The sequence below is a fragment of the Phascolarctos cinereus genome, unplaced genomic scaffold (assembly GCF_003287225.1).
Source record: "Phascolarctos cinereus isolate Bilbo 61053 unplaced genomic scaffold, phaCin_HiC Scaffold_3;HRSCAF=262, whole genome shotgun sequence".
NCBI lineage: Eukaryota > Metazoa > Chordata > Mammalia > Diprotodontia > Phascolarctidae > Phascolarctos > Phascolarctos cinereus.
In genome coordinates this window covers 248,799,013-248,924,329 of record NW_027555736.1, presented here as the reverse complement: position 1 = coordinate 248,924,329, position 125,317 = coordinate 248,799,013, and the positions used below count along the sequence as shown (strand labels likewise).

At 40.2% G+C, this 125,317-nt stretch overlaps 3 protein-coding genes across 4 annotated transcripts; 2 read left to right on the top strand and 1 right to left on the bottom strand.

The window, feature by feature from the left end:
- Positions 1 to 29,621: 29,621 nt before the first annotated feature.
- Positions 29,622 to 49,071, top strand: RDH11 (retinol dehydrogenase 11). Of its 2 annotated transcripts, XR_002327925.2 has the most exons (8): positions 29,622 to 29,792; positions 33,238 to 33,356; positions 34,191 to 34,346; positions 34,884 to 34,988; positions 35,761 to 35,970; positions 36,465 to 36,654; positions 40,711 to 40,870; positions 44,323 to 49,071. XR_002327925.2 is itself a non-coding variant. In XM_021004725.2 (7 exons), exons 1-7 carry the CDS (start codon positions 29,725 to 29,727, stop codon positions 40,814 to 40,816), a joined length of 954 nt encoding a protein of 317 aa, XP_020860384.1. In that variant the 5' UTR covers positions 29,622 to 29,724; the 3' UTR covers positions 40,817 to 42,668. The 2 variants fall into 2 exon arrangements, 1 of the variants encoding a protein (XP_020860384.1); XM_021004725.2 differs by lacking the exon at positions 44,323 to 49,071 and having other exon boundaries at positions 40,711 to 42,668.
- A 6,319-nt stretch (positions 49,072 to 55,390) lies between these two features.
- On the top strand, positions 55,391 to 72,654 carry VTI1B (vesicle transport through interaction with t-SNAREs 1B). The gene is made up of 6 exons (XM_021004727.2): positions 55,391 to 55,678; positions 61,068 to 61,126; positions 62,316 to 62,507; positions 66,756 to 66,929; positions 70,471 to 70,532; positions 72,289 to 72,654. Exons 1-6 carry the CDS (start codon positions 55,567 to 55,569, stop codon positions 72,380 to 72,382), a joined length of 693 nt encoding a protein of 230 aa, XP_020860386.1. The 5' UTR covers positions 55,391 to 55,566; the 3' UTR covers positions 72,383 to 72,654.
- Positions 72,545 to 116,196, bottom strand: ARG2 (arginase 2). Its single transcript, XM_021004724.2, has 8 exons — positions 115,938 to 116,196; positions 114,896 to 114,968; positions 82,313 to 82,490; positions 78,990 to 79,149; positions 77,489 to 77,583; positions 76,125 to 76,229; positions 75,014 to 75,150; positions 72,545 to 73,022 (listed from the first exon to the last, which is right to left on the bottom strand). Exons 1-8 carry the CDS (start codon positions 116,046 to 116,048, stop codon positions 72,820 to 72,822), a joined length of 1,062 nt encoding a protein of 353 aa, XP_020860383.1. The 5' UTR covers positions 116,049 to 116,196; the 3' UTR covers positions 72,545 to 72,819.
- Between the last annotated feature and the right edge of the window lie 9,121 nt (positions 116,197 to 125,317).

The following is a 125,317-nucleotide window of genomic DNA, read 5'->3' as shown; positions in this document are numbered from 1 at the left end:
ATATAATAATCAATAATTAATAATAATAGCTAAGATTTATGTAGCACTTTGAGGTTTGCAAAGTACTTTACATATATTATTTTCTTTGATTCTCACAACAGTCCTAATAACATGCTATTCCAGTATCCCCATTTTACAGATGAGGAAATTGAGGCTAGGAGCAATTAAGTGACTTGCTTGGGATCACACAGCTAATTAATCCAAATTCACCACCTTAACAGTGTTTCTGCTTTTGTTTGTCTCTTTTCTGAATTTCTTTCTGCTCTTTGTCTTTTTTAATTGTTTCACAGATGTTCTTTTCTTTCTTTTCTTCTTCTTTTGCATCACTATAGCTATCTTCCTTTCCATAATTCTTAGTGGTCCTTACCTGCCTTGTAAGAAATAATTAGAGCCAAGCAAAACAAACCCACACATTGGCTGTATCTGAAGTTTCATGTTGCATTCATATAGAATGACCTTTAGTCATTCACCTCTCTGGGAAGAGGTAGAAAACATGATTTGTCGTTGTCCTTTGGGATCTTGTGTTCTTAAGTCTTTCAAAGTTGTATTCTTTCATAAGATTGTAGTTAGTTATTATATAGTTAGTTGTACTGGTTGTACTTACTTCTGTGTCAGTTCATACAAGTCTTTCCAGATGTCTTTGAATCCTTCCCTTTCCTCGTCCTAGTTTCTTAAATGTTTGTTCATAATTTTCTCATCTTTTTCTTCATTCCTCAGTTGAAGAGTACCCCCTTAGGAAGCTCCTTGCCAGTAGGAGTTGTTTCATTCATTGTATTTGCATACCCAGTACCTAACACAATGCCTAGCACATAGTAGGAGTTTAATAAATGCTTGTAGAATGATTATTGATCAGCTTTCTTCTAGTTCTTTACTACAACAGTTTAATGACTTGGAAAGTACCTCCAAATTGTTTCTCAGAATGGTTGGAGGAAATCATAGCTTCATCCACAGCAACAAGAACTTCCTTTTCTGGGTTTCCAGTAGCGGTGGGGTAGCATCTACAAGAGCAGTTGGCAGACTGAATCTCCATTGGGGTTACTTCCCAAGATAGAGACTACATTGCTATTTCCAAGGCTCTTAAGTTCAGGGTCCTGAGTTGTATCCATTAGAGTCACAGGGATATAGTGGTCAAGATGGTGGTGGTGGTTTGAGCTGTCTGATACATGCTATTTGCTGTCTCTCCCTCAGGGTGCCTTGCTGCTTCAGCTAATCTGTCTTATCTCCCCTGTGAAGGGACAGTTGGTTAGCATCTGGTGGGAATGTCTGGCCCCTTTTCCTCAAGAGTTGCTTTCCCAGATGATGGTTGTGAGGGCTTTGCTAAAAGGACTGGAAGTCTGGGGGAACACTGCCATTCTCAGGGATCCTGTGCTTATCTGCTTGGTGGTAGCATCTGATCAGATTTGGTGGTGGTGGTAGCAATGAGGTGGCCCCCCTTTCCATCATGATTTATTCCCTCAATGATGGCTACATGGGCTGGGCTAGAAGCCTGGGGGACACTGCTATTCCCAAGGCTCTGGGGTTCAAAGTCCTGGGTATCTTCAGTTTTTCACTATGTACTGGCTGCTTCCCTTTTGACTATAAATACTCCCATATCTTGCCCATACTTAAAAAAATCTCAATCCTACAATCCACTCTAATTTTGTTGTATTTCTTCTCTCTTTTTCATGTCTAAGCTCTATGAGAAAGCTATTTATAAATCATGCCTCTCTTTCTAACTCTCCTCTAAATCCTCTGCGGTCTGGCTTCTAACTTCATTAAACTGAAACCGTTTTCTCCAAAGCAAATAATGATTTCTTAATTGCTAGATCTAATGACCTCTCATTACCTTTCATTCTTCCTGACCTCTCTGCAGCCTTTGATATTGATGATCATTCTCTTTTCCTGGATATCTCTCCTCTCTAGGTTTTCATGAAACTGCTCTTAACCTGCTTCTCCTGTTGAGCGTCTGACAATTCCTCAGTCTCCTTTGCTGGATCTTCCTCCAGGCCACCCATTAAAAGGGGGCCCTCTTCTCACTTTATTCTATCTTGTTTGGTCATATCAACAGCTCTCTTGGGTTCAGTTATTATCTCTATGCAGATCATTCTTAGATATATTTGTCCAGCCCTAAACTTTCTCCTGAGAGATCCGTGATGTTTCACATCATAAACTGTCTATTAGACACCTTGAACTGGATACCCCATAGCATCTCAAACTCAACATGTCCAAACAGAATTCACTGCCTTTTCCTCCAAACCCTTCCTCTTCTCAGCGTCCCTTTTGGTGTCAAGGATACCGCTATGCTCCCAGTCACCCAGGTTCACAACCTCACTCTCATCCTCAGTTCCTCACTTGTAATCTGTCTTCTCATTTCTACCTCCACAAAATTTCTCTTATATATCCTCTTCTCTCCACTCACACAGCCAACACCTGGTGTAGGTGGCCCATCACCTTATGTGTGGGCGGTTACAATGAGTTTCTTTGCCTCAAGTCTCTCCTTACTCCAGTCCATCCTCCAGTCCATCACCTGCCAAAGTGGTCTTCCTAAAGCATTGTTTCAACCATGTCATTTTCCTATTCAATAAAATCTAGTAGCTACCCACTACATTTATGATAAAATATAAAATCCCGTTTATCTTTCAAAGCCCTTCATAACCTAGGCCATCCTACTGTGAGAGATGATCTTTCAGAAGTGAAGCCTCCTCAAAGGGTTGTTAGTCCTTGTTAATGGTTCTGGTATTGTTGCTTTCAAAACCCTCCCCCGCTCAGACTCTGTTTTTTTAAATACTGAGCAAAAAGAATAACCCTACCCCCAACCTGAACTGCTTGTCCTTGCAAAACTTCCCGACTTTTCTTGTCTCTGGGCAAACTTGTGCAATGGCCTTTGTTCTCTGTTACTGGGGAAGATGTCCGTGAATAGATTGTGCACCCCGAAACCCAGCCAATGGGATAAGGGGGAGAGGGGTTAGGGAGGGGGAACTGCAGTAAGGGCCTATAAAAAACCTGCTTTACCTGTGTTCGGCTGGGTCTGGCACTGAAATGTTTTTTCAATGTGAGTCGCCCTTTCCTGTGGGATCGTAATAAAAATTCCTTTCTGCTTGCTACCTTGAGAAGCCTCTGAGTTTAATTTGGAAAATAAAAATAGCTGTCCCATACACTACCTTTATTCTTTTCCATGTACTCTATGATCTAATAACACTGGCCTTGCTATTCTTACACATAACCCTCCACCCTCGTACCTTTGTTAATACATGACCCTGGGGCAGCTAGGTGGTGCAGTAGATAGAGCACCGGGCCTGAAATCAGGAGAACCTGAGTTCGAATCCAGCCTCAGACCAGACACTTGATATTTACTGGTTGTATGACTCTGGGCAAGTCACTTAACCTTGATTGCCCCCCTCCCCCAAATATGTGTCCTCCATGCCTGGAACTCTTTGTCTACTCATCTCTGCCTCCCAACTTCTTTTAAGATTCAGCTCAAATCTCACTGAATGAGGCCATTCTTGATCTCTCCTGACCCCTTTCCCCTACCATCTACCCTCTAAGATTACCTACCATTTATACTGTTTTTGTTCATTTCAGTTGTGTTTGACTCTTCATGACACCATTTGGAGTCTTGGCAAAGATACTGGAGTGGTTTGCCATTTCCTTCTCCAGCTCATTTTGCAGATGAGGAAACTAAGGCAAACCAGGTGAAGTACTTTGCTCAGGGTCACACAGCTAATGAGTGTCTAAGGCCAGATTTGAACTCAGGTCTTCCTGATTACAGAACTGGCAATCTATCCATTGCGCTACCTAGCTGCCCCTGTTTACACTGTAAATGTCTTATATAAAATAATTGTTCGCATATTGTCTCCTTTTTTTTATAACGTGAGTGCCTTTGAGAGCAGGGATCTTGCTTTTGTCTTTTTTCAAATCCCCAGAGCTTAGCAGACTGCCTAGCACATAGTCACCCATAGACAACTGAGGCAGAGATGGTTGGTTCAATGAAACAAGATTCACATATACTTGCTGGCATATCATGATGGAAGTTCCAAACTCTCAGTTCTACGCCATTGGTTTATAACCCATATCCCTGAGTGTGACATGGAAGATTTTATTGTAGAAAAAAAAGATGGATTTTACTATAGAAAATACAGGGGTTTGCATAAGAAAATTGATGTATCCAAAATAAAAAGAAACAGATTTTGAAAACAAATTTTGATGCAAATATAGCTGATAAAAATTGACCTCAAGAATGTGTAAAAAAGTTACATAAATATATAAAAGTAATATTCATTCTCTAATACATCAAAGGATACACATATCATAATAGGCCAAAGGATACATGTATCAACAGTTGAATGCACGTGACCTCAAGGATTCTTCCAGTAGTGGGTACAGGTTGCTACCTATGCAAACACTCTTATTCTGTGTGACTTGCTAACTGTTGTTGCTGTCCAGTCATTTTTTAGTCATGTCTGACTCTTTGTGACTCCATTTGGCATTTTCTTTGCAAAGATACTGGAGTGGTTTGCCATTTCCTTCTCCAGCTCATTTTACAGGTGAGGAAACTGAGGTAGACAGGGTGAAGGGACTTGACCACAGTCACACAGCTAGTAAGTGTCTGAGGCCAGATTTGAACTCACAAAGTTGAGTCTTCCTGACTCCAGGCCTGGTATTCCGTTCACTGCGCCAGCTAGCTGCCTATTCTTGCTAGTGGCTTTCTAAAAATCTTTCATAGGAGATTGACTCAACCTGATGATGATTTTTCCTCTTTCTTGTAGTGCAAAGAATTCCTGATCCATTGACACTTGTCCTACACTGGCAATGAGTTAGCAGCAAGGTAGGTAGGTAAGTGTAGCTGAATGACCCTGCCCACCACTCCATACCACCACTACTAAAAGAGCTTACCTCTTTTAAATTTAATAATAAATTTAAATAACTTTCTTTTCCTTTGCTTTTGGGACTTTAGATTCTATTTTATTTCTTCTTTACTATTTTTACTTATTTCTTTATTTACCTTTTTACTTGCATTTCTCATTTCCTATTTTTCAAAAGCAGTATTTTTCAGCAGTTCTGCTATGAGTATTGGACATGTTTTCATTCTGAAAATGTTTATTATTTTTTTCTTTGATGTTCTGAGGATGAAGTTATGTTTAGTTTTATTTTCGCAAATTTGAGGGAAGAATTGTAGTTTGTGGTTTTAAGATTTTGGTACCTTGAAAAAAATCACTTGTGCATTTTCACTGCGTTTTATCACCTGCTGATTTTTCTTTCTTTCTTCTTTCTCCTTTTGGTTTTGTTTTGTTTTGGCTCTCTTTTTGGTTTTTAGCCTGTCATGTTCATCACACAATCTGTCATATTCCTATGTTGGATATAAATGTAAAAATTCACCATTGAATGTTTTGAATTGTACAATTAATTTAGTCATCTCTGATTTCCTTGCTTTTTTTTTTAATGTTTTCAGTATATACAATATATACCAAAGGGATGTATGGGTTGCTCAAGAGGACTAGCACCTCTGGGGGAGGGCTTGCTGAGCCCTGACAAGGACTGCTCCTCGACCTTTGGTGTCTACATCACACCCAACTCTCACCTGTGGCTCTAAGAAACTGCGGCATGCACAGCAGCCGCACTCTGGTAAAAATCATCTCAGCATATTGCTAAACCAGGTTGAGGCCTCAGATTCATTAGTATGCTAGGGAATATCTACCCCAAGGATTTGGAGACTCTTCCCTGCTGAACTGGCAGATGAGAACAACTTGTTCCAACAGTGAAGCGGGTGCTATGGAGCCCTTAGACCTTGGTCGGGCAGGCATCAAAGACATCAAGCTTATCCACTGCATTCCAGGCCATCTTCAGTCATCTTGACTTTTGTCTGCCACTGGACTCAAGAAGGGAGGCTGATGACATCACACAACTCTGCCTCACTTAAATCTAATTCATGCACAAATCAGCACATCACCTATGATGTCTGGTCCACTTTGAAAATGAAGGATAAAACAACAACATACCCAACGAGCAAAATTAATTTTAAAGTGGACATAATCTTACTCTTAAATTTTTGTAGGAGTAAATGATTCATCTGCTGATATCTGAGACAGAAGTCACAGCAGACCAAACATGTTCACTCATTTCAGTTGTGTCTGACTCTTCATGACCCCATTTGAGGTATTCTTGGCAAGGTGGCTGGAGTGGTTTTGCAGTTTCCTTTTCCAGCTCATTTTACAGATGAGGAAACTGGGGCAAACAGGGTTAAGTGACTTGCCCAAGGCTTTTCACTTGTAATACATGGTAGTTTTGCATTTCTGATTTTCTCCAGATGGTGTTATTTGTGTATTTTGCCTCTGTGACTCCCATTCCCTTGTGCCATTACCTTCCCAGGCAGCATGGTTTTGCCTATGGTTCTATCGTTCCCCAGCTTTCTTGTGGTACTCAACCCTTGAGTTTGTACCTTCAGTCTGGTTTTCCTGCCCTGCTTCCATGATGCCCTAGAGCTAGCAATGTGAGGTTAAGCTTTTCCAAGGCAAGGGTTCTGAGGTAGCCATACTTCTCATGGTGTTCATCAACTTTTTGAAATTTGACGGAGGCTGGTGCAGATCCATGTCAGCTAGATGTCATTTTATCTCTGGGCTGTATATTGTCAACTGGACAGAACCGGTGTGGTAGTCAAAGCCAAAGAGAACAGACTAGAGACAAGAGAGTCAGGAATCAAATGGAAGTTTAATTTCAAAGTGAGGGAGGCAGATTAGATCATGCCAGGGCCCCATCCCTAGTGGGAGGATCCGTTTTAGTGTGGCCAAATCTCAATACTTATTTATACCAATAGCTGTGCCCTGACAATGAGGGGTAACAGCAACACAACATGGTAAGTTTGATTCATAGCAGGGCTTCATGACCAGAGCATGGATACAGCAGGTGCTTGTCCAAGTGCAGAGAACACCTGGTGCTGGTCAAAGCAATGAAATAATTATATGAAACAATTCTGGGATTTGGCTATGGCTGAGATCATCCAGAGGTTGAGCACCAAGGATTGTTGTTATGCCAATCTCAGGGCACAGCTTGCTTGCTGGGCTCTAGAAAACAGGGTGTCTTCTAATATCTTGACATTTCCCCCTTTTGGCCAAAGGGAGGCAGTCTGAAAGAACCTCTACCTTCCTGGCCAAAAAAAGGAGAGGAAAGTATAAGTCAAGATGCCATGAGAGACCAGTTAGGCCAAGATAAGCATTTTTATCCAGGAGGTTAGTTCCTTGAGGGGACTTACTGGGAAGTGTGTTCCAGGTATTATTGCTAGCCATTGTTTACTTGTAAGCAGAAAAGGGAGGGGCCAAGAATGTAGGGGGAGGGGCAACTAGGTGGTACAGTAAATAAAGCTCTGGCTTTGGAGTCAGGAGGACCTGAGTTCAAATCCGGCCTCAGACATATAACACTCACTAGCTGTGTGACTCTGGGCAAGTCATTTAATCCAATTGCCTCACCAAAACAAAACAAAAAAAAAAACAAAAGAAAGAAAGAAAAAGAAAAAAAAGAATGTAGCGGGAGCAAATGCCCACATACATTTGAATCAGGGCCTTGGTGGTTGGGCACATAATAAAAGGGAAGAGGAAAAAAAAACTGGACAGTATACTCAGCCCTCATCCAGAATCTTGGGATAGCTGTCTCATCTGGGTGTCAACTGCTTCTGGGTCCATACTAGGCAAACCTTGAGGTCCCTGGAGGGTTCTGTCATCCACTCAGGAACAGGTGCTTTCTTCAGATGATCCAGTAGTCCACACCTACAAGTTTGGCAGCTGTGGAGTAGGGGCCCTTAGAGAAAACTCCTTTCTTCAATCTTTGAATCTGAGTTTCTGGTCAGCATAACATAGGTCCTTAGTTATGAGTCTCTAAACAGCGCATAGAGATGATCCAGTTTCCCAACCATGCAGGGCTAGATTCAAACAATACAATATAGTTTTTCTCACAATTCCCATAATTGCATAATTACATTAAGTCAGGTACAGATCAAACTACTTGACTCAAAAGGGACTGGTTTTGAGAAGGGAGATTTACATGTCACCAAGATAATGAATAAAACTTAAACATCTTGAAACAAAAAAACCCAAAGTAATACAATGGTTATCATCAATATTAACTAACATTAAGTATCCTTGCATCTAGTAACTCATTCTCAACGTCCATTTAATCAGCACATTTTGAGTCCACATGTCTCATGTAGTTGTCTGGTCCTTAGATATCTTTTCTTGGACAATATGCTTATTTTCAGGACAGCTCCAACAGGGGCTTTGCTTCTCTGGTTCCAAATCTAGAAGTTCCCAGATAATTCTGACTTAGTATAATTTAGTACAATCACTTAAATTTGGTTCTCCAATTTTGAAACTTCAGAGAATTTCAGTTAATATACCATTTGCTATTTCTGTCCTTACCTAAATCCTCTACCTGATACAAGGATCTTTTTAAAATTTATGAGGGTCCAATAGCAAAACAAATTCTTCTGCCTTTTAAAATTATCAGACAGATAGGGGCAGCTAGGTGGCTCAGTGGATAGAGCACCAGCCCTGAAGTCAGGAAGACCTGAGTACAAATCTGGCCTCAGACCAGACACTTGACACTTACTAGCTGTGTGACCCTGGGCAAGTCACTTAACTCCAATTGCCTAAAAAAAAAATTATCAGACAGATACTTTAACAATGGGAAAATAATTTCGCTTTCTTTACAATGGTAAATTTATAAATTTATATAAATATATTTATAAATAAAAGATAAATGAAATGTCAATTTCTCCACCTAGTTTATCCTTTTGATACCCTGGGACTACATGATTGGCTGTCAGATATGCCTCATGCTCAGGATTAAGTGGGTAGGGAAATTTCCTTTTCAGAAAGGAAATACACACAGTGGGAAAAGAGAGTCAGAAAGATCCTACCTAGTCTGTGCCAAGGTCATCCCCAAAACTTTTCCCAGGCACATACATCCACCTTTAGCAGTTCCCAGACTGCAGCACATGCGATTTACTACTATTGGATTCATGACAATTCAGACAACTAACCCCATAATCAAAGCTCAAAACAATAGCAAATTACAGTCCCAAGAATTTTTACCTTAAATAGCAAAATCTCAGCACAACTTAGGGTTGAATTTCTTTCTTGATGTTTCCCTAACAGTTGACATTTAGTTTATCCTTTATTTATGAATTAAAACTACTCGTATTCTGGGGCCTCAGACATACAGCAAAAACCTGATAGTTGACTCCTCATTAATATGTTGAAGTTACATCTTTAAACTACCATATACACTTTCATAATAGCCAAGAATTTCAAATTCACTATTATAATAAACTTCTTATTATTATCTGCTTTCTAAAAAAATATCACATCCTTTTAAAAGCCCAACCATGCATCCAAATTAAAAAGTTGTTTTGTCTAACAGCATTTTTGCTACAATGGTCTCTCAAATTTTACAATATAAGAGAATTTAGAAAAACGACAATAACATAAACAATATTATGTATTTAAAACCTGAAACAAAACTTCACATGACATCAATTGCACTTCCAAATTATCACATATAAAAAAATCATTGATCTTTTTACCTTTGGCATTTTAAAACCACTTTAGAGTTATCAGGCATGGAACAATTACATTCTATTAAAGAAATAATTATAATGTAGTGCTTAGCATATGCCCATCACTATGTTAAGCATTTTACAATCATTATATTATTTTGATTTTCCACAAGAACCCTGGGAGGTGGGTGCCATTATTATTTTTCTCTTCACAGATCAGGAAACTGGGGCAAACAGAGATAAGATAACTTGCCCAAGTTACACAGCTAATAAATTTCTGCAACCAGAACTTAATTCAAGTTTCCCTACATTTTTTCAGCATTTTTTTTCAACACCTGTATTTGAGAATCTGATCTGAGATGAGAGGGGTTAACCGAATAAGAAGGAGAGGGTCTCTGAACTGGGGGAGTCATAGAGGATCTTTGGTTTAAACAATCATTCAAGGAAGGGTTAACAAGAGGTTGCTATAAAGTGAAAACTGTTTATTTATTTTTTTAACTTTCTTTTACTTACTGCTGTTATTTTTTTTTACTTTCTTCCCTTTGGGATTACTTCCAAATTAGCTGCCTTCCTTCATTGCACTTGAACAATAAAGCTATTAACACTAGTAACATTGCTGTTACTATGTACAATATTCTTTTGGTTCTGTTCACTTCACTATGCATCAGTTCATGCAAGTCTTTCCACGTTTTTTCTAAAATCAACCTGCTCAACATTTCTTATAGCACAGTATACGCACATTACAATCGTGTATCACAATTTGTTTAGCCATTCCTCAACTGATGGATGCTCACTCAATTTAATATTTTAGAATATATAGGTTTTTTTCCTTTCTTCCCTGATCACCTTGGGAAACACACCTAATAGTGGTATTGCTGGGTCAAAGGTTATAGTTTTAAAACGTTTTAGGCATAATTCCAGATTGCTCTCCAAAATGGTTGGATCAGTTCACAGCGCTACCAATAGTATATTAGTGTCCCAATTTTTCCACATGCCCTCCAACATTTATCATTTTAGCCAATTTGATAAGTGTGAGATGATATCTGAAAGTTGTCTTAATTTGTGTTTCTCTACTCAATAATGATTTGGGCATTTTTCACATGACAATATGTAGTTTTGATTTCTTCATCCAAAAACTGCCTATTCATATCTTTGATCATTTATCAATTGAGGAATGACATCCTTGAGTTCTTGAAGGACTATGTCAACAAATCTTAGCTTAAATGTTAAGCTCTTTTGGATCCTATTGATGGGGTGCTTGTGCTTGGACCCCAGCCTTAGGACCATATCTCTCCCCAGCCCAAAGACCCTATCTCTGGCAATAACTCGTGAGTGGGCCCCAGTGAGGCAAACTCTCTCTCCTGTTACAAGAACAAGCTGACCTCTGTAGAATTTCCCTTGTATGAACTATCTTGTACCAGCAGAACTCTCATGTACTGTTTCCCACAGTTACTGCATACAATCCAGATGTCGAGCTACAGACGTCAACTCCAGAGCTTATCTTGTTATAGACAAAAACACACACCTCGGACTCCCACCCCCATCCCCATCCCTCACAGGGTTTCCAGTAGTGAATGATTCCTGTGCCCAAGGTATAGAAACAATATGTTCCCTTAGGAACGGACTACTTCATCAAGAAGTAGTATCCCACCCCCATACCACTTAATTAGCATGGTCGGCACACAATGCACTATGTTTTTCTTATATGAGCTTTAGCATCACCCCTATTAAATTGCAAGTTCCCTAAGATGCTCCGCTAACTTTATTAGCATTACAATAAACTTTTGCCACTTGACTGGAAGACTGCTTGAGTCCAAGAATTCTTTCCAGATGACTCTGCCTTGTATCTCAATAGTTTTGAGGTCCCTACACCCCTAAACTGCATCACTATCAAGCTACAAGGGCTTTGAATGCATCCCCAGCAACAAACTGAATCCACTGTCTGAGGCCCAACCTTATTAGGCTATGGATAGGCTCCTCATCAATTTTTGTTGTTGTTATTGTTCAGTCATTTTAGTAATGTTCAACTCTTCATGGCCCCATTTGAGGTTTTCTTGGAAAAGATGCTGGAGTGGTTTGCCATTGCCTTCTCCAGTTCATTTTAAAGATGAAGAAACTGAGGCAAACAGGGTTAAGGGACTCGGTCAAGGTCATATAGCTAGTAAGTGTCTGAGGCCAAATTTGAACTTGGGACTTCCTAATTCCAGGCCCAGTGCTCTATCTACTGCACCATCTAGCTACTCTTATGAAAATGGGGCATGAAAGGAAGATATATATATATATATATATATATATATATATATATATATATATATATGAAGAGGTTCAGAAGTCTTCTGAACTTCTAGAGAGGTGAGAAAACTGGGGTATATAGTAGGAGAGGGTATATAAATTAAAATTAGGAGAATGGGGTGAATAGATAAGATAATAATAGATAAGGGAGGACTTCTACAGGGGTGGAAATAAGGAAAAAAGGGGTAAGTGAAGAAGATAAGTTTACAGGGATAGGATGAAAAGAGAGGCTGAGAAGGAAAATAATGACTAAAAAACACTGGGTATAAACCAGTATCTTATAACATTTACCAAGATAAGGTCAAAATGGATATATGACCTAGATATAAAAAGAGATTTTACCAAAAAATGAGAAGAACATAGAACATATTCCTTATCAAATTTATCAATAGGCGAACAATTTATGAATAAACAAAAGACAGAGAGCAAAGTTAGGTGTAAAATAGATAATTTCGATTACATGAAATTAAAAAGGTTTTGTACAAGTAAAATAAATGTAGCCAAAGGAAAGCAGAAAATTGGGGAAAAGATGTTTATAGATAGTTTACCAGGTAAAGGTCTCATATCTAAAATATATAAAGAACTTTGTCAAATCTGTAAGAATATGAGTCATTCCCCAATTGATAAATAGTCAAAGAATATAAACAGATAGTTTTCCAATGAAGAAATCAAAACCATTTATAGTCATATGAAAAAAATGCTCTAAATCATTATTGATTAGAGAAATGCAAATTAAAACAGACTTGAGATATTTTACACCTATCAAATTGGCTAAAGTGATAGAAGGGGAAATTGACAAATGTTGGAGGGGATGTGGAAAAACTGGGACACTAATTCATCGTTAGTGGAATTGTGAACTGATTCAACCATTTTGGAAAGCAATCTTGAATTATGCCCAAAGAGTTATTAAGCTATCTATGCCCTTTGACCCAGCAATACCACTACTTTGTTTATTTCCAAAGATAGTTAGGGATAAAGGAAAAGAACCTATATATCCTAATTTATAGTAGCTCTGTTTGCAGTGGGAAAGAATTAGAAGTTGAGGGGATGCCCACCAATTGAAGAATGGCTGAACAAGTCGTGGCATATAGGAGGACTTTCTTTGTATATCTTTTATAGTTAATTTGGGTATTTTTAATATTCATTGTTTGCTCAAAATCATTGTTGAAAGGGTTGTAGCAAAACAGGAAAGCTATTACATTGGTGAGGGACATGTGAATCAGTGCATTTCGCTGAAAAATCTGAAAATTTTAAATTTTTTTTTGGTCTAGATCTTCGATTTCATTTTTTTAATGGAGTTCCTAGTAAAGAAACTGTCTCTACCAGGTAAGGGCTCTGCAAATTATAGCTTTAGAGAGCTGCCTGGGACACCAGGAAGTTAAATGACTTGCCCAAGATCACAGAGCCAGTATATGTCACAAGCAGGACTTGAAACTGGGTACCTCCAACTAAGGTACGCCTAACTTTTATCCACAACACCACAGTGCCTCTCTCATTTATAGATTGTCCCAAAAGTCTTAGTGTAGTTTTAAGCTTTAGTAACTTCAGAGATACAAATACTACAAGATTGGGGAAAAATCATGTGAAAGTTGAATTATTCATGTATTTCAATTATACTTATTTGTTTTTGGAGATTTTGAATAATACATTTTTAATTATAATTTGAACAAGACAGGGCACCCTTCCATTTTGTGTTATATGTGCAAGTTTCTAGATGATACTTTCTTAGATTATCTTGCTTATCTCAGTTACTTAATCTATTTCCATTAGACATTGTCTTGTGGGGTAACATCAAAATTATGCATGCATCAAAACCTCATTCTTTGGATGATCTTAAGGCTTAGATTCGTCAGGATCCCCAAGCAAGGTCACCCCTCTCTTTTTACTCCTCTCTTTTTACTATTAGGAGACACGCCATTTCCAGAGCTAAGACACATCAAGCAAGCTGTGCCCTGAGCTTAGCATACCAACAATCCTTTGTGCCCGCCCTCTGGATGAACTCAGATGCAGCAAAATCCCAGAACTGTTTCACACCAGCACCAGGTGGTCCCTGATCTTAGACAAACACCTGCCAGAACCATGTTCTAGTCATGAAGCCCTGCTATGGATCAAACTTTTCTCTTTGTCGCTGTCAGCCCTCATTGTGAGGGCTACAGCTCAGTACATAGCCATTGCTATATGTATTAAGATCTGACCTAGCTAATACGGGTCCTCCTAGAGGAAGCCCCAGTACGTGAGCTTAATTTCCCTTCTCCAATGGAATAAAGAAAGCTTTTAACTTATGACCATTGTCAGCTCTTTGGTTTTATTTTGTTTTTGTTTCATTTTATCTTCTTTTTATAAATTTACATAGTATTTTATTTTTCCCCAGTTATATGTAAAAACAATTTTTAACATTTGTTTTTAAAACTTTGAGTTCCAAATTCTCTCCTTTCCTCCCTCCCAACCCCCCCATCAAGAAGGCAAATAATTCGATATAGGTTATATATGTAGCCAAGCAAAACATATTTCCATATTAGTATGTTGTGAAAGAAAACACAGACCAAAAAAAAAAACCCTTAAGAAAAAACAAAATAAAAGAAAGTATGCTTCAATCTGTATTCAGATACTATCAGTTCTTTCTCTGGGGAGGGATAGTATTTTTCATCATAAGTCCTTCAGAGTTGTTTTAGATCACTGTATTGCTGAGAATAGCTAAGTCATTCACAGCTGATCATCTTACATTTCTGTTACTTTGTATACAATACATTTTACTTCGCATCAGTCCATGCAAATCTTTCCAGGTTTTTCTGAGAGCACCTTGCTTATCATTTCTTATAGCACAATAGTATTTCATCATAATCACATACCACAACTTGTTCAGCCATTCCCAAATTGATGGGCATCCCCTCAATTTCTAATTCTTTGCCCCCAGAAAAGAGCTGCTATAAATATTTTATAGATATAGGTCCTTTTCCTTTTTGTTTTTTATTTCTTTTGGAATGCAGACCTAGTAGTGGCATTGCTAGGTCAAAGGTTTTATAGCCCTTTGGGCATAGTTCCAAATTGCGCTACAGAATGGTTGAATCAGTTCACAATTCCACCAACAGTGCATTAATGTCTCATTTTTCTCATATCCCCTCCAACATTTGTCATTTGCTTTTTCTGTCCCATTAGCCAATCTAATAGTTACGAGGTAGTTAATTTGCTTTTCTCCAATCAATAGTGAGTTAGAATATTTTTCCATATGGCTATAGATAGCTTTGATTACTTCATCTGAAAACTGATCATATCTTTTAATTGTGTATTATTTTATTTTATTCCTTAGAATTAACTGTGGTTGTGAAACCCTGTGTGAGCTCTTTGGTATTTTCAGAGTTAACAGTGGTTATATAACCTCTGTGACTTTTGGTCATTTGCTTTCAGATCTGACAGATAACAAATATAATCCTTTTAGTCACTGAGAAGCAAGTTTTTATGAAGTTATAAAACTGAGCAGAGCAATACATAGCAAAGATGATGGTTATGTTACATTGTATTAAGAAGTTCAAAAACATTTTTAAGTTTAAATAATTAATCTTTCTTGTTTTTTTAAAAAGTTTGTATCATTTATACTTCTGAAATTATTAAAGCTGTAGTAAGACTTTTAGGACTCTGTGTGTGTGTGTGTGTGTGTGTGTGTGTTGTTTTCTCAGATCAGTAGAAGGGGTCTTTTTGTTCACCTCAGTTACTTGATTTATTTCCATTAGATATTTTCATATACGTATATGAGAATTACATACATATATATATATATGTATAAACACATAATACATAATAATGGTAACAAATTAATTGGGCCCTTTGATCCACTGAGCCCACCACCAGAGTTAAGGATGTTATTAAAAGGGGGAAAAATACTTATCTATAAAACCCCAGCTGTTAGAGTAACCAATACAGCTACTAGTAAGAAATAAAAGCAAAGTTAGAATGGAAGCTGGGGAAAGTTGTGCTGCCTACACAATGTCCTATGTTAACTTTAAGATTTAAAGGATGTGTAGGGTAAAGAGCTTTCTTCCATGTCATTGGAGGTATCTGATGGTAGTGCGGGGGGGGGGAGAAGAGCTTTTCTGAGGTAGGACAAAGGGATGTTACGGGGAAAGGTTTGATGGGGATACCTGTATGTAGCACAAAGAAAGAGCCTATTTAGGCTCCAGTGTGGACTCCAGGTAAAGCTAGGCTGGATGCTTAGCACAGCACACGGCACAAAGTAAGAGCTTAATATGTAAATAGATAGATAGATAGATAGAGATAGAAGTAGAGATAGCTTGATTGATTGATTGATGGCAAGTGAATGGCATTCTCTGCTCCTGTTGTGGTGTAAGAGGTTGAGAGGTTGTGACCCCTCAAAGACCGGAATACAGGATGGGTCATCTGGAATGAATTCACAGACTCAAGCATTCTTTAATTCAAGGTGGCAAAGATTTATTGTTACGCTTTTCAGAGGGCAAGGATTCTTAAAGGATCCTGTGAGAGACTGAGGGTGAAGCTAGGATTTATATGGAAAAGAGCATGGGAAAGGAATGCCAGGGACACTGATGAGGTAATCCAAAGGTGCAGGTGGGGCTATGGATGGGAAAGTACAGGGAGTACACCGGACAGGGAGGGAAATGACAGAGGTATGGATCTTTGGAGTCTGGCAGGAGGAAAAGTCCTTGGGCTGGCCAAGGACAAAACTCCTTGGGCTGGGCAAGGCACCCCTCTCCCTCTGTCTTGATGAGAAAATGCTCTGCAACAAAGGAAAGCTTTCTTACAACACAGGAACTTACTAAGGAATTGGGAGGCTTCCAGAGACATGATCTGAGGGCTGGAGCCTGAGCAGCCCAGCTCTGTGTAGCTGTACCAGGGAGAGAGATAAGGGTTGTGCTGAGGCCCGTGCATGAATAACTGCTAGGCACAGTGTCCTTGGGCTGGGGAGTGGTTGTCAGAGACAGTGTTTCTGAGTCTAGGGAGAAATTGGGGTACAAGTACAAGCACAAGCACCCAAGCACACCATCATTCCCATCACTAAATTGAATCACATGGGGCAACAAAGTTTCTTACAAGCATTTGAAAAAGTCTCAATCTCTGGGTTATCTTGTGACCTTGACCCCTGAAAGTGGTGGTTCCCAAACTTTGTGCAGTAATGGCTCCCTTTTTTATTAAAAAACATGAACACCCTACTTTTCATAAAACGATCTATGCAAATTATGTTTTAATGAGTATTGTTGTTGGGTTATTTGCAGTAGGGTCTTCGTGACCTCATCTGAGGTTTTCTTGGCAAAGATACTGGAATGGTTTGCCATTTCCTTCTCCAGCTCATTTTACAGGTGAGGAAACTGAGGCAAATAGAATTAAGTGGTTTGCCTAAGGTCACAGAGCTAGTAAGGGTCTGAGGCAAGATTCGAAGTCATGAAGATAAGTCTTGCCATGTAGCTAGTAGCATTTGTATATGGATCTTTAAGATTTGCAAAGCACTTTACATGTCTCATTTCCTCATATTTCTAATACCCGAGGTACAATATAGAGCATAGATTCCTAAAGCGGGTAATACGGCCCCCTGGGGGGGCACTGGAACAGTCCAGGATGGTGGTAGTAGTTTGGAAAAAACAAAACAAAACATTAAAGGGTTAAAGAAAGTAGATTTCCAGAGAGGTGCTGAGTAACTTTTTTTTTAAGGGGCCAGTAAGCCAAATAAGTTTGGGGACCTCTGAAGAGATATGATACACCTTTAGCTAGGAAAGTGAGGGACTGAGTACCCAAATCCAGTCTCTTTGGAAATGTGGGATGGGGCAACTCTACATGTGTCCCTACATCCCTGTTTGTTATACATTGTTGTTGGTGATGGTGGTCCTTTGGTCTCAAAGAGGACCAGTGATAGCATGGAGTGATGTCTTGACTTGTGCGTGAATTGGATTTAAGTGAGGCAGAGTTGCACAAAGTTGTCAGCCTCACTCTTTCTTCCACAGTCATTGAAGTCCAATGGGAGGACAGTGAGAGCTGTATTACATTAATTATCATAGAATCATATATTTAGAGATGAAAGAGAAGGGAAGGGAGTATTTATATGATGCCTGCTATGTGCTAGCATATTATTTCATTTTACTCTCACAACAATCCTACAAAGTGGGAAAGAGACTGTCAAGATCAATGATTCAAACCCTTTATTTTACTCTTGAGATGCGGAGCAATTTAAGTGACCAACTAAGATGATGCAGGTAGTAGTAAGTGACAGAGACAGGATTTGAACCCGTGTCCCCAACTTTAAATCTTGTATGCTTTCAATATACTACACTGCCTCAAGAGAGAAATAGGTACCCTCAAATCTTTAAATCTCTTAGGACCCAGGACCAAAGGTGGGGGAACACAACAGCACACTATTGCTGCCTCATTTATAAGTGGCTGCCCATCCTGGCTCCCGGAAACTCCATCTCCAGGGATTGTGGGAGGCTTGAGACATGCAGTGGATAGAGTGCTGGGCCTGGAATCAGGAAGACCAGGGTTCAAATCTGGCCTCAGACATTATTAGCTGTGTGACCTGGGCAAGTCCCTTTACCTTGTTTGCCTCAGTTTCCTCATCTGTAAAATGAGCTGGAGAAATAAATGGCAAACCACACCGATATCTTTGCCAAGAAAACCCCATATGGGGTCACAAAGTGTTAGACATGGACCAAACAACAAAAACACTTCAGGCAATGCTGAAAGGGATCTGACCTCTGCAGGTTTTCATGTTCATAAGGGTATGGTAACATGAACTTACTGAAGGGCAGAGCATCTGCCAGAAAACTGCCTACTCTCCCTCCAACAGAGAGTTATGACCTTCCCCCACAGACTCCCTTCCCTGCTCAAAGGAGTAGTTGGGTTATCAGTGCTTTGGGCCAAAGGTGAAGGTAGAGGTGGAAGAGCTGGCAGGAAGTGAGGCTCAGTGAACCTCCCTTACTGTTGGCAACTAGGTCTACTGCCTGCTGCATCCCTCCCCTAGCACACTCTCCTGCCTACCCAGAAAGAGTTAGAACAAATTCATCTCCTTAGGCTTAACTTTTGTTGACTTTGGTTTTCTTTTTTTTAAAGTGAATGTTCAAATCTGGCTTCAGACACTTACTAGTTTTGTAACTCTGGGCAAGTGTAGGTAGTATTCCTGACATTGCGGGAGTTGTCAGAGGCATGGACTTTGGAAATCTGGTGCAAGGGAGAGTCCTTGGGCCAGCCGAGGACAAAAATCTTTGGACCAGAAACCCCTCTGCCTGATAAGAGAAGGTGTTCTGCAACAAGAGAAAATTTTCTTACAGCACAGGGGCCTACTGAGAAATTGGGAGGCTTCCAGAGACACGATCTTAGGACTGGGGCCCGAGCACTCCGTCACCACCCTGTTGGCCTCAGTGTCCTCCTCTGTAAAATGAGGTAGAGAAGGAAATGTCAAACCACTCTAGTATCTTTGCCAAGAAATCCCCAATTGGGGTCACAAAGAGTCAGACACAACTAATCAATTCAAAAACAATTATCTTCATCATCATTATTATATAGTTTGGGGGAAGGGGAAAGAGTGGGCTGTGTTTCAAGGGCAATGCTCTGTATTAAAAGCTGGCATTTACATGTTTGAAACAATGTTTTCCAAACACTGTTTTACAGCACTCTCACAAGTCAGTGTTATTTATTACCATTCCTTTTTTGTTGTTGTGTTTGTCCTTCAGATGATGACATAACTTGCAATGGACTTTGCTTTGGGTGAGGAAGGGCTGTGCAAGGCAAGGTCACCAAGCCTCACTTTCTTCTCCAGAGCCATCTGGGTCCAGTGGGGCCCAGGATGCAATAGGAGACCCTGGCCCTTTTAAGCTAAGGTCTTTTCAGGTTTTCACTTTGAGTGAGGCAACACCCATTCAATGAATAGGCCTCCTTAAAACTAAGGTTCTGGGGGCAGCTAGGTGGCACAGTAGATAGAGCACTGGAGGACCTGAGTTCAAATCCAACTGCACACCAAACACTTGACACTTACTAGCTGAATTGCCTTAAAGGAAAAAAGAAACGAAGTCTGGTGTGCAAAATCATCTGTTTTTATTTCTTTATTTTAATTTAATATTTTATTTTTTTCCCAGTTATGTGTAAAAACAATTTTAACATTTTTTTTTCAGATTTTGAGTTCCAAATTCCCTCTTTCCCTCCCCCCCATTGAAAAGGCAAGCAATTTGACATAGATTATACAAGTGTAGCATCTAATTGTTTTTAAAGGGATAATTGTTCAGTGTAATCAGCATTTCATTTTTCTTTTCTAGACTTTCAAAACCTAAACTCATGAAAAAAGTTTTAAAAGATGAAAATGACAAATGTTTGATTTTATTTTCAGTTCTAATTCTCTCCCTTCCTTACCCCCAACATAGTAGACTTTAAAGGGAAAGACAGTTTCTTCTCTTCTGCTCTTCTTTCTCTTCTCAACACGTGGCTTTGGACCCCAACATCTTTCCTTGAAATTCTCATCAAGGGAGAAAAGGATTTCTTTCTTCTACACCCTCCCTCCCACTGCCCAAATTTGGCAACTATGGGTATGTGGCAGTAAGCAGATGTGCTTATATAAACAGCAATCCTGGTGCCTGCCTCTAGAGGTCAGCAGCTCTTAGGTCTGAAGGCTGATTGTTCAGCTGTAAGTGACCACTTCCTGGAGTCTGAGCCCAAGCAGAAAATACAGACCTTGAGCAAACTGTCCAGATATTTCTTATGGTGCAGTAATATCCCATCACATTGATGTGCCAAAATATGTTTAGTGGGGAAGCCAGGTGGCGCAGTGGAGAGAGCACTGGCCCTGAAGTCAGGAGCATCTGAGTTGAAATCTGGCCTCGGAGCAAATACGTGACACTTACTAGCTGTGTGACCCTGGGCAAGTCACTTAACCCCAATTGGCTAGAGAAGAAAAAATTGTCTTAATTGTAGATGACACAAACCCCTGTAAGTTCTGACAATGTACTTTTTTTTTAAGGCAATTGGGGAAAAAAATTAAATTAAAATAAAGAAATAAAAACAGATGATTTTGCACACCAGACTTCGTTTCTTTTTTCCTTTAAGGCAATTCAGCTAGTAAGTGTCAAGTGTTTGGTGTGCAGTTGGATTTGAACTCAGGTCCTCCAGTGCTCTATCTACTGTGCCACCTAGCTGCCCCCAGAACCTTAGTTTTAAGGAGGCCTATTCATTGAATGGGTGTTGCCTCACTCAAAGTGAAAACCTGAAAAGGCCTTAGCTTAAAAGGGCCAGGGTCTCCTATTGCATCCTGGGCCCCACTGGACCCAGATGGCTCTGGAGAAGAAAGTGAGGCTTGGTGACCTTGCCTTGCACAGCCCTTCCTCACCCAAAGCAAAGTCCATTGCAAGTTATGTCATCATCTGAAGGACAAACACAACAACAAAAAAGGAATGGTAATAAATAACACTGACTTGTGAGAGTGCTGTAAACAGTGTTTGGAAAACATTGTTTCAAACATGTAAATGCCAGCTTTTAATACAGAGCATTGCCCGTGAAACACAGCCCACTCTTTCCCCTTCCCCCAAATTATATAATAATGATGATGAAGATAATTGTTTTTGAATTGATTAGTTGTGTCTGACTCTTTGTGACCCCAATTGGGGATTTCTTGGCAAAGATACTAGAGTGGTTTGACATTTCCTTCTCTACCTCATTTTACAGATGAGGACACTGAGGCCAACAGGGTAGTGACGGGGTGCTTGGGCCCCAGTCCTAAGATCGTGTCTCTGGAAGCCTCCCAATTTCTCAGTAGGCCCCTGTGCTGTAAGAAAATTTTCTCTTGTTGCAGAACACCTTCTCTTATCAGGCAGAGGGGTTTCTGGTCCAAAGATTTTTGTCCTCGGCTGGCCCAAGGACTCTCCCTTGCACCAGATTTCCAAAGTCCATGCCTCTGACAACTCCCGCAATGTCAGGAATACTACCTACACTTGCCCATCCATAACTCCCAAAGACACCCGGGTCCCTTGCATTACCTAATTAGTATCCCTGGCGTTCTTTTCCCATGCTCCTTTACTATATAAACTCTAGATTCACCCTCATTAGGGTTCATGTTCCCCCAAAGGAACTTCACCCACTACTATTGGTGTAATGCAGGACATTATTTGCCCATTTAGGTAGTAGGGCCCTTTAAGCCACGGAAAGCAAAAGTTGGTGCTTCATCTTGCCCCAGACCTCTTTCCTCCTAAATCTAAATAATAGTGAAATGTACTCTTGCATAGCTCAGCACAGCCTGTACCTCCAATGCAAATGGATAAGAAAGCTTGCAATAAAATTGCATTAGATAATTATGTTTATACCAGAGACCAGGACACCTGGTCTGGTTTGTGTGATCTCTGACCCGTAATAATGCTTGGGTGCTTGTGCCCCAATTTCTCCCTAGTCTCAGAAACACTGTCTCTAACAACCACTCCCCAGCCCAAGGACACTGTGCCTAGCAGTTATTCATGCTTGGGCCTCAGCATGACCCTTATTTCTCTCCCTGGTACAGCTACACAGAGCTGGGCTGCTCAGGCCCCAGCCCTCAAATCATGTCTCTGGAAGCCTCCCAATTCCTCAGTAAGTTCCTGTGTTGTGAGAAAGCTTTCCTTTGTTGCAGAGCATTCTCCTGTCAAGCAGAGGAAGAGGCGTGTCCTTGACCAGCCCAAGAACTCTTCCTCTTGCCAGACTTCAAAGATCCATGCCCCTCCCTGTCCGGTATACTCCCTGTGCTTTCCCATCCATAGCCCCCAAAGACACCTGCATCTTTGGATTACCTCATCAGTGTTCCTCACATTTCTTTCCCATGCTGTTTTCTATATAAATCCTAGCTCGACCCCTGATGGGGGCTGCTCGATTTGGATATGCATACCCCTTGCAGCTGCGCTAATAAAGTCCACATCTTAAATCACGTCTGGGTCTCACTCGCTGATTTCTCGGTACAACATTTTGGAGGCCCCAGCGAGATAGCAGCATACCGTGTAGCTGCAGAGACTCACCTGGAGAGGACATTGGCCTAAGGAGGGGGGAATTGTTCTGTTCTGACTTCTAGAGGAGCCAGCCCCTGATAATGTTCCAGGGCCCCAGGACTCAGGACTAGGAGAAGCCTCCCTCCCCGACTCCGACTGTACCTCATTTCGGCTCCCGTGGACCTGGTAAACCTCCGGGGGTAAATGTCTGCAGACATGTTTTCTTGTGGGGAATGCGTGCCGGATGCGGCACAGCACTTAGTGCCTCAATCCCCCAGGCACCCCGAGACATCGGGACTGTGCCTGTATCTGGCTCCTGGTACCTGGTTCCTGGTTCCTGGTTTCTGTCTTAGTTCTGTCAGGCCGTGTCTCGTTCCTGGTTTCTGTCTCAGTGTCAGTCTATTAGTTTATACATGTAGAGATTGTGTTTTTAAGAGATTCTGTTTTGCAGTGATCTGCCTGAAGCCACCTCTGTTTCATACTGAAAGACAGGTGTCAGACTGCATTGCAGACAGTTTTCTCCAGGGCAGTTCCTCCGACTTCCATTGGGAGGATGTGTTTGTGTTCAGGCTTTTATTGTTTGTCTGTGTCTGTGTTCTGCAATAATGGGGGGATACGGCCAGGACATCATTTCCCTCCCTTTTGGGTTGTTTGCAGCCAGACAGCCAAAGGCTGCAGCAGGACTCTGAAAAGTTGCCTTCATTCTCCCCCTCTCCCTCCCCAGGTAACAGCAGCTTCAAAGGAGTGCGTGGATGGGAGAGGGGAAGAGAGAAGAATACTTTATTATTTAGGTTATATGGTTGGTAGAGGGCAAGTTGGGAAGGATTTGTGAAGTGTCAGGTCAGAATTAGAAAGGAATGAGATATGTACAGGTTTTAAGGGGATTTTAAATCATTAGAAAGAAAGGCAAGGAAGTTTAAGCATGTAGGAGAGAGGAGTGTGTGTAGAAAATTTTAAGGGAATATGGTTTAGTTGCATGGTGTGACTGGAGGGACTTTTGCATGAGTAATAGTTTCTCTCTCTCTGCATTCTACCTCTGGCCGAGTTTGAGTGTGGAGACAAAGAGAAAAGTTCTTGTGTACCAGAACATAGACAACTGGTATACGTGCTGAGGACTGCGGCTTGCTGGGTTTAGTTGATGTTTCCCCACGCCCCAACTCATCCAAATTGGTAAAATGTGATGTTTTCAATTTCAGATTGTTACACTGTTTTGCACTTAAGTACATTGAAGGAAACTCAGACGAGTGGATTCTTTTGAGTGCACAGTGAGGGCAGTTTGAGGAGAGATGGAGGGAATTATGTCCACCCACCTTTCAGGCTAGATCCCCGGGTGGGTTCTTTTAAAGACTGGTCATTATGGGAAAGAAAAAGCAATCAGAATACTGGTCCACTACATTTCTAAGCTTAAGAAGGGTATTGCATTTGGGAATATATTTTTGTCTACCCCTCCAAAAACTAAATAAATAAATAGGGGAGAATGAATGGGTTAGAATAAACTTCCAAATTCTATTTGCTTTTAAGAGGAAGTTTCACCTATAATTCTTATCAAATCTGTGTAAACGTTTCCTGTGTTGTGAAATTCTTGAGGAAATGAGAATCCTTGAGATAAAAATTGAGTAAATTTTTAAAGGTTTGATAATATTTGTTATTGTGGTAATGTTCTTCACGCATTATAAAAACTGAATTTTTTTCTCCGTTTTTGACTAAGGAGCTTTGCGATGTCTAGGAATTCTGTAACAACTAGGAATTTAGTTTGTTATGGTACTTTGGGAAGTTATTTATGTTACTTGAGGACATTTTACATCAACTTAGTTTTAATGAATTCCATTTTTAAAGGTTTATTTTTACTTTAAGGTAGAAGTGAAAGATATCTATCACCTTAAAAATTTCTAACAAATGTTCTTCCTAAAAGTCTAGTGATTATTCTTCTTAACATCAGGATAAATTTTAATCTGTTTTTAAAAAGGGCTTATAGATAAAACAATTTGACTATCACTTCTGAAAGTTATAAGATTGTTAACTAAGTTATTTGAAGTTAACTGTTTTAATGTTACAACCTAGAATTGTTAATTGATTGCTGTGGGAAAAAGAGGGAATTGGGTAAAAGCCTTATCCAGATTGGTTCTGCCCATTCAAAACAGTCCTCCTTGGGATAATGAAGTCAACAGGCAGGGGCACCGGGATTAGCCCCTCCCTGGGATATTATAAGGCAATTCCCCTTACTTTGTAAACTTGCCCCGCTCCCTGAGAAATTTTTAAAAAATAAATCTGTGTGAGCAAGGTCATCTGCTTTGAGAACAGAACTTGTTTGGAGTTCCTAAACAATGAACTTGGCTTGCTGAGAAGTTAGAAGTTTATGTACAGTAGATAGATGTTGCCTGCAACCAGATTGTACACCGAATGGAGAGGCGTGAAATAACTTATGACATGGGCCAGGCGGAGTAGAATTACTGACTCAGTTTATTCATCTGAGGGCACAAAATATATAAGGAAGATCTAGCCTAACTTCAAAGAGTCCTCCCCGTGAGATACTCCCCAGAACATCTGCTGAGGATGGGACAATCATTTCCTCCTTATCAGGGTTCCTAGATTGGGCTGTAGACTCCAAGGTTTTCCCAGGCACCTTGGCGCCACCTGCATAGAGGAGTAAATATGTAAATCTAAGGTTCAAAGAGAGAGAAGGAATGTCTCAGAGACCTCTTTATCAGGAAGGAATTGGGGAGCCGTACCACTTAATCCATAAGCCCTTTTGGGTAAAAGCCTGAGCAGAGGTCAAACTCTGCCTTGGATCTTAAACCCTTATCAGACTCTTAAGATCGGCCCTCAACAGATAGAAATGATTTCTAATGATTGGCTTTTACACCAGGAGAAGTTTTAATGTTAAGTGCAGTTTCTTATGTATGTGAGTCCTGGTAAATCTTTATTGCTTATTGCAATTCCATGGGAGTATATTAACTGTATCTGGCTTTAAGCTATGGTTAGTGAAACTTGCTGTGTGAGGTAAAAGGCTCTTGGGACTATAACTAATTTTGCTTTGAGTTTGAATATGGGTATCTGAGAGAAATGCCACAAGCTCCTATGGGGTAGAGATCTGCATCTGGGAAAAAGCTGTGAGGACAATCTTAGCCTCAATCTAGGATGGGATCCTCCTGGCTCAGTTTCCCCATTGTGTTCCTTTGAGAAGGAATGTTTCCCACCTGACTATTCCTGAGTCTGGCTATGATATGGAATTGATACTGCATGATTGGAGAACTGTGACTGTTACCTGAATTCAAACAGAGCTAAGGATTTTCTATCCTGTCATATTTGGATGTCACATGTCCCTGCCTTTTTCCTTTTATAGTAGATTTCTCTGATCAGAGCAAGTGGTCAGTAAAAAATATTAGCACAATATAAGTATGTGAGATCTTGCTGTTTTGATCTGAATTTGTGGTTATCCCATGGCCTAAGTATACAATCAGTGTTTGAATTTATCATATGTAAAAGATTCAATTTCTGAAAGTATAATTAGAGAAGAATAAACAAGCTTGTGAACAAGGACATAAATCCATCAACTTGTGAGGTTGAAGTTAGTAACCTCTTTGTTTTGTTTAAGGAATAGGATTCCAGCATAGTTATGTTAGTGAAGAGTAGTAAGAGCTTTTTTGTGTTAAATTAATGGGAAATCTAATATTATTTTAAATCTGGAATTAGAACATGTACAGAAATTTATACAAACTTCTGGAGACTCACCTCAAGATGTTCCCATTGTTTAAAGGGATTATGAGAGCAGTAGTATTTGTCTGTGGTCATTCTCTTACTGTTACCAATGTGAGATTAAATTCTTATTATCTAGGATGTGTGATTTTGTGGGACAGAAATTTACTATTGTTTTGAGCTTTGATTACCAGGATAATTATCTGAGTTGTCATGCAGCCAGTAGTAGAATGGCATGTGCTGCAGGCTGTAAGGGGGGAGAAGAAGGAGTGCTCCTCACTGTGTATAAACAGGTCCCCGAGAGGTCCCCTTTGCCCATCGGTCCCCTAGAAGGACTGGCCCGCCCACCTAAAATTCGTCCCAATCCTCCAACCCCCACTAGGATCCCCTCCAACCGGCTCAGCACCCCTTAGCCACCTAAGATTCTTCCTGATCCTCTGGCTCCTAGTAGGACCCCTCAGGCTGATCCGCCTCACCCCTCAATTATAAGACTGCTCTGAGCCATCCGTAGCATTGTCAACTCCACCCGGCCTGACCTAGGACCTAGCTGCTGGCTGTGTATGGATGCACCACCCCCATACTATGTGGGAGTGGCAGTTAATGGTTCTGTTTGCCGTAGCCCAGACTTGGAGAATTGTTGGTGGGAACAACCTAAGTTGACCTTGGGGGATGTCCAAGGCAAAGGTACCTGTCTTACTTCATCCACCTCATCCCTGAAAACTTCTCCTTACTCTCCTGTCTGTAATAGTACTGTGGTTGTTCCACAATCCTCCTCCTCTTTTTATTCAGCGCCATCCGGCACTTGGTGGGCCTGTCTGGATGGGATCACACAGTGTGTCTCCGCTGTGGTGTTCATAAAAGAATCTGAGCCTCCATGTATATTAGTCTCCATTATCCCCAGGGTCTCACTTCTTCAGGGCCCGGAGGGTTGGGAGTACTTCACTCATGAGGGCAGTGTGTCCTACTGAAGCAAGCAAGCCGTTCCCCTCCTCATCCCTACCCTCAGTGGGGTTGGGGTTAGTGGGATCAACTGCTGTAGGTACTGCTGCCCTAGTCCGAGAAGAGGCCAGTTACCAGGAACTTAGTGCTCAGGTCGACGTAGACCTCAGTCAGTCATCTGGAGCACTCTATATCCCAACCGGAGAAACAGGCCAACTCCTTGGCAGAGATGGTTCTGCAGAACCGGAGGGGTCTGGATTTACTGTTTCTCAGGCAAGGTGGCCTTTGTGCCGTCCTAGGGGAGGCCTGCTGTTTCTATGCCAGTAACTCAGGTGTAGTTCAGGAGAGCCTTTCCCTGATATGGAAAAATATTGCAGACAGGCAGAGGGAATGAGAAGGGAACGAAAATTGGTGCCAGAGCCTGTTTCGGACTTCCCCATGGTTAACCATTCTTATTTCTGCCTTAGCCGGGCCTTTGTTCCTCCTTACTATAGTCCTAATTCTTGGCCCTTGTCTAGTTAATCGGCTCCTTGACTTTGTTAGATCCCATATTAATTCAGTTAAATTACTGTTGGTTAGAGATCCCCGTTATCAGACCCTGGCGTCTGCCTTCTTTGCACCCTACAATGATGCAGCCCCCGCCATGTCAAGGGTTTGACGTAATACACAAAAGAAGTAGGGAATGTAATGCAGAACATTATTTTGCCATTTAGGTAATAGGGCCCTTTAAGCCATGGAAGGCAAAAGTTGGTGCTTCATCTTGCCCCAGACCTCTTTCCTCCTAAATCTAAATAATAGTGAAATGTACTCTTGCATAGCTCAGCACAGCCTGTACCTCCAATGCAAATGGATAAGAAAGCTTGCAATAAAATTGCATTAGATAATTATGTTTATACCAGAGACCAGGACACCTGGTCTGGTTTGTGTGATCTCTGACCCGTAATAATGCTTGGGTGCTTGTGCCCCAATTTCTCCCTAGTCTCAGAAACACTGTCTCTAACAACCACTCCCCAGCCCAAGGACACTGTGCCTAGCAGTTATTCATGCATGGGCCTCAGCATGACCCTTATCTCTCTCCCTGGTACAGCTACACAGAGCTGGGCTGCTCAGGCCCCAGCCCTCAAATCATGTCTCTGGAAGCCTCCCAATTCCTCAGTAAGTTCCTGTGTTGTGAGAAAGCTTTCCTTTGTTGCAGAGCATTCTCCTGTCAAGACAGAGGGAGAGGCGTGTCCTTGACCAGCCCAAGAACTCTTCCTCTTGCCAGACTTCAAAGATCCATGCCCCTCCCTGTCCGGTATACTCCCTGTGCTTTCCCATCCATAGCCCCCAAAGACACCTGCATCTTTGGATTACCTCATCAGTGTTCCTCACATTTCTTTCCCATGCTGTTTTCTATATAAATCCTAGCTCGACCCCTGATGGGGGCTGCTTGATCTGGATATGCATACCCCTTGCAGCTGCGCTAATAAAGTCCACATCTTAAATCACGTCTGGGTCTCACTCACTGATTTCTCAGTACAACATTGGCGTTACACTAAACGTCTCTTGACTGAAAGACGGTTTGAGTGTGTGAATTTGTTCAGGTGACTCTGCCTTGGCATTCTCAGGGTCCCAGCACCCCAAACCTCTACCCCAACACCTCTTCAGAGGGACTTACCCAGAGGGACTTACACAGCTAGTAAAAGGTTGCATTTGAACTCGGGTCCTCCTGACTCCAGCTTGGGCGCTTTATCCACTGCACAACCTAGCTGGACCAAAGATAATAATAGCTAAATATACTGCTCACGATGTGCCAGGCACTGTACTAAGTGATTTACAATTATTATTTCATTTGATTCTCACAATAACTCTGGGGTGGGGGGAGGGAAGGTGCTATTACTATCCCCATTTTACGGATGAGGAAACTGAGGGTCATGGATGTTAAGTGATTAAGTTATATGTGATTAAAGCACAGACAAATGAAACTGATAAAACTTTTTTTTTCATAAGAAACCAGTTTGGGCAATTATACCCTAGCAGGATCAAAGAGCCAATTTACCCCTGGCTTGCCCCTCCTTCTCGTACCCAGGTAAGTAGGCGAGGACCTCTGGGATGGGATTTACTGGAAATCCTGTGGCAGTAATCTTATTGCAGGGTTCCGCTGCTTCCAGGAAGTCTAAGTTGGACTACATTGCCCAGAAGCCTTCACTTTCTTTCCCAGTTGAACCTAGTGCAATTTAAATGGGGTGTGCCCAGAGAGAGTCAGCCATAGTATCTGGAGCCAGCTACGGCCAAGGCTTCAGCAGCATCCCTGACCAGGCTCAGCCCCTGCAAATTTAGGGAAGGATGTTGGGGGTCCTGGCCTTGTTGGCTTCACTCGTCCTCCTCCTGATCTTGGCAGCACCCTATATCAGGTGAGTGACAGGGTTTCTGCTGCAATCCCTTCCCCCACCCTCCTCTCCCTCAGCCCCCCTCCTTAAGAGGTGAGGAGCCTCTCCCTGCAGAGGAAGGATGAAACTCCTGACTGGAGACCCCGAGGAGCTGAGCCTGATTGGTGTTTCCTTGTAAATGGTGGTCCTAGTCAAAGGCAAAGGAAGGCTGTGCTTGGAGGGGAGCAGAGGACAGTAGATGGGTCTAAGGAAATTCTGACCCACCGAAAGTAGCCAGAGTTCTAGGAGGTCAGGGCATCTGCTTCAGTGAGGAGGTTCAGTATGCCCTTGGAGTCAGCAGAGCCCTGCAAAGAGGTGCTTGGCTCGATCTCAGCAGTTGTGGTTTGCAAAGTCCTCGCGGGGAGAAGATGCAATGCAGAAAACAGCTCATGTTCCCCTTAGGCCTAACGTTAACATCTACCAAGTTGTTTTCTTTAGTAGGAGTAGTCTGATGAAATCACAGATCTAGACCTTCTTCCCACGCTCATCACCTAAAAAGAGAGAGAGAGAGAGAGAGAGAGAGAGAGAGAGAAACATTCTAACCGAGGGCTTCAGGTAGAGAGAGAGCACATTTTTCACCCAGACCTTAGTCCTCACCAGCTCTGATAAATTGCAAAATCACTTTGTTCTCTGTTCTTGTTACATTTCACTTGTTCTGTCTGTTGACCTTTGGTATACTTACAATCCCAAAGAGAGAGACCTAGGCTTCAAAGAGTTGTACAACATTCCATTATTCACTGGGAGTTTGAGTTAGAAAAAAAAAATACTCAGTTGCTCTCTTTGTCCTAGAGTTAAAAGAAAAAGTTCATAGATGATGTTATATTAAGAGGGACACGTGCTACTTCCATAAGGACCCAGAAACATAAATGCTCACTTTTTTGAAGGGGCTCCTTTTACTCCAAACCAAGGGCAAATTAAATCTTCCAGAAGGAGTTTTTTGGCGAGGAGGACACAGACTTCCTCTAAACAAAGAGAGCTGTGTGTCCAGGGTTTGATTGGTTCAGTCTAAATGATTAATGAAGAATAATTATGGAGCATCAAAAGATGGTGGGCAACTAATGGCATTAAGTAGCACTTGAGGTCATATTTGGTGATGCTCAACAACTTATCATATTCTCCTCCTCCTTTTCTTCTTCCTTCTCTCTCTCTCTTTTTCTCTTTCTCTCTGTGTCTCCGACTTCTTTCTGTCTGTCTCTCTTTCTCTCTCCTTGGATTCAAGAGACTTGGGTTCAGGTGTGGCCTCTGGCACATGTTTTGTGACAATGGGAAAATTCCTTAAATTCAGTGTTATAGGCAAATCTCTTATAATTCAAATTGTGGAGTTACTGATTAGCATGGTAGAGGTACTTTGATGAGACTGGTGAAATCACAGATCTAGACCAAAAGAGGGTAGATAAACACTCTTAGCTTTAGGGACTGAAACGCCAAAAGTGTTGTGAAACACCTGGAATTGAAAATTGGTGCTGACTTTAGCTGTGTGATCCTGGGTAAAGCAGCTAAACTCTCTGAGCCAGGGTTTCCATAACTGCAAAATGGGGCGTAATACTTATACTACCTCCTTCAAGGATTGGGAAGTACTTTATAAAGCTTAAAACACAATACAAATATAAAATACACACTCACTCCTAGACACTGTTTATGATTATAACAAACTCCTTGGCCTATTTAAGGAGCTGATTAAAAAAAAAAGCCACCTAACTTTGCACATTTCTTTTAAGCATGCCCAGGATGGAACAAACAGAAATGTAACCTTTCTACAGAACAAGGCTTGTGATCTCCTACTATGTGCCAAGCACTGTGTTAGGGATACAAAGACAGAATGTAATTGTTGAAACTGAAGCCTAGTGCCCTGTTGACTGAGGTTCTAACCCTGGTCCTTTTTTTTTTTATTGCAATTTTAAAATTTAAAAAAATTTTAATTTCATTTTCACATCACAGTTATTTCCCAGTATGCCTCCATAATGGATCCTCACTCATAATAAAGAAAAAGTTAAACAACTCACAAGACAACTTTCTGACATTCTATACCCAGAGTACTTCAAACTCTCCACTTAGGTGTATGTAGATTATCCTTCAGTGCCTGTTCTTTACGACCAAGATTGGTCTTTCCAAAAAACCCAAGTTTGGCTATCTTTGTTTACATTATAGTAAACCTATATTGTGTTTTACTTTCTTTACTCTGTATCAGTTCATAAACTTCTTTCCATGTTTTTTTAATTCATGTTTGTTACTTCTTTTTAAAAATATATTTTACTTATTTCAGTAAATATTTCCAAATTACATTTAAAAAATTTTTAACATTAATTTTTTTAAATTTTGGGTTCCAAATTCTCTCCCTCCTTCCCAACCCTCCCCCACCCTTTGAGAAGGCAAGCAATATATTGATTATACATGTGAAGTCATGCAAACCATATTTCCATATTAGCCATGTTGCAAAAGAAAACATACAAAAAAAAACCCCAGGAAAAAAAGTGAAAAAAGTATGCTTCAGTCTGTACTAAGTGTTCATCTGAACGTCGATAGCATCTTTCATCGTGGGTTTTTTGGAACTGTCTTGGGTCATTGTTTTGATCAGAGTAGCTAAGTCCTTCACAGTTGATTATTATGACAAGATTGCTGTGTTTATTATTACAGTGTGCTGTGATTATTATTACACTGTTGTACCATGTTCTCCTGGTTTGCACACTTCACTTTGTATCAGTTCATATAAGACTTCCCAGGTTTTTCTGAAAGCATCTTACTCATCATTTCTTATAGCACAATAACATTCCATAACGATCATACACCACAATTCCCCAACGGATGGGTACCCACTTTGTTTACATTTTTTTCTAGCCCTAGTTCTTAAGCTATAGAAGAGTTAAAGGAGTTCCCTGCCCACCCCCACAGCATTGCTACTACCACCATGCTTTGTTGGTCTGACTCTTTCTGACCCCATGGTTCATAGCGTGCTAATACTGTCCATGGAGTTTTGTGGGCAAAGATACTGGTGTGGTTTGCCATTTCCTTCTCTAATGAGTTAAGGTAAACAGAGGTTAAGTGACTTGTACAGGGTCACATAGCTGGTAAGTGTCTGAATCTGGATTTGAACTCAAATCTTCCTGACTTCAGGCCCCATGCTTTTTCCACTGAGCCATGTAGCTGCCTCTACTATCAATATGAAATAGATGCAATTCATTTAACTGGGAGCACTAAGACTGTTTGCCTCTGCATCATCCTCTCATCTTCCCCTTCACAAAAAAGTCCACCCTCAAAAAATCTTTGACAGGATAACAAAGGATGTTTATTGTCTGAGAGCCACTGCAATGGAAAAAAATCAAAGCAAATTCTAGTCTTGAGCTATAGACACTTGAGGCACAAGAAACCTAGGCTGAGATGGGAATCTCACTGGAAAAAAAAATGGATGAATTTTTTCCTTCTCCCTCTGTAGGAAAGCAGTTTCCAAAGGAATATGTACATCACCTGTGCAGCTTCCTGGAAAGGTAGCAATAGTCACTGGAGCCAACACAGGCATTGGGAAGGAGACAGCCAAAGACCTTGCTCAGAGAGGCAAGTTTATGTTCCTCCAGTCCCCTCCAGTGTCTGCCATTTCCTTTCTTGTGTTATTTGTTGTGTTCCATCTTTCCCTCCTAGTTGTAGGTGCCTATGGCTCAAAATTCAGGAGTATCCTTAGAACCTGTGTTTCAGCTATCCCATTGAGTTCTGACCCTATGCCTATTACCAAGCTTTACCCACCAGGGGTGTGCTATGAATGTTAGTCATTTACCGAGTAAAGTTCTGATAGTTTGTGCCCCAGCTACCTGCTCAGTAAAATAAAGCTAATGATTCCTCCTTGAAACATTAAAGATCAATATTAAGCATTACTTAGTTCATCCTGGTCAGTCAGGTTGGTCTGAGTTAATCGTCCTTTTCAGAATCTCTGTTGTCACACCCACTCCTACTACCCCTATTTATGCTTATTCTGGACTCTGGGCATCTCCTCCCTTTTCCCATCTGCATTGCTTACCTTAGATTTATTCAGTTACTATTTTGTCTTCCTCTGTTGCCCCTACTCCCAATGCAGTGGGGCTCCCATACCTGGTGGGGATTGAACTGAGTGGGACGTCTCCCCCTCCCCCAGACAGGATGACTTACCTTTTCCCCTCTTGGCTTCCCCCATATTCTGGACTTCAGCCTATGACTCCCTTCTCCCCACGATGAAGGATTAGGGATAGGGGCTGTATATATAGTATATAGGGCCTATGAGATGATGCCACTCCCAATTATGTAAGAACCTCCTCTAAGCCCATCATAGGCATCCCCACCAGATTTGTTTTTAAAATCAAATTAAAATTGTACGGTGCTGTACACAAAAATGGAACTTGTTTATATCTTTACTCTTAGGAGCTCGAGTTTATATTGCCTGTAGGGATTTGCAAAAGGGAGAGTTGGCCGCCAGTGAGATCCGGGCTAAGACAGGGAACCAGCAGGTCCTGGTGCGGAAGCTGGACCTGTCTGACACCAAATCAATCCGAGCCTTTGCTGAGGCCTTCCTGGCAGGTGAGAGTCAAACTGGGCAATTAGGAGGTCAAGGTTGAAGAGGGGTGAGAATAGCACACTTGCTGTGTGGCTCATATCAGTTCTACCCCGGGTTGTCCTCAAAAAAGTATGCATTGAAGAAATAGTGGGCTGGAGGAATAATTCAAATTGGGCTCTAATCTTGAATTACCAGTAGGAGTTCAAGTCTTTTCTCTCCCCTGGAAGCCTTTCTCACTGGGATGACTTCTGATTCTTCTCTTAAGGGCCTGAAGATCACCTGCATCTGTCACCTGCCTGCTTCATGCAAATCTATCATCCTTTGTAGCATATGGAATTAACACAAAGTCTGACATCCAGTAGGATACAGGATTGATTATTGATTAATTAATTGATTAATTGAATTAATTAATTTGATTGAATTAATTTGATTCTTGAGTCTCTTTTTTTCCATGCCTAAGTATATACAGGTAGGCCGGGCAGGTATCTAGGCCATGGGTAGCCTTGGCCAGCAGCTGCTAAACTCCTTAAAGTCTGCCTCTCCTTCCCTGTGCTTTGCAGAGGAAAAACAGCTTCACATCTTGATCAATAACGCGGGGGTGATGATGTGCCCCTACTCTAAGACAGCTGATGGATTTGAGATGCACATGGGCGTCAATCACTTGGGTAAGGATCCCGATATCACTAGAAAGCAGAAGATCTTATCAAGTCCCTCATTCTTACAGTTCTCTGACTTACGTTCAGCTTTTCTTAGAATCTTCACAGCGGCCACATTGCTTTGACACCTAGCACTGCTTCAGCAGTGATCCCTATCACCAGGTCCATGTCGGAAAACCCATGCTTTAAACCTGTTGTAGCAGAAATCCATTGCCTCAGGCTGCTTCTGCTCTCTGGCATCTGATTTCTGAGGCCACCTCATCAAAGTCATACACACAAAAAAGATTTGATCCCCTGTTTGTTCAAAGGACTTGAGTCTAGTATTCTACCTGGGCCATTGTATTCATTCCCTCTCTTCAAGCCCAGAAGCTTCTAAAGTCACGTCAGCTACTCCACATCTATCTTTGGGTATAGTCCTAATTTTCTTTAAAAAGACACCATGGCACAATGGAAACCATGTTATACTTGGATTTAAAAGATTTAGGTTAAAATTCTGTCTCTGACCCACCTTACTACTTGGGAAACATCAGGCGAGTCAGAAACTTAGTCCCCTTATGTACTGTAATGAGAATAATACCTTTAAATAGCAGTCTTCCAGAGTTCTTGGTGAGGCTCAGATGAGACAATGTATGTAAAGCACTTTGTAAACCTTAGAATGCTATGTAAATAAATGCTAGTGATGAGATTAAATTAAGACTTTGGCCTGAGCTTCCCATTTTCTATAACTGGTCCCCTGCTATTATTGCCTCTGAATTTTCTCCTCTTCTGCTTCCCTTCCCAGGTCATTTTCTTCTGACCCACCTGTTGCTGGAGAGGCTGAAGGAATCAGCCCCATCAAGGGTAGTGAATGTGTCTTCCTTGGCATTCCACTTGGGCAGGATCCATTTTTACAACCTACATGGCGAGAAGTACTATAACCGGGGCCTTGCCTACTGCCACAGCAAGCTGGCCAATGTGCTTTTTACCCAGGAGTTAGCTCGGAGATTAAAAGGTAGGCCTGCAGAAGAATGGGAGTGGCGGGGGAGGGGGGAGGAGGGGAACAGAAGGTAGACAACAGCCATTGTCTTTCCTCTCTCTTCACCTAGGCAGAATCTCTCTTTCCAAAATGTACAGGATAAAGAATACTACAATTTGAGTCTGGCCTACTGCTTCCTTAAGCATCTCTCATTCAGTGGCCAGTTGGAAAATAGATAGGGACCCACAACCTGAAATAGTTGGGGACTTGATCTTCATTTATCAAGCTTGGAATCTCACCATTTCTAAGTAAAGTAAAGCAGCTGGCTTCCAGGCTTGTTCTGTGTAAAGAGGAGCCCTGCTGATGGCTCTCAGGAGCCTGACGTGTGCTCTAGTCTTCCGAGATGGTGCTGGCAATAATCCAATGATAGGGAGCCTTCATGCTGAGAGTTCTGCTTTCTCTGCCCTTATTGAGATTTTGAGTGCTTGTATATATATGGCTTCCCATAACTCCTGGCCTTCTAATTCTAGGTACTGGGGTTACTACATATTCTGTACACCCCGGAACCGTCAACTCTGAATTGTGTCGGCATTCAACTTTCATGAAACTGATGTGGAAGCTCTTCGCCGCCTTCATTAAGACACCTCAGGAGGGAGCTCAGACCAGCCTGTACTGTGCCTTGACTGAGGGCCTTGAGCCTCTGAGTGGGAAACTTTTCAGGTATAATTCTGTTTATAGAGGTCCAATTTTTTCCCCCAAAGGATGTCACTTGTATGACAACACATCCAGAGTTTTAACACGATGATGGAAATATAAATTATTGAATGATTTTATAAATGTTATTGATACTTTTTTTGCATATTGATAGAGCTGGGCAGTCCCTGAATGGTTTGTCCATCATACTTCTTATACCAAGTCATATTTGAACTATTAGTGGCTTGGGTCTTCTGCATCTTAATTTTGATGCAGAAGAAAATGCACTGGACTAAAGAGACCTGAATTCTAGTCCCTGCTAAGGTACTGCCTTGTGGATATCATCACCCTCGTTGTTCAGTCATTCAGTGGTGTCCTACTCCTTTGTGACCCATGGACCATAGCACACCAATACTGTCCATGAGGTGTTCGTGGCAAAGACTGGAGTGGTTACCATTTCCTTGTCATGCATTCAGAGGTTAAAGTGACTTGCCCAGGGACATACAACTAGGAAGTGTCCGAGGCTGGATTTGAAACTCAGGTCTTCCTGACTCCAGGCCCCGAGCTCTATCCACTGAGCCACAGCTGCCTCTGTCATCACTCTTATGCCACAGTGCAGATCCCACTGGAGATGTAGACGTGAACAAGGACTTTATCAGCAGCTAGCTGCCGCCTTAGATATCCCTGCCCAAAGTACTTTGCATCTTGGGCAAATCACTTGACTTTTGTAGGCCTCATTAACCTCTTCATCTCTGAGGGCATTGGACTAGATCGGCAATTCTCAAACTTTTTGGTTCCAGGACCCCTCTGTGCTCTTAAAAATTACTGAGGACCTCAAAGGGATTCTGATTGTGCGGATTATAGCTGTTGATGTTTTTGTTCTTGTTGAGTCATTTCAGTTGCATCTAACTCTTTGTGACCCTATTTGGCATTGTTTTGGCAAAGATACTGGAGCGGTTTACCATTTCCTTCTCCAGCTCATTTTATAGATGAGGAAACTGAGGCAAACAGGGTGAAGTAACTTGCCCAGGGTCATACTGCTAGTAAGTTTCTGAGGCCAGATTTGAACTGAGGAGGATGAGTCTTCCTGACTTCAGGCCCAGCACACTCTCCACGGCACCACCTGGATGCCCACTACTGAAATTAAATTAAATTAAAATGAAACCGTATTTGAAATTAAAATGGACACATTTTTAAAATATTTATTCATTCTTTTAAAATAATAATAAATACATTACATATTAGTATAAATAGAATTTTTATGAAAAATATTTTCTAAAACAAAAAAGTGAGAATGACATGGTTTTACATATATACGTGTGTGTGTGTGTGTGTGTGTAGTTGTTGCAAATCTCTAATGTCTGGCTAATTATTAGAAGTCAGTTGGATTCTCATATCTGCTTCTGCATTCAATCTGTTGTTTTGGTTGAAGAAAATTCAGCTTCATACAGATAGGGAGCTGGAAAAGGGAGGAATATTTTAACAGCCAAAAAACATATTAGTATTGGGAAAAAAAAGAAACTGGCAAGCCTTTCTGGATAAAGAAACCAACCTTTAATAAGGGAAACAAAGGTGGTGGTCTACAGTCCACCCAGTATGGTCTGAGACCATGAGTTACAAAATTCATAGTTATTTATAGTTCTCTTGATCCATACGTGGCTCCATCTTGTCCTGTACAACTGTCCTTTACAAGATCGCAGGGCTTTATGATGTAAGGGTTTTCAGTAAGCCCTGATGTCCTAATAAGCCAGAGGGCTTTGTTATTTTAATATAAAGATTTTTATAATGATTATGTAGTCATACTCCTAGAGATAACTAACATAGGCACTCACACTCCTACGGCCAACCAACCCAGGCACACCTGCATTCATATAAAACAGGAATATCTGAGTTAGTTAACCCTAGGAATGTACAGAAGTTTTCACTCGAGACTCTACTCTTACTATAAATCACACAGTTACTTCTTATACTAAAATGATTGTAGCTGATAGATGATCAGCAAAGAATTGCAAAGCAAAGCACTCAAGGCATTGATTACTGATTTTTCCTGTTACAGTATTATTATAAAAACAGACAACTCTTTATTCTCATTGCCTTAGGAGCAAAGCCTTCTTGGAATCAAGACAAAGATGGTCTTTGGAGAGGGATCCCTTTCCAATTGGATAGACTTTCATTTTAGTCTGATTTTGTTGGTCAAACGGCAGTAAATAAATTCGACAAGCATTTATCAAGTACCTATAGCATGCTGTGTTAGGCACAAGGATATACTCTAAATGCTTACATAAATAAAACAGAAAAAGAGGAGATTAATGAATTGGGCATACAACTAATAAAACTAGAAAAAGAACAAATTAAAAATCCTCAACTAAACACCAAATTAGAAATATTGAAAACCAAAGGAAAAATTAAGAAAATTGAAATTAAGAAAACTATTGAACTAATAAATAAAACTAAGAGCTGGTTTTATGAAAAAACCAATAAAATAGATAAGCCTTTGGTTAATTTAATTAAAAAAAGAAAGAAGAAAACCAAATTACTAGTATCAAGAATGAAAAGGGGTAAGCTACCACCAAGGAAGAGGAAATTAAAACAATAATTAGAAATCATTTTGCCCAACTATATGCCAACAAATTTGACAATCTTAGTGAAATGGATACATATTTACAAAAATATAAATTGCCCAGATTAACCAAAGAAGAAGTAAAATACTTAAATAACCCCATCTCAGAAAAAGAAATTGAACAAGCCATTGAACTCCCTAGGAAAAAATCTCCAGGGCCAGATGGATTTACGTGCGAATTCTATCAAACATTTAAAGAACAATTAATTCCAATACTATATAGGCACAAGGATATATAATGAAGATAAATAAGACAATCCTTGCCCTTATGGAGTTTATAGTCTAGATACATCCAATTATTGCCAAGTCTTGTCAATTCTACCTCCAGTGTTTTTCGCATTCATCTCCTTTTCTCCATAACAATATCACCACTATTGTAATGAAGACCCTCATTATTTCTCTCAAGGAGCTACTGCGACAGACTCTTAATTAGCCTCCTTACCTTCAGTCTCTTCTCTGCCCCCCACCCCCACCCCCGAATCCATCTTCCACACAGGTCTAACCTTTTCCCTTCCTTGTTGAGTAAGTTCCCTTGCCTTTAAGATGAAACTCCTTTGTTTGGCATTTCAAGGTAGGTTCCAATATACCTTTCCAGGATTATCAGGAAGCAAGCAACAAAGCATTTATTAAGTACCCTCTATGTGCCAGGTATTGTGCTAAGTGTTTACCACGAGCAGGATGTGTCTGTCTACCTTTCCAACTACCATCCACCCATCAAGAAATGTTAGACCTGGAAAGGACCTTAAATCATCTTGTCCAGTCCCCTAATTTTACAGATGAGAAAACTGAGGGCTACAGAGGTAACATGACATATGTGAAAGAAACAAAATTTTTTATTATCTCTCCCTCCCATTCTTCTCTTCCCCCACCAATTGGGACAATTTTTCTGAAAAAAAGAAAAGTTCCTCATAATGAATATAAATAGTCTAGCAAAACAAATTCATACATTGGCCATGTCCAAAAATTTATGTCTCATCCTGTATTTTAAGCTTATCACCTCTCTGGCAGGAGGTGGGTGGTGTGTCATCTTCAATCCTCAGAACTTGTTTCAGGACTCAAATTAGGATTTGAACTCAAGTCCTGTGAAACCAAGTACAGTGCTCTTTCTACTATATTAGGTAGCTAGGTGGTGCCGTGGATAGATCACTGGGCATGGAGTCAGGAAGACCTGAGTTCAAATCTGGCCTCAGACACTTATTAGCTATACGACCCTGGTCAAGTCACTTAATCTCTTTGCCTCAGTTTCCTCATCTGTAAAGTGAGGGGGATAATAACAGCATCTACCTACTTCCCAGGGTTGTTGTAAGGATTAAATGAAACAGTAATTATACAGCACCTGACACGTAGTAAGCGCTATATAAAGGTTAGCTATTTATTATTAGTATGCCTTGTCCAGAGTATAGGCCAAACAGCTCTGCTTCATGGGCACTGTCAGTAACACCAGCCTCTCTTTTCTCCTCTAGCGAATGCAGTCCTGCATGGATTTCTTCCCGGGGACGCAATGTGACAACGGCGAGGCGGTTATGGGATGTCAGCTGTGATCTGCTGGGAATCCAGCAGGACGGATAGATGGGAGTAGCCCATTGCTACTCAGTTTTAACGTGCCAAAAGCATTTCTACAAGGTTGGTTGAAAGCGAGCACAATTCCTTCCATTGATGATACATTTGCCTACCTGACTTTAGGGTAATAACCCAATGCACTGCCAGATCTTTCTAAGTTATCTTTTACTTGTAGTCTCTGCCTTGTCTCTGTCACTTCCAGGACCATCAGTAATATTACTGACAGTGAGACCCCAATATTACATGTGCTGATAAGTCTTTCCTTCTGTTCACCTGTAGGTGAATGGGACCAAACTATGGAGACGGAAGGATTATAGGGAAAGGTAGCCCTCTCTGACCTTTATTAGATAGTATCTAGTTCCTACTGAGCTGATCTTCTTCAAGAGAATAGCTCTGTAAACTTAGTCTGGAGATCCTTCATCAAGACCATAACCAGATTCCCCCTTTGGTAAAACCAATCTGAGACTGATGTCTAGACTCACTCAGGAAAATCTTTATTAAATCTAGACTTCACTTTGGCTCTTTCCTTTGCAAAGCCTGGAGCCATTTTTTGGGGGGGTAATTTTTTTTATTAAAATTTTTTTTTTCTGGAGCCATCATTAGATGGCTAGATTAATTTTAGATCAATAGATAATATGAATGAGAGAAGGAACAAATGTCATTTGGTCTTTTTTTTGTTTGTTTTTTGGTGAGGCAATTGGGGTTAAGTGATTTGCCCACAGTCACACAGCTAGGAAATATTATGTGTCTGAGGCCACATTTGAACTCAGGTCCTCCTGACTTCAGGGCCGGTGCTCTACCCACTGCGCCACTTAGCTGCCCCTGTCATTTGGTCTTCATACATACAACAGAATCTGTTTTTCTTTGTAGTTTTGCCCTTCTGTGTCGCTGATGATTACAAACCAGTTAAATGACTGGGCCTTCTTTCAGCTGTGTCTTTGTGCAGATGGTGGGGAAGTTATGTGGAGAAACTGGGCAGATTAGAAAGGGATGGGGAGGGGAATTATTGGAAGTTTAATGGATGGTAGGAGATACAGCAGAATGTGAGGTCAAAGTGAAGAGCTGTAAGGAATGGAAGAGGCCTATCTGTAAGACTGTGGATAAACTAAAATGGTAGTCCCAACCAGCACTAATATAGCTGGGGAAAGCACCTTCATACTGCAAGAAGTCATTTCCTATGACCCATATTAAATTATACTGAGATTATGCATAATTTTATTCCATTTCCAGGCAGCTAGGTGTCGGGTCTGGAGTCAGGAAGAGTTCAAATCCAGCCTCAGACACTTATTAGCTGTGTGACCTTGGGCGAGTCATTTAAACTTAGTTTCTTCATCTGTAAAGTGGGGCTAATCATAGCACCTACCTCCTAGGTAGATCAAATGAAATCATCATTGGAAGGTGCTTGGCATAGAGTGAGCGCTATGTAAACATTAGGTAGTATAATAAATTACTATGATTTCAGAGCATTTGTTTACCATAGGGATTATGTAGATGCCAGTAGAACTACGACTTAGGAATTTAACTTTTCACAACAATGCTTGCATTAGAAAATGTTTGCCTCAGCTGTTCAGAGTATTAGGCCTTGCTGGAATTTGGGTGTTATTTTTCCTGTACTGATACCTCAGATGTTTAACTCTGCAGAGGAGCAATTATGGGCCTGCTCATGCTTCTTCAGATTTAAACATTTCTCATCTCTCTTCCTTATTGTCATCATTACGGCCTAGAAAATGGATCTGTTGTTGCTGCAGAGGGGATTTTTCTGTTTTATAAGACACGAGGGTACAACAACTGAATTAACACTGGTTTTTAACTTACATAGAACTGCTCATGACAAATAAAAATAAATGCTATTTATTCCGTATTATTATTGCTTTTTGACTGGACTTGTGCTTTGATTGAAGTAGGAAGTCCTAGTGAGGAAACTCCCTCCACCGATGCAGTTCAGTAACTGTGGTGCTAGGTGGAGTCCTTGCTTTTGTCACTGCCTGTGGGACTGGGGTGATTTTCCCATAGTGACAAAGGCAGAGAGTTTCTAGGCAGCCTGCCTGACCTTGAGGGTACTACATCAGCAGTTCTCCAAGTTTTTGGTCTCATGACCCCTCTATATTCTTAAAAATTATTGAGGACCCTTTATACTCTTAAAAAGTAAGGAAGAACTCAAAGAGCTTTTGTTTATGTGTGTTATATCTATCAGTATTTAATGTATTAGGAATTAAGACAGGCACATTTTAAAGTATCTATTATTTTAAATGATAATAAATCCATTATATGTTGAAACAAATGACATTTTTAATGAAAAATAACTACGTTTTCCAAAACAAAACCAAAAAAATAAAATTGTGGTTTTGTTTTACATTTTTTTTTGCAAATCTCTTTAATGTCTGGCTTAATAGAAGACAGCTGGATTCTTGTATCTGCTTCTACACTCAGTCTGTTGTGATGTTGTTTTGGTTGAAATACCTGAAGAAAATCTGGCCTCACATAGATAGATAGTTGGAAAAGGGAGTCTTTAAGTATGCAAATAACATCTTAGTATCATTATGAAAATAGTTTTGACCTTCAGTACCCCCAGAAAGGATCTTGGAGACTTCCAGGGGTCTGTGGGCCACACTTTGAGAATTGCTATACTAAACCATGCTTTCTGTTTCCAAAGATTATTATCTATCCAATGAGAAAGGCAGGGTAAGACTTCTGCTCAAGGAAAGGCCTTAGTTCACCATGAACTTGAACAACAATATAAATTTAGGTCTATAGATAATGGTGATTATGTTGAAGGCTGAGCATTATCATTATGCTAAATCTTCTCATCCCAGTGACAAAGTTCTCTTCTTTCCTTGTTTTCTAATTTCTCCCTTGATCCATATATTGCAGAGATCCACATATTGTACCTTCTTTCTGAAAAAAGATTCTAACAGGGACAGAAGCAGTTCTTTAGCAAGAAGGATATAATTTCCTGTATAGAGAAATTTATAAGGAAAAAACAGGGAGGAAAAACTTGCTGGTACCTGTGTCCAAAGAGGATGACACAGCCAGTTCCCTGAAAGATGTACTTTTATTCCTGTGCTTCTCAATCAAGTAATCAATCAACCTTTATTAAGGGCCCACTAAGGGCCAGGCACTGTGTTAAGTGCTGAAGAAACAAACAAACAAAAAAAAAGCAAAAGACTGTCCCTGCCTTCAAGGAGCCAGTCAGGATGCCAGCCTGAACTTAGCCCCATTATCTTGGCCACTAATGGGGTCACTCCTCTATTGAGAATTAGTGGAAGCTATATCACTTTCTACTCTCTCCCATCCTATCCCAGCTTCTACAGGTAGAGATGAGGGAAAGGGAAAAAGCATTATGTGCCAGATATTGTGTTGGGTGCTTTATAAAATATTATCTCATTTGACAACCCCTCACCCCAACCCCAAAGCAGGGGATGTGGTTGTGGTGAGGACTGGGTCCGTGGCTATTTTTCCCAGAGAAAGTAGATAACCTCATGCCATGTCCTTCCTTCTCCCTCTTTTACCCCAAGGCTAGAACGAAGACTGTTGGGAGCTGCAGCACCACCTAACCCCTGATTTGACTATAACGTTTTGAAGTGTGTTTTGCTAGTGAAAACATGTGCTACGTGTACATTATGATGCCTCATCACAGCATGGAGGGGACCTTGGATTCTGGAAGGCTTTGCCACTGGAGTATAAGCTCAGGAAGCTCCTACCCAATTGGAAAGGTTCTAAGAATGGGCCTGATGATGAACAGTCTGAGGCCTAATAAACAGCCCAGCTAAGTTCGTAGAGGTTCATCACCAGAGTGGGATGAACAGGTCATTCCCATTTATTTTTTTTTTTTAACAAGAAGTGTTTTTGGACATAGTCATTATGTGACTTTGTTTTGCTTCCCTATGCTTGTTAGTTATGAGGGTCTGAGTTTTCTTTTTATTTCCAGTGAGCTAGGCGAGGTAAGAGAAAAAAAAAATACATGTCAACAGTTGCAAAAAAAATAATTAAGAAAGTCATGTAAGATTAACTTTTTTTTTAAGGTTGCTAAACTGGCTATAAATAAGTTTAGCAAAGCATCTGATAAAATTTCTCATTATTGCTATGGAAAAAAATGGAGAGACGTGGACTAGATTTGGTGGCTTTAAAAATGGTTGAACGGTCAGTCCCTAAGACTAGTTGTAGATGATTAGATGTCATTGTGGAAGGAATCAGCCAGTGCCAGAGTGGCTCGGGAATCTGTGCTTGGTCCCATGTGGTTTAACTTGGATAAAGGCAAAGACAGTATACCTATGCGATTCACAGATGACAAAAACATCAGACAAACAGTGAACGCCACTGGGTAAAGGACAGGATTCAGAAAAATCGTGTCAGGCTAAAATGCTGGATCAAAGTTAAGAAGATGAGATTTAACATGAATGGAGAGATGTATGACTAGGAAACATACTGGGATAGTCAGGGAGTGAGAATGAGGTTTCACCAGTAGATCAACATTACGTTCTACTGGTCTGGATCCATGCAATGTCAAGAGATCTAGAGGCACCCCCCCCCCCACCCAGCATGCCAGATGACATGCAGGATTTATGGGAACACATGGACAAGAGATGCATAAAATGAAAAGCCACCGATGACATGATCTGTACTGGTATCCAAGAAAATATATTACCAATATCAATGAAAAAAATCTAAAACTTTTTAATGAAAAATTGAAAAAAAATCCAAAATCTGTATTTTTAGGCTTGTCTTTCCCAAACAATTGTATTTCTCATTTATCTATATCTAAGCCATCTCTAGCTTGAAGAGAGATGTTCAGACTGGCATTGTCTCCATGTCCTCCAGCATGACTCTGCCCCAAAATTTCAGTTAACATTTATAGATAAGAATCTTGAATTAAATACCTGGTTCAGCCTGGGTCAACATTCCTATACTGAATAATTTAGTCACTATCTCATTCCTTTTAGACCACTCCCCTTTCTTGGCCCTTTTGTTCTGACTTTCCAAGTCAAACCTTTGTTCATTCTTTTCTAGATTCTAGAGAGGGTTTTAGAGGGGGGAAAATTATTTCTTAATATTTCTAGAGAAACTAAAAAGTAGGTTTTTAATTTGCTTCCAGTTCAAGGGCACTTCCCTTATTTTAGAAAATGACCTAGAGATGCCAAACATTAGGACCAGGCTGAAACAATCCTGATTGTGGGCCAGAACCAGATTAAAAAGTAATTGGGAAATATTTAACAAAATAAAAATACAATAGAACATAGAACATAGATAATGTTATGTGGTTTTTAAAGACAGGGATCCTCACATAAGGTTTAGTGGTTGTGGCCTCTTTTCTCTTGGAGTCTGACACCATTAACCTAGAACACTGAGAGGATTTGTCCAGTATGATCCCAGGCAGGACTTAAATCCAGGACTTACTGGCTTGGAGGCTGGCTTTCTATCCACCATGCCACATTGTCTTTTTAGACTTATGTCAGGTAAAATTTCCTAATGATCAAAGCATGCTAAAGCGGAATGTGATGTCTCAGAAAGTACTGGAGGTCTTTAAGACTGGATGACCACTGATTCTTGGTTGACTTGGTTGATATGTAGGTTAGACTCTGATTTTCCTTCCAACTCTCAAGTTCTATGATTCTTATGTTCCCTTATGATAAACTGATCCAAGTCAACAAACATTTATAAAGTACCTAGCACTGCCAGGTCCTGTGTTAAGCACTGGGGAATACACAGGACAACAAAACACAATCCCTGCTCTCAAAGAGCTCACAGTCTAATGGAGGACTTTAAGCTGAGACTTGAGAAGCCAAAGAGAAAAAATTCCAAGCATGGGGAACAGTTATGGAAAATGCCCGGAGTTAGGAGATAAAGTATCTTGTGCAAAAAACTGTAAGGAGGCCAGTGTCACTGGACTACAGGAAACATGGAAGGGAAAGTAAGGTATAAGAAGACTAGAAGGGCAGGAAGAAGCCAGATTATAAGGGGCTTCAAAAGCTTGGGACCGGGAGGATGGTGGTGCCCTTGACAGTAGAAAGGAAGTTAGGAAGAGAGGAGGTTTTAGAGGAAAAGATAAATTCAGATTTGGACATGTTGAAATATCTATGAGACATCTAGTTGGAGATGTCTAATAGGCAGTTGGAAATGCATGACTGGAGATCAGGAGAGAGATCAGGGTTAAACAAATACTTATTAGAATCAATTACATAAGATGATAATTGAATCCATGGGAGCTGATGAGACAGAGTGAAATACTTTTTTTTAAAGTTTAAAAAATTTTTTAAGCTTTAAAAAAAATTAAATCTTTGTTAACATTTTATTTTTCCCTAATTACATGTAAAAACAATTTTAAACTTTTTTTTAAAATCCTGAGTTCCAAATTCTCTCCTTCTCTCTCCCCTCATTGAGAAGGCAAGCAATTTGATATAGCAGTTTGATGTTATACAAAACATAGCTCCATATCAGTCATGTTGTAAAAGAAAACACAGAACACCCCCCAAAAAAACCCCACCAACAACAAGAAAAACAGAAAAGAATGCTTTGATCTGTATTCAGACTCCATCAGTTCTTTTTCTGAAGAGGGATAGCATTTTTCATCACAAGTCCTTCAGAATTGTCTTGGATCATTATATTGTTGAGAATTAGCCAAGTCCTTCATAGCTGATCATCATACAATATTGCTATTATCGTGTACAATGTTCTTCTGGTTCTGCTCATGTCACTCTGCATCAGTTCACACAGGTCTTTCCAAGTTTTTTGAGAGCATCCTGCTCATTGTTCTTATAGCACAATAGTATTCCATCACAATCGTATACCACAACTTGGTCAGCTATTCTCCAATTGATGGGCATCACCTCAATTTCTAATTCTTTGCCACCAGGAAAAAGAGCACATATAAAAAGAATACATATAAATACTTTTCTTTTTGTTTTTTATCTCTTCGAGATATACCCAGTAGTGGTATTGCTGGGTTAAAGAGTATGCACGGTTTTATAGCCCTTTGGGCATAGTTCTAAATAGCTCCCCAGAATGCCTGAGTCAGTCCACAACTCCACCAACAGTGTATTAGTGTCTCAATTTTCCCACATCCCCTCCAACGTTTGTTATTTTCCTTTTCTGTCACATTGGCTAATCTGATAGGTGTGAGGTGGTACCTCAGAGTTGTTCTAATTTGCATTCCTCTAATCAATAGTGATTTAGAGCATTTTTTCATCTCACTATAGATAGCTTTGATTACTTTATCTGAAAACTGCCTGTTCATGGTCTTTAACCATTTTATCAGCTGGGGAACAGCTCTTATTTTTATAAATTTGAGAAAGGAGGCCTTTATCAGAGAAACTTGCTGTAAATTTTTTTTCACAATTATGATGACTAACTATATTTCCCTCCATCCTATTTCCCCCTGGTTATCCTTATCTTACTCTCTCTCTCCTTTCACCCTGTCCATCTTCAAAAGTGCTTTGCCCTTGATTACCGCCTCCTCCAATTTACTCTGCCTTCTATCAGCACCCCTCCACTTTTCTCTCATCCTCTTCCTCTTCTACTTTCCTATAGGGTAAGAGATTTCTATATCTAAGTTGAGTGTGTATGTTAACCAGTGAAACCATACAGAAGAGAAGAGAGTCCAGGATACAGCCTTGGGGAACGTTCCATCCAACATTATGGACAAACCTGTATGAATATAGCTATTCCAATAGCTATTCCAATAGCAGTGACATAAACAAAAATTCCAAGTCCCTCTGCAAAGCTTTTAAAACCATCCTCCTTTTTTCCTTTTGTCAAATTGCAATATAAATATTTTAATAAAAAATTATTTCCTAATAGTTCTGAGATTGTTTGGACAGTATTGATACCTATGGACTTGTGCTTAAAAGGTCTCTTGGAGACTTTCAAATACACTATATGACTAAAAGATTGGCTACCTGGGTTGACATCCAAAAGCAAATTATGACTGACCATATGAAACCTGTCAATCCTGACGGCTAAAATACCAATGTGAATTTAGAGGAATGACAACTTTATCATACAAATCAGTTTAAAATTAAGCTTAATTTATTATATGCTAAGTCTGATGATGGAGTTCTGCTTGCTAAAGAAAGATTTTCCGAGGGTTTTTAAGCCCGCAATAAAGTTTTTTTGTCGACCAGATTTCAGTTAACTCAATACTTTCTAGTTCAACTAAGCAAGCATTCAAAGTAATGCAAATTATTATTTTTTTTGTATATCTGAAACATTAAATTCACTTTTCCTCTAAGTCATACGTGGGAAATGGCCTGCTTTAAAAAATATATACATACATACATATATATACATACACACGCACAGGTTTTATCTGCACTGATGTTAGAATTTAAAGGAAAACAAATCTTATTAACATATTTTTTTCATTGAATAAAAAGATGAAAAATATATATTGTCCAGATTATAATAGGCAGTTGGATGGCCAGTTCATGGAGTTAATATAGCAGTACATATGTTTGGGAGAGGTACTGTAGCTAGACCATGAGATGGGATGAGATCTGAGTAGGAAGAAAGAAGACTGGATTCCATTCAGGAAGTTGCAGTGCTTTTAAGGATCCCAAATTGCTTCCTGGCACACGACCTGTCTTTTATATTCTTTTTCAGGTATGGAATAGGTAGTTTTATTCCCAGGCAGGGAGGGTATTTTAAAGTCACTAAGCAGGCTTTGGCCCATTTTCTTCGGGTCAGGTCTGCTGCATTGCTTCTCAGGGTTCCTATGGCATAGTCTCTCCCCACGAGTGGAGGAGCCAACAAATGAAGCCAAATGAGCGAACAAGGCAAGAAGAGGCACGAGATTCATCTTTTCAGCACGTGTTCTCAGCAATGCTTTATGACTGTAAATCTTGGAATACCTAGCAATCAAAGTTGTGGATGACACAAAGGATTCAAGCAGGCTCTAGTATCTTTCCAATGATGACATATATTCAAGAAATGATATAAGGGACATAACTGTAAAAAAGCCAGTGTCTGATGGGACAAGGAAATGGGCTGATCCTGGGGGAAGAGAGTGGGATAACAGATAGATCGCCAGAGGGTATTGTGAAAAAGACCTAGAAGAAAACCTCCAGAAAGTTTGTTGGACCTTTTATGCAAGATCAATTGAAGAATATGGAAAAGAAAAACAGAGGATGAAAAGGCATGGATGAGTTCCACTCTGTACTGGAGAGGGGAAGAGTGCCTGCCTACCTTGAGTGGGTGCATTACAGATCCCTTGAAGGATACATTAAGTATTACCACATGGCTAAGAATTGGAAATCAAAGGGATGCCTATCCATCGGGGAATGGTTAAACAAGCAAGCTGTGGTATGTGATTGTGATGGAATATTATTGTGCTGTAAGAAATGACAAGCAGATGATTTCAGAAAAACCTGGAAAGACTTATGTGAACTGATGCATAGCGACAAGTGAACAGAACCAGAACACTGTACATAGTAACAGCAATATTGTTTGATAAAGAATTGTAAAGGACTCAGCTATTCTCAGCAATACAAATGATCCAAGACAATCCCAAAGACTAATGATGACGCATACTATCTGCCTTCAGAAAAAGAACTGATATTGATTGAATACATACTGAAGCATACTATTTTTCACTTCCTCCCTTTTTTTTCCCTTTTATTCAGGTCTTCTTGTACAAAATTACTAATGTGGAAACATTTTACATAATTGCATAGGTATAATCTATATCTGATTGCCTACCATCTCAAGGAGAGGGAGAGAGTGATGGAGGGAAGGATAGAATCTAGAACTCAAAACTTTAAATAACAATGTGCAGGAAACTGAGGCAGAGGTTAAATGACTTGACCCAGGTCACACAGCTAGTAAATGTCTGAGGCAGGACTTAGACTCAGGTCTTCCTGACTCCAGGTCCAGCTCTACTTAGCTGCCTACTGATACAACTGACTCATCGTATCATTTTCATCAGGCAGTGAAGTGTTAATGCAAAGCTTTACTGACCAGAGCACATTGAACCCCACCACCTACCACAAAGACCAAGCATGTTGGCCAAGCAGCTTCTGTGATCTAGGTATCCTAGAATAAACCTCCTTCCATAAGGAGATCTGTGCACTGTTTTACAATTTGATAATTTCACTTCAGTTAAGCATGTAGAGCAAGATGGCAGGAGGAGTAAAAAATATATATATATACATATATATATGTATATATATTTTTCCAGATATGTTAAAGGTTAAAGGGACCTTTTCTGGAAGCTTAGCTCAGAGGCCTAGCATTTAAGCTTATTTCATAGTGCATGTGTGGTAATAGTTTTTTGTTTTGAAAAAAGGACCAATGATATCACGGGGGTGATGTCATGACTTCAGCATGAATTGGATTTACGTGAGGCAGAGCTGCATAAAGTTGTCAGGCTCATTCTCTCTTCCAGAGTCATTGAAGTTCACTGGCAAGACAAAAGTCAGGATGACTGGCGACAGCCTAGGATGCATCTTGGATGTCTGACCACACTCTATGCGCTCCACAGTGCCTGCTTTTGCTGGCTTCATAGCCATAGGAACAAATTGTTCTCATCTGCCCATTCTACCTGGGGAAGTCCTCACAGAAGACAGAAAGGTTCATTTTTCAAGTCAGGCCCTCTTGGATCTTTTTTTTTTTAATTTTTAAAAATATATTTTATTTTCCCTCAATTACATGTTAAAACATTTTTTTAACATATGTGTTTTTTTAAAGTTTTGAGTTCCAAATTCTGTCCCTCCTTCTCTTCCTCCTACCCCACCCCAAGATGGTAAGCAATCAGATATAGATTATACATGTGCAATCATGTAGTCATTATATACAAGAAGGCTCGAATAAAAGAAAGAGAAGGAAAGAAAGAGAAACAGCAATGCTTCAGTCTGTATTCAAATAATACCAGTTCTTTTTCTGGAGGCAGACAGTATACTTCTTTAGTCCTTTGGGACTGTCTTGGATCACTGTATTGCTGAGAATAGCTAAGTCATTCACAGTTCCTCATCGAACAACATTGCTATTACTATGTACGACGTTTCCCTGGTTCTATTCACCTCATTTTGCATCAGTTCACATGAGTCTTTCTAGATTTTTCTGAAACCATCCTGCTTGTCATTTCTTATAGTACAATAATATTCCATCACAATCAGATGCCACAGCTTGTTCAGCCGTCCCCCAACTCATGGGCATCCCTCTGATTTCCAATTCTTAGCCACCACAAAAAGAGCTACTATAAGTATTTTCATATAAATAGGTCCTTTCCCCTCCCTTTTAAAAAAAATATCTATGGGCTACAGATACGTTTTGGTATACAGAGACCAACTGAGTCTTTCAGTAGGGATTTTATGAGATCCTGACAACCAATTACACTTTCACCAAGGTTACCAAATGGAAGACCTGGATCCATCACTCTCCTGTGAAGTTACTGACCTCAGTACAGCAAAGGAAGCAATCTCTGACTGGGCTTCATGGACCCATTTAAGCTGGAAAAGGACCCCAACACCAATGATTGGTTTTTGGCCTCTTGTTTGTCTGACCCTAATAATTAGGACCTAATTCTTCACCTGTTATCTACCAGAGAAGGAGATAGGTGACTTTGCACAGTCCTGCTTAAATCCAATTCACTTGCAAGTCATCATATCACCTTCCTGATGTTACTGGCCCTCTTTGAGAACAAAGGACAAACACCGCCACCACCTAGCCATAAGCACCGAATGGGTGTTGCCTCAGACAAACTGAGACCTGGGAAAGACCTAAAAAGGCCAAGGACTCCCACTATATCCTAGGCCATCTCCAATTGTTCGGATCTGTATCTTGCCACCAAACCCAGGTGGCTCGGGAGGAGAGAATGAAGCTGGTGACTCTGCACAGCTTCCCTCACTTAACTCCAATTCACCTGCAAGTTATGACATCACCTTCCTGATGTCACTGGTCCTTCTCAAGAATGAAGGACAAACAACAATTACTATTACGTAGTTGTTGTTTTCATTTTATGCCCAGCTTTACACCCTTGGAGTCGAGAGAACAGGAAAGCCCACCGTTCATGTATGTCTGATCCAACATGCCAGCTATGCCTTTAACAAAACCAACTACTGAATATGTGCACATGTCCTTTTGTTCTTGGGGGAAGGGATGCCCTTGGTGGTCAATGGGTCAGACATGCAGGACTTGTGTGATTCTGTTTGCAATCAATAAGGCAAACTTAAACAAAATACCAAACTGTACTGCTATAGACAGGACTCCTGATCAGTCACTTTTAATTGGGAAAAGATCACTACTAACTCTTCAAAAGTTTTTACCCTCCTCAAACCTCTTTCTTGAGCTTGCTTGGTATTGTCAGGCCACTGGTACTATGTTATAAGCAAAATGGGAGGCAAGGTCAAGTGAATGGCTAACCTATTGTCTCCCAAATCTCTCAGAGCCAAAGCATCTGTGGGTTTTCTCTTGTGTGTCCTCAAAGGGACTGCATTAAGAACTGACTCCCAAGCCAAATTACAAGCAGGACTGCAAAAGGTTTATTGCAGAAAATGAGACTTTAGCCAAGACTTGAAGTTAGCCAGGAGGCAGAGACAAGGAGGGAACATTCATGTAAAAGAACAGGGTTGGGATATGGAATGGTATTTTAAGGACGTGAAATGTCATGTTGAAGGAACAGCAAGGAAGCCAGTGTGTGGAAGGATGGTAGTAAAGAGTTAATTGTGTAAGAAGGCTAGAAAGGTTGGAAAAGGCCAGGCTATAAAAGCTTTAAAAAACAATAAAGACATTGCTATTTGATCTTGGAGGTAACAGGGAACCACTATAGTTCAGTGAATACTGAGCTAGGTGATGCAGTGGATAGGACCTGGAGCCAGGAAGACATCTTCCCAAGTTCAAATCTGGCCTCAGAAAATTACTAGCTATGTGACTTTGGGCAAGTCCCTTCATCCTGTTTGCATCAGTTTCCTCATCTGTAAACGGAGCTGGAGAAGGAAATGGCAAAGCACTCTAGTATCTTTGCTAAGAAAACCCCAAAGAGGCAGACACAACTGAAAAATGCCTCAACAAAACAACATTCTCTCATTTAAGAAATAGAAAACGGTTTATACTACAACAACAATATGATCAAAATGAACAATTCTGAAGGTTCTTACAAACTACTGAAAACTTAAATAGCAGAACTACAATAATTTTAGACAAAAACACTGTAAAGACAACTTTGAAAGCTGTAAAAATTATGATTAATACTATGAAGATGGGTGATGAAATATACTATTATAGGGAGGTGATAAAGGAGACAATTTGGTATAGTCAGTAGAGAAATTTACAATTGTTTATAATTGACAATATATAATTTTACAAAAACTTTCCTTTTCAACTTTTTTTTAATGGAGTGGAGTAGAAGAGAGAGAAAATGGATTACTGTTAAAATAAATTTTTATTTATGTTTTCTTTTCCTTACATCATCATATCTATCCCTCATATCCTTTCCCCTCCTATTCCCAGAGAGCCATCCTCTATGTAACAAGGAAGAAAGATCAGTATCACCCATTGATACATTGAAAAAAATCAGAAAACATGCGCAATGTGTGTAACACTCCTGACCTCCCATGGAAGTGTTTCTCATGTTTCTTCATTCCAGTATACCTGATCTGCCTAATTCTGTTAATTCACTTTCGATTTTTGGGGTGTTGCATGCATTTTCTTTTTTTACAGATTTTTAATTTGTTTTGTTAAATGTTTGCCAATTACATTTTTACATTTATTTTTGTTTTATTTTTTCCCTCAATTTTAACATTATTTTTAAAAAAAATTTTGAGTTCCACCTTCTTTCCCTCTCTTCCTCTCTTCAGAAGGCAAGAAATTTGATACGGTTTATACATGTGCTGTCACGCAAAACATTTCCATATTACACGTGCTGCAAAAGAAAATGCAGATCAAGAAACCTCAAGAGTAACAAATAAAAAAGTATATTGCATGCACTTTCAGATGAGGTCCCTGTATTAGGCGTTTTACCTGTTATGAGAACTCTAACGAAGCGGAGTAATGTATAATTTTAAGGCAAAAACCTAGGATTAGGAAAATCACCTCGGCTGCTGTGTGGAGTTGCTGGCTCTGCCTCCTGGAGTAAACCCTCTCCAGGCCTCAGCTGCCCCACTCGTCAAAGGGGAATCTCCAGGCCTTCAAGGCTTACAAACCACCCAGTAGTTGTAGACCTCTAGCCCTACACGAGACTCAGACGGTGTCACAGGCCTGGGACGTGACTTTGCGTGATGACGCACAATACGGCCGCGTCTCGGGGAAGCTCCGAAAGGCCTCCCAGGGCTTCCGTATCTCCGGGACTGTCACGAGTCGCTCAGGTCGAACTACAACTCCCTCAATGCACTGCGAAACCAGGGCCCTGGTTTTTTTTTTTTGGTCTTCTCCTCCTTTCGTCGCCTAGTGCGGCGGGTGACTCTATCGCTCACCAGCTTTGATAGCATAGTCGCCTCAGATCTGGTGCCCAAATCACAGCACGGCTCTGGGAGCGGAGAAGAGAGACAGGGAGGCTTCGGTTCCTCTCTTCCTTCTGCGAAAATGTTTCAGGTTTCTCATCAGGCATATCTTGGTCTGCCCCAGTGGGTGGGACTTGGTGACCGGATTTCCGGCTCCGAAGGACCCCGCTACTTCAGTGCCCGGAAGCGCCTCGCCTGAGGCTGAGGTGGTAGCCTCCCTCGTTGGGGGCTATGGAGTCGAGATACGCCGGTTGACCCCGACGCTGGGCTAGAAGTGGGCCCCTGGGCCCGGGAGCTCGGCCCTGCCGGCGTGGGGGAAGCGCGCCCGACGCCATGGCAGCTGCCGTGTCCTCGGAGCCTTTCGAGAAATTGCACGAGATCTTCCGCGGGCTCTACGATGACCTGCGAGGGGTCCCCGACAGGCTCCTGGGCACCGGGGGGACCGGTGAGTCCTGTGGGCGGGGGGCGGGTGTCCGGGGATCCCGGGGCGCCCCGTGCTCTCACGTTTCTCCATTCCTTCCGGGCCTTGAGGCACAAAATCGTGGACTTGTGAGGAAGAGCCTTGGGGGCCACCTAGTCTCCCCAACTCCAGCCCAACCCAGCACCGTTTATTACGTTTATTAAGTGCCAGGCACTGTGCTAAGCACCGGGATTACAATCAATAAAAAGGGAGGTAGTCCCTGCCTTCGAGGTGCTTAAACTCGGCTGCCAAAAACGATCTTCCTAAAGCAAGTCCGACTACGTCATTCTGACACCCCCCCCCAAAAAAAAGCGCACACACACACAAACAACGAAGCAAACCAAACCAAGAGAACTCCAGAGGTCCCTGTTATCTCCAGGGTCAAAGGTAAAATCCTCTGTGCGGGTGTTCAAAGCCTTCCATAACCTGCCCACCCTCACCCCCGTATTTTGCATCCCACCACGTACTCTTGGTCTTCTGGCCGTTCCTGAGCAGCACACATCTCCAGACTCCAGGCGTTTTCGCTGGCTGTGCCCCACTCCTGGAGTGCCCTCCCTCTTCATCCACATGTCCTGGCTTCCTTCTAATTCCAGCTAAAATCCCACCTTCTGCAACGGGAAGCTTGTGTTGGTTGTGTTTAGTTAGGGATACCGTATATAGCTGTATACACACACTACGTAATTGGTCGCTCTCTGGGGGAGCAGGAGCTGATCTTTGCCTTTCACTGTATTTCCAGGGCTTAGCACAGTGTCTGGCACAGAGTGCTTAGTAAATTTTTATTGACTGAATCCGCTGCACATAGCCCAAAGACCGTGGTCACCTACCTACCAACCCTTTTCTTCAAGAGCTCTAATAAGGGAACAAAGCCATCGCCTTTGGGGAACCAACGGGAAGCTGACCGTTTCACATTTGGTCAGCTGTTGGGGAAGTTTTTTTCTCCTTGTAAGTCAAACCTAAATTTTCGTCTTGGCCGTTTCCACCAGTTCCTCCTCATTCTGCTCCGTGGGAACAAGCAGAACTAGTCTCATCTCAATTCAACGGGCACAGCTCCTTTTTTACTCGTCTTCTCCCAGCTAAGCATTCCTATGTTGTTCCACCCGTTCAAGTACGTCAAGCCATGTCTTTGGGCATTTATTAAGTGTCTGCTATGTGCCAGGTATTGTGCCGAATCCCGTGCATACAAAGAAAGGCAAAAAACAAACCAGGTGTCCAAGAAAGTCACAGTCTGATAGGGGTGACATTTTAGCAACAAATGAGATATACGGGATAAGTTGGAAATACTATCAGAGGGAATGCAGTAGCATTATTAAAGGGCATGGGAAAGTCTTCTTGGGACCCTTCATTCTGCTAGTTGCCCTCCTCCTGAAGCTGTTTGCTTCACTGATGTCCTAAAATTTGGGGCCTGGAAAGAAACAAAATATCGTGTGTGTGGTCTGACTGCCACCTCCCCAGTCTATGCTTCTGAATGTAGCTTCCTTTCTGTTGCTTAGAGGGGGCAGCTGACTGGTGCTGGGGATGATGTGCTTCTCCCCCAGTTTTGTTTTCTATTTAGGGCACCAGTCTGAGAAACCACCTCTAGTCTATTTCAGTACTTATGTTTCTGGGAGCTTATCTTCAGATAACAGTTCCTCTTAGACTCTTCTGGCTAAGCATCCCCGTATTGTTGGGCTCATTCAGTCTTCTGTGTGCCAAGTGAGCTCTCCTCACCATCGCAGCTATTCCTTACCCGGAAGCAGCGCTAGAGAAAGTTGGCTTAATTCAACTGAATAAGCGCGATCACATAAAATAATACTTGTAAAGCTCTTTGCAGACCTTAAAGCACTATATAAATGTTAGATGCCATTAGTAGTGATCTTTAGTACTGTGCTTAAGCCACAACAAGGGGAGTTTGGGTCAAAGGTTATTAGAGTTAGGGATAAGTTAAGAGGAGTTTAGGAATGTCTTGTCTTTCTGGATCTTTAGAAACAGAATAGATTTTCAACTCTGATGGTTTAGGTGTGGCTCTCTAATTCTAATCCTTGTGAGATCAAGGTGTTTCATTTTTTAAGGAGGAAGTAGTACTTGTTTTCACTTAAGAGATCGTATATAAGCCACAATATTAATGAGAAAAACAGCATGCATTTTTTTATTGTCTTTCATCTAAAGTGTAGTAATACTTTATGATTCATTTTAGAGATAAGAAGTATGTTCTCTGTGCTTACGGGTGCATGTTGTAACATGCAGCAGTTGAGAAGATTTCTAGCCTGGTGCTATGTGATGCAGAGGTACGGTTTTCTTTGAAAACCAGAAAACTCAGTAGATTACATCTGTCTCATGCTCAGCGTGTTCACCTCTGCCTAGTCCTTTCTCTATCATGGCCAAAGAAAGGAGGAGACAGGTTAGGAAAACTGTCTCTCTCAAACAAATCTAGTGTCCACTCAAATTGCACTGTGGCCAGTCGGTTCCATCTTTATCATTTAGGCCTTTCCCTGGCCACTGAGACCATTTCTTAATCATTTAAAATATTTTTCTATATGTGTGAAATATCAGATACCATACCAAAAATGTACACGTCATAGTCCTTACCTTTACCCTGTATTCTGTGATTTGTGTTTTAAAGCAATAAAATGTATACGCTAAAGACTGTAATAAGGTATTTTTGAATCTAAAGTACTCTCTTCCTCCTGCATTCTTCACTACAAATACCAGACTAGATAGAGTTAGAATTCTTCTCACAGGCTTCAGTGTTAGCATAAGAAGATTTGCCAGTGGGGCAGCTAGGTGGCGCAGTGGATAGAGCACCAGCCCTGAAGTTAGGAGGACTTGATTTCAAATTTGGTCTCAGACACTTGACACTTAATAGCCATGTGACCCTAGGCAAGTCACTTAACCCCATTGCCTAGCCAAAAAAAAAAATAAAAAGACTTGCCAAATACATTATCACCTAGTTCAATTTTGTTCATTTATTCATTCGTCTATGTGTAAAGCATTCAGTGCTGCCTGCCTCTGTTTCTTTAAATCTGAGAGTTCTCTGTTCTTCTGCAGCTTGTGTTGTGTCCCAAGGTGGTGGAGTGGTTTGATACATATTTAAGCATGGGTGAATGTTGCATGAAAAAGCATTTAAGTGCCTACTGCAAGCCAGACATTGTACTAGACATGGAGATATAAACACAAAAAATGAGACAGTCCCTTCCATGAGGGGTTGCAGTATTCAGGGAAGGGAATTTTGGTCTAAAGATTTAACAGGAATTGTTAGTGGAGCTGTGAGGCAGTAACAATGGATATATTGGTCTGATTACTGTTCCCAGAGCAAAAAGAAGTCAAAGTTCTCTAATCATACATTTTCTTATGATGGCATTATGCCTTATACCAGTTCTTGCACACAGATAATTACTAGAAATACATTGCAGTCTCCTTGTATGTCTTTCCTTTGTCCTTTTGGATACCCAGAACTTTATTTGATTATTGTTGTATTCCCATATTTACATCCATGCAGCATGACCAAGAGGACATCAGTATTTTTTTAAAAATATTTTTATTTCATTAAATATTTTGCAATTACATGTAAAAAATATTAACATTCATTTTTTAAAAAATTTGAGTTCTAATTCTCTCCCTCCTTCCCCTCCCCTCCCCTCTCCTTTAAGAAGGCAAGCTATTTGATATCACTTATACGTGTGAAGTCAAGCAAAATATATTTCCATATTAGCCATGTTGCAAAAGAAAATAGAGCAAAAAAACCCTCCAAAAAACTAAAGTTTAAAAAGTATGCTTCAGTCTGCATTTAGAGTTTATCAGTTCTCTCTCTGGAGGTGGATAGCATTTTTTTATAGGTCTTTTGGAATTGGAGGACATTAATATTAATACAGTTAAATGTTTATGTGTTGGGAAACAACTTGAGATCATTGATAGTACTGCCCCAATTTCCCAAATGCATTCAAATTTGCTTTGTCTTGGGCCCAAGTTCATTGTCCATAAGATATGTTGTCCCATATGTGTGTACTCTTGAGTATGAATACTCAGGGGCATTATAGTATGGGAAATTTAATCCATTTGGTTTTTCTTATGTGGGTTAGTTCTTAGGCTGATCTCTTTTTTGTAATCATAGAATTCCTCATGTTCTGGGACTTGATCAGCCTGTCACGGTGCAAACCAGAACTGAAGCTTCTCGCCTATCTACAAGGAATCTCCCTCCCATTTAGACCTAGTGGTTGCACTTACCAAGGAATTTTGTGTTATGCATGAGAGATTCCTTGTTAGAAAGCCTTTTAAGGCTGAAAAAATGGCAAGTGTTTTTTTTGCAATCAGTAAATAACAACAATGAAAAAATACATTCCATAGATCTGCATTTCACAGTTTTGTGTTCAGAATCAAGGCTGTATCACTATGGGATGCAACATAGGCAGGCGCTGCCAGAAACACCTCAGGTTCAATAGGCGTTCGGTTTTTAATTAATTTTTGGTCATTGCACATGCAGAAATCTTTTACTGTTGCAAAATTTTTCACAACCCCATAAGCCACAGTTTAAGAAGCTCTGAGCATAGAAGACTTTTTGAAGGGGTCTCAAAATAAAAAATCTACATGTAGGTAGGTCCCGAAGTCAATGAGATCTGTCTTTAGAACCCACTGTTCATACCCCATAACCAACCATTAGTGCTTATTCCCTTTCTGTACCTTCTGGAATCTGACCACTGAGATCTCAAATCTCAGTTTCCTCATGTAGAGAAGGGAAGGACAGTTCATATTTGCTCATTAAAAAAAAAATTGAGCTAGAAGGATAGATACAACTGTATAGAAACCTGTTATGTAGTATGTATTTCACTAAGGGCAGAAAACAGGTCATGCAGAAGAGAGGCTGTATTCCAGGATCTGTTGATCCCAAGAAGCAATGATACCTGATACTTGTGACAACTTATTTTGAAGTAGTTTACCTTGTGAGAGAATCTATTGACACAAGCATTTCTTTTACTCTTAACAGCTAGGAGCACTGTTCTTCAGTTCTGTTCTTCAAGTGCTAAAGATATTTCTAAAAGAAAAGCTCCCAAAATGTTTTGTGCAGTGGCAACATCACAAGAATTAGTGTTTAGGAACTCGTGTGAAGGGGACAACAGTCATTGAGATGTTTTTAAAAGGCCCTTTTTTAAAGTGTTGAGTTTGTTTTGAATGAGATGATACTGCCTTTCCTCCCTCTGTCACGTTGTTGTGAGGATCAAATGAGTTAATGTGGAAATGGTGTATCAGTATTTATTGGTTGTTACTGTTATTCCCATGATTAGTTATTACCATAGAATTACCGCAGATTAGCAGATAATAGAGGGAAAGTAGAATGAGCATCGTGTATAAAGGTCATGGAAACAGACTGAGCATTTTAAACATGTCTTTCTCTCTTTTCCAGAAGGGAAAAAGAAGCTAATCAGAGATTTTGATGAGAAGCAACAGGAAGCAAATGAAACGGTGAGATCTGGGGAACAAGGGACTTGTTTCTTTTACTAGTATTTGGCTTCTTAAGAAGCAGTGCAGAGATCTGACTCTGGCTGCGCCCCTGTGGGGCCTTAGTTTTGAATATCATCCTTACTGAAGGGTGAGGCAAATGTTGGTGATGGGTGCTCCAGAGAAGAGGTGGATAAAGCTTGGGGGCGGGCGGTCCTGAAGAATCATGTCTTGATGGTGAGAGTGGCTGCTCTAAAATGGATCGGTCCTAATCTTATTCTAAGAATTTTTTGTGCAAGTAAAATAATGGAATCAAAGGAGGCTTTTGGGTCATCCTCCCTTGATAGTCATCTCTCTCTTAAAGTGTATACTATAGATGTATTTTTGATAACTTAAAAGGGGAACTGAGGAAAGACTTCTAGGGAAGTGGTATACACACTTTGATCAGAGGTTAGTTAACTAGGACTTCAGGATTGCATTTAGCTACTTTGGTAGTAATAATATTAACCAACAGTTATCTAGTGCTTTAAAGTCTGCAAAGCACTTTACACATATTTCTTTTGATCCTCACAACAACCCATATAAGGTAGTTACTAAAGGTTATCTTCAGCTTGATTATTTTTTTCTTTCTTAAAAAATGTTTTTTCTCTCCCTTCCCTCCACCAAACAAAACCTTTAAAAAGAAAACCCCTCAACAAATATTTAGCTCATTTTATGGAAGAGGAACCTGAGGCTGAAAGGGGTAAGTGGTCACCTAGCTAGCGTTACAAGTGGGATTTGGACCCAGGTTTTCACTCCTTAAGGCTAGAGTACTCACTGAAAACAAGTGGTCGGTTGTTTTTGTGAGTTAGAGAGGTAGTTATATAGATAGAAACTAATTGTTGGGTTACAGTTGCTACCAGTGCTTTCCAGGTAAGTTTCCACTGGGAATAAGGAGGTGGCAGACTTCCTATTTCTAGGAGACCCTGGACGAAGGGATTAGATGCTTGATCATGTAGGAACTGTGACAGTGAAGAAAATGCCCGCCGCTTCTGCTTGTTGAGCTGAGTGCATAGCAGGTGCTCCATATTTGTTGATGTTGATTAATGATTTATGTTGGGTTATGACCAACCCTGCTTGGAGAGAAACTCTTGTGGCAGCTGCAGATTCTGAGAAAGGCCTGCTTTCCCTGTTTCTGTCTAAATGTGAGCTATTAATACTTCTTACTTGACAGTTGGCAGAGATGGAAGAGGAGCTGCGTTATGCCCCCCTGTCTTTTCGCAACCCCATGATGGCCAAGCTTCGAAGCTACCGCAGAGACCTGGCCAAGCTCCAGCGAGAGGTGAGGAGCACTCCACTGACAGTGCCTCCTGGGGGCCGAGGAGACAGCAGATATGGGGCATATGCTATAGAAAATGAGCACATGGTAAGTTCCTGCATCTTGAGTACATTTATAATTAGGTCTATTTTTGCTTTTGCTTTGTCTAAGATCATGATTGCTACCCCTGCCTTTTTTACCTCAACAGAAGTATAATAGATACTGCTCCAGGCCCTTAGTTTTACTCTAGTGTGTCTCTCTCTTTCAAGTATGTCTCTTGTAAACAACATTTTTGGATTCTGATTTGTAATCTTGTAATTTGTAATTTTGCTATCCACTTCCATTTTATAGGTGAGTTCTCCCCATTCACTTTCACAGTTATGATTGTGGTATATTTTTCTTCGTCCTATTTTTACCCCATTTATCCTTTTAACCCTCTCCCTCCTCAAGTCTGTTTTACTTCTGACCACTACCTCCTTTAACCTGCCTTCCCTTCTGTCAGCCCCTCCCACCTTCTCTTACCCCTTTCCCACCTACTTCCCTATAGCGTAAGATAGATTTCTATACCCAACTGAGTATGTATGTTATTCCTTTTTTGAGCCAATTCTGATGAGAGTAAGGTGCAGTCGTCGCCTGCCGCATCCACCCCCCCATCTTCTCCTCTATTGTAAAAGCACTTCATTTTGCACTTCTTTAATGTGAGATAATTTTGTCCATTCTTCCTCTCCTTTCTCCTAGTACGTCCCTCTTTCTCACTCCTTAATTTTTTTGAAATCATCCCATCGTAGTCATCTCACACCCGTGCCCACAAGTATCATCTTCCCATTTCCCCTTATGATTTTCCTTTCATATGTACCTTTTTTTTGGGGGGGGCTAGGCAGTAAGGTTAAGTGACTTGCCCAAGGGGTACACCACTAGTAAGTGTCAAGTGTCTGAGGCTGGATTTGAACTTAGGTCCTCTTGACTCCAGGGCTGGTGCTCTATCCACTGCACCACCTAGCTGTCCCTTATATTTGCCTTTTTATGCTTGAATCTTGTATTTGAAAGTCACATTTTCTATTCAGCTCTGGTCTTTTCATCAGGAATGTTTGAAAGTCCTCTGTTTCATTAAATATCCATTTTTTTTTCTTCTGAAGGATTTTACTCAGTTTTGCTGGATAGGGTCATTCTTGGTTGTAATCCTAGATCCTTTGCCTTCCAGAATATCATATACCAAGCTCTCTAGTCCTCTGATGTGGAAGCTTGTGTGATCTTGACTGTGGCTCCATAATATTGAATGGTTTCTTTCTGGCTGCTTGCAGTATTTTCTTTTCTTCAGTGAATTTTTGTATCTCTTTTTCTGTTTGGCCAGTTCTGCTTTTTAAAGAATTCTTCTCTTTGGTGAATTTTTGTGCCTCTTTTACCAAACTGTTAATTCTCTTTTCATAATTTTCTTGCATCATTCTCATTTCCTTTCTCGGTTTTCCTCTATCTTATTTGATTTTAAAAATCCTTTTTGAGTTCTTTCAAGAATTGGGCTTGTGTCTGGTTCACATTTTTTTGAGGCTTTGCTTGTAGCTAGCTATTTTGAAATTGTCTTCTACTGAGTTTATATCTTGATTTTCCTTGTCACCATAGTAGCTTTTTATAGTTATGTTCTATTTTGGTTTGGGGGTGGTTGTTTTTTTTAAAGGGATTTGCTTATTTTTCTAGCCTATTTCTTGACTTTTAACTTTATGTTAAAGTTGGACTCTGCTCCCAGGGTATAGGAAGCATTGTCCCAAGCTTCAAGTTTTTTGTACTGCTGTTTTCAGAGGTAGTTCTAAGAGTCTGTAAGTTTGTAGTGCCTCCAAGGTGGTGTGATCTAAGGAGAGATGTGGTTACTGCTCTCCTGGCCTGTGCTCTGGTTTTTATCCAGGAAGGGCCTCTACTTCCCTGTTGCTTCTTTTAACCCTGGAACTGAGACTGGGACTCCTGCTGTCTTGCAGCTACAAGCACTAATACTCCTTTTCACCTAGGAACTTTGACCCAGAACTGTGTATAGGGTCAACAGAGTCTTGCATCCAGTGCCCACAAGGGTCTCCTGTAATCTGTTTCTGATCATTTGTCCAACCCTTTGCTGCCTCTGGGCTGAGAGCTCCCAAAGCTGCTGCCTCCAATGCTGTAGCTGCCACCAAGGTCTGTTGCTGGTGTTCCTGCAGTGTGCACTGCACTCTGGGCTGTCTTCCACTCCAGTGTCATAGACCTGTCTTACCACTTCATAAGTTATCTTGGGCTGGAAATATATCTCACCTTGGTCTTTTATTGGCTCTGCCACTCCAGAGTTCGATTTGAGGCATGATTTTAAAGTTGTTTGGAGGGGAATGTTGGGAGAGTTCAGCTGAGTTGCAGTCTGTACTCTGCCGTGTTAGCTCTGCTGTGGTGCATTTATATAAGACAAGAAGTAGCCTATAAAGAGAGGTTGGCATTGGTTTCCCATGATGGGTTGTTATTCCATTGGCTAATGTAGCGATTTGACCTAGTGACCATGTATATAAATTAGCCTAAACTTCCCAGAAAACACAGGAAGCTGCCAAGTTTCTCAAGTAATATAAAATATTTGAGCTTTTTCTTGACCTTTATGGTTCAGGAGAAGGCAGCCGTCACATGGTGGAAACAACATGAGACTAAAAGTCTAGAGACCTGAATTTTGGTCCCAGCTTCTATAAGGATAGAATAAAAGGCTTTCACTAGCCTTTATTTCTTCCAGTGGCATTGTTTTATAATTTTAAGTTGTTTATGCTGAGCTAGAAAAATATGCTTTTTAAATTTGTTATATGGGATGGCTTTCTTGGAAAGGTAGACATACTGGGAGAAATTCTGTAGTTGTATAAACAAAACATGTCTAAACTTTTTATTTAAAAAGGATGTTTTTTAAAAAAATAAAATAAGCATGTTTTTTGAACTTAGGCTACCTTATGCTAGGGAGTATAAATGAGACTTAGCTTTAATGGGGATTTAGAGAATTAGAAATTAGGTCTGCTGGGACAACAGAAGCTGCCATTCAGCTTGATAGATCACAAGTTTAATTACTTAGAAGTTTATGCTGTCTTAGATGTAATACCTTTCTTGTAATTGCCAAGAGTGTAACTGCATGGATTTTCCCACCCAGAACATAATAAACGGTTCCTTTATATGCTGAAAAACAATGGGAACAATTTAAACATAAACATGCAGGGCAGATAGATTAGCACTTGAATTCCTAGTAGCTAGTCAGGTGCAAATCTCATAAGTTGATTAGCCTATTGAGCTCATTTTTTTTTAAAACAGGTTCTAGTGCAGGGGTGGGGAACCTGCAGCCATTAGACCCTCTAGATCCTCAGGTACCACCCTTTGACAAAATCCAAACTTCACAGAACAAATCCCCTCAATAAAAAGATTTATTCTGTAAAACTTGGACTCAAGTCAAAAGGCCTCACCCAAGGACCTAGAGAGCCACATGTAGCATGGTTCCCCACCCCTCTTCTAGTGAAGACTAGGTATTCTCTAAACTCTAACTCCTTTATGTCAGTGCAATCCCTAGAACTGGTCCCATGCCTCCCAGATATTCAGTCTTTCAGGAGAGTTGTCTCTTAACAGATGAATTCATTGTTTGGTGCAAATCCATCACCATAACTAATACGTGTTTTGTTTTAAAGTGTAGAATTTTTAAAAGTAGTAATTTTTAAAACACACACACACACACACACCCAACACACCAACTTATCATTGTTCTTCAGAAACAGCTAGATGGTAAAAAGTAGATTGTGATCTGGGAAGTTCAAATCCAGCAATTGCTAGCTGTGTAATCCTAGGCAAGTCACTCCATGCTGTTGGCCTTTCCTTAACTGTAAAATAGCATCTACTTCCCAGGGATGTTAGGAAAATCAAATGAAATGTTTTTAAAGTGCTTAGCACGTAGTACCACATAAAATGCCTGGTATGTAGTAGGTGCTTAAAAATGCTTGTTGCCTTCAGCTAACCATGTCATTTTCCTATAGTGTTTTGTAAATCTTAAAGCATTATAGAAACATAATTTCTAAAGATCAAAGGGGGAGAATTACTATTAGTAAACACAGAAAGCTACACCATTCCTACAGCATTGAAACCAGCCTAGCTCCCATTGGGAGGACTTCTGGATGATGGTCTTTAAAAATAAGAAAAGTCTTCACTTTTTTGATGTCTTCTTTCCCACTCACCCAAAAAAGCAAAGCAGGTAAGAGTTGAGAGCAATGTGTCTATGTACTAGCTCCTGGATTCTTTTTCCCATCTGAAAATTTCTTCCCTTGCCTCCTTTCCCAACAAATGTTATGAAGAAAACAACTAGAGTGCCTGATTCTTTTCCATTTTTTTGGTCAGAATCAGCTGCAGTCTCAAAGGGTGTTACTTCTGCAAGGCACTGAGAGTCTGAACCGAGCCACTCAGAGCATTGAACGTTCCCACCGGATTGCCACTGAAACGGATCAGATTGGTTCTGAGATAATTGAAGAACTAGGGGACCAAAGAGACCAGCTGGAACGCACAAAGAGTCGAGTAAGTTCTGTTGGGGAACAGAGTAGGGGCAAGGAAAGAGGTGAGTAAGGTCTCTTTCATAAGTCTGTGCTCTGTTATGACTTAGGAGCATACAAAAGCCATAAACTATATTAGGTCTGAGTTCAGGGGCAGAAGTGGGACCTTAAATTTTCCTTTCTTCAAGCCTATATAGAGCTAGAATTCTTAGCAAGGTGAACTTTTAAGGTAGGTGTTTTCCCTTCAATATACAGATTTCCTTTTATCTTAGTTTCTGCATTTATTGGAGGAGTATAGAGATTGGACTTTTAACTACCCCAGGTTTCATTGGCTTCGAGGCCAGCTCTGTATTCCCTATGCTACATTGATTCTTATTTATTGAAGAATGTCACAGGACTAGTATTCCTTTTACTAATTTCTAAATCTTTGCTATTGGGAGAGACCTCAAAGTCAACTTGACAGGAAAAGGTTTGAAGGTCAGGTTTTTTTTTTTTAATTTCATTGACCCAGACAATAGCCACCCTATAATTTTTAGCTTGGGCTACTTCCCATGCAGTGTCAGTAATTAGCTGTAGAAGTAGCCCCATCTTCTTTTACTATTAGCTAGAATGAGGGCTAGAATTATAAGTGACCTTGCAGACCAGACTCCTATAGGAAGAACTTGACTTTGAGCTTGCCTAATAGGTAGCTTAAGTTCAGAAGGGTTTTGGAAAATGAAAATGTTTCTTATTTTCCCCACTTCAAATTATTTGATTTGATCCCATAAGAATAAAAGGGGTAGTAATAGCAGAACTTAATAAAGCTGATGAGATCTGATCAAAGAATGATTTAGTCAGAGCTGGGAAGGGAGACTGTGGGTGGCTGGGATTTAGGGTAACTCTCTCTAACCTGGTAACAGCTTGTTTTAAAGGATGGAGGAGCCTCCTTTTTGTCAGTGCTGTTTGCTCTTTCTCTAAGATTCACAGCAAGCCCTGATCAAGAGTCTCAAAAGAAGCTACTGGAAAAAAGACTGGTTGTCTGCAGTTTGAGTTCTAGACTTACCAGGTAGATTGGTTGGATTTGAAAGGTGGGGAATGAGAAAGGAAGATCAGCCTACCAGGGCTGGGTAGGAGCAGATGGCTGAAGGTGATTCATCTCTAAGAACTGCCTCCTCATGACTTTCCTAGGCTTCCTTGAGGAATACCAGAGAGACACCAGTGTTTCCTTCACCTTGGTGACTTGACAGTGGACAACATGAGTTGGTGGGAAAAGCATTAGATTTAAAGGCAAAGGATACTGAAATACTAACTTTGTCACTTTTCTAAAAAGGTATAAAACGTCACTTAATTTTTCTGAGTCTCAGTTTCTCACCTATAAAATAAGGATGTTGGACTGGACTAAGCCCTTCTAGCCCTAAATCCTCTGCCAAATAATTGCTGAGATTTGGACAAACTTCCCAGATTACAAAAAGAGAATTTGACAAATTCAGTTCTTGCCCAAATTTGAGAGGTGTGTGTTTTTTTTTAAAAGGAATAGTTTGTAAACATTTAAAGGGAAGAGGTGGTTACTAAGAGCCAGCCATGTAGTACATATTCATTTCCCTCTCTGACAAGTTACATCAAGGATTCCAGCAGATTCTCATTACAGGAGTATTCTTGCCCCTGTTCTAAAGATATTTTGTTGCTGAGGAAAATGTAGATAATATCAAATTTTTACATATTTTATGTGAAGCTAGGAATAGAATTGGAATACAGAAATATCTTGACAGGCTAATAATTGGCTGGAACTCACAAAATGTAAAATGTTCAGTGTAAATTTGTGCATTTAGGTTAAAAAAATACAAGTATAGGATTAGTGGTAGACAGTAGAACACAATTCATGTTGTAAAAGATACTGGGCAGGCATTTAAGCACGCCACTTTATGTCAGTCAGGTTCAGTGAAGCATCAGATAAACACAGCAATACCTACCTGTTACTCTATTCTTTAGGAGGAGGGAAGTGATAGTCTAGTGCGAGGCTTCTTAAACTTTTTCCATTCATGATCCCCTCTTGTTGTGTGGCCTGAGGGTATGTGCAGCAAAAGCTGTGTTCAGAACCAGAACCAAGGCTGCAGTGAAGTTGCAGGAGGCAACACTGGCAAGCACTGCCAGAAACACCTTGGATTTGTAATTTTTGGTCATTGCACTTTCATATTTCCTTTTGAGGTTGCAGATATGGGTTTGTTGATAACGTTGTCCTCTTCAGAATTTCTGCCTTGATTTTCACTCTTCCCATAATGTGAATCTATGGTATGTTTCTTTATTCCCTGGCCTTTAAAGAGATTGAGCTCTCTTGCTGGGGAGCAGAAGGCACTGACCCAGGCTTCTTGTGTTGGGAGCCTAGGTCTTGGTCACTGGCTTTGTGTGCTGGGGCCTCTGATGTTGGCAATTGGAGGCTGTAGGGTTCTGGCAGCTTACCTAGTGTTGGGCTGGAATCAGCAAGGCTGGAACTTTTGGGCAACTATAGGTTGCCTGCTTTTCCTTTCCTTTAGTTTCCTTCAACTCCTTTCAGATGGATGTTGCAGGGTGTTTATCTGCCTGGGGCCCTTTGTAGTGCTGCTTCCCTTATTTTTACAGAGGCACTGGGAGACCCATTTGGTGTAGAATGCTGAGGCACCTGGTGGTTTTTTGAGTTGGTTTCCACCAGTTCCCTTATCCTCACTGAGGCACTCGGAAGTCCAGGTGTTGGTGTTTGCCTGTGCTTCACCACCTGGGTTTCAGGATCTCCTCCTGGTTGGCAGGAACTCCCGGGGCAACTCTAGGTTGCCTGCTTTTCCTTTTCTTTAGCTTTCTTCAGCTCCTTTCAGATGGATGTTGCAGGGTGTTTATCTGCCGGTGGCCCTTTGTAGTGCTGCTTCCCTTATTTTTGCTGAGGCATCGGGAGACCTGTTTGCTGTAGAATGCCAAGGTACCAGGATCTCCTCTTGGGGTGCTGAAGTGGGGCTTTCCACTAACTGGTTTGAGACATCTCCTGTTCTGTATGCTCCCCTTCCCCCAGGGCAAGAGGGGCATTTCCCATTAATCAAACCCTCAAGCTACTTGGGCTACTGCACTGCTGCTCCCCCTCTTTCTTCTGGTTCAGGTATTCCAGGGTTTTTCCTAGGGTGATATTTTCTGGGTTTTCAGAGGTTGATAGGAGAGAGTGAGAACGAGGACCTTTTTACTTAGCCATCTTGGCTCCCGGAAGTGGAAGGTCATCGCACTTCCAGAAAGCTTTTACTGTTGCCAAATTTTTCTCAACCCCTTATGAGGTCTTGACCCACAAACGGTGGTCTAGTTGACCTGTGCTCTGGCCAGAATGGATCTAGAATAGTGTCTAAGGGTATTTTTAGAGGAGCCATTGACAATCCCATAGTACATCCCAAGGAAGGAGGACATGAATGGTGAAGATTTGTCATAGATCAATAAAGATTGTTTAAGCTAGAGAAAAGAAATGGACCATTTCTCACTCTGTATGCTCAGCAAGCTCTCTCGGCTATCACAAACTCAAGTTTTTTTACTTAATCTACAATTGGAAGATAACATGGTTTTCTCCTTTTTTTTTCCAGCTGGTGAATACAAACGAAAACTTGAGCAGAAGCCGAAAGATCTTGCGTTCAATGTCTAGAAAGTGAGTTTTAAAACTAGAATGTTAATACTAGTTACTATTACACTTTCCTACTTCTGTCAGTATTAATAAATTCATGGTGACATTCATCTCCAGAAAACACCATGCAGTGGAAAGATCTTTGGACCTGGACTCAAACCTGATTTTGCCATTAACTTTGTTCACTTAATCACTTCACCTCAGTGTCCTCATTTGGAAAAATTAAGGTTGACTAGATTACTTCAAAGGACTCTCCCAGCTCTAAATCTCTGATCCCATAGATCCCCACAGACTGTTGACAAATTTTTGGAAGCACTTTGATGTAAATGTAGCTGACTGTCATAGGGCAGATGGAATGATTCAGTTCATTCCTAGAATTAGACTATAAGAACCATTCTTCTTTCCTTTTACAAAAGAAATCAGCAGTGTGTAGGAATATTTCCTTTTTGCCCTGAACTGTATTTAAACCATCTAGAATGATAGTCTCTAAACTTTTTGAGCCTGCATCTCTATCAGTACTTGCACACTTTTTATTTTATCAACCCCTGTGGGTCTGTTTACTTATAAAATATAATTTTGCACACTATAAAACTTACTCCAAAAACAGAAGTGTTTAAAGGATGAAGACATGTAAGTCAGTAGGAAGCCAGCCACGGGGGGGGGGGAGGGAAGAAGGGGGTGGTGTGACATATCAGACCTGCATGTTAGGGAAGAAAGAAAAAATATCCCTTTAGCAGCTGTGTGTAATGATTTTGAGACCAGGACAACCATTTGGAGGCTACTGTAATAGCTTCAGGGATAAAGACCTGAACTAGGTTGATGGCTATGTGAGTACAGCCAAGAGAACGTATGGGAGAGATGAAGTAGAAACGGGATTTAGCAATTGATTAAATATGTAGGGCAAGGAAAAGTGAAGACTTTCCCAGTGGCAGCTTTTTAGGAGCTATAAGTAGTTAAGCTATGCCCTCCAGCTCAGGAGGGAAGAAAAAAAAATAAGGATAGATGTTTGATACAGTAAACCGCATATTTGGCTATTGTTGCATCTCTCCACTCTGGCCTCTACCTTTGAGGATTGGTTTAAAAAAAAATACCTGCTCCTATTTATTAGTAGATGCCTCCACGGTAGGTGGCCCGACCTAGGGATTTATGCAGTATGGAAGCAGTTGCAAGTTGGTTCTTGTCGTTTAGTCCTCGACTTTCCTGATGAGAAAGATAAAAGTGGGCAAAATGAGATTCAGAGAGGTCTATAAGGTTCCCAGGACCAGTCAGAGCAGTCCGAAGTTAGAATGCAAAGTACTGTTGGGCTGACGAGAATAGTTTTAAGTGTTGAATAGTGAGCATCTTGTGGAATAATCAGAAACGGAGAGACCAGAGAGAACAAGGGCGAGATTTTCCACTTGTGATAGCTAAAATCAAGGGGGGGGGGGGGATGGAAGAGAACTTAAGCTGCCCTAATGATACAGCTTGGAGAAAGAAGTGTCACTACCTTGATACACAGTATGTAGCCTGTGTTTTTTTGCTAGATTATAGAATATCAGACTTTAATTTTTTCAACCCAGTCTTTAAACCAACCAGTTGAAACAATTATTATCCCCATTTTACAGACACTTAAAGAAGTTTAGCAAGTTGCCCTTGGTCACACATAGCCAATGACAGAGAGGAGAGATGGCAGATTTGACTTAGTATGATGTTCATTCCACTAAACCACAATACTTTTCCATCCTACCAGCAGGGGCTTAGAAGTCCTAATACTGTCTCTTTACTTCTTTTCCATTTGTAGAGTGGCAACCAATAAACTGCTGCTTTCCGTGATTATCCTTCTGGAGCTGGTCATCTTGGGAGGCCTAGTCTATTACAAGTTCTTTCGAAAATAATGAAAATCCCTGCCTCCTCTTTACCCTTCTTGTAGATCTCTAAATCAGAGAGCTAAGGACCAACTTCACTGCTGTGGGCTAGCAGTTTAAGCACTCAGACTGTATGTAAGAGAGAAGGCAGACAACGATTGGAAATGTAAAGTAATGTTAACAAGGCTGGGGTGCTATACCAAGGTAACAAATGCTGTGTTTATTAGTTCTTTAAATTTAGAGAGTATTCTAATATATTAACTAATGATGAACTAAATAAAACCAGTTACAGAATACAGTAACATTGGTCACCCAAAATGAGGAGGGATTTTTTTTTAAACAACTGGGAGAAAAATGTTCTCATTAGTGCAGTACTGACATCGCCAATTTTAATATCCCTTTAAGTGCCTCTATAGAACTCTGGAATGCCTATTGTGAAAGAACCCCGTGGAAAAAATACCAGCTCCCTAAATTCGAACACATTCTTCACTGTCTGATTCATCTGGTGAACTTGGAGTGGGGAGATGGTCATAGCCATCGTGCCGTCCTTCCCTCTTCTGGCCGAAGCTCGAAGCGATCACATCCACAGCCAGCCCAACTGTGGCCTTCACTTCCTCTGAAGTAGCCAAGAGAGGATTGACTTCAACTAGATCCAGGGCCGACAGCAAACCTGAGGGAGCAGAGCCACAAACTGTATGATATGAGCCTCCTACCAAAGAGGTCAGTCAATAGGACTGGGAATAAAGGCAGCCAGCCTTAAGCTGCTTATTTCAGGGGTGGAACTACATCTTAATGGTTTAGCTGCTATGTTTTACTTCCCTGTACTGGAATGTAGCTTTTGCTCTAGAAAGTAGAAGTGGAGTTGGAATGTTTGTGTTTAAGCATTTCTCTGTTTTCTTTACTGGTTGTATTTTAGCCAGATGGAGGGTGGCTGAGCAGACCAGAGGGAAAGTACTTGTGAAGTTGCTAGCCTAGTCAGATACCTAGCATGATGCTTGTTTCTAAAGATTACCAAGCTAACTCTCTCATTTTAAAAGGCCTATAGCCCAAGTCTTTTTGACTCCTATTTCATCTTAAACCAAATGTGCTGCCATTAATGTTACCATGAGAAAAGAAATCTAAAAGTTATTTGATGAAACAGGATTATGAAACAAATAAGATCAGCTAGCTAAGGATGATAACAGCCATCTATCACACTGTTTGGTGGGCTCAGAGTTTTCTGTTTAGTGGTTTCTATAAGAACATAGATTTCCAGCCTTACAGTGACAAGGAAACCCACAGGTGAGAAGTTTCTGCATATGCCTGCCTACAAGAGAGTGCTCTCTTTTATGCCCCAGTTAGCCTATTTGTGCCTTCTACATCTTCCTCTCCAGTCCCCTGAAATGAGAGGCTATTGGCCACTCGCTCTTAATTTCTCAATTTAAAAAAGAAGATAATAAAAACTCTCAGTCCTTAATATGACCTTTGCTCTTCTAGATGCTTAAGATCAAACCTGTTTTCATTACTCTAATATCACTCAAGGTAGTTTCTGGTTTTTTTGCCATACCCCAAAATCTTTCATTTTTCCCAGCCCTTTTCCCCAAGGTTTTTACCTTCTATACTTTTTGCATTGAGGAGAACAAGAATCAATGCAGTGAGACAACCAGTATCCACATTTTTCCTTCTGCTCTGAGGAAGCTCAACTTCCATTTTTTCTTTACAATTATGATTGAGAGGAAAAATAGTCAAAGCTAGAAATCGTGGGGGGTGGGGGTGGAACTTGACAAGTTTGTTTCTCTAAAGATTTAGGAAGACTTCAATTAGTTCTCTAACTTTTCTTCCTTGCCTGATCACTGAAAAAAGTCTAGAACTAGAGAAATGGTTCAACTATTACCTTGTCACTCCTGGGGGCAAAGTTACCCTGCTTCCTCCCTGGTCACAGTGTTCCATTATACATGCTGGACTTCTATAGATTATCTGATTAGACCAAGAAATCCGCCCAGGACTCAAAATGTTGTCAACACAGGTGGTAGGGGTCAACAAAACTTTAGAGGAATGTTTAGTTTAGAGTAAATTTAGAGTAAATGGGTTTGCATTAGGATTCTTGCTTCCATGGAACAAGACACAGTTTTAATGATGGAACTTCTAATTCTTCCAGCTGGCTAGGCATCCATTTTTAGTTTATATGTCTAAGAAATATCTGGGGAAGAACGCTTTTTTTTCCCCCCTTTCTCGAGGGAGGGAAGATAGGGGGCCTATCAGAGCAATCGTGCTGTAGGGGCTCAGGTTACTGTTAAATTTCTACGTTAAGTCCCCAAGTCTTTAAAGCCATTTTACAAAGTTGGGCAGGACGATGCTGATGCAACATCTATAAATGTAAGTAAGCCCCTTTTGATATAATACAGTGTATCTTGTTGTTTGTTTGTTTGTTTTAGGCAGTTGGGGTTAAATGACTTGCCCAGAGTCACACAGCTAGTAAGTGTCAACTGTTTGGTCTGAGGTCGAATTTGAACTCAGGTCCTCCTGACTTCAGGGCCGGTGCTCTATCCACTGCGCCACCTAGCTGCCCCTAATACGATGTATCTTAAAAGTCCAAATCAAAGTCTTTAACATGGAACAATGGAGCAAATATCCTGCAAGTAAGAGTTCAAACAAATTTTTCTGCACTTAGTTGCTACATACCGGTATTATGTATCTCCTCTGCAATATACATGCCTTCCCGATAAGTCAGTCCACCCACAACAGGAGTCCCTGTTGCTGGAGCCAGTGATGGGTCGAAAGCATCAATATCAAAGCTTAGATGAATTGGTCTTTGTTTTCTAGGCGGAAATGGGAAACATTTATCATTTAGTCATACTTTGATCTGCATTTGTCAGGTGGTTCTGTAGTTTCCTGTTGCATCCAGGAATTTGGTCTCCTGAACCTACAGATTTGAAATGATTCCTTTTCCTGGAAGTTATTGTAGGTATCTATATTTAGACTTTAAGGATGTAAACTGCCTTAAGACAATCTTGACTTAGTCTGTATGCCTGGAACAGAAAAGATGTGCTATCTTACGGAAGAACCTAATGCTGTTGAAACTGTCCACAAAAAGAATTCTGTACTTCATTGGATATGTGACCCTGATAGGCTATTCAGCCCACTGCTGTAAATTAAATTAGGTTACTGTGGATTAAGTTTCTGTTGCTCTCTACCCAGGCACAATAGCATGATTTGACTCCGACCTTAACTTACCCACCATTATCTTAGTACCCACTCCTTTTCAGGTTCAAGCACCAGTTGATCCCAGCTGCCTAATGGCTGAAATTGAAATGTGAGGATGATGTATATGAATTGCTCAAATTTCCACGATACTAGATGGCAACCCACTTAATAGTGAAGATCTAGTATTAGGGGAAAAGGCTGCTTTGGAAATCTTGAATCGGATTCCAGGTCCCTTTCTAGAATCCTTCCTCAGCTTCAAAAAACTGTCAGTGAAACTGCTTTCAGGGAAACTTATGGTGATTCTGGCAAAGCAAGAATTAGAATGCCTATCTATTGCATTTTTTTAAAAAAAATAGCTACCAAGCTGTAAAGCTGTTACATGAATAAAAATTCTGTATTGGGCAGACATAAAACTCTCGTCTTACAGGTCTTACTTTCTCTTATACTTGAAGCAGCCTCTAATACTAGATAGAAATGAACTGATATCCCAACTAACAGATTGAAGATTGGACTACAATGTACAACTCCCTGAGCACCATTACCCCCTGGGGCATAAGTATCCAAACATTTCTCCATTACAGTTGCTTACTTGCTAATCAGCTGGTCAAATGTCTGTTCCATGACCTTCTGGATTCCAAGGTGGTCAATGTCCCTCATTGAAAAGTACAAGATGTCGTATTTTTTAAGAATAAAGCTGGTGAGGCAAAGAAAAGGAATTCTGAGTTAATGATTTGGTTTTAACTCATGCATATTCAGGGTTCCAAAGTAGCTATTCATTCCCAATATCGTTCACTTAAAGATGACAAAATACACCACAGCAGCTTCCCAAATGGAAGACAATCATTAATGGAAGTTGACCGACCTTGTAAAGAGACAGCCATTTATTTGCAAGTTTTGAGGGGAATCCATATCAAGTTGAATTCCTTTAATTTCTGTCACATTTGTCATTTTGTGTGTCCTTGTTTTCAGGGAGGGAAAGCTAGTTAGCCAAGTGATTCAGCATGACGGATTAGACGGAACACTAGGATTTAGAACCTAGAAGAACTTGAATGAGTCCGTTCTGGACAGTGGCTGTGTTACCAGGGCGCTTGGGTTCTCCAGCTAAAAATGAGACTGATTTTTAGACTGCTCCCCTCATAGGGTTGTTGTGAAGAAAAGTGTTTATAATATAAAAACATTTAAGAGATAAATGTGAATGAAAATTTGTAGTAATAGTAGACCACTCAAAAATCCACCAGTCAGGAAGGATTTTTGGTTGGCCTAGAAAGCCTACAAGTGTAGACTGAGGTGAATGAGTTTGATCCAGAACCCTCAGGAAGGGGAGTTGAATATGTTCTTGAAGGGGAGAGACCATGAGGTTCTGACCCAGAAGCAACTGGGATGGGTCAGGCCAGCTTCCGTTAAAAACTGAGATGGGAAGCTCAGGTGCTACTTCGTCTAGTATGGGATAGTTAAGAAAAAAAGAAAGAAAAAGAAAATACCCTTCTAATTACCCCTCTCTGGTATCACATTATTTCCACTTTTGCATATGCTCTTTTCCTTTACAAAAAGCTTTAGAAAACACACGTGGTCAAGAGCAGAAGTGTCAGGCTCTTAGAGCACCTGATGAAAATCAGGAGATGCTGAACCAACTAAATTAGAATACAGCATGACATAAGTCATGTTAACTTGGGCTTTTTGAGTTCCGTGTGTGACTTGTGGAGGTCAAACACGGGAAGCAGGGAGTGGCCTCTGAGAAGGCCCCAAGAATGCCAGCTTGTCGGCAGCAGTGAGGACATTAGGGTTTGGGTGAGCTCTCTGAACTGAAAGAACAAAGTTCGAAACAAGCAAGGTCCAGAAGGCCCGGAGCATCGAGAGCAGAAGGCCCAGCCCCGCTGGATCCTTTCCAAGAGGAGACGCTGTCAGGGGGCCAGATAAGGCCTGGTGGTCATGACAGTCATTCACAAAGCTTACTGTTCAGCAGGATCCACGTCTCTTAGGCCAATGTATACGATATCTGGGGACGAGAGACAGGGCTTGATCCAGGAGAAGCCTGGGAGTGATGGCACCTGAGTGAAACAGGGAAGGAAAGAAAGCTCAAGCTTTGTGTGCTCTGAGAACCCTCCTAATGCTGAGCATCCCTTTTTCCTCCATGATGCTTCCATTTCAGAACAGATGTCAGTCAATTAGTAGTATAGAACGGGGCTGACAGCTTCAAATAATTTCCAGGACCCTGTCATTTGCTTAATGCTATAGCGCTGCCTTTACTCACAGGAGAAAAAGCTGCATTGGAGAGGGGGGAGAGGGGTGGGGAGGAGAGAAGAGTCTAGTGCAGTAGCTAAGAATTCTTCACTAGGATAGGCTGTTAACAAAATTCTGGTGGCAGCCTGCAAACCTTTAGTCACTCCCACTGAAAGTCAGGAAATTTCCCAATCTTGAAGAGAATCATGAAGATGGAAATTTACTTTGAGCAGGACTGTAAGAAGTAGCTTTGTTGGCCTAAAACATTCGGATTCGAATCATACCTGTAGTTTTAAAACAAACAGGAAAATAATTTCATTTCCACTGCATTCACAGGACAGCTTTTGCTATCTACTTTTTACAAACTCTGTTGTTCAATGAAATGTGTGAAAAACAGATTTGGACACGCTGACCTGGAAAATACTTCAGAGGGCAAGCCACTTGTTGTAAATAGTTGCTGAAAAACAGCAGTATGGTTTCCCAAAAGGGAATAAGATATTCCTTTGATTGGAGGGTAGCCTCAGTTTTTCATTAACTAATCTAAATAGCATCAGTACTGCTGATCCAAGTCCTTCTCTCCTGCTTTGCATGTTACAGAACTGTTTACAGATCAGATCCTAGTGAAGCATAACTGGTGCTGTTTCCAGCTGTGGGTGGCAAAAGCTCAAGCCTTCCATAATAAGCAGCCCTTGTATTTTACTGTTCTGCCATTTGTCCTAGTTTGGCTTCTTTCTAAGAGAAAGGATGAGCTAGAGTTTTAACACTACTTTTAATAAACACCTGAGCTGTTCAAGAGGGGTGGCAAGAAAGGCACTTCCTGCACCAAAAGAGGGTAAAGTAAGAAGTGGTAATGGAGAGGGGGCCAGGGGTGATGGTGATGAGGTTTATCCTTTACACACATCAATATTACAGGACAGTTCAGAAGGCAGTGCACACCCAACACTACAATGAGTGTAACTTTTGCTTTCTATATTGCTAGAAGGAAGGCTAGGTTCCCACTTCCCTGTTCACAAAGCTGCATCCTTAAGGGAAATGGTTCTTCAGTAAGAAACAGAAAGTCTTGTGGCAATTGTGGGAGCAACATTAGTTTCTTCCCTACTCAGGATGGGAAACATCTCCAACACATCACTCATCCCAACTTGCACAATTGCCTCCCAAAGCCTGGATAATTAGTGCTGTGTTTACCTATTTGAGTCAACATTCAACATTCTGGTAACCAGTTCAATCAACTGACCTTGTCCTGCAGTTCTCTGAGAAGGAAGGAGACTGGCTGTCCATGCAGACTCCCAGACGAAGTGGTAAGGGGTGTGTTGATATCAGCATGAGCATCAACCCAGATAACACATAAATCTGGGCAGTGCTGGACATGGCCACTAATGGAACCAATTGCCAAACTGCAAAGAAGAAATGTAGTAAACATCATGATAAAGTGCCACTAATTCTCACATTCTGTACTTCAGACAAAAATTAAAAACCGAGGTTGGGTTTGGATAATGCAGGTCAAGTGATGAAAAGGAGTATTGCAGTGTCTGGCACAGGGAATAGTTATGAACCAAAACCCCGGAACAGGTCAAGAGTGTTTCACACGGGCTTGGTCTGGTGCAGAGTGAAGTGGATCCCAGAAAACAGTACATACAATGACTACAACAACGTAAATGGAAAGACCACAAGACGATCAGAAGTGAATGTTGCAGATTTATAAAGGAACAAGCTGGGCTACAAAGAAGAGAGATGAGAAGCCACCCCACCCCACTTCCTTTGCAGAGGTAGGAGGTCCACAGTTGCAGTATATACTACACAAATTTTCAGACTTTTTCTGTGTGTTGATTGGTTTTGCTAACTTTTTTCCCCCTTTAAAGAATATTTCTTGTCATATGAGATGATTCTGTCTAGGAGAGGGAAGGATAATGGAGAAAGTCTGGTAATAAAAAAAAATCAATAAAATTTTATTTTTTTATAAGTGATATAGGTGTTCACTCATTTCATAACTAAATAGAATCCATGTGTGTTCGTGTCTATGTATGTGTATATACAAACTCCAGGGAGTCATGTAACACTTTGCCGGGAGCCTTAAGCAGTAGGATCAAAGTATCAAACATTTGCTAATTTAGGAAATTCAAAAATTTGAAGCCTATAGCTTCTTAAATGAGATAAAAATAAACACCCCAGACCTTCCTAGAAGTTCAAAAGGAGCCAAAGAAAAGCTTTGCTTATTTTTCTTTTGTTACAAAGAGAAATATTGGGAAATTACTTTTTTTTTAAAAAGGCATCAAAATGAAATTTCTTTAAAAAAAAAAGAGAAACCAAGTATGACAAAAATTGGCACTCATTATTACTAAGGCCATTGACCTTTTTTTAGAACTAATTAAAAAAACCTTATTTTGTCACATTTTACATTGGATTTACATGTTATCCAGATACCAAAAATATTCCCCCCATTCCTGTTCCTTTCAGTGTTTGACGCCTGGATGTAATGAAAACCCTGGCAAAGTGACCTATCCACCAAACGGGAAAAAAAAAGTTGGGTCCAGTCTGTAGGATCCGAATCAGTGAGAGTCATCATTGTTAAGCCCAGTGATGAATAAACTGTATGAGCTCATAGAAGTGCAGGTAAAGCTCTTTGAGGGTAGAGACTGTCATCTTTTTATCTCAGCCTTTCCCTTCTCCCTAGCTTATCACATTATCTTGTCCAGAGCAGGCTCTGAATACACATTGGTTGAATTTAAAGTATTTTATAGCAGAATGCCAGATCTCTCATTTATAATAAACAATATAAAAATATACATAATGTAAAGCTAAATGTCAGCCACGCTTGTGAACTGGAATAAACAGTCTTGGTTTGGGAGGATCTGTTGATGAAGTACGTCCCTTAGTACCCAGGTGTGTGAAGTGTAAACATTTGACAGACGGGGGAGTTGGACTGGTTGGCTAAGATATTTTGTGCACTATAAAAAGTGATGTAAAGAATCAAGAGAACGTAATGAGTGAAGGGATAATACAAAGCTAGCATAACCAGACCAATTTGCAGAAGAACTCCAGTAATGTGAAGGAAAATGGCCTTGAGAGAAGACCAATGGTGAAATATTCCTCCAACCTCAGGAGAGGAGTGCTTGTTTTCAGACATGACAAATGTGTCAAATGTGTCAAACTTCTTTTCTGGATGATATTTCTTACCAGGCAAAAGTCTATTTTCTAGAGTGTATGTGGAAATCCGTGGTAATTGACACTGATAGAAACAGAGCCTTGTAGAAAGTTTTTTGGTAAAAGGATGGTTCAGTGGATGGGGGCAGGGAATGTTAACGGGAAGTGGGGGTGGTAGTGTCAAAGCAAAAGCTAACAAAATTTAAGTTGGGGGGGGGGAGCAAGCCCCTCTTCCTTACCCCTCTCTCCATCAAATCTTTTTTTTTCCTGTTGCTAACAAAAGTTAGCAATTTGAGATTCACCTTATCTTTTTTTTTATTTTTTAATTAATTTATTTTTAGTTTTCAGCATTCACTTCCACAAGATTTTGAGTTCCAAATTCTCCCCATCTCACCCCTCCCCCCACCCCTTCCCCTAATCTGCCTCCCTTTCTGTCACCCCCCCTTTTCTCTTATCCTCTTCCCCTTCCATTTTCCTGTAGGGCAGGATAAATTTCTATACCCCATTGCCTGCATTGACTGGAAAAGATTGGGAGAACTGCTCACTGGACACAGCGCTGAGCCGTAAGGCAGTATTCTTGACTTCTAGTTGCTTCCCCACTGCCTCGATGTCCTATCTGTGTTTGGATTTTCCAGTTAGAAATTCAACAAATTCCATTAACTTCAAGCACTTTAAGCATTCACCATACTCCAGCCTACTGGCCCCTCTTTCTCTTTTGAGAAGCCTACATAGGTTCTTTCAGGCTCCAATCCAGACATTTCTTCCTTTTCTAAATCCTTACTTAGGAATAAATACATCCTACAAGATTCCTTGAACCAAATCCCACATCTTTCATCCTTCATTGCCAAGCACTGTCCTTAGCAAGTGGGTGCACAGTAAATAGTGGCTAATTGATGAATAAGAATACTGACAATCAGCCTCCTCAAAGGCCTGAACTGTATGTAGATAGACCTTCAAAACTGTTAGCAGAAAACACCAATTATGTATGACTGACAGTTGCACTTAACTCCTCCCCAGTGTAAAAGCACACTCAGTAAGGCATCAGTTATTTGTTATCAAACATTATTACTACAGTGTTCTAAGACCTAGTCAATTTTCCTTAATAGAACATTTGATCAGTTCTCAAGTTTCCTAATCCCTAGTCTAAAATGGGGAGAAGATCCCTAGGCCTTGTAGCCCTAAGATTCTATGACTTCATTTATAAAGTACTTTTATCTTTATACACTTAAAGCATTAAAGATTATGAAGTAAAGCATATAAATTGTAAAGACACATTATCTCATTTAATCTCCACAACAACCCAGTGAGGCAGTTTATTCCTCATAAGAAAACTGACAAGTAATTTGCCCAAAGTCACATGTATGGATATGCAGGTTAAGCTAGGGGACTAAGGTGAGACCCCTACACCCCACTCACCTGTGGTCTCCTCCCATAGTAAGGCAGTGGTGACCAGAAGAGACAGCCCTGCTAACTGCCTCTGCCAGCTCCTGGTTGGCGAGGCCCACTGAGCGAGGGTTCACAATCAGATTGTTGTAGAGCTCATCATTGGTCACAGGGGTGAAATGCAGATCTCCCATGTCATTTACCCGGCAACCTGAAGCCAAACAGAGGGAAGAAAGAAACAAGGTTAATTGTGCATTCTCTACTGTCATTCCTCAAAGTTAGGGTCAGGAACAAAAAAAACTGCTATTCCTGTATTATATTGCACAGAACTACAAAGGAACTGAAAGACCTGGCTTTACCATGAACTAATTAAATGGCCTGAGGCTCACTTTCCTCATCTGTGAAATGAGAAAGTTGTACTAGATCTTTGAGGTCCCTCCTAGATCCAAGTCCTGTGATATCTCAGTCTTCTGGGTAGGGACCTGGCAGCTAAATCGAGTTTCTAAATAGGAGAATGCTGCTCTAGACGGTATTTTCAGATTTAATCTGGCAAAGTTGACAGTGTACTTTATGAAACTTTATCTTTTACAGAAAAGATATTTTATGTTCTATGCATCTCTTTTTCGAGGAAATAAAAGGACATCAAATCATTTCAAATCCTTAGGAGTGATAATGAAAGGATCAAATGTTGCTGAGATAATGGGAGTATTCGTGTTTTATACACCCTCCTTTTAACCAAGAAAGCTGTTCCTTTATCTTTCAAAGTATTTCAAAGGTCACCTTACATCTCACCTGCAAATTTGGACATGATAGACTGACTTCCACAACGGCAAACTACCACTTTCCCTTCCTTTAAAGGGCCACTTGTACATGTTAACCACACAAGCTCCCTTCTACTTCATAGTACAGTCTTAGGTGCAAAACCAACAAGCTTTTCAGTCTGAAAACTTGCAGCATAGTATTTGCAAAATAATGAATATGGATTTCTCTATAGAGAGAAGGCAAATTCTTGACACATATTAGCAACTGACTGCAGTAGCATTTTTTGAATTTTAAGTATGTAAAACACATTTTCTAAAGTTGCTCCTTTTCCTCCCAAAAACAGCCTGAATCTCCCAGTCATGATTAAGATCCTATAACCTATGTACATTCAAAGAAGAAATGGCTCCTCATATAAAGGTTGGGGATATGACCCTATTAGCTGTTAGGGCTGAAGATTTTGTCCAGTTTATTTATTAAGCTCCTACTGTGAGCTGCATAGCAGGGCAACTGAAATACTGTCCCCATCTTTGTGGCTTTAGTCTAGTAGGAGAGTAAGACAAATGTATAATTATAAGACACAATGATGCATTAAGTAAGTGCATTAGCAAGCTAAAAACAAGTTATATTAGTGAATTTTAAGGAAAAAAGGATTCTGCCTAGAGGAGGCAGCATCTAAACTGGGCTTAAAAGGATGGGTGCAAATTAAACAAAGGAAACAAAGAAGGAAGAAAGAACAGAGTTGGAGTAAAGGAAGAGAAGAGGGGGTGCAGCCAAGATGGCGGAGTGAAAGCAGTGACTTGCTTGAGCTCTCCCCCAAACCCCTCCCAAATACCTATAAAAAATGGCTCTAAACAAATTCTAAAGCAGCAGAACCCACAAAAAGACAGAGTGAAATAAATCTCCAGCCCAAGACAGCCTGGATGGTTGATTGGAAAGGTTTACTGTGCCAGGCTGGGAGAGGAGTGCAGTTTGGCATGGAAATGCAGGCTTCAGTGAACCTGAACAGGCCTCAGAGGACTGAATCACGGGCAGCTGTGGTGGTTTCCAGACTTCTCAACCCCCAAAAAATGCCACAGAAAACTTAGAAGGTCAGTGGGAAAAGCCTGTGTGTGCTGTGAGAGAGGAGCGCAGTCCCAGCCCCCAGTCCCCAAGTACACCCTTGGGGTGGCAGCTGCTTCCAGCCCACAGACTGAGGGAGAATTGAGTGGCTGATCAGAAGGGGACTGCAGGGATCTCTCTGCTGGTGCAGGATTCTCTCGCTTTGCCTGTGCTTGGACCTGGGTCACAGTTCTGAGTGGTGGTCCTGGGGCTAGGAGGAGTGCCGGTGTGGTGGAGCTTGCAGTGGCCTTGGGGACAAAATCCTCCTCACAGTTCCAAGACAGAAAAGAGTGCTTGTGGTCACTCACAGACCACAGCACGAGCCAGGAAAGGAGGAAACAACTCACCCTTGATCATAGCACCTTAGAAGAACTGAAAATTTACAGGTCTCTAGAATTATCTCTGAAAACAGCTGCACAAAACCCCTGAAGCTTGGGACAGTACATTTTCCACACTGGAAGCAGACCCCTACTTTAACAAAGTTTTGTAACTCAAATAATTGGCTGGGATCATGAGCAGGCAGTGCAAAAAGAGTCAGACCATAGAATCTTACTTTGGTGACAAAGAAGATCAAAATATACAACCAGAAGAAGACAACAAAGTCAAAGCTCCTACATCCAAAGCCTCCAAGAAAAATATGAATTGGTCCCAGGCCATGGAAGAGCTCAAAAAGGATTTTGAGAAGCAAGTAAGAGAAGTAGAGGAAAAACTCAGTGATGCAAGAAAATCATGAAAAACAAGTCAATAGCTTGCTGAAGGAGACCCCCCCAAAAAATTTAAGAAAATAACACCTTAGAAAATAACCTAACCCAAATGGCAAAAGAGATCCCAAAAGCCAATGAGGAGAAGAATGCCCTAAAAAGCAAAACTGGCCAAATTGAAAAGGAAGTCCAAAAGCTTACTGAAGAAAATACTTCCTTAAAAATTAGAATAGAGCAATTGGAAGATAGTGACTTTATGAGAAAACAAGACACTGTAAAACAAATTCAAAAGAATGAAAAATAGATAGCAATGTGAAATATCTCATTGGAAAAACAACTCACCTGGAAAACAGATCCAAGAGAGAGAATTTTAAAATTATTGGACTATCTGAAAGCCATGATCAAAAAAAACGAGCCTAGACATCATCTTTCAAAAAATTATCATGGAAAACTGCCCTAAGATTTTAGAACCAGAAGGCAAAATAGAAATGGAAAAAATCCACTGATCACCTCCTGAAAGAGATCCCCAAAGGAAAACTCCTAGGAATATTATAACCAAATTCCAGAGTTCCCAGGTCAAGGAGAAAATATTACAAGCAGCCAGAAAGAAACAATTCAAGTATTGTGGAAACAATCAGGATAACACAAGATTTAGCAGCTTCTACATTAAGGGACCAGAGGGCAAAGGAGATAGGATTACAACCAAGAATCACCTACCCAGCAAAACTGAGTATAATCCTTTGGGGGGAAAAATGGTCATTCAGTGAAATAGGGGATTTTTAAGCATTCTTGATGAAAAGACCAGAGCTGAATAGACAATTTGACTTTCAAATACAAGACTCAAGTGAAACGTGAGGAGGTAAACAGGAAAGAGAAATCAAAAGAGACTTATTAAGGTCAAACTGTTTACATTCCTACATGGAAAGACGATATTTGTAACTCAGTACTAGGGTAGTTGGAGGGTAAAAATTATATTATGTATATATATAGACAGAGGGCACAGGGTGAGTTGAAGATGAAGGGGTGATATCTGGAGAATAAAATTAAGGGGTGAGAGGATTATACTGGGAGAAGGAGAAAGGGAGAGGTAGAATGGGGTAAATTATCTCACAAAACAGACAAGAAAAGGCTTTTATGGTGGAGGGGAAATGGGAAGATGAGGGAATAAGTGAATCTTATTCTCATCGGATTTGGCTTAAGGAGGGAATAACATACACACTCAATTGGGTATGGAAATCTATCTTACCCTACAGGAAAATGGGGGGGGGGGGAAGGGGTAATCAGGAGCAAACACTTCTGAGGAGGGACAGAGTCAAAAGAGAAAATAGAATAAATGGGGGGGCAGGATAGGATGAAGGGAAATAGACTTGTTTTTTCACAACATGACTACCATGGAAATGTTTTGCATGACTACACATGTATAAGAGGGGGTGGAGCCAAGATGGCAGAGCAAAAGCAGCTACTTGCTTGAGCTCTCCCCCAAACCCCTCCCAAATACCTATAAAAAATGGCTCTAAACAAATTCTTGATGAAAAGAGTTGCTTTCGTTTTCAATGAGGGTGAGTGAGGAGGGAGGAAAAGAAAAGTTGGAACCCAAAGTTTTAAAAACACATTAAAAAAAATGTTTCCACATGCAACTGGGAAATAAGAAATACAGGAAATGGGGTATAAAAATCTATCCCACCCTACAGGAAAATAGAAGTTCGGGGAAGGGGATAAGAGAATAGGAGAGTGAGACAGAAGGGAGAGCAGATTAGGGAAGCTGTATACAGAATGCATGCCACCTTGGGGTGGGGGGAGGGATGGGATGGGGAGAAAATTTGGAACTCAAAATCTTGTGGAAGTGAATACTGAAAACTAAAAATAGTGTAAGCCATATCTCAAAAAAAAGAACAGGAAAAGAAAGTTATAAAGATCAAACAGGAATCAAATAAAGAGTTATGAGCATACACAAAAAAAAAAAGGAAGAGAAGAGACTTGTCCAATTTGGTTGAGGTGTAGAGGATATGGGGAAGAGTAATAGGTAGGGTGGGGAAGGCAGGCAGTAAAGGTGCTGAATGCAAGAATAAGGAGCTTGGATTTTTAATCAAGGAAGCAAAGGAAGCAACTGAACACTTTGTTTTGTTTTTTCAGTTGAGGCCTGATATAACCACATGGCACAAAGGAAATTATTCTGGCAGTAGTATGAAAAGGATAGAGAAGAGAATGAAGGTGTTAGGACCTGTTGGGAGATTACTGCAATAGTGCAGGTAGGTGGTAATAAACACTGAAATATAGAAGTAGGAATAAAGAGAAAGAGATTAACGTAATAGCTGTTCTACACACAGAATTGGTAGGACTTAGTAACTAATCAGACTTGTTGTTTAGTTGTTTTCTAATTCTTCATGACACCATTTAGGGTTTGTTTTGGGCAAAGATGAGGAAACTGAAGCAGAGTTAAGTGACTTGCTCAAGGTCACACAGCTAGCACTGGAGGCCAGATCTGAACTCTGGTATTTCTGACTCCAAGCCTAGTGCTCTGTCTGCTTCACCACCTAGCAGACCTGATTGGAGAAGAGAGGTGAAAGACCATCACATGGAATACTATTGTTCCATAAGAAATGATGAGCGGGTGGACTTCACAGAAACCTGGACTTACATGAACTGATGCTCTGAGTGAAGTGAGCAGAACCAGGAGAACACTGTACACAGTAATAGCAACACTGTGTGTTGACCAATTATTAATGTTTATACTTAGTTCTTCTCAGCAATGCGAATCTAAGACAATTCTTTTTAGAATTCATGATGGAAAATGCTATCCACATCCAGAGAAAGAACAATGCAGTCAAACAAAGAACAAATGGAGATCAAAGCATACTATTCTTTCCTCTTTTTCCCCCCCCTTTTCTCATGGTTTTTCCCTTTTGTTCTGATTCTTTTTTCACAACATGACTAATGTGGAAATGTTGAGGTTTTGAGGTTTAGGCGTGCTGGGACCCCAAAATATTGACAGCAAGAAGAGACACAGGTCCTGCCGGAATGAATTTAACCCAAGCCGCCTTTCAGCCAGAGACATCCTTATTGGCCAGATTCTCAAAGAATCTAAGCATTTGTATCACTATGTAAATGGGCCAGATTTTAAAGAATCTGAGCCTTGGCTATATTATAAGAATCTGAGCACCTTAATGGAGACAAGATGGACCTTATATATAGAAAGACTATGGGAGGGATCTAGGAGTGCCAAGTAGTTTGGGGTGACTTGGAGGGGAGAATGGGGTCTAGATAGGATCAAGGGTGGGAAGTGGGGGGTGGGTATGGGGAGGTAACAGACAATAGAGGGCTGCGTTAGGTTAAGGGAGAAATTGGTAACAGAGAATTGGTGCTGGGTACAGGTGATAAGGAAAGGCCAGTTGATAGGATTATAATCCTCAGGGGAACACTAGAGTCTTCCTTGATTAAGTAGGAGTTCGAGGAGAGTTAGGAGACAAATGGGACCCAAATTCTTTTTGGGGTAAGGGGCAAAGGTCTTGGTTTGGGCCCATGTCTGTCAGAAATATGGTTAATATGATTGTATATCTATAGCCTATAGCAGATTGCATGCTGTTTTAGAGAGGGGGAAAAATTTAGGACTCAAAATCTTATAAAATTGAATGTTGAAAACTAAAAATAAAGAAAGATTAAAAAAAAAAAGATGATTACAGCCAAACTGCATAATTCCAAAATCCTAAACATGGGAGACTGGGTGGATGGTGTTTCAGTAGTGAAGTCAGAAGGAGAACCAGGTTTAAAGAGAAAGATAAACTCACAATTTTGGACTGATTGAAGTCCTTGAGGGAAGTCATTCTATCCATTATATACTGTTAGTAGTTAAAGATGTAGGCCTGGAGCTCAGAAGAGAAGTCAGGAGTAAAGATAAAGATTTCAGAGTGGTCTGCATAGAGGTGGCATTTAATTTCATAGGAGTGATTGAGATTGTTGGAGAAAACTGAGGCTGTTGAAAGTAAAATGTGTTTGAAATAGGCGTGTAAGGGAAGATAGATTCAAGATAAATTCTAGACATTAGGCCTGAAGCAGCCAGAGGAAGAGTTGCTTTCCACTGTGGTGATGGGCTGGCCACGGAATCTAGGTTTTCAATGAGTGTGGCAGCTTTAGGATACACAGAAGTTATCCAGGCCAAAGGGCAAGCCCAGCTACTGAACTTAAGAGGACTGCTGTTTCCCTCTCTGCTTGTTCTATCTCCAGTTACAGTGATCAACAAGATTCCTGGCAGCCTTATGACTTCTAACACCCATCTCTGATCTTTTAGACCAACTAGGAGTTACTTTTGACCTTGATGAAAAATAGCAGGGGACAAAAATACTTCAGAGGGAAAGGAATCAATGTTCCCATTCACCCTGGTAATTCTCTAATTTTCAGAATCAATAAAAATCCAGACAAGAACCAATGATGAGCTTAAACTATATTAAATAATTAAGTCTGAAATATCCTTTATTTAAGGAATCAATGAGAATAAAGTATCAAAAGCATTTTTTTCCCCTAAATGGTTGCGCTACTGATTTACTTTAAGGTAATACTATTGCTTTCAAATTTTTAGTCACTACCAAGTATCTCAGTAAATTAAGAAAAGCATATTTTTCAGAGTAGCAAAAAAGGAATTGAGAAAAGGATTGAGAGCTATTTAGTAGTCAACTTGCAGAGAAAAATATTTGGAGAAAGTGGGCCCAGTTTGGAGGCGGGACAGGACCTTCTGACAGTCTGTGGCATTAGCTTGTAGCTTGACAACAATGATAAGCCCAGTGAGTCTTGGAGAAAACAAAACAAAACAAAACAAACAAACAAACAAAACTAAGGTATAGAAGAAAAGTGAACCAGGGCACAGGGCTCCCAATTCCCTCTTTCCACTTTGTCTATCCTAAGATACTAGGTTTTGGTTACCTTGGTAAAAGAAGGGCAGAATGCATACTTGCCTGTTTCCTTTTCTGGCTCCCCAAATAAAATAAGCATACCAGGCTGAGGTTCCTCCAGGAATCATACACCATTATCTAATGGGTCCCCTCAGGACTTCTAATCCAAATTCACTCCTATTCACCAACTCCTACATATTACCTAAGCATCTTTCCTCAAAAAAGAGGGGAAGTGGCCTAATAAACATGCTTATTTCCTTAGATTAATAGGTAAGGTTGATCATTCATTCCAGGTGTTTCTTGGGATTACATATTCCAATGAGGCTCTCTAAAATTATCCCTTTTTACCCCTCTTTTAAGACCGAACAGATCACCAGCAGAATTCCTATTCCTAATTTTTAAGAAACACAAACAAGGATCCCAGTTCAATCAATCAACGTTTATCAAGTACCTACTACTGAGTCAGACTTTGTGCGAAGGGGAAGCAAAAAGAGGCAAAAGGCAGTCCCTGCCTTCCAGGAGTTTCCAATCTATTATGGGAGACTACATGCAAATATATACCAAACAGGCTACATTCATCATTAAAAGAGGGAAGGCACTAGAATGAAGAGGAGTGGGGAAAAGTTTCCAGTAAAAGATGGGGAAGCTATGGAGACCAGTAGGCCTAGCAAAGGCTGGAGAGCATTCAGAGCCAAGAGCCGGAGGTCTTGTTTGTGGAACAGCCAGGCCAGTCACTGGATCTTCCCCGTCAGAGAGTCAGCTGTAAGAAGACTGGAAAGGGCTAGGTTGTGGAGGGTTTTGAACACCCCACAGAGCATTTCGTACTTGATCCTGGAGGCAGCAGGGAACTACTGAAGTTTACTGAGGGGCTGGGGTGGGGGTAGTGTGATGTGGTAGGACCTAAACTTTAGGAAAATTGTTTTAATGGCTGAATAAAAGCTGAATTGGAGTGGGGAGAGAGAGACTTGAGGCAGGAAGACCCACCCAGCAGGCTAGTGCAGTTACAGTTGATGGAGGTTAAAAAAAAAAAAGGGCTCCCTTTTAGTGTTAGTCAGTCATTTAAAAGTTACAGAACTGTGCACCATTTCCAGTGGGGAGATCTATAGTTAATTAAATAAAAACTGATTGGTTGTGTCTAACTGCCCTGGAAAACTGCAAAAAACCCGATCAAAGCTGCAGCTGAAATAACTGATGAGCAGCAAGGCTGAAATGTTAGAGTGGGTCTAAACCAAAAAAATACTGTGTTAATCCAATTTACTCACAAAGTTGGCTGAACTTTCCTTTTCACCCCAATCTGAATTAGTTTAATAAATACCCTCTGAAAGAGACAGTGTATCAGAGAATTTTTATAAATGCTAAATAAAGTAATTTGCTGCCGCTAATAAAACAAAGTAGTATATATTCTACTTAGTGATGTAACACTCCTTTAAAATGTATCCATTTCAGATCCAAGTGGTTTAGAGTGCTCAGAAACTTGTTATTGGCTTGAATAAGCCAAGCCTAACAAATAATAAATTAGGTCACGTGAACTAGGCACATTCATATTCTTTCCCCAGGAAAAACTCCCTCTAGGGAACCAGGCTCTAGCCTAGTTCCACATTTGCTTCTCTCCCCACTTTGCTCCTGTGTTGCCTTGCTCTAAGAGGAATGGACCCACGTTGTTGCTTTACTGAGTCTGGAAGCAAGGGCTTCCCATCCTCACTCTGTCTCCTCTGGGACACAGGGAAAGCCAGTTCACCTCCTGGGCCTCAATTTCCTCATCTATAAAGTGGAGAGTTTGAACCTGGCCTCCAAGGTCCCTTCCAGCTAAAGCTATGACCCTGGTCTTTGGGACTTTATAAAGGGAGGAGATGCCACGTTCACATGCTGGACTGCACACGCCTTCTGTTAAATAAGGAGAATGTAGTGTAGAGGGGATAGACAGCTGGCTGGGAGAACCTGGACTGAAGTCCCACCTCTGACATGTATTGACCATGGGACTTTGGGCAAGTCACTTAACTCTTCAGTGCTCTAAGCCACTGAAAGTGCTAAGAAGGAACTGACTTCATCTGTAGAAGGAGTTTCCTCTTCTCACAGAGAAATTATGGGTCCAATCCTAAACTTACCCATATATAAATTCAAATTGCATGGTTACACTTCCGGCATGCGTATGGATAGACAGAAATAAAGATGAACAGATGAATGCTAGAGCAGCTTATGCCATAAGGGGATCTTCAGGTAGGGGGAAAAAAAAACTCCAAAGCAAAAAAAAAATCACCATCAAGATTTGATGATAACAACAAGTACGTGGTGCTAAAGGCTTGTAAAGTGCTTTACATATATTCTCCTTTGGTCCTAACAGTAATCCTGTGAGGCGGGTGTAATTATCTGTTTTGCAGATGAGGAAACTGAGGCAGACAGTAGTGAAGAGGCTTGCCCAGAGTCCCATAGCTAGTTAAGTGTCTAAGTTGGAATTTCAACTCAGATCTTCCCAATTCCAAGTAAAGCAGCTTAAGGCCTGTTACTTAGCTCAGTGGAATTACAGGCCATAGCTAAATGAGTGCTTCCTAACTGACGGTTCTTCTCCTAGGAGGGCTTATGCTTTCAGCACCTCCTTTTCCCTGACTAGTTGCAGCCTTTTCCCATGTAAGCCACTGCTGACACCTGTATATTATCAACTAATTATTGAGCGCCTATATGTGCCACAGCCTGGAGAATTACAAAGAACAAATCTAACCTTCCAGGAGTTTATATGTTAATGACAGAAACAACATACACATCTAGGTATATGAAAAGACATAGAAGGCAGATGGAGGATGGGGAGGAGGGGAGTGGGTAGTGGCACAGACCAAGAAAGGCCTCCTGGAGAAGGTGGCCTTTGAGTTGAGGGAGTCTTTAAAAAGGAATTCCACTTGGTAAAGGTAAGGAGTAAGTGCATTCCAGGAACCGGAAGGCAGCCACTACAAGTGCATGGAGATTTGAAATGAAACAAAGAGGCCAGCAGTGGCTGGAAAGGGCTGAGAAGGGGTCAGAGTTCAAAATGATGTGTAAAAAGCTGTAAATGTCAAACCTCCAGAGGACTTTGTATTTTTTCCTAAAGGCGGAGGAGTTTGAGTAGTGGGGTGACAGGCTCAGACTTGTTCTTTAGAAAGATCATTTTGAAGCTGGGTGGAGACAGGGAGACCTTTTAGAAGTTATTGTAATGGGACAGTCCCGATGTGATGGAGGCCTTAACTAGGGTGTGTGGCCAGGTGAGTGGAAAGAAGGATATGTATATGAGAGATTTTTAATAAGGAAATCAAAAAGTGGGATCTGGAGAGTTCACTTTTGAACACAAGTTTAAGATACTTTTAGAACATCAAGTTTGATGCCCATCCCATGGCTAGTAGGCAGTCAGAAATGCAAGAAATGAAAGGTAAATCTGAGAAAAGCGGTTGCAGTTGTGATTAAATTTGAATTTAAATTGTATAGGTTTTAGAAGACAGTGAGAGGTTAAAAAAAGAATTATTGAAACATTTTTAATGCACAAAAGACAAAAAAGGAAACAGACAAACTTTAAAGTTTCTGAATTTATTATTCAGTAACTTAGGTGGCAACTAGGTATTGCAGTGGATAGAGCTTATGGTCAGGAGGACCTAAGTTCAAATATAACCTCCTAGTAGTTGCATAACCTCTGGGCAAGTCATTTAAGTGCTCTGTGCTCTGCCTTAGGTTCCTCAACTATAAAATGGAGAGAACAGTACCTACCTCTCAGGGGGATTGGTAGGAGATTTTTGGAGGATCAAATGAAACAATATTCATAAAGTACACAATTCCTGGCACATAGTAGGCTTATTTCCTTCCTCTTTAGTATGTATGCTATTATGTAACAGAATAGAGGTTTTGTGTATAATTCTTTTTATCCTGCTTTGCATATAGAAATGTTCATTTTGTTTGGTGCCTAAGTTCAAAATAAAAATAAAACTTACAAACTTTAAATGACAAGAGAAAGGATTTGGAGACAATGTATATAGATATTTAGATTTTTCTTTTTCTTTTTTGATATTTAGCTTTTTCAAGGAGTTTGGCTGAGAAAGGGAGGAGACACAGGACAACGTTTGTGGGAACTGCACACTCCAGAGAGGATTTAAGGAGTGGGAATGCTTTGCTGGCCACATTTGTAGGCAGCAGGTGGGGAAAATGATAGCAGGAGCAAACTGTTCTTAAAGAGAAGGGATAGAATCAAGAATGCATGGGCTTAGCAAGGAAAAGGGCCCCTTCAGAGAATCAAATGGACTTGATTTTTTTCAGTTGAGATAAGTTCCTCAGATGAGAAGGTGTTGGAGGAGGTTTGGAGAGGGAAGAGGTTACCAATATTTTTTCAGCCACTCTGGTGAGAGGGATAGAGAATAAGAGAGGAAAAGATGCCTTGTAGACCAGGTGAGATTAGAAATATTGATTTGTAGAGGACCTAGTTAGCATGAGAAAAGAGTATAGAGTTTAGCTGGTAAACTAATGGGTAGAGAGAGATTGGTAAGAAAGGAGATTATCTCAAGGGCTGGGGTGATGGCCTGGGATAGTAATGAGGTTCAGCAAGCACAAATAGGTTTAGGAGGGGGACTTCTAGGTAAAATGACTGCCTGAATGGGCAGCAGACTCTGCCTAGCTTCCCAACATCTACTCTAACAAAAGCCTGAAATTTGCATCAGACTGAATATTATCAAGAAATTAAGCAAAGAGTACAATAAATGTAATTTCTCAGAGAAACTACATCTTCTGTACCAGAATTGCACACACACAAAATTTTAGCTAGCAGCCCACAGACAATCTGAAAGCAGGGTGGCCAGCAAAGCCTGCCCAAGCAAAAAAGTTTATATACTCCCAGCACAGAGAAGAGCCAAGAGCCTGCAAAACTGTCTAGAAACAGCAGGAGCAGAAGGAACACCAGAAAATGCTCCACGGTGGTTGTGAACTACAGTGGGGCCCATGGAAACATAGGGGAACAGCACTGACCAGCATTAAAGCCAACTTGGAGTGGGATACACTAGGACTCCAGTGTTTCTAGCATCTTGTCCTAAGATGCCATAGAGGCCATGTGCTGTGAACCTCAAAGACACAAGAAGGCCTAACCCTGGGAGGAGCAGGTCAACCCCAGAATCCAAGTGCCCTAGGTCAAGAAGACCAAACAGATCCAACATTTCATCTAAAAGCACAGCAAGGGGTAGAGCTTAGCTTTGGCCCAAAACCCAGTTGAGGAACTAAAGCTGGAGAGATCAGTAAGTGAATCAAATTCCAACCAGTATAAAAAAAGTATTGCTATAATCTAGAGATTCTCCCTTAAGGGGATACTATCTCCTTGACCACAAGCAAAGACTCAAAGGAAAAAAATGGATTCTTCACAAGGACTACAAAATGAAGCAAGGAGATTTTTTAAAAGGGAATAAAGCTCTTGAGAAAAGAATCAGAATAGCTTAGAAGGGGTAAAACCTTACCCAAGTAACTGACTCCTTAAAGACTAGAATAGAGCAAACAGAAATGAGTGACTCCATGAGACAGCAGGAAATATCAGAACAAAGGATAAATAAAAACTACCCAGATCTATTATAACTGGAGGGCAAAGTAAATATATATAGAATCCACTAATGTTTTATGCTTTCGTGAAACTTTCTTGAAAGAATTCTGGTCTAGCCATTCTGGAAAGCAATGTAAGTTACTCAAATGTGACATAACTAAGTGGTAAAATTGACAGAGCACTTTGCCTGGATTCAGGAAGACTAGAGTTCAAATTTAGCCTCAGGCACTTGACCAGAGAGGAGTCACTTCACCCGTTCTCAGTTTCCTCAACTGTAAATGGAGATAATAACAGCACATACCTGGCAGGGATGTTGTGGATTAAATGAGAGAAAGCACAGTGCCTAGTGCTGTAGTAGGCACTATATAAATGCTTCTTCCTTTCCGTCTCCCCTGAAAAGGTGATGCTGGGATCTTACTACTAGGGCGATACCTCAACCAGGTTAAAGATATAAAGGTTCATGTGCACCAGTATATTCACAACTCTCTTTAATATCAAAGAACTACTGCAGAAACAAAGGAAATGTTCATCTGTTGAGTAATGGACAGCCTGTGATACAATGGAATAGTCCTACACCATTTGAAACAATGAATATGAAGAATCCAGGCACTTAAATGAACTGATGCAAAATGAAATGAGCTTAAAAGCCAGGAAAATAACACACATTGATTATAGCAACATACAGAAAAGAAAACACTGAATGCTGTAATTATGACCATGTTTGGCACCTAGGTGGATAGAGTACAGGACCTGGAATTAAGAAGACTCGTTTTCCTAAGTTCAAATCTAGCCTCCACATTTATTAGCTGTATGACTCTAGGCAAATCACTTAACCCTGTCTGCCTCAGTTTCCTCATCTCTACAATGAGATGGAAAAGGAAATGGGAAGAAAACCCCAAATAGGGTCACAAAGAGTTGGACACAAATGGAAAACAACTGAAAATTGGCCCCATTTAAGAAAATGCACCTCTATCACACACACACACACACACACACACACACACTCACACACACACTCACACACTTCACTAAACTACCTTTCCCTTTTCATTCTTTGTTAAAAGGCATAGCACTGTGGGCAAGGAATATATTTAGAAATAAAGATAATGATGCTAGGGAAGGTGGGTTAGCCATACCAGATCTTAAATTGTATTATAAAGCAGCAATCATTAAAACTACTTGTTTCTGGCTAAGAAATAGAGTGGTGGATCAGTGGAACAGGTTAGGTACACAAGACACAGCAATGATTATAGCAATTTACTGTTTGATAAACCCAAAGACTCCAGTTTCTGGGCTAAGAACTCACTATTTGGCAAAAATTGCTGGGAAAACTAGAAAATAGTATGGCAAAAACTAGGCATAGACCAACATCTTACACCATATACCAAAATAAAGTCAAAATGGGCACATGATTCAGATACAAAAGCTGATACTATAAGCAAACCAGGAGAACAAGGAATTACCTGTCATATTTATGAGGAACAGAAGAACTTATGACCAAACAAGAGATAGGAAACATTATGAAATGCAAATTGGATAATTTTGATTACATCAAAGTGAAAGTTTTTGCACAAAGCCAATGCAACCAAGATTAGGAGGTAAGCAGAAAACTAGGGAAAAATTTTTTACAATCAGTATCTCTGATAAAGGTATCATTTCTGAAATTGCAATCGAAAGCATTATATGTACTTCGCAGATTCAATTTAGGTTCGGATCTCAAGATATAATGATACTTAACAAAATAAACTTAACAAATAATCACATTTATTTTCAATGATTAATAATGATTAAAAACCACACAAGCAATAAAGATAAGAATAACATTCAATGAAATAAGTAATAATCAACATAAAGGAAAGTAAGAGTAAGAAAAGAAAGGATACACAGTCATTGACCGGGCTAGCTCAAATACGTAATAAATCGGGGAGATTGGAGAACGGCCAAAAGGTCTGGTCAGGGAGGCAATGGGGAGTGGCCTACCCCAGGACACAATGAAAGCCATGACGCAATCTGCTTCCGGCAGAGAGTCGGCATCTCTATCTCTGCAGTCAAAGTCTCCAAAATCTCCCTTTCCAATGGCCCTTTTTATATCCATGTAAACCAGGGGAAAACAATCTTGATATTTTATTTTGTGTATGTCTCCTTGGTGAGTACTCAGATCCAGGGTAGGTACGCATTCTAACGATGGCTGGAGCTTGATCAGAGCTCCTACTACCTGTTTACGTTGTGTAATTGTCAAGGAGTGATCAGTTCCTTGGACAATTACACGCTTTTCTCAAGAAAAATGTTCCTTGAGATAGACTGTTTTCCCAGGTAACATTGTTTAGTTGTTACTTAATGTTCCAGTCTCCTTGATCCAGGCCACACTTTTATGATTCTATTTTATCTTTATGTTAGGTCATGAGGCAGTTACACCTTAGGTCATAAGACAGTTATACAGGGGGCTGGGGAGGATCTATCCTCCTCAGTTTCCCTTACAGAAATATATAGAGAACTAAGTCAAATTTATAATACAAGTCATTCCCCAACTGAAAAATGGTCAAAGGATATGAACAGGCAGTTTTCAGAGGAAGAAATTAAAGCTATCTATAGTCATATGAAAAAATGCTCTAAATCACTACTGATTAGAGAAATGCAAATCAAAACTCTGAGGTACCACATCACACCTATCAGATTGGCTAACATGACAAAACAGGAAAATAATAAATGCTAGAGAAGATGTGGGAAAATTGGAACACTAATGCATTGTTGGTGGAGTTGTGAACTGATCCAACCATTCTGAAGAACAATTTGGAGCTATGCCCAAAGGCTATAAAAATGTGCATACCCTTTGACCCAGCAAGACCACTTCTAGGTTTGTATCCCAAAGAGATCATAAAAATGGGAAAAGGACCCACATATACAAAAATATTTATAGCAGCTCTTTTTGTGGTGGCAAAGAACTGGAAATTAAGGGGATGCCCATCAGTTGGGGAATGGCTGAACAAGTTGTGGTATATGAATGTAATGGAATACTATTGTGCTATAAGAAATGATGAGCAGGCAGACTTCCAAAAAACCTGGAAAGACTTGTAAGACTTGTGAGAATGGAATGAAGTGAGCAGAACCAGGAGAACATTGTACACACTAATAGCAACACTGAGTGTTGACCAATGTTAATAGATTGAGCTCTTCTCAGCAATGCAAATCTAAGACAATTCTAAAACACTCATGATGGAAAATGCTATCCACATCCAGAGAAAGAACTATGGAGTCTGGACGCAGATCAAGGCAAATTATTTGCGCTCTCTCTCTCTCTCTTTTTTTTTTTTGTTTCTTCTTTCTTGTGGTTTCTCCCACTGGTTCTAATTCTTCTTTACAACATGACTAAGTGAAAATAGGGTCAATGTGAATGTATATATAGAGCCTACATCAAATTGCATGTTGTCTTGGGGTGGGAGGAGGAGAGGCATGAGGAGAAAATTTGGAACTCAAAAATCTAATGGAAGTGAATGTTGAAAACAAAATAAGTAAAATTTAAAAAAAGAAATGAAGATAATATAAAAACCAAAAGATATAAAAGAAAATAAAATCACTGCTGGAAAAATCAGTTCATTCTCTATAAAACAGCACACAACCAGCACACCCAACTGTCACTCATTCCTTAAGTCAGAAGCAAAGCTTATTTACTCTCCTTTTCCTAATTCAGCAAGTCTCTTCCATGTCAGAGAAAGGCACTCTGTCTCTCTCTGCCTCCCTAGGACCTGAACTATTACATTCAGGGTAGGGCAATTTTAGTACCAAATATCTGCTCATTTCCTGTATAGGAGGGTAAAGATATTACTTCCAAGGTGAGTAAATAATTAGATTAGTCACACACGTGAGAGCACTGAACTTCTGAGAACACGGTGGTTTATATTTAGTAGTTCAACCTCAAAGACTGTGGTAAATATTTGTCTTTGAGTATCTGTTCCATCTGAAGGAGGTATAGACAGCTGCTTGTATAGGATGATTAGAAGGATCCTCTGTCTGAAATCCCCCAAATTAGTTCTTTTGGGTTAAGGCACTAAAATTCCTTGATAAAATGCAAATCAATTACTTGGTAGAGATAATATAGACCACAAAATTTAGAACTAGAGGATTATTTAGTTGAGGGCTTTTTAACCTGGGGGGATCTATGAATGTTTTCTTTTATGATAACTATTTCAATATAATTGGTTTCCTTTGTAATTCTATTTTATTTTAGTCACTGAAAGAACATTCTGACACCAATCCTGTCTCTTAGGGATACAAATGAGGAATCCTCCCCAGAATTTTACAGTAGAAGAGAACTGGAAATAAAGTGGACACTCATATGGTGGAATAGCTAATCAAATTATGGTACATGAATATAATGGGACAGATATGAAGAATTCAAAGAAGCTCAGGAAGACTTGTATAAATTGATGCTACCAAAGTAGATAGAACCAGGAGAACAATTTTGTAAATGACCACAATATAAAGGGAAACACTGAAAGGACTTCAAAACTTTGCTTAATGACCAATCATGACTCCAAGAGACTGATGATAGATCATGCTTCCCACCTCTTGGCAGAGAGATAGTAGACTAGATGTAGCAGGAAGCATGCCTTTTCAGCTATGACCAAAGTGTGGCTTTGTTTTGCTTTGCTTGACTATACTTGTTTATTATTTGGGAGGATGTAGGTCATTGGGAAGAGACAACATTGTGGGGGGGAAAAAGAAATTCAGCAAAGAAACTGTGTGCAATGGCAGGGTGGCAAAAAGGCACCAAAAGTAACAAAATCACATTCTACAATTTTCCCCAAGGCTGGACTTGCAAAAAGTTGAAGGTACTGAACCAGTCAGGAAAAGGTGTCATCAAGGTAGAGAAAAGAGGCAGTGTTATGTTATGGAATATTCAAAGAATAAGATAAATCAAAGAAAAATTGGTTCTGGATATATTACATCAATTCAAGCTACAACCACATCAGGTCTTTGGTTTTTCAGTTTCAACAATCTGATTTTGTCAGTGAAGATAACCACTCTGTTTCTTTTTGAAGTATGATAGGATGGGAGGGTGGGGTGTATACTTTCCCTTGAAGTTATTTAAGAACTGACCAAGAAGAATGTTACTACCTTCAGTCTAGGAAGCCTAGAATAAAAAATGGTTAATAGGATATTGAAATTTCAATTAAATGAAGGAATGGTAAGAGAATTAAGCCTTCCTTGATGACTGTTTCATGCTTGAGAAAGCCATGCCACTGAATAACTTTACCGTCTGAGGCCTTAAAACATATGCTAGATGTACATTAGTCCTGAATATCACAGATGGCAATTGATACTTCAGGTTGGATTAGAAGATGTCTTAGATATTTTCAACTTAGATTCCAAGATTCTATGAAGTTGGTGGAGCTGCTAGTCCACATAAACATGTCAACTGCAGAGTAGAAATAGTTGTCACAAGCTGAACCCAATGAAGGACACGCTTCTGTTCAGAATTACCAGCTCTACCAACTTCAAAGGATCCTAGAATCGAGTTGGAAGACGTGTAAGAGGCATCTCTCAAACAAGAAACAGTAATTTTAGTTGGCACAGGAAAGAGCCTCAGCTTTTGAGATGAAAGACACGCTTGCTTCTCATCATAAGAAGTCTATAATCTGAGAAGTCTCTCTGCTTTTCTAGGCCTCTCTCTAAAATGAGGTTGCAGAAAAAGTGTCAATTTGCCCTGGTAGAGGGAGTTCCTTACAACAATGAGATCTTAAGTCTTCCAGGCCCTGCTGCTAGCTCTGGGACCAACCTTTATTAATACAATTACACCATATTTAGTTCCTTTTTTTGTTTTTGTAAATTGTAAACAATGTAAATGGTTACACTGTTGTTGTCATTTTGTGCATACTGTTTTCCATACTGGTTTGGCTAACTTTATTAAATTGTAACCTAGACAATTTTCTCTATAAGGTATGCACAAGACAATAATATTTCCTACTATGTATGTCCTGTTAGACTTTTGGCCCTAATTGTGTCATATCAAGTTGAAAAAGAAGGCTCTGCCCTATTCTTGGGAATATCAGTCTTAATACTAAGACTCTATATAACCAGTTGCCCCCTTCTATAATGTGAGCTTATTATCATTAATAATAATTATGGGTATTCTTACAATCAGAGATGTCTGGTTAGTTTGTGAATAAAATAATGAGAATTCTGATGATAAAAATAGTCACAAGTTAATTAGATTCTGTTCCCCCCTTCACAATCCCTGCTAAAAGGATTTATTACCTGCACATATGTATAATGTATGTGTGTGTGTATACATACATATACATCTATAGAGATAGATATTTTCAACAAACCCAAAAGGCCTACTTTCTGCATAGGAAACTGAGGTACCCAGGTTAACCAAGACACAGAGGTTTAAAGCAGGAAGCCAAGGACTCAAGCCTGAAGGAAAACTGCTGAAGAAAGAGCATTTTCATTCTTTGCCAGTATAACTTAAGGAGATAAAGTTTTCAAAGAATCCTGGGTACTTTTGTTTGCATATAGATGGGAGAAATAAAAAAAATAAAATAAAATAAAAATCTACCTTCTCCAATCCCCAAACTCATCCAGAGTTCTCCCTTGTACAAAGGAGAGCAGTCAAGCAGAACTGACCAATAGCAACTCTGTCTGGCTCTGTCACATTCCACTTTTGTGGATGTCTGCCCCCTGGACTCAGGATTGGACACTGCATGTAGTCTTGGGTTCACTTGCCTTTTGTGCTGCTTTGATTTAAAGCACTGTGGTCCTTGCATACCTGGTTCTCCATGCAGAAGACTTTTCAAGGAAAGAGTTCCAAATATGAAAGAGCAAGCAAGAGCCTCATTTGTAACACTCTACTTTCCGACTCCGAAATTACTTTAAGACCTTGAGAACTTCAAAGACTGAACAAACTTTAGTCCCTATAGGAGCCCAAAGTTAACCACAACAAAAATACCAGGAGCAGAAAAATAAAAGCTACAAAGTGCCAAGGTTAACCCTAGAGCAAAACAGTAGGAAATGGGCCTGTCTTTGGTGCTTCTTCCCTCTTTTCTGTACCATCCTCTATCACTTAAGAAGGCAGGGATCCAATTAATTAATTTAATAAGGATTCTTTTCGACAAGGACACCATCCTCCCTGAAGGCACAGAGCACTAAAGCCTCAGCTGTATTATAAAATATCAAGAAATAAAATTGTGACAGGGTCCTAGTCTAAACTCCTTGGCCTCACTTCAAGCAAAGATCAATAAACTTCCCTTGACTGGAAGACTTAATTTTAAGTTCAGGGAAGGATGCCGAGTCCTTGAAAATAAGATTCGAATGCTATCATTTATGCAGAACAAACTAAGAGTGTCAATGTATTTTTTAAAAGCATCTATTGATTTCTTTTTTACATTGCTTAATTCCCTCCTCTCCTTACCTGAGACACACTCCATAAAACAAGGAAATCTTTTCTTTAAAAGATGGGGGGGGAAGATCAGAAAAATCAATGAATATAATTGAAAAAAAAATATGACACTATAGGCAATGTTCCATGTCCATAGACTCCCCCTCTTACCATCTCTGTAAAGAAGTGGGAGTAGAATGGGAGAAGTATCACTATTTTCTTGGCTCTATTCATGTCATTCTGCATCAGTTCATTTAAGTATTTCTATTCTTTTCTGTATTCATCTTAATTCATTGTTTCTCATAGTACTATCATGTTTTTTTATATTCACGTACTACAATTTGTTTAGTCATTCCACAAGTGGTGGTTATCTATTTAGTTTCCATTTTTTTTGCTACCACAAAAAGTGTTGCCATAATGATTTTGTTGTACATGGGGCCTTTTTCTTTTTAACAGCAATTTCCTTGAAGTATATGCCTAGTAGTGAAATCTCTGGAGAGAAGATATGGAAATTTTAGTCACTTTATTTGTATAATTATAAGCTGCTTTCCAAAATGGCCGTACTAATTCATAGCTCTACTAACAATGCACTAGGGTACCTAGGTATCCAAAATCCCTCCAACATCGACTATTCCGATCTTTTCTTGTCTTTGCCAATTTCCTGGGTGTATGGTGAAATCCCATTTCTCTTACTACAGTTTAGACAAGAAGTAGGGAGGGCCTAAATTGGGATGGTAGGTGTGTAAGAGAAAGAGACATATACAAACGATGTTATGAAGATAGAAAAAACAAAATTTGGCAACCAATTAGATATGTGAGGTGAAAATACAAGATCAAGAGTGATTCCAAGGTTGCTGACAGGAGTGATTTGAAGGATGGTGGTGCTCGTAAGAGTAATAGGAAGGTTCAGAAGATAGGAGGGTTTTGGGGGAAAGATTAGTTGTTTTTGACAAGAGGAGTTTGAGATGCCTACAAGGACATCCAGTTCAAGATGTTTAAAAGGAAGTTGGTGATGCATGACTGAAACTGAGGAGAAAGACTAGGCCTGGGAGTCATCTATAGAGAACCCATGATGAGATTACTAAGTGATAGAATAGAGTTGGGGGGGTAGGGAATAAAGAGCCTAGGATAGTCTTCTGACATACCCACAGTTAACAGGCATGGCAAGGATGAAGAACCAGCAAAGTACCTGGTTCAGGACGATACTTCTCCAAAGTTCAGCACTGACATTACTATTCTTTTCTTTAAGCAAATTAAAACCTCTAAATTTAAACTATGTCCCTCTGTTTTACTTTGGGGTGAAATTGCCTTTTGGTTGAGGGTTACTATAAAAATGCAAATGGAAATTGCTGGAGTCAGAGAATTCCAATTAGCAGGGAAAACTTTGTTAGTTTCTTTCTAAGCAAGAATGATTGGCATATTAATAAATGTCTGTCACAGGTTTTGACAAGGCTAAGTAGAGCTTTCCTTTCATTGTAAGCTATCTTCAGATAGCAGTGGGAAGTTAGGGTGAATTCAATAGGAGAATAGCTGGAGGATTGTATACTTTTTCTTTGTATCAGGATTCTACAGAAAAGAACCAAAATGGAAAAATGACCAAATAGAGTAAACAGAAAACAGAGTAAAGGGATTAGGAACTTCCTAAACATCGTTATTTATCAGAAAAGATTTTTTTTTTACCCAAGAAAAATACTGAATGCTCAGGGAAGAAGAAAAAAAGCAAAATAGATGAGATTCAATGGAGTAAGGCAAACCCCAGAAGACAGTGCAAACACAAGCCTCCATTGCCTGCATACACTGAGACCTATTAATCCAATCAGCCTTGAGCTCTCTGGATGAAAAATTACATAAATCCTAAAAATATGGAAAATGAACAATTTTTTTGAAATGAGCCATCTTATGTACTCAGACAATACTTCCTGAATTGTCATAAAGGGACAGTTGAGTGCAAGACTGCTGTTTTGTTATAAACATCTGGGCTCACTTTCCAGAAATACCACTGATACTTGCAGCTGACTAACCTAGCAAGTATCTCAAGTATCAGTAAGTCAAAAGGAGCCTTGTCGATAAAGAACAATTTAGGGACAGGATTCATTGACTCAATTCCCTGGTTTCTTCAAAACCATAAATGAAAGTTCATATTCAGTTGAACATAAATATTTGAAGAACCAAATTTAAGACTCAAAATCTCCCTCTTATTCTAAGGATAGGGCCAGACAGGGTTAGACATCTCTATCATAGGATTGGAAAATCCAAGGACTTTCCAAGCACAGAAAATGAGGCAAAAGAAAAAAAAAAGAGATGGAGAGAGAGGCATGCCAACTAGTGTACAGATGCATATACGCTGAGGTTATAGAATGAGCACCCAACTAAACTTAAGCCTTTAAGTGCAGGGTCTGAAACATTTGTCTATTAACTTTCCCTGAAGACACATCTGTCTGAAGCAAGTTCAAGACGCGAGAGAGAATCTGGAAAAAGTATTGTCCTTGTCATGAAAAACATCCTCAGTAGCAGAAACAATAATCGAAGGAAAGCAGCTGCTGCTATGAAAACAAAAGGATTTGAGCAGGTATGTGACCCTTTCAGTAGCAAATCAGCCCTTGAATATCTGAGGCTGTACCCTGAAGGGATTGGATGGTCATGGAAACATTAAAAGCGCATGATAAGGACTTTTCAAAACAAGAACAAAGACTAGTTGCTGCAGTGGCTAGAATGATGGACTTGAAGCCAGAAAGGCCCAAGTTGAAATACAGACTCAGACACTTAACCCCCTCTGTATGTGTCTGGGCAAATGCCTGTTTAACCTCTCCCAGACTCAAGTTTCCTAATCTAGGGATATATAATAATAGGGATAATAATAGCATCTACCTTACTTACAAAGTTGCAAGGATCCAAAGAGATAACATATGTAAAATACCTTGCAAACCTTAAAGTGCTACTTATTATGACAAAATAATCAACACTGAAAACTGGAAATAAATACAATTCCCTAACACATCCGGTAGTCAACAAAAGAAATTATCATTCTTTTTAAAATTAAGCCATTCTCTCCCCTATTTCAGACACTCACATCTTTCTTACAGATAAAACAATTTCACAGTTCTTTTGTCAATAGCTGTCCCAGAAGCAAGCTAGATTCTTTGGTCTCATCCAGGAAGATAGATACACCTTTAGTGTCTCATAAAGCACCAAGTGATATAGGAAGGCTAGGGTGTCACTAAAAGAACAGGATGTATGATTGTTAGTGTTGGAAATGCCCAGTGAAAGTCCTTCAGCCCAGGCAGATCCTTAATTATCTTTTAGACAGTTGCCTGGGGCCATTGAGAGGTTAAGTGAATAGCCAAGAATCAGAGGCAGGAAGCTCAGTGTCTATGACCACAAAACTAGTTTCTCTAACCACTGATTCTATGGTCCTGCTGTCTTAAAAATAGAGGTTTCTCTTGAGGTGAAAGCCAAGTACTGAGACAAGCTACATAATTACAAAGGCAGAGACTTAAAACTTAAGTTTTCCTATATAGTTACAGAACACTCAGTTCTCTCTCAGAGAATTCCCACATTCTAAAGTGGAAAGCCTCATCAAAAAGTTGCTGCAGTTATGACTAACCCACATCAGGAAGAGGGACAAGGACCAGGGCAATGCCTCTTTAAGTGGGTCCTTTGGATTCTTTGTGCCATCCGAAATGAGTAGGTCCATAAGAGGATGTACCAAGAAGCTTCCTCTATTCTACTCAGAAAAAGAAAAACAAGGACTGTCTACTTTGGATAGTTATTCCAAAAGCAGAAAGTATAAATTGGTTCCATGGCAACAATAGGTAGTACCTGTGACATCAGGGTTGGAGAAAACAGGCCAAAGATGGAAAAAACTGCTTTCTGTGGGATGTCATTTTCATATATTTAGACTGAAAGCTCCTTGGTTTTTTGTTTTTTTTTTTTGAGAGAAGGATATAGTGCCTACTATGTTCCAGGTATTGTCATAATTGCTTTTTTTTCCCCAAATAATATTTATTTTATCCTCACAACAACCCTGGGAGGTAGGTGCTGTTATTATCCCCATTTTACAGTTGAGGAAACAGAGGCAAACGGAGGTTAAATGACTTGTGTAGGATCACACAGCCAGTAACTGGCAGAAGCCAAATTTTTCCCATTATGCCAACCATTGCATTGCAAGTCATAGCTGAAATCAGCCCAGAGTATCACCAAGATTCAATCTGCTGACTATTTTGCTCACCTATTCCAAGACTGTACTAATACCAACATTGATTACACTAGGAAATGGCAGTGCTCAGTCTTTGTGGTGTTGCAATTTTCACATATTTGCTATTTTATTGATTATTGTTTAAAATAATAGTACTGTATGAGAACTTAATTATTACATCTTGGAATTATTTTGTATAGAAAATATACTTAGAAAAGCGGTTACCATGCTGCTGTCCTGTTCTTCTTAAAAAGTCCCATGTGTACAAGTAGCGTTTCCTCATGTACAAGAGTCCTTTTTTCAGGTGAATATTAATTATTCTTCACATAACATTAAAACACAGCATAATTCTGGTAATTTTTAGTTGTTTAAATAGAATCTATGAGTAGTTCTGGAAAGCCTTTTTTGGTTTCCTGGGTACAATTTTAGGTAACATATATAAAAACTAAAGTGAGATTCAAATATTCAGGACATTGGCAGCTGATCACATTTACAAAGTCAGTGTGTAAGTGAACTTATTACTACCTCCATAATGCCTTATGGACAAGCAGGAGCTGCGATGTGAAGCTACGTTGTATTTCCCATTTTATATATGTCTCCCTATTTGATTTATTCAAGTTATAGTACATTTTGAAAAAGTTGGCCTTACATATGTGTCGTTGTGGCATGCAAAGAGTTATGATGACTTTACATTAAATGTCAGAATTTGTAGCCGTTATGATATTAGAAATTTTTGTGGTTTTCAAGAGTCTCAAAGAAAATTGTATATTAACACTTTTTGTCAGCCATCACATTTCCAAACAGTATTTTTAAAAAACAAAGGTAAATGTGATATGGCAGATGAGCAGACTAACCAAAATCAGTGGTTAAGGGGATTTCATTTTAGATCCTTTTAATAATCAAAGACAATAGGACATTTGCCTTACATATATACATATATGAAAAGTTTTATTGAAGTTAGAGCTAAAATAGCATACTTAATTTTATAACTTTTGTAGATACATGTCCTTTGCAACCTTCCATTCATTTCAGATCAGTTTGTAAATCAAGAGTTCTATCTTAGGGTAATTCTACAAAAATAAAGCTTGTATCATTTTATCTACGGCCACCATTTAGGTAACTTTAAAATTACACTGGTATTCAAAAAAGAGGAAAATTACTTAAGAAGTTAAGTTATATCAATAATTAGAAAACAAATCAACTTGTTTTCTTAATCAGGTTGGGGGGGAAACTTCAAGGGTAGGAGTAAATAAACTCTCTGCTTTAGAAATTTGACACGAGCAGTTTGTGTGTTAAACACAGACTAATGCACTGTATGTATACTAAAATTTCCAGTAAAATGTAGCTTGTAAATTTTCTGAATCAGCTCCTTAGTACCAGTAATAATATAGCTAAAATCTTAATATATGCTACAGTATATAAAAGGCTATAACTTCATAAGTATAGCACTTTTTGATTTAAAAAATTATTCATTCCGACTTTGTTAGAATATTAATAGCAATATTTTTAGGCTTTCATTTGTCCTGGTGGTTCTTTGGAAGGGTTTGCAAGCAAATTAAACAAGTGAAGTGGGAAAGGGGACATTTATTTGTCTTTGAAAATTTAGAAATAGATTTTTACCCTTGCCCGACAAAACCCTCTTGAATTCAGTAAATAACTAAAGAAATTCTTTTGCTTTGCTGCAGAGTTCTACTGCCTAACTTCCCTCTTGTATTAGAAAATCCAGCATAAATTTGTCATAGCCTGGTCAGTAGTTAAACAACATTTCAGAGTTGAAAATAATTTTTATTAATTAAACCATTATGGAATCTTTTTTTAACTAGATAGGAAACTTAGTTATTTCTGTGTTTTCTGCCAAGAAGCATAGCCTTAAACACATTTCTATACATACCTGATTTCTTAGCTACTTAAACTTATGCTGTTCTAAACATTACTTAATCATATTTAGTTGGCTATTTTTCTACTGAACAATTACACAATGTTAGGGAGAGTCTTATTCTAAAATTCCTTTATTTCATATCAATGTGTGATTCATGTTTTTAAGTGTAATTACAATGTATGTGTCAGAGTATGCACAAAAAAAAAAAGTGGGGGAAAGATGAATATCATATGAAGACAAGCAGATACTTTGGATTAGTTACATATTTTAAGAAGGACATAAGCAATATCATTTCTTGTTTTGCTTTAGTATTCTTGGCAATCCAAGACACCTCAAGACTGACAATGGTCGCCTATACTAGCAGGAATTTTGCACAATTTTGTCTCACCTATAATATCACTCACACTGCTGGCATCCCATGCAATCTTACTAGGCAAGCCATTGCTGAAAGGCAGAACAAGGATATTAAAAGCCTCCTTGACAAACAGAAAAAAGAGGGAATAGAAAATAGTATAGAAGATAGGGTTAAAAGGACATTGGATCAGGTAATATATAACATAATTTTTTTGACACTAGATGATCAGGGACGTACTCCTGCACAAATAGATTTTGCAGGACAAAAGAACAGGTTTAGATGAGCAACCAAATGTCACGGTAATGTGGAAGGATCCAAAGACGGGTAATTGGGATGGTCCAGTAAAATTACTAACCTGGGGTCAAGGTTATTCTTGTGTTTTTCCAGAACATGCAGGAGAACTGGTCTGGGTCCCTGAGAGGAACATTCCCACCTGTCAGCATACTGACCAGAGGGCTAGAGACCCTGAGCATCAAAGGAAAAACCCGTCAGAGAGACAAGGGGAGGAGGAAGGCGAGACCGAGAAGATGAAGAGCCAATAATAAGATGTTGACTGTCCTTTTTGCAATGATGACTGTCGCAGGTGGCTCTGGGACGGAGTTGTGATTATATTGGACTTATATGCCTTACCCACCTTGGGGTTAAACCTGTAACTTGAAATGTGATTACCACTATACTTTTGTTTGTGTAACTCCCTATTTGCTTTCTAATACTATCAATGTAACTCCTGATCAAATACTGAATAAGCTTCAGGGCGCTTGGCATTCCAGAAATATAACGTGGATGGTATTGATTCTCAAGATATTGCTTATAAGTTGTCGTACTATATCAAGCAACTTAACACTTTCCAGAATATTTCAAATTTGCTGTTGCATTTTGTACCCTGATAGTATTCTTGTTACTCTTGAGTTTTCTCCTGATGCGCATCCCACGTTCCCAAGCTAGAACAGAAAAAAGGGGGAGATGTAGAAGGCCAGCTCTAGGGAGTTGGAGGGCTTAGGCCAGCCCGGGTCTTACCTGTAGATTGTACTAAGCCTGACAGCTGTGAAACTGAGGATGTTGGCTCACCACCCCCCTGTTCTGTCTCTTGAGAACAGGATGCAGGAAGGGAGGAAACGGATGGGGTACAGGACAGGATGCAGGAAAGAATGTAACAGAGAAGGTACAAGGAAATAAGGAAATCACTTAATTAGGTTTATGCTTTTCTTAGAAAATAATGTTACTGTTGCTTGATCCAGTACTCTATAAGCCTGAGCCCTCAGATCAATAAACGGAGTTTGTTCTTCACATCTCCCACCTGGCCCATGATTCTGTCTTCACACTCTGCCGGCATCAGACCACGGCAGCAGATGCAGGCACTCGTGGCAATTAGGTGATACAGTGAAAACATAAATCATATTTGAAAAAATGAAAAGGGTAGAACAATAAAAATTGAAGTTTCACTATCACTATAGGGATTTCCCTAAGTTGGGGTTGAAAAAAATGCCAAAATAATAGGAACATAAAGAATGCATAAAGAAAGTGATGTGAAATGTTCCCTCCTACTTAATGCAGCAGCAAGAAATGCATCTTCACAAATGACCCCCATGCAGACTGAAGAAACCTCTACCTGTCAGAATAATCCTCAAGGATGATTTTTTTTTTATACATCACAGCCACTTGGTCCAGTTAAAAATTATAGACCCCTTAAGCAATAAAAAAAGTCAATTACCAAAATAAAAGATTGCTTTCTTCAGTTGAAAACAAGCCTCTAAAAAAGTAGTGTGCTGAAACCAATTTAAAGAGATAAAAAAGGAAAAAAGATCATTCATAAATGTAACTGGTAATACTTAAAACTAAATCTTATATACCTTGTCCTTTAATAACTCTTACTATTTCATGAAGACACATGAATTCAATTAGATGTTATAATGGGTAAAGGAGTATAAGCCAAGAAATTTGTGGCTTAATATTAATATAGGAGAGATTGTACATATGTACACATAAGAATTTTTAAATATATGAAGGAATTAGATCTTAGTAGCAAGAGATTTTGTTGTCCCTATTGTTTAGGTACCGAAGGATGGTCTACTTTTGGAATGGACTCATGCCCTTGGAATGACTCAGCAGAGTTAGTGCCAAGATCAGAGCCATTTACGGCTTGAAGTCCATTTCCAGAATCAGTTTTTGCCATCTCCAGAATGTAGAGCTCACAGGAAAGTCCACTTCAAAGGAGACTAAGGGATTAAAAGGGAGTGCCTATCATTGCCCAATGGATAAGCTAAGGATATGAACAAATAATTGTCAACAGAAGAATTTCAAACTGTTAACCACCAAGGCACAGATAAGAGAAATTCAAATCAAAACTCCAAGGTTTTACCTCACACTCAGGAAATCAGCAAAGATGACAAAGGATGGAAATAGTCAAGACAAAATAATAAGAAGACAAAAAGAAAGGCCTAGCTACACTGTTGTACAATAAAAAAACACTCCTTTTAGAAATGCTTGAGGTTGTTCAAATTTTATTAGAAGACAGTCAAGCTGTAGAACACTTCTTTTAAAAAATGATTTTCAAGCCTTAAAGGATTAAGGTGTCCTATTTAGACATCTGCAAAAAGAAAAAAACAATACATCTAGGAGATCAGGATATGTTAAATCCATATCTTCCCCAATTTTGTTGGAATTTAAATATCCCATCATAAAACAGAGACGGAAGGACATAAAATTAATGGTTGCCTAAGGATCACTTAGGCTGGTTTTAACAGCTGGAAATCTTCCTGAGCTTAAAAACATGGCATTTCAGAGAAAAACAGGAGAAAGCAGGAGTACAAGGCATGTACTTCAAGCAACAGGAAAAGGACAATTTTAAAACAGTAGTAACTAAACTGGCTTCTAGGACACCAACACTTTTGTGGTACTAAAGAGCTGTAAATAAAACAAGTACCCATTGATTAGGGAATGGCTAAGCAAGTTGTGGTACATGAATGCAATGGCATATTTGCCATACTGTTAGAAATAATGAATATTAATAATTCAAAGAAGAATGGAATATTTATATGAACCAACACAGAGTAAAGTAGGCGGAGCCAGGAAAACAGTATACACAATAACAGTGTAAATGGAAAGAACAAAGCAACAAAAATTGAATGCTGTGGAATTGCAATGACCAAGCCTGGCCCCCAAACAGGAGACAGGAGATAGCACGAACCTGTGCTTCCTTTTAGAGGCAGGGGAGAACGATGGCATAGAACACTGTATATAATATTCAATTTTCATATATTGGTTAGTTTTGAACTTTGTTGTTGTTAAAAGGGATGGCTTTCTAGAAGGGAAAAAGAGACAGTGGAAAATGCAGATTATATAAAAACAAAAGATACTAAGAAATGATCTCCTGAAAATGGGAGAATAGCCACTGCTGTTTACAGAAACAGAATAAACCCAAGTGAGACACACACGATTCAAACTTCCTGACTATACGTGTATTGAGACAAGAAATTTCTAACTAACGTTGTAGGAATTCCTTCTCTGGAGTTAAAAAAAAAGAGTTAGATAAGGTTTCTTGGACTGCTTCAAAATCTAGTCTAGAATATAACAAAAGGATTTAGTTATTGTGACTTCTCAGAATCTTTCTTGATCACTTATCGTACATATTACACAAGAGATGCCTCATTCTGTAGTCATGACTTAATTATCCAGATTTCTCTTGCCATCTGTCTTTTAGGTGTTTTCACCTATCATTAGCAGCGCCATCAACATGTAGACAGTGAAAGTCAGGAAAGTAGATAAACAACAAGCATTTCAATTATCTACAATATACATGTAAAGTTGTATATTAATCAGGCTCATTTTGCACCTACTAAATAGTGAGCCTCTTTCAGAGGTCAGATCACCTTACATGTAGTAAAGGAGGTGAGGTTTTGAGTAACTATTTTCATAAGAAAAGACCATAAAAGCATCTGAGCATCCAGAAGAAATACCAAACTTCACCTAACCAACTGGATTGCCTCCATACCACTCACTCATTTATTTGCAAGGTCAGGAAAGACTTTAGACTATAAAGAAAAACTGGAACCCTGAACTCCAGAGCTATTTGGTGATTATTGGGCAAATATCTGGCCAGTTAATGGCCTAATTGGCAGAGATGAAATTCTGACAAATATTGAATAGCCACCATAAATTATGGGCAAGTTCTCTCACCAAGGGGCCCAGATCTATACCATGAAACACTATTAAAGGGTAAGGACTGTACTGTTCTCTCACATCCTGCCAGAGAGGTGGCAGCTCTCAAAGCCAAGTCCCTAAAGAAGCAGAACTAGAGAGGTGACTAGGGTAAGAATCCCTATTCTTTCTGGGGGGAAAAATACAGCATTACCCCCAGTAAATGATTATAGTTAAGCCTGAAGCTAGAGGCAAGAAAGGCTAGCAGCCCAGTGAAGCTGGTCTGAGTGGCTTCTACTAAACCCAGCCTCAAAAAAGGAAGAAACAGATGGAGAAAGAAAGATAACCATAAGAAACCTAGGTGGGGTGGGGTGGTCAAAAGCAGCCACCAGAAGAAATAGGACCAGGACACTGGGAATGAGGTTTGGGCTGATCAAGTGTCAGGACAAAGGCTGTGTTGCGAAATCCCATCCTGGCCTACAGACCCCAAGGTGGTAACTGTATCTTTCTACTCTTGGTCTGTCTCAATTAAGTCTGAAGTCTTTCCCCTAGGAATCAGGTGTACTTATTTTTTTATAAATAGTGAACTAACAGGCTAGTCTGGGTGTACTTGTCCAAAAAGCAGTTGGAAGGATACTAGGGAGGAAGGGGGGAAAGGATATCAAGATGATATAAAGAGATGTTTTGCCAGAGCCCCGTCTTTGATTGAACTTAGGGGGGGAAAAAAGAAGACAGAGGAAGAATGAAGGATCCTTTGATACAACTCCTCTTCCCAGAAGAGGAGGGTTTATACCAGGAAACTCAACTAGACAATGAGTCAGTATAGGGTGGGGGGGAGAGGGGCAAATAGAAGGTGTTGAACAATCCAGCTCACTCAAAAACTTCAATATATTGAAAACTCAGTCCTGTTATTTGTCGGCAGCTTTGGCAAAAGGACTTAAGGGAATAAGCTGAAACCTATGAATAAAATTGGAAAATTTCAATTATTCACATTGTTTTCCCATGACTGATATCATAAAATGTCATAACTGATATTATAGTCATCATTTTCTTTTTTTAAATAATTTTTAAAGTTTCTAAACCTTGTTTATCACGCATTATCTGGTGACTATTTTATTTTTTTGCTAGTTGTTAGGTAATGCTCACATATGTCAATGACTTCCCTATATACCCCTGGGGAGGGGAGACAATAGTAGGATTTTAAAAGAGGAAATAGGTATAAGACTATGGTGAGTCATCAGTAGCACTGCTATGACTGCATTGAGCAAGATGAGAAAACTTTTTAGTAAAACAGTCACTTAGTTCCTTATCTTTACAAAACCCTCAAGTCATTTTATTTGACTCACTGAGGGAAAAAAAGGGGGGCAGGGTAAACCAGAGAGACCTCTTCTTCCTTTATTTTCTGGTCACTTAGCAGGGCAAAAAGCAACAATGCATACATACTTTTAACAATTTGTTTAAGCTGTGCTCCAATCCCTTGGCACTACCAGGTGCTAATAATCAGTATTGAAATATGCTATCGTTAAAGGTTTATTTCGATTAATGCTAAAATGCAATTGAAGGCAACAGTAGATTTCGGAGAAAATGACCTGGTTTGCCACATTAGTTTATAACCCTACCACTGATTCATAGCTTCCTCCTCTTTTCAGCCTGGCCAGTCAACTTTATACGGCACAGACACAAACCACAATCACTTACCCAAGTTGGAGAGCCTTTTCAATAACCCTGCTTCTCTTATGGCTGCAGGACCATGTTCGACTCCTCTTCGTTTCTGTCACATAAACAGAGATACCGGTGACAAGTTGGAGTGAAGATACTTTCTGAAAAGCTGTACTTCACATGATCCATTGGTCAGCGAATGCTAGTTAAATTAAGTGGAGCGATAACAAACATCCATCGCCTAAGACTTATCAGCTCACTAAATGCCAGGGTATTTGGGGGGGAGGGGAAGAGAGATACCAGAATTGGAAAAGTCGGGTTAACATCACTACACATTTCACTTGGAAAAGAGCCGTGATCAACACAATCACAGAACTTGAGATTTGGGGACTTTGGAGATTTATTTAGTCCTGTTCATTTCAAAATACGGAAGTCGAGCCTAGCCAGGAAGGTAAGGCGACTTATTAAAGGTCACACAGCTAGGATTAGCTGAATCTTCCCATTTCCAAGACCTGGTCTTTCCACTAGCCCGCCTTCTATGTAAAGGAGAACAAAACAACCCCTCCCTAGGCTATACTGCACCTTCAAGGCTTCTCCTCTTACTCACCTTCTCGGTCAATGCTTTCTCCCCACCTAGGACAAATTCCCCTCCCCGAAACCCCCACTGTTAAATCCTCCCTGGGTACCTTTGCTGCACGCTACCCGATGCTACGGGGGTGGGGGGGGGAACCGCCCATTTCTCCTCTTCCATTGAGGAAACCATCTCTCTCTCTTTCCAACCATCCCTAGCAAGGAAGACCCTCGTGTTTTTCCTCCTTTTCCTCCGAACGTGGAGCCCTAAAGCGGAAACGTACCGGCTTCACGGCGCCCCGCGCCCCACTCCTAGGAGGACCCCGCATGCTTCCTCCCGATCAACCCTCGGGCTCGGCTTCTCCCCTCCCCCCACCCCATCCTCCAGCGGCAGGATAGTGAGGCTGCCCGCCCCGATGCTCCGGGGGGAACCCTTGCTCTGGTTTCCAGGCAGAGGGGGGGGAAGGGGACCCGCCCCGCGCACACCCCGGCGCGGAGTCCCAGGGCTCACCTGCCCCTTGGAGAACGGGGCTCCGATCACGGCCACCGAGTGAACGGATTTCTTGAGCACGGAATGCGCCTGCTTCTGAAGAAGCCTCGAGAGGCTGCTTCTCAGAGACATGACCGGGAGCAGGCCAGCGGCCCAACGAGCCAGCAGGAGCAGGCAGCTGCTCCTCTCCGGACGGCCCCGCCGAGGTCGGTTTACCTCGCCTGGGAACCTCCGCGAGCCCGGAGCCGGTAACTCCCCGCCCCTTCACGGACACGTCACGTACTGCGCGCATGAAGCTCCGCCCCCGCGGGCCTCCGGCACACCTCCTCCACGGTCCCCGCCCACCTCGCGTCCCATTCCACATTCACTTTGGCTTTACTCCACCCTTCTAATCCGGAGTCTCTCGGGTTTCCAGTCCCTGACGTCACAAAGGCCAGTAAGTGCTGCCGGCCAATGAAAGAGCGGCCGCGGAGAGGTGTGTCTCTTCCAGGAGGGCGGGCGGTTCTATTCCTGGGCCTGGGAGGAGGAGCTCGCTGACTCCCGGCTGCCAGGTGGTCTATTCCGTCTTCTTGGCCGGCGTGGCGCGGCCCTTACCTGGTGAGAAGGTTCTTCCCACCTGCCCAAGCCAGCCTCTCCCCCGAGCTCCAGGGCTTCAAGATGTGGATAGTTGTTACGATGAAAACTGCCCTTCCCCACCTAAAAGTGGTGTGAAGTTGAAAGGCTAAGAATTCAACGCTCCAGGTTTTCGTGAACACTCTCACAAGTTTTTTATTTATCGTTCTTTACTAAAGTCACCAGTACCTAGCTTACTCTTTCTAGTGAGAATTTAATCTATTACTCTCTGTTGCATTCTCGGTTTTTTCATTAATTCAAAAGCTGCTGCCGTGTGCAGGGTTTTAGCATACATTCTTTTTTTTAAATAAGTTTTTATTGACATGTTTTGTTTTTACATCATCTACACGCACTGCTGTATACTCTCCCTACGTCTTGGCCCGGAGAGCTTAAAATTTAAAGAATAAAAAAAAAGTTCAGCAAAAACCATCCAGCATATTGTTAACAACTCCTCTGGGAAGAAGGTGAAGGTGCCAATTCTCCGGAGTCGTTTGATCCTTACGATCTCACAGCATTGTGTTTCATTTATTTGTTGTTGTTTCCAGTTACATTGTAACGGTCATTGTCATGAGGTCTAGAGGTTTAAGGGTACTGGGACCCCAAGATAAGGACAGGTAGGTCCTATCCGAAAGAATCCTACCCAATTGTTTCCAATTCTTTGCTACTACAAAATTGCTGCTATGAATATTTTGGTGGTCTAGGGAATAGTCAAAAGCCAGACTGCAAAGTTAAGAAGAGAATGAGAAGAAAAGAAATAGAGGCACAGATTGTAGATTCTCAAGTTTAGCCACAAAAGAAATGATATGGGGTGAGGGATAGGGGGAATGGATCAAGTCAGGATTGTTTAAGGATGAGGAAGAAATCAACAAATAAACATTTATTAAGCACCTACTATGGGCCAGGCACTATGCTAAAGTGCTGGGAATATAAAAAGAAGCAAAAGGTCGTCCCTGAACCGCCCATCCTATGTTCCTCCATGTTACTCCTTGTCATGTTCATCTCTCCCAGATCATATGTCCCATGTTCAAAAATGACAATTATCTCCGCCCTTGGGGTGTGTCAGTTACTATTCAATAAGCTTATTAAGCAAGTACAGTGGGGAAAAGCCTGTGCCCCGTCCTTGACCCCAAGGGGTTGCAACCAGTTTAGCCTCCAGGGCTCTGTCTTAAGGACCTAGTGGTTTTGCAGAATGTTTGGGGCACTTTCTGATTGGTTGAGGGACTATCCGCAAGATCTTGGAAGTCTTCCTCAGAATTCCTGCCTTCTGCTGTGGAAGCCTAACTTCTAAATCTTTCCCCACAATTTCCCCCTTTTTCTTTTCTAGCAAAGGCTTGGCTTCCACATGTTCCCAATTTCCTTATCCTCTAATCTCTTTAACATGATTTTGCATTCTTCATTGCTGGGGGAAGTCTCAGTGGTACTTTTGATCATCAACCTTATATTGCTAGAGCCTGCTATCTGAACTCCCACCGTGGGTCCTACTGGGATAATCTTAGTGAAGGATATCTCATCTCTATCAATCGTCGCACCAGTCCTCTAATGCATGGAACTATACAACATCCTACAGCAGTTAATACTCCTGCGTGGATACAGCCATTCCTTTCCATTTGCCAGACCAGGATTCTAACCATCCCTTTAATTATTTATCTGTCCCAGAGTTCTCCGCCAACTCCTCAGCTAAAGTGTTAAACCTTAGTGATGGTTCTTTCTGGGGCTGTGCTGCTGAGCAACATTTCATCAAGAAATTTGGGGGACTTAAAACAATATGGGGGAAGGAAGGGAGAAACTGACCAATGCACTGACAAATTAAAAAGGGGGCAGTCCCCTTATTAAGATACAAGACCCAAAAGCAACGATAAATTGTCAATTTCAGGTTTTAGAAGTCTCTTCTCATATGGCTGTCTGACACTTTGGACATCATCTGGTAAAGTCTTCTGGTCTAAGTGCTGTTCAAACAGTGTCCAGCAGACTCTCTTCTTGTAGAGATCCTCCTTCTTGTGTCCACTCTCCTACGAGATTGATCTTAACACAATTTTTAAATTACCTTGCCAATAACCAGGTCAAATAATGAAAGCTAACTCAACCCCCATGTCTCCAGCATTACAAGATCAAAATTGGACCCTTGGCCAGCTGTCATGTTTTAAGAAACCCAAATTAGAAAAATTTGAACCTAGCCTTACACTCTGCATTACTTCTAGTTTTATACCTTGTATTAATTCATTATTCATTTCTATTCATATTCCCCCATCAGGAGGATGAAATTCCACTAAGGAATTAATAACAGACTCCAATACATAGTAGTTAATTTAAAAACAGTACATATCAAATAATAAAATAATCCCAACTTCTGGCCATGTACAAATAAATAATCCTTAATTAAAATGGATGCTTCTCTCAAGGCATGTACAAGATAAGTCACACAGGCTAATCCTCTTTTAACATTAATTAATTGTAACAAACTGAGACAACTTTAACATTAACTAAGTAACAAAATAATAGCCTGGTTCCCCAATCTCCTGGCCTAGTTACCCCCATGCCGTCATGAGAAATTAAAGGATCCGGACTTATACAGGAATATGCTAGTAACAAATGTCAAGACCGAATACTTAACTCTGAAATTCTAGGACAAATACAACATCTTATACTTGCATCTTACTATGATAACCTCAGATGTCCCCGCATCAATCTATTATTTAGTAGATTTGATATTATGCTTACAAAACTTAAGATTATAGAAATTTGCCATGAAAGAACAGGGAAAGTAAAGTAAGGGGAAATGCTTCCCTAGATTCATGTCTACTCCAGGCAGAAGTTATATACTAACCAACTGCATTGAGCCAGGCTTCAAGTCTGCCTGGTATCATAGTGGGGAAATTGAGTCAGGAGCATACGATCTCAGCCTTGAAGAAAAATCATCCTCCCTGCGTAGATGCAGCTCAAAACCCTCTCACAGGTTGCTGATGTCATGGGTCAGTAGCTCAATCAGTTCCTTGTTAACCATACCTGGAGTTAGACTCAGAATAATAATTCATTAACAGCCCCCAAAGTCTTGGATTGCAGATTCCCCTCATCAGGGTTTCTGGTGGGACTGCAGTTTCACATTAATTAGGGACCATCCTCTGGAGTGAGCTCTAAGTAGTTTGCATAACTTCTTACACCTGTTCTGGTTCCTAATAACATCCTGAGTAAAATCAAATTTCCATTAAGATCATAAGGTGCTACTCTAAATAGATTTGCTTCTCTGATTCTCAAGCTTATTTATCCCTCTCTAACCCTACTTAATCTGAAAGAATGGTATACTTTCAGGACTTGAATCTTATACATATATGTTCCAGTTCATTTTAACTGTTGCTAGGCCATGGAATGAAGTCAGATCAAAACAGTAAGAACTTTCCTACTCACAGCTTATGACAGAAATGTAGATGCTTTAGTATTAATCAGTAGCTTTAGATCTCTGATACTGCTTCCACTGAGACTATTTCTCTAAAAGCACCCAGTTAAGTCCAATCTAAGGACACAACAAACCCAGGAATGAAACTCTAAATTCATAGTAGGTTTGGATACAATTTTCTTACAAATGGAAACTTAGTAGGCCCTCTAAAAGAATATCAAAGATTTCATCCAAACATTTCTTCATAAAAGTATCTCCCTTTCTTAAAAAAAAACAACAACCCAGCTTACAGTTTCCTAGTTACCATAAAATTCCTAGTTACCTAAATTCTCTAGTCAAAAAGGTTTGTATAATGAGCCATTTACTCAGTAAGAATTCCATAACACAAAACTGCACAGGGTTGATGAGAAAAATTAGATTTTACGAAGTCTTTTTTCTTTTTGTGCATAATTACCAAGTTTCTTTTCACACACACATACAAAAATACTTTTACCACCACTTGACTTAAACAGTAACTTCAAATAGCTTAGTTAACAATCTTAAACCTCATAAGTGCGAGCCAAATAATCCCAGCTAAAATTTCCCTTTGAACATAGACAAAACTTGGAAGTTCACGTTTCTTAAATTACAGTACTTAAAAGGAAATGTTACACAATGGGACCATATAGAATGCCCCAACAGCCCGACCCATTCCTTTTTCTCTTTCTCTGACAGCACAGTGAAAATACTTTTTTGCTAAAAAAAGAATGTAAACTATCATTTGAGCCTTCAGCAAGTATAATCTTTTTGCTGTTGGAGAGTCTTGCCTCACTGTTGCTGGCTGCTGACTGATCAGGGTGGTTGGTGGCTGCCAAAGGATTGGACTGACTGAAAATTTCTTAAAATAAGACAACAGTGAAATTTGCTGCATTGATTGACTCTTTCCTTCACAAGATTTCTCTTTAGCATGCAAAGTTATTTGATAACATTATACCCACAGCAGAACTTCTTTCAAAATTGGAGTCACATACCACATTTATTGATTAAATTCTCTGTCTTATATGGGCATGGTTTGTGGCACCCCAAAGCAACTACATTAACAACATCAAAGATCACTGATCAAAGATTGCCAAAACAGATATAATAATAACTGGAAAAGTCTGAAAATATTTCACGAATTACCAAAATGTGACACAGAGACATGATGTGAGCACATGCTATTGGAAAAATGGCGGCAACAGACTTGCTTGATGCAAGGTTGCCACAAACTTTCAATTTGTAAAAAACAAAAATAAAAAAGGCATCATCTATGAAGTACAGTAAAGCAAAGCACAATAAAACAAGGTATGCCTGTATTGTAATTTCCCCAAGCCCCTACCATAAGCCATCTTTGCAGCAAAGAAAAGCTAAACTAAAACCAATCAACACAGTGCCTGGCATCCCTCTTTACCAAAAAGAGGGAAGTACATTCTACTATCTGTTTTCAGGGACCAACAGAGGTGATGCAGTGGATACAGCACTGGGCCCAGAGTCAAGCAGTCCTAAGTTCAAGTCTGGCCTCAGACACTAGCTGTGTAACCCCTGGTCAAGTCACTTAACCTCTGTTTGCCTCAACTATAAAATGGGGATCATAAAGGCACCAACCTAGCGGGGTTGTTAGGAAGATCAAATGAGATAATATTTGTAAAGTGCTTATTAGCACAGTACATATTAGCTGGCACATAGTAGGTACAAAAAGATCACTAGGCCCTACTTCAAGCTATCTTCCTATATTTTTCCTGTTTTTCTCAGCTTTGAAGAAGCTGTCCACATTTTAACTTCCATTTCCTCTCCTCTCACTCATTCCTTACCATTTTGTAATCTGCTTGCTCCTTTTATCACTTGACTAAAATGGCTCTCTTAGACATGCAAATCAAAACAACCTTGAGGTTTCACCTTACATTCTGCAAATTGGCAAAGATGACAAAAAATGGAAATAGTGTTGGAGGGGTTGTGGAAATAAAGACATATTACTACATTGGTGGAGCTGTGAAATAGTGCAACCTTTTTTTTTTTTGGCTAGGCAATGGGATTAAGTGACTTGCCCAGGGTCACACAACTAGTAAGTGTTATGTGTCTGAGGCCAGATTTGAACTCAAGTCCTCCTGACTCCAGGGCCAGTGCTCTACCCACTGCACCACCTAGCTGCCCCAGTACAACCATTTTAGAAAGCAATTTGGACTTATGCAAATAAAATGACTAAAATGTCCATATCCTTTGAACCAGAGACTCCATTACTGGGCTCATAACCCAGGAAACCATCAGTAAGAAGAAAATTCCCATATACATTAGCATATTTTTGTGATAACAAAGAATTGAAAACAAAATAGATGGGGAATAGCTAAGCAAATCGTGGTATATGAATGTAGCAGAACATTACTTTGCGGTAAGAAATTATATATATGATGAATATGGAGAAGCATGGAAAGATGATGTAGAGTGAAATAAGTGGAGCTAAGAAAACAATAAACACAATAACAACAATTTAATTAGAAAGAATGGCACCACATATATACACACACAAAAATCAAAAGTGTAACAAAATATTATAAAGATTAAGCATAACTTAACTGAGTATGAGAGGATACCCCCAAATCTACCCCTCATGGAGGAAGGAGGTCCACAGGTGTTGCACATGCTTCCAGACTTTTGCAATGTGTTTATCAGTTGTGCTGATTCTTTCTTTCTTTTTCTTCTTTCCTTCCTTTCTTTCTCTCCTCCTTTTCCTCCTCCTTCCCTTCTCTTCAAAATTACTAATTTCTTAATGGCCAGATCTGATGATCTTTTCTCAGTCTTCCTCCTTCTCAACCCATCAACTGCATTTGATACTGTTGACAGCCCTCTTCTCCTGTAAATTGTCTGTTCTCTGGGTTTTTGTGATGCTGGTCTCTCATATGATTCTCCTTTCTAGTCTCCTTTGCCAACTCATCATTCATAACATGTTCCCTAAACCTGGGTGTTCCCAAGGTTCTATCCTAGCCCCTCTTTTCTTCTTTGTCTATACTTTCATGATAACTGCATCAATTCTTAATATCATCTATACGTAGATGATGCCTACATTTATATCTTCAGCCCCTGTTTCTCCCCTGAGCTCCGTCCTATACCACCAATTGTCTATTGTACATTTCAAACTGAATGGCCTGAAGACATTTCAAATTCAACTTATCTTTCCCCTCAAAACTGTCCCCTCTTCCAAACTCTCCTGTTTCTGTTGAAGTACCACCAGTGTTCCAGTTGGTAACCTTGGCATTATCTTTGACTGCTTACTTTCCTTCACTTCACATATCCCATCAGTTGCCAAATTTTCCCATTTCTAATTTCACAACATCTTTCACATCTGATCCTTTCTCTTCACTCACACAGCTAACACCACCCTAGCTCAGGTTCATATTGCCTTAATCTCTCACAGATTACTGAGATAGCCTCTTAACCGGTCTGTATGCCACATGTCTTCCTACTTCAGTCAATCCTACATACTTCTTCCAAAGTAATTTTCCTTAAGAACAAATTTGACCATGTCATTCCCCTACTAACTGACTCCATTAGCTGGCTTCCTTTTGTTTCCAGGATAAAATATAAACTTCTCAGTTGAACTTTTTAAAAAAATTATTGAGTATTTTATTTTACCGCAATTACATGTAAAAACAAACTTTAACATTCATTTTTAAAACTCTGAGTTCCAAATTCTCTCCCTCCCTCCCCAACCCCATTGAGAAGGCAAGCAATTCAATGTAGGTTATACATGTGTAGTCATGCAAAAACATTTCCATAGTAGCCATGTTGTGAAAGAAAACATAGACCAAAGAACCCCAAGAAAAATAAAGTTTTAAAAGTATGCTTCAATCAGTATTCAGACAATATCAGTTCTTTCTCTGAGGATGGATAGCATTTTTCATTATAAGTCCTTTAGAGGTGTCTTGGATCATTGCATTGTGGAGAAAAGCTAAGTCATTCACAGCTGATCATCTTACACTATTGGTGTTACTTTATACACAGTACATTTCACTTTCTATCAGCTCACGTAAGTCTTTCAAGGTTTTTCTGAGAGCATCCTGCTCATCATTTCTTATAGTACAATAGTATTCCTTCACAATCACATATCACAATTTGTTCAGCCATTCCCCAATTGATGGGCATCCCCTCAATTTCCAATTCTTTGCCACCAGAAAATAATTGCTATAAATATTTTTGTACATATAGGTCCTTTTCCTTTTTGTTTTTTTAAAAATATATTTTCATATTAATCGTGTTGTAAAGAAGAATTAGAACCAATGGGAGAAACTACAAAAAAGAAGAAACAAAAAAAAGAGAGAATGAGAGCAAATAGTATGATTCGATCTGCATTCAGACTCTATAGTTCTTTTTCTGGATGTGGACAGCATCCCGTGTCCCGTGGAGTTGTCTTAGATCCTTGCTTTGCTGAGAAGAACTAAGTCTGTCAAGGTTAGTCATCACACAATGTTGCTGTTACTGTATACAATGTTCTCCTGGTTCTACTCACTTTGTTCAACATCAATTCATATAAGTCTTTCCAGGTTTTCCTGAAGTCTGCCTGCTCATCATTTCTTTTTTTCCACTTTCTTTTTCTTTTTTAAAAAATTAATTAATTTTTAATTTTCAACAATCACTTCCATAAGCTTTTGAATTTTGAATTTTCTCCCCCTCCCTCCCCAAGATGGCATGCAATCTGATATAGGCTCTACATATACATTCCCATTAAACATGTTTTCACGTTAGTCATGTTGTAAGGAAGAATTGGAACCAATAGGAGGAACCACAAGAAAGAAGAAACAAAACAAAACAGAAGAAAGAAAAAAAGAGCAAATAGTATGCTTCAATCTGCATTCAAATTCCATAGTACTTTGTCTGGATGTGGATAGAATTTTTCATCATGAGACTTTTGGAGATGTCCTAGATCCTTGCATTGCTGAGAAGAGCTAAGTCTATCAAAGTTAGTCATTGCACAATGTGACTGTTACTGTGCACAATGTTCTCCTGGTTCTGCTCACTTCACTCAGCATCAGTTCATACAAGTCTTTCCAGGTTTTTCTGAAGTCTGCTTGCTCATCATTTCTTATAAAACAATACTATTCCATTACATTCATATACTACAACTTGGTCAGCCATTCCCCAACTGATGGGCATCCCCTCAATTTCCAGTTCTTTGCCACCACAAAAAGAGCTGCTGTAAATATTTTTGTAAACAATCCCCTTTATAGCAGTACCTTCTTGATGCCAGGGATAATTTTCCTCTGGAGATGAATGGAGGAAGAAGTAGAGACTTTCCTATAAGAATTGTCCTTCTTATTATTATGAATATTACAAACATCAATAAACATGAGCATTTGCCTCTATATAGAATAGAAAAAGAGAACTGCAC

Bases quoted from the DNA above. Each gene is read 5' to 3' on its own strand.
- RDH11 (XM_021004725.2), top strand. From the start codon at position 29,725: ATGTTGGGGGTCCTGGCCTTGTTGGCTTCACTCGTCCTCCTCCTGATC. The intron at 34,347-34,883 runs GTGAGAGTCAAA...TGTGCTTTGCAG, and splicing joins TGCTGAGGCCTTCCTGGCAG to AGGAAAAACAGCTTCACATC. The intron at 35,971-36,464 runs GTAGGCCTGCAG...TTCTAATTCTAG, and splicing joins GTTAGCTCGGAGATTAAAAG to GTACTGGGGTTACTACATAT.
- VTI1B (XM_021004727.2), top strand. From the start codon at position 55,567: ATGGCAGCTGCCGTGTCCTCGGAGCCTTTCGAGAAATTGCACGAGATC. The intron at 55,679-61,067 runs GTGAGTCCTGTG...TCTCTTTTCCAG, and splicing joins CCTGGGCACCGGGGGGACCG to AAGGGAAAAAGAAGCTAATC. The intron at 61,127-62,315 runs GTGAGATCTGGG...CTTACTTGACAG, and splicing joins AACAGGAAGCAAATGAAACG to TTGGCAGAGATGGAAGAGGA.
- ARG2 (XM_021004724.2), bottom strand. From the start codon at position 116,048: ATGTCTCTGAGAAGCAGCCTCTCGAGGCTTCTTCAGAAGCAGGCGCAT. The intron at 82,491-114,895 runs GTAAGTGATTGT...GTTTGGCTTCAG, and splicing joins GAAAAGGCTCTCCAACTTGG to GTTGCCGGGTAAATGACATG. The intron at 79,150-82,312 runs GTGAGTGGGGTG...TCTTCTTTGCAG, and splicing joins ACTATGGGAGGAGACCACAG to TTTGGCAATTGGTTCCATTA.